Source organism: Tauraco erythrolophus, chromosome 2, assembly GCF_009769465.1.
Source record: "Tauraco erythrolophus isolate bTauEry1 chromosome 2, bTauEry1.pri, whole genome shotgun sequence".
NCBI classification, from domain to species: domain Eukaryota; kingdom Metazoa; phylum Chordata; class Aves; order Musophagiformes; family Musophagidae; genus Tauraco; species Tauraco erythrolophus.
In genome coordinates, this window is record NC_141466.1 from 108,703,920 (window position 1) to 108,848,098 (window position 144,179).

The window sequence follows — 144,179 nt, forward strand, 5'->3', positions numbered from 1 at the left end:
AATGAACTCATATTATATACTTTTTTTAAAGGTGTGCTACCTGCAATATAACCTTAGCTATTGCAAAGAACCAAATCAAATACTGAAATGATATCCACTGCCAATTCATGTAGGAAAATGTTTCTAAAGTTTTCTTGAAGCCTTTTTCAGAACATTGTGGTGCTTCAGATAAGACATTGACTATTTTCAAATGTTATTGTAATTATTTTGAGGAATTTTGAAAACCATTCGTTGAAAGGAGTATAAAAAATCACAGTTATAGAAATAATCTGGTCTGGGACTGAACTGGAAAGATGTATAGCACCTGTTCCTGACGTATATATGCAGAAATCACATGATGAAAGTGATAGGCATCATGGCATTTTTGCTTTAATTTGGAAAACCCACGTGAAGAATAAACTGTAGGAGCTTGAAAGTAAAATTCTATTAATGTATGAGTCACTGCTGGTTGAATTTGATGACCTCTAGAATGTAATTTCCTATGAACAGGACAGTTGCAAGAAATGACAGAGAAGGGCCTCAACAAAGAGCTCTGCTGAAGTAGCTCAGCACCACTGTAGTCAGTGTTTCAGCATATGAGCTATACTTCACCATCTGTCTCCTGGGCCATGATCATCTCTCTTCAAACTGTCAGCAAACATAGAGAGGCAAGACATTCAGGAGATGCTGCACTACAGCTTCCCCTGTTCTTTGTGTGTGCTGCTTGGAGTTGAGTCCTTGAGACTGTGGCAATTACCACCTAATGTGACAGCAATGGCTTTATGGTGGTTCTGTGACTCTACTGAGAAGTGGACAGCTCAGCCTGTGAAGCAGAGTAGAAAGTAACAGTACTTGTCCTTTTCAAGGTGGGACAGAACTCTTGCCTTTACCAAAGTGTATGACACAAAAGTAAAATTAAGTGTAAAATTCCATTGAAATCAATAATGAAACTCAGTGTTTTTCTATGTCGTCGCATGGGCACTGCACATGAACTGTGTTGCCATTTGCCTGTATAGCAAGGGTTCTGGGAATCTTTTCTTCATCTACTTACACTTGCAGCAAGAGTTTGGGTTCTCCTTTACATAAATGCAACCTGATATTAAAAAATCCCAAAGAAGATAATATATATAACCTATGCCTTTTTACCAGGGTAAGAAAAGATTGATTTATTGAGCCAGGTAGCAATGGTATACTTGTGGTATTCTTAGAAAATACACAATACATATAAAAATTGCATCTGAAAAGCCTATCCGTTATGAATACAAGCAGAAAAAAACTGGTTTAGCATAAGTAAAATCCTCACAGAGAAGAAACTATATGTTACTGACCTTGCAAAATACAAATTTTTGGTCATTTATGTGCTTCATTCCATTAATCCTGTCCTCATACAGACTATAAGGAGACTGGGATACTTATATTCAAGAATCTACTTCAGGTTTCCATTCAACTGAGGTAAGTGTCCAGCAGAAGGGGACACCATCATGAAGAGCTCACCCAGACTGCTATTGTGTGGTAAAAGAAGGCATACAGATGAGGAATGAAATGCTGTATAGAAGTTTTCTGTAAGATACAGATGCTATTGCTTCCACAGAGAACTGAGCACTCATGCAAGGAAGAGAACGACGTCTTCACAACGCGAACATGCTTAACACAAGTGCAACGCTATGGAGTAAGGCGGCTTAAAAGATCAGATTGAAAACTGGTGGATATAAAGTGTCTCTCAACAGAGATGTAATGACAGGAAAGAAAAATGCAGCTATATCCAGGAAACACATTTATCAACGGGCTTTGCAAATGTATTTGGAATGTCTAGTAAACTGTAACAAACACTGCAGAAATGCTTTTTTTTAGCTGTGGGTGCAGAACAGCTTCTTCACAAAAAAATCAAGTATATTTAAAGCTATGAGGAGACAGGACTGTGAACAGAACTGTGATGGCAGAACTGTGGATGCCTCCAGCTGTATTACTTGAGAGCGTGCTGTAAGGCAGCCTGCATGACAGATCTCTAGACAGAAAATCACCAGCTGTTAAGCAGGTCATTCCTGGCACGAGTTGGCAGTCCTCAGAGTTAAGAATGGGAGGAAGTCTACTGTCTTCTCTACTGAACTCCCAACCGTCCTTTCGAAATTCTCCAATTTGTCTGGGAACTTCTCTGCTGGCTTCTCCAAAACGTATTTCCTGATCCATTGGACACTATGCACTTTTCGTTTTGAACTAACATTAAAGTGTGCATCAGAGCTCTGTTTCCCATAATCTATGGGAAAAACGATGGGGTGAGAACTTTGCTTTTACTGAGTTTATTCAGCACTGCATAGTGCTTTAGCTGTGAACGACTTTTGTGCATGGATGTACTTATACCCTGTACTCTAGCTACGGGTGTCTGTTTGCACCGTGGCAGAGTTAGAACATAGTAATAGGGATGTGGGACACTCGTGAAAGACTGATGCCTTCATCCAGGTTGGTGGCAGACAGAACTAGACAGCAGGAATGCACATCTGGCATAGCGGGGACAAGGCTGTGACACTATTCTTTGCTGCCATGAATTGGAGATGGTGAGAAATTTTGCTGAGGTGTAATAAAACGTCTTTGATGACAGAAGCTAGTTCTTCAAGAAAAAAACTTTTCTCACAGGAAAGCACCGGTGTAACTGAAACTTCCCATGGGAACCTGCATTTCAGCTCCGTCATGGACACAATAATGCAACTACTCAATACCGCCAGGCTAGTTAAGGTGCTGGATCAAGCAGATTAGTACTGTCTCTTGACTCTTCCATATTCCAGGTGAGGGTCCTGACCTACAGTCTAGTTGCTTTTGCGGGATGTGCAAGGGTCTTTTACTTAGTTCTTGACAAACAAACAAGCAAACAGACAAAAAAAAAAATCTTTTAAAAGTTTTCATTTTCACAGTATGTGGAAGAGGACATTCATATGTGTGGGAAGATCCAGCTTCTGACTACCTGTGCATTCAGTGCACATGCTGCTTTTTTAGTTCAATTGCCTGGCTTCTGATATTCTCCTCAGCAGCAAATAAGTCATATCAGCCTGTGACACCCTTTAGATGAACAAGGAAAGGTTTTTATTTACCCAAAGTAAGAAGAATAACTCTTAACAGCAGAGAAAATGGAGATGAAAAAACCCTGAAAATAAAACATTCTGATAACAAAACAGCGCACAGTCAGCCCATGCCCACTCTTCTGATTCATTTTCCTAACTCTATCCACAAACACGTATTTGTTCCCTGTGATTGCCCCAGAAAGGGTTGTCCTCCTATTTGCCACGACATTTTTTCTGTTTTACACGGGAACAAGCACAGCCTCTTCTGCAATTTCCAAACACGTATTATAAACAAAGTATATTGCAGGGTAAAGTAGCCTTGCTAACCTATGCAAATATCAGGGAAGAGTGTAAGGAATATATTAGAAAGGGTGAAAAAAGGGTTAGTAATATGAAGAACCAGAAAAGGGTGTTCCCACTGCTTTTTAAATCTGTCTTTAAATTATTTACTTGGCACTTTGACAACTCACAGTTTAAATTTTTTCATTCATCTCAATATTTAATCACAATTTTTAATTATATTAGTAACTTGAGGCTACTTCTTAACTCAGCTATAGCTTCATCTTCTATTAATATATGGCACATATCCTTGGCTTTGACACTTACTTGCTGCAAGTGTTTTGGCTTTGGTAGAACATGCAGTCCAGGACACTGTTATTGCCTCTTAAATCTCAAATCTTCTCAAGTTATCAGTACAGTGTTTCACCCTGATGATGATAACTTAGTATAAAAATTTTCACTTTTCACTGTGATTCTTAGTGCTACTGTTGCTAAAAATACAGGAGATCAGAGAACAAGTTCTTAAAAAAATATCTTATTCTAAAAGACATTCTTCCAGATGATTTTTCTGCTCCCTAGTCTGCAGAAGGGACAGCCTGGTACCTGAGAGCTGTGGGTTGAAAGAATGATACATCTCAGTGTGTGTGACTGACAGGGTTTTGGATGAAGGTCTTGTTTTTTTGAGCTGCACACCAAATGAACTCCCATGTCGGGGTTACAGCACTCATGTGGCAGTGGGCTGCGTTGGTTTGGAGGCTGCTGGGGGACATGAGCCAATGAGCATGACTTTGTCTGGGATGCAGAGGCCATCCAGCCCAAATCCACAAGGGGAACAGTAAAAAGATCTGGGACTTGCTGAGCTGTCGACTCTCCCCACAGCTCTCTGAGGTCTATGTGGCTCTATGAAGACTGATGAATGTGGCTTATGGGCTCGGGAAGATTGACCATCTCTCTGCTGAGCCTCTGAGACCAATCTCCTGTTTTTGCAGGCAGCATGTCAGATAAATCTTTTTTATAAATTGACCAACCTCTATTTTACAACGTTAGGTTTTTGTTCTCATTCTCCCTATCGAGAGATTGTTCCAGAAGCTGGCTCTTCTCATGCTTTTTGTGATTTCCAGCCAAAATTTATTCACAGAATGGTTTTGGATTTGTGCCAACATGGTCCTGTAGCTCAAAAACAGTATTTTTGATTGATCTACACACAGCAATCAGATGTCTTCTCAGCCTTCATTTTGCCAGAATAAGTGAGCCAAGTTCTTCCAGTTTCCTCTCACACAATCCATCTAGAAGTCTTTCTGCTCCTCTTTGGGTTAATTTTTGTGGAGTGCCAATGACTAGAACTAAGTGTGCTTTTCCCACTGATGTTTCACCGAGGTCCGTGGGTCGGCACACAGCACTGATAGCATTTGTTGGCCAAACCCCCACCTCCTGTGTATTATTGATACTAGCAAAAATAATCAGTATAAACAATATGTTGGATTTAATGGGCCTTCTAATAAATTTGGTTAAAACAGTCCAGAAGAGCCCAGGTTTTTATGTGGCACTTCTTTGTATGCATACAGTGGTAACATCAGGATCAAGAACCAGAATGCACTGGCCCATGTGGGTAGTGCTGTTTGTAGGTCGGTCTAAGAATCAGTGTCCCAAATGTGTGATGTTTCTGTCCCTCTGCTCTGGGGCTGGCCCCTTTGGGTTCCTTTCAGAAAGTCCTAACTCTCCCCATTCATCAGTATGAGACCTACTGCTCTTAAGAATCTCCTTCCTATGGCCACAAAGATTATTTTAGACTCAGGTCCAAGCAAGGATTTAAGGATAATTGGACCCTGAATAGTCTTGGGCAGAAGTGTAACATTCCCTGTGCAATGTATTACTTTGAACCAGAACAGAGCAAGAGCAAGAGGAAGGAGAAGCATCAGCTTCCCTCTCTCACAAGCTCCATTGTTACATATACCTGACGCATATTTGTCAGTTTACCGATTACATTTAGAAAGATTGATCACAGTTACAAGATCCAACCTGGGCACTTGCATTAATTATCACCAAGAGCATTCTATGGTATCTGAAGAAGAGAAAAAAAAAAAAAAAGAAACATGCATTCAGTGTCGGAAAGGTAGAAGAAAATGTGAGGGATTAAATACCTGGAATAGCAGCTAAGGACTGCAGCTATTGCAGCTGAGGTTCTCAGGAAATGCACCAGGCAGAGGGATTAAAGGAGAATTTTGTCTATTCAAAAAGAAAAGTTTCTAAAGAGAAAGATGGGCAAAAGCTGGCAACCTCTTTTTTCCAGTAACCTCAGGCCAGAGGCACTGGATATTATTTAATAACCGACAATTAAAGAACAGTCTAATTACCAGTTTGCACTAAAAAAAAATGTCAAGAGAGTCACACTCTTTGAAAGAATTAAGTTCTTAGAGGATTAATTGCATGCAAAATACCCAAAAGAAACATTTATTTAATATTTGGAAAAAACCCCATGCTTTTTCTCTGTTTATGGGATCCTAATTTTAAGATCAGATTGCAGTAGAGAGACCAAAACTGAGAGAGGAACATCGTATGAGATTCTGACTTATGTTTAGAAGCAGCTATGTTAGTTTGCTAGGCTGCAGAACACTCTTGAATGAGAACGCAAATTTTAGAAAGAAAAGAGGTGATGGCACAGTAGATTGGGCTGACAAACAAGCCTTATTTAAAAAAAAAAAAAAAATTGACAAAGTGAAAAAAACCACTTCAACAGTTCAATTCTTATGTGGAGTGAATTTGCAAGAAGTAACGTGAAAGTTTACACTTGAAGGAAAAATGGGGAACTAAACAATGCCTGGCCTTCAATAGAGCTACTATCTGGGCAAGAATTAAAACTATCTGTGGGAAGCTGTACCTAAAAGGAAATTAAGTATAAGTATTCTGCACAGTGAAGAAGATTGTTTGTGGAAATTTCTCAGATAGAGAGCTATTTCAGATGACTGAAATGCCCCCTTGAACAGGAATGGAATTGTTGTGCTTATAAATTGGATGTTGTTACTCAGGTCAATATGAAATCTTAAGTCAATTTAAATACAACAAAAGAGCCCAGGTTGTGCAGTGACAAACTCAGTTCCATATAGCTGTATACAAACTAATGTAATTACAAAGCAGTCTTCTTGAAAACATAGAAATTTACTCGTTATGAGGAAGACAGAAGCTGGAAATGCATCCATCACACAGGAAGAATGTATAAAGCTAGAAGACCAGAAGCACTTGGAGGTAGAAAGAAAAACAGACCGAAAACACCTCAAGCTAAACTGAGATATAGACAGCAAAGAAAAAATTATAAGGCAAATTTCACAAAGAGAAAAGAAAATTAAAATAGTCGTTACAATTGTAACAGAAAATTAAGGAAAATATAGAACAAAGATCAGAACTTGTTAAACATAAGTGCATGATGTTCTATCCAAGACCATGATATCCATTATATGTTTTGAAGATTTCAAAAACAATGTCCATTATGAGGAGAAAAATAACCCCGTTCTCTCAGTGCACATTTACAACTGAGTACACAAAGATCTAAACTGCAACCTGTTAAAAATATCTTGTCCACAGGGAACTATGTAGTGTTGTCAAGTCACTATTTCTAGGTCCCTTTGATAAAAATGGACATAACAGCACTTTTCCCACCTAAAGAATTAATGAAATAAAGAGCACTTCACAATATTTAACATATATATGCTATTGTAATGAGGCCAATACACACATCTTGCTTAGCTAGACTTGGAAGCCTGTACTAGAGAGAAAATTTATGGCAAGGACATAAGCCGCGTTGAATAACTGGCATGTCCTCCGTTCTAAGTCAATGAGGTGACTGTGCTTCGGCTTGGCTCAATATGCTAATTTTGAATATAATGGGTAAGTGGGTTTCTATCACAGTTCCACTTTATTCCAAAACCAAGCTCCGCACACTTTTTTCAGGTACACATTTTTTAGTGTTGCCTTTTGTGCTTTTCTACAGTTAGTATTTTCTGGGAGCTGTGCTCTGCTGACATCCATGGAAACTTCTTTAGCAGGTAGACTCCTTCGTGTCATGGTATATGGGAGTCCTTCCCATTTCCCTAGGCTCAGAAGCAGATGCAAGCTGAATGCCACGCTGTACTGAGCAAGACCCAGGCAGGCACCATTCCCTTGTCCCCGCCCTCTCAGACCCCATTCCCATACCAAGGAAAGCTCAAGCTCAGAAGCCTGAGCATGAGCCATGGCATGTTGTAGCCGGGCGTTGGTCTGAACGCCGTGTGGAGCAGGACCCTGAGGCATGCCAAGGCATGCATGGGTAACGTAAATAGAGACACAGCCATAGATAATGTGAGAACTGAGCGCCTGTAAGTTTTTAGGCTTCCTTTGAAGTCGATGGGAATTTGCCTGAGTAAGGTATGCGTAAAAATGGAATAAAAGTATTCAGTTTTGGCCTGTTAGGACATGGGTGCCAACAGTAAATGCTTTATTGCTGAAATCATAAGCAGCTAAATATTTGGGGATTAAGAATACTCCACCCAATAGCTTGCTGGTTAAAGCATTCACATGGATGTAGAAGATGCAAGCTCAGATCTCCTCTCCGGTCTCTTGGGTGGATGCTTCAGCGACTGAGCTGCACCGAGTGGTGCCTTTTAGGCTCTTTGTTCTCTCCCTTTGCATCCTCTCTTCCCACTTTTTACTCCATCCTTGTCAAGTACTTTAAAAAGCCCACCAAAACAACATCTGCTATTGGAAGCGTGGACAGATTCTCCCTTGAGAGATTTAAAACCCAGATCTCGATCGGGTTTAGTACACTTCTTTTTCTGTAGCATTGCTCAGTGTCTAGTTGATAGCAGTTCCTGGAAGACTGTTGTTGAGTTTCTCTCGTGGGTGACTGACTTTCCCCATATGTCATATAGGGAACTCATTTTCTAACTTAGGTCTGCATCAGCTGTGTTTGAAAGGTGACTAAAACTAGATCCATCAGCACAAAGCACGGTGACTTTTAAATCACAGTGTTGACTAAGCCCAAAGCCCATAAGAGCCGAGGTGAAATCACAAGAATAACGACCAAAGCTTGACTGAATTTATTTACAGTGATGTAAGCTAAGTCAGTGGGATTGCTCCAATGTGCAGTAATTGAGGGTACGTGAATCTGGACTGAAAGGAACACTGGGTCACCTACCCTTGTCCTCCTTTATTGCAGACAGCTAGACCATGTAAATCCTTTCACGAAGTGGTAACTCTGCAGCCTCCAGCTGGACGTTATAAATTCTGTAGCATTAAAGGATTATGAGTCTAAGGAACATAAAGGTACAGACTTTACTACTGTAGCATCTTTTATGTCAGTATGTTTGTAGTAAGGGGCCTTAGGGAACACTTATGGTAAGACAGGGAGGCCATGCTGCAGGTCAGATATTCACACATTTGAATGCCAGTACTCTGTTCAGCTAAGTGATAGCTCTATCTTTGTTGCATTATAGGAGTGTGTAAACAAGTCCATTAAGCTACTGGTATTTATTTCATTATTATAAACTGCTTGCGATACACTAATATAATTTTTCAATATTGTAGTAATAATTAGAGCTGATAGCTAGTGTATAAATGCAGTATGTGTCAATAATATAGATGTATACCTATCTAAAATGTGCAAGTGGAATATTGAAGGATGTGTTGCTGTTAGTTTATCAGTAATTGTTATATATGGCTTAAACATTATTTAAGAGAAACATGACTAGGTGTGACACTTTAATTGTGTTTTTCCATGCACAGCTTTCTGTCAGATATTCTACACAGCAACTACTGTGCGTATGTTCTTCCCTAAGTGGTCATTTTGAATGGCTAGTGGTTCAGCTGTTATTGACAGGTTGCTTTCTTGTCTAAAAATAGAGGAATGTGTGGATCCTTGTACACAGCAGGTATTCAAGTAATAATGAAAGTGATTGATGATAAAAAGCTTTCTTTCTACTCTTCTGTCATCAACAACCTATTGGGATCAAGAGAACACTGGGATATAAATTAATCTTCCTCGAGTTATTCTAAACAGTCAACTGATGGGAGATTTCTTTGATTCAGTTGAAATTGATTAATTCTGTTAATTACTCTATTTGAACTGAGTTAGCAGGAATTTTCTGCGTGTTGCAGCATCCTTGATGGTTTGTCTTCCTGCATGCTAAACAAATACACTTGGTAAAGAATTTGAAGGGAGGTTATATCAGTGTAGTGTTTGCTGACTGAGACTGATGAGTATCAGTGATAAATATCTGTAGAAGTGATCAGATGTAATTTGTTTCTGTACTTAAATTTTTCATTGAAACTGTCATTGGTTAAAACGCATAAACAGTCCTTGGAGCAGGAACTCATGTCTTCCTCTGCCAAGTGAATACATAATCACTAAGCTAGGATTAGTTTTCTCTTTCTCTCTCTGTTCTTTTCCCACATCATGAATCCTGAATTCTACAGAAAGAACTGGTATTACATTATGCCTGCTGGATTACAGGATTGTCATAAATCCAAGGAGGTCTCTTGAATCTCATGCCATCTCCTTATTACCCTGATGCTTGCTGAGCAGGTTCTGATCAACACTGATAGGGGGGACTAATCTCCTGCCTGGAGTCCATTTTTCCAGTAAGCAAACCGAATCTTACAAGCTAGAAGAGACACTTGCGGTGCTTGGGACTATAAGAATAGTCTGACATACACTGAAGGATTTGCCACATACTGAGGAGATGGCTGCTTAAGGTTTGTCAGCCATCCTGAAATCCTTTTCTGCTCCAACTAGGTTTCAGTCAGAAATAAAATTAATTTATAATAGTAAAATGTTAAGATTAAAAAAAATAAGTAATCAATGGCTATTTCTGAGAGATATGAGAAATGAAACAGTAAGACATGTTGTAGCTACATCTCATTTTAGTTAGGGCTTCGAGGTGATTTGTCTTTCCCATGTAGGTAGTAGGGCACTTAAGCCAAAATAATTTCTAAAATAATTGCCATGGCCCTCTGGTGCTGGGACCCAGTATTCTTGCATCTTGCCTGCCACGGGTTAGTCTTTGCTCTCTAAAAACGCCTTTGGAGTGCCCTTCTGTGGACGGTGTAGGCTCAGCTGGAAGTCAGCAGCTAACTGAGTCTGAAGAAATCCTTCATGCAATAGGAAGGCAAACATAATGACAACTCATGTCCTGGTTTTGACTGGGACAGAGTATAGTTTTTCTTTTAGCAGATTGAAGAGCTCTGTGTTTTGGTTTGAGTCTGGCATTTGTTATGGGAAGAATGTTGATAGCACACTGATGTTTATACTTGGTGCTGAGATCTCAAGGACCTTTCAGCTTCCCATGCTTGTGCCAGTGTGCAGCAGCACATCGGCTGGGGGGAGCACGGCTGGGACAAAGGGCCCACAAGTCCCCTTGTGATTTGAACTTAGATTTAGGATTGAGGGACAAATTGGCCAAATGGAGAATTCCATATCATACAACGTCATGCCCATATATAGATGAGGGTTGACTGGTACAGTTGGAATTCTCTGCCAGGCTCTCTCAGACTTTCGGTCCTCTTGGAGTTTCTCTCTTTCTCTTGCTCTCTTTCGGGCCTTTCACTCTTGTCCGCAATTGCAGTATCGGGACTTACCTGTTTCGGGATCGCTTGCCTGGATGAGACAGGCGTGGGTCACTCCGTGGTGAGCAATTACACTGTTCATCACTTGTTTAAAATACATTAAACCTCTACAGCTCAGTACTTGCTCTAGGGGTAAACAGGGCATTTACCTGTTTTCAGTAAAATTCTTTCTGCTGATGGCAAGGGAAGTTAAACCTTCCAAGCACCCATGTAATTATATTACTATTAAAACACTCAAGTGTAAACCTTATTTTGCACAATATGTAAAATGAGAACACAAATACAGCTCAGTAATATTTCCTAGAGACCAAACACAATCCCAGGACAGCGCACTTAAGTCCAGTAATGTATTAAGATTGGCGATCTCTAAGCATGGCTCGCTGGAACTGGGACAGTCCCAGTGATAGCTCTCTCCAGGAAGATGAAGGATGTGGATTTACATTCTTTTATGCTGAAGAAATAATTAGGGTCTTTTTTTCCCGTATCCTGAGAGAGTCTTCCAATCATTGCACTATTGCATAAAATCTGGTGAAGGCATTTCTTTTATTTATGTTTTAAAAGAAAGTGGTAATCATCCCTACATTTTACAGAAAGTTCGTTCTGCTGGCCTTCCAGAAAAGCCTATTAGATAAGCTCCCCTGAGAGATAAGTAAGGAAGGCTTATTTTCTGCATCTATCGGGCATAAGAATGCCACTAGTGTTGAGCAGCATAGTGAGAAGTGTACTTGTGTCCAGAAGCAGAAAGCTTGCTAAAGAACACCAAGCCACACAGTAATTAAAAGAAAAAGCTTTTTGGGGATCACAATTTTGAATATAGGTGCCTCTGTCCAGGTCTGATGCCATGTCTGTCCCCCCCGCAATGATATAGAAACACCCAAAGTAGCTGACATGGAGGTAACTCCAGAACTGGAGGCAACACGGACATGCCATGGAAATACTGTATTTCAGCCAGTTTGCCATGCTGAGAGGTCGGAGGTGCTTCTGTGAAGGCCATGCCTGCCCTACCTTCAGGAGCTGGTAATATTTTGTGATACGCTTCACAGTCTTGCACATGCAGCAGCTTGCTCCTAATTCCCACATGGCTCCTTGTGCGAGGTTCTGCTGTGATGTACAAGTATATCAAAATCCTTCACATCTAGATTACATGTATTTCTGTAGATTTGCTAGAAGGATGCAGGACCTTCTTACTCCCTGTGACCCTGTAAGTTAGGAATAAGGGATATTTTTCCCACAAATCTACTTCACTAGTACAATATTGTGATCATAGCTGACTTTCCAAAATATTCTAGGCAATTTTTATGAGTAAGAAAAAATCATCAGATCTTCCCTCTAAAATAAAGAAAGAAATTGCCAATGATTCCCCAAGAATCTGGTACAAATGTTCAGCCTGAGGCTTCCTTACTCACTGCTTTTGTTGTATTTCTTCCATTGAGATATTCTTACTGGATAATGCCTTAAGTAAATTTTTCAAGTAGTAATCCCCTTAATATCTGAAGTTATTCTGAGAGAGAACATGAAAAGCTAGGAAAGCAATCATTTCAGGCATTGGTTTCTTTATGGCTTTTCTGTTAACTTTTCTTGGCAATCCTGCTTCTTAAATTGGTTTACTCCAATTTTTAACAAAAAAAAACCCCACAGAAATCTTACATAAATTCTTACAGGGATTCATTTATGCTATATATTGCTAATATAAATAATTTAGAAAAATAATATTTTTATAGAAAAATACCTTTTACACTAGTGTAATGACTTTTTTCACAATCTTGATTTCCCATTTATGTGATAGGGCAAGGGATTTTTGGGCAAGTGATTAAAAAATTGAGATGTTGAGGATTTTATAAATAGAACAGCCTTCATGTCCAGGCTGCTAAAATGTCATGGAAATTTCATAATATTAATTTTAGCTGTTTTATGTGAAGGGATCATGCAAAGTAACTTTCTCATCAGTCACGTTCCTAAGTGCTTCTGGTTCTCTTTGGTGCCTGGGGTATTTATATCTGGGGTATATTTATATTTGCTCTGCAAAGAGGAAAATGTGGTCCAGCCTTCCCCTATATTTTGCACCTACATTTTCCTTGGAGCTGGGGACCACCTTTTAATGTTCCCTCTAACAACTGAAAATAAACCAGGAAATTGTACAAAACAATGGATCAGTTTCCTTGCATGTGTAACATCAGTGACACAACACAACTGAAAGACCTTATTTCTAGCAAAAATGTAAAGATAGATTTGCAGATACCTTAAAGCTGAAAGGATGCGTATCAACATTTAACTTGTTGTCCTGCCAACACAGTCCATAGCTGCCAGCCCAAGATTAAACCACCAAGCCCAGAATTTCCAGGTCTACTCTTTAAAGAAAATAGAGGGAAGAGTGATCAAGGGTGGAAGTGCTGAGCAACGCCAATTGACCACGCATCCGAATTGTGCAATTCATGCTTTTGCTATCCAAGCACCTTACGAAAACTGGTCTCTGTTCACCAGCTTTCTGCCTGCGTGGTGCCAGTGGCATCTTTATCACAGCAGAAAGATTTGGTCACTGGAAAGGGCAGGTGATCCTTTGCAGATAAAGCTATGAAGTGGTGACGCCCTGATTTCGAAGACAGACTTTTAATGTGATATGAAATTACCTCTTTACCTCTGTTCAGGTGCTTAAGTGTGAATCTGGGAGATACTTTTTTTGCTCAGAGTTTTAAAAGCTGAAACTTTATGCCTCTTTAAATTAACTATTACTTAGAACTGCCATATTTTGACATTTGTGTTAGCGCAGAGCTTAGTTTCACAGTGTGATTTGTGAGCTCTGTGCCTGGCATGGGGGGAGGAGAAAACGACAAAATAATTGAGAAAATTAAGACGTCTATCCTTAGAACAAGCTATCAAAAAAAAAAAAAAAAGGCTACCAAATGCTGTCTTTCTATAAAAACTCTGTAGCATCTTTTCCTGATGTATCTCTATGTAGCTGAACAGGCAGAGAGTGCCAGAAAACAGTCTCTTGTGCACATTTGAACGCAATTCATAGATTTCATTGCCCTTTCTCTTATGGCTACTGCCATGTAGAGTAAGTCTGGTGTTTTAAAATACAGATGATACTTAACGTTCTCCTTTTTCATCTTCTCATTTTTATTCTTTATTTCTGCTAGCAAGTTCTTTCATTATCCCTGCATGATACTTACTTAGTATTGTAACTACTTGCCAGGGCTTTCTCTTCCCTTGCCTTTGTCTGATTTGGTTTGTTTCTTCCAAATTTTATTTGTGGATTACTCTACAAGAAAAGCACTAATGCTATTTTAGGTGATTTCCAGCGTCCTCTGTCTGTATTCTATTTTATTTACAGATTGCTCCGACATAGGTCTGTGTTGCTCTTTCCAGAGTTCCCTAAAATGTGGATGTAGTACTTTACAAATATAAAAATAAAACACTCAGCTCCTCAAGACATAGTTTAAAAGTAAGCACTTGCTTGCTTAGTCGAGGAAAACTACCTTTAGAGTCAGCACCAACCTTGGCCATTCTTTTGTCAGGCCTGATGTGTGCAGTCTTATATGTACGTTCTTTTTCCCTCAAAATACTCCATGCTTTTTTCCAGTCTGCAAAGACAATACAGAGATTAGGTTTCCATCTCATAAGTCATTGAGTAGTGCCATGAAAATCTACGAGGACAGTTGCATGATTGGTACTAATGGGTGTGGACAGCCAGATATAAAATCTAGATATTCCCATTGTCAGTCTCCTATTTTGAAGAGACCACAACTAGCAAAAATGAAAAACAAATTTCAAACCAGCAATTTTGTAGAACATTTTGATGATTACAGAAAAACATTTAGTAATCATCCCAAAGCACCACTAGCTTTCCCTCAAGGAGATCAGTAATTCAAACTAGTAGTAAGTTTTTCCTGTGCATAAATAATCCATAATAAAGGTGACATATGGCAATTCACATTTATCATTGATGAGAATGGCGAAAAGTTAGTTATAATTGTTGCTTCTGAAGCTGTCCAAGCATAACAGATTTGTGAAAGCAAATATGAAAAAATAGTGGCAGAACATGTGACAAATAAATCCCATTAGGTCTGGTAACACGACACAGGCAGAGAGGAAACCCACTGGGAGATTTGCAAGCCAGTAAAGAAAAATACACATTCACAATGTTAATTACAACAGCGAATACTTTATGGATTCTAAAACAACTTCCCATTTGCTGCACGTGGATAAATAGATAAGAATTACTAGTGATGGAAAGAATTAGAACCTAATTAAAACTGACAGTTGAGCTGTATGAAAATAGATGGGCACGTGTAAACATTTTTTCTAGTAACTGATGAGGTGAGAAACAATGGCTTCTCTGCTGAACAAATAATTCGTCACACTGTAAGACAGACACCCAGGGTAGGTGTAATAGCTTACTAGTGAGATAAAACTCATTAATACATGTTCTAGTTGCATCACATACACTTAACTCATTTAAAAATGTGAATTAAAAGTGATCATATGTATTTTTAAGTGGGACTGCTTTAAGGCTTTACCATTTTCAGAGGCAGATGAGGGCTGAGCATCACTGAGCTGCAAGCATCTCCTGCCTATTGCCTTGTCTTTGGCCTCCTAAACTGGTGGTGGGCTGGGACGGTGTGGTCTCAGCATGGTCTCTGGGAGCAGCCCTATGTCCCAACTGCCTGTGAAGCACATGTTCTCTTTTCTCATTTGCTCAAAGGAGAAGTAGGCTGCATGCCATTAGTTTCTCGTTTAGTGTAAATTCCCATCACGGGATATGACTAATGATTTAATGGCAGAATACAGTAACATGGTATGGCCTTGATGTCATAATTATCCATAAAGAACTGACAGAGATCTTTTAATGTCTCCAAAGAAGTCAAGAGACAAGTCATTTGTAAGTCCTGCTGAATAAGTAAAGTGAGCCTTAAAATTAACTTACTAAATAAGTCCACTAGCGTTTCTGCTGAGCTCTGTTGTAATAAAACTTAGCAGTAGTGAAGGTTTATCCTTGACTTTGAGCGGGTGTATGGTTTGGCCCATTCTGAAGAGAGGCAGAGGTTTCCTGCTCTCATATCACGAGGAAGTATAATTTCTTCAGTACGAGGGTGGTAAGACTTTGGAATAAATTGCCCAGAGAAGTTGTGGATGCCCCCTCCCTGGAGATGTTCAAGGCCAGGTTGGACAGAGCCTTGAGTAGCCTGATCTAGTTGAGAGGCGTCCCTGCGCCTGACAGGGAGGTTGGATTAGATGATCTCGAAGGTCCCTTCCAGCCTATGCCATTCTATGATTCTATGATTCTATGATCTTTTAGAGGGGAAGATGCTGTGTCCATAGCAAGGCCTGAAGCCCATAGCAATGTGTTGTTTGAGCAGAGGCACGGGTCCCCTGCAGCGACTTAAATAGGTGTCCATAGGAATAGTCTGTTGAAGTCAATGAGGGAAACACCCTCACTGGAAGCCTTGCCATAACAGTCCTTTGGGAATGTAGAAATCCTTGGCATCTAAATAAGAGTGAAGAAGGCTGGACCCTGTGGTGCCTCCTGTTACACAGCTGGTCAATGGAAGAGCATTTACTGTACCCAGAGGCGAGGGCTTAGCAGGAGCCCCTTTCTCCGGGCACAAAGCAGGTGCTCTTCACTGCCTTCCAGGGGGGGACAGCTCCTGCAATTGGAAAGAGGAAAAGAAAGTGTTAGCGAGAGATAAGGGGACCTTTTATGTATGTTTTTTAAATTGGTCTTTTAGCGTGATGTTTTTCTGGAATAATTATTTCCTTACAAGTGTGCTCCTGTCCTACCAAAGTTATGTTTAGATCATCTACAGCTGTTACTTGTATGAATATGTGATTGCTACGTTTATCATGCAACTTTGACTTCCTCTGCAGGCTGCATGCCTGTCTCTCTCGGCTGAGCATACTTTTTAACATTTCAAAGAGTTGAGCAGCTTCCAGCAGCCACCGTCTGTGAGTAACATGGCCACCCCAAAATCATGCCAATACATTTTTAGACAGCGCTTGACAGTCTTGTACTTTGTGAGTCTTTCTTGTGTTAGCATGAAATACACAAACTGAACATAATTAATCTTACAAGCTTTTTTTGGTTTGGGTTTTGGGATTTTTTTTTGGTTTTTTTTTTTTTTTTAGTTTGTGCAGATAAATCTCCTTGGTTCAGTATCCCATTTGCTTGCAAGGTTGCAGCTCCATGTTGTAGCTTTTTTTAGTACTTAATCTTGTCTGTGTTGGTTGGTGGTGTGTTTTGTCAGTGATATGCAGCATTTGAGTGTGTTTGTTCAGTAAAGCTCAGGCCCGATGCTTCAAAACTGGTCGAATGTCAGTCCTAAATTTAAGGGCAAAATGGTCACACACAGCATTCAAACATCATGTGATGTCTATTACAACAAAAATATTGGAGGGCACCGCTCCACAGAATAAATGCTGGTGCTATACAAGGCCTCAAAAATAGAAGTTGCTATACCCAATGGGGGTTTTTTTTGTACACTACCATAAAAATTACTCATTTTCTTGCTGGATTTGAAGATGCCTGTCATTAAAGGTACCTACTGTATGTGGAGTGGTTCTATCTGTAGTAGAAGTGAGAAAGAACAGCTCAAGTCCACTTTAAGCTCCAGCTGAGGATTACATCTGGGATCACAATAGGTGGAAAATATCTGCAAACTGAAAGTAGATATTGGCGATATTTACTAGGTAATTAATGGAAATAATTACTTTCACAGAGACAGCTCTTCGGCTATTAAAGCACATTCCTAGAGCGGATCTCAAAATGGTTTCTGCCCATTGGGTGGAACGCCTGAATTTAAAGTCTGATCCAAACCCTCCTGAAGCTATTGGGAGGCTTCCCACTGATTTCAAATTGCAGGCAATAAGTCTGACCCTTTTTCAGCTTTTAATAATAATTCCTCCTCTCAAGGAAAAACAAAATCTTATTCCAAATATTTAGATTGCTAAAGAAAGGCATGTAGTACTATTTTCCACAATATTTTATAGAGACATAGGTCAGCATGGAGGAAAATTTTCATGCCTGTTTTCCCATAGGATGTTGGAAGAAATCCTGTGAAATTATTCTTTTCCGTGAGATAGGAACAGACAGCGTTCACATAGGCTGATGGTTAAGAAATCTTTTTTTGGGGAAAGATGATGATTTTTTTTGGTATAAAAAAGATCCAGGTGTGAAAAATCTTTCATCTTCAAGAATCCCTTGAGCAAGGAAGTATCAGTAGACAGGAGCAGACATTTCACTTTTCTTCTGTTGTTCGAGTATTGGGACTATGTCGACGAAGTCGACCATATGACAGAAGGTCTACTTGCAAAAGGGTTTGTTGGATTGCGCCCAACGGCTCTTGTTACTTGACAACTGCTTTGCTGGTTCATGGTGATGGGGAGCGATGAGCTACAGCTCAAACTGAAACAGCAGACACGGCTTCCGGCCCTACCCTGCGCCTTGTGGAGACGTGTGAACAAGCTCGGGAGGATTGGGTGATTGATGTAGCTGAAATTGGAGTCCTAAGGAACTCAATATTACCCTCATTTGTATTATGTCACATTGATATGGAGGAGCGTTAAAATAAGTGACTTCTAAAGTGTTTGCTGATGGTGCTGCTGATTTGAGCAGGGTTATAGCCCATTAAACACCCGATGTGTGACTGACTTTGGCCATTTTACAGGTACAGCCTCTGGCTTTAAATGCTTGTGACCTATACCCATTTGTTATGGTGACTAATTTTTAACATGTTTGCGGCGACTTTTTAGAGAGTGGCCGCGGGAGTTGTTTTTGGATTCTCTTGGTAAAACCTCTTCCGTCTTTTAGGCGAGTGTAGATGTTCATCACCTCAGTGTGAACGACTGACCATGGACAATGTTCCAGATGACAGATGACCGGGAAATCGGGGAGTTAGCCCGTAGCAAAGATAACAAGACTAATCTCAGGCTTTTTGGTGGCAGAAACCACAGTTGAAGCAGCATTTCTGATGTATCTCTCAGGCTAAAATGGAAGGAGGCAGTCCGCTGGCGGTGCGTGCGATAGGAGAGCAGCTGCCATCCCTGACTCCTAGATCCCACCTAGTTAACTCCTTGCAGCAAAACATCGAGCTGCAAAGCACAAGGGTTAAAAATCAGGCCAAGCCGGGAAGGACGGAGCCGCCTTGCTCCGCAGCCCCGCGCCGCTCCCCGGCGAGGTCCGAGGTCCCCCGCTCGTCCCCCGGCTCCTGCTGCGGTGACATTTCGTCTAGTTCAAAAGTTCACGGGGAGGCTCTGGCGAGGCGGTCGCGTTTGGGGCTGGAGCGGGGACCGCCGGCAGGTCCTGCCTCGCCGCCGGGGGTGGCCAGTGCCTTCTCCCTCCCGCCTCTTTCCTCGCTGGTTTCCAGGCGAGACCTCGGTGTCCGCAGGTACCGCTCAGCCTCCCTCCGCCTCCCCCCTCCATCTTTTCCCTGCGCCCCCGCAGCATCTGCCCGCCGCTCCGCCGGGCTGCCTGCGCGGAGGGGCGCGGAGGGGCGCGGACCCCCGGCGGGCCGGGAGCGGCGGGGAGCGGCGCGGTGCTGCACCCCCGCCCCCCCTCGCCGGCGGGGGGCGCGGAAGGGGGCGCGGGTGCCCGCCGCCCCACAAAAGGCATCGCCGGGCTCAGGCTGCTCCGCATGCCCCGCGCACCGGAGCACGCACGGACACACACACACACTCACACACGCACACACTCACACGCACACGCACACACACGCACACACACCGCGATGTGCGATGCGCGATGCGCGACGTGAGGCACCTCGCACGCCCGGGGCCGGGGGGAGCCGGCGGGATCCGCGCTGCCAGCCCGCCCGCCCCTGCCGCTCCCTCTCCTCCAGACCCATCCATCAGCCTCTTCCTCTCGGTCTGCTCCTTCCTTTCTTTTCTTTCTTTCTTTCTTTTTTTTTTTTTTTTTTTTTTTTTAATTTACTCTAACTGTGTCTACCCAAGTCCTGAAAAAATGCCTGCCCGTGGAGCGAGGAGAGGGCACCGGGTCGGTAAATAAGAAGTGAGTACGAGCACAATGGCGTGTCTCCCGCTCCCAGCCCTGCGGATGCTGCATGCGCCCCTGCTTCCCCCGCGCCCGGGCGCGGCGGGGACCCCGGGATGCTCCCTGCGCCGCGGCAGCCCGGGCCCCCTTTGTACCTTGCCTGGCTGCCATCCCTTCCCTTCTTTCCCTTCCCGGCCCCGCTCCGCTCCGCTCCGCGCCGCGCCCCGGCCCCTCCGCCGGCCGTCTCGCCCCCGCGCCGCTCCCCGACTCGGAGCATCCCCGCCGCCGGCAGCTCGGGGCTCGCTCGTCTCTGCCCGCCGCACTGGGGCTGCGCCCCTCGGGGCGGCGGGCATCCCCCGGCGCATTGCACCGGCCGCGGGGAGGGGGCGGCGGGGCTGGCGGCGGAGCGGCGGTGCCCGGTGCCCGCTCCTTTGTTCGCCGCCGGCGGCCGCGGCGGGTCGGCGCTGCCCTGGGCGGGCGGGCGGGGGCCGGCCGGGAGGGGAGCGGCCCCCGGCACCAGCCTCAGGGGCTCGGAGGGTCGCGGGGGCTGCGACGGGAGAGGGGAAGGCGGCGGGGAGGAGGCTCCCCCCCGCCAAGGTGTGGGGCGCGGGGGAGCGCGGCCGTCCCCCGGGTGTCCGCGGGGCGTGGGGCGGGGGCCGGGGCGGTGGGAGTGGGGGGAGGCGTGACCGCGGTGTGCGTGGGGTGCGCGGCGCCCAGCCCGTGGGGTGCGCGGGGTGCCCGGGGTCCCCGCCCGGCCAGGGGTTAGGGGCTGCCCCTCGCCCTCCTGGCCCCTTCTCCCGGCTCCAAGGTGTGTGCCTGAGCCCGGCGGGTGCCCAGGAGATGACCCTGCCAAGGGCCACCGCCACCGCCACCCCTGCTGGGAATGCGTTCCACCTCCGCCGTCCGGAGGGAGACTTTCCTCTAGATTTAGATCTGGGCTTTTCCCACCGGCAGCTGGAAGCGGTGTCGTGGCCGTTCAAGATGTACTTGTAATTCAAAACAATTTAAATATAGCTTGTGCAGTCAACTGCTGTGGCCATCTTCCCACAGGGGACCTTCACCTGCACTTGATGTGGCGGGATTTTTTTTTAGTGCCCGTGTAGTTGCTGGTAGTCACATGAGTTGTTGAGATACTTGATAACACTCTCAGCTGCTCTTTTGCTAACCCGGTGGGTTTTTGTAGCTGTAAATAAAAATACACGCCTTAACAAATGGGTGACTTTTCCAGTAAGTACACATATGTTTTACTGGTGTTTTCTGAAAGGTGTAATCGATACGTAATTAACACTTTAAGACCAGTATGATGAGCGATGTATCGTTTTTGTGGTTGTGTCTGGGGAGTTTGGAAGTGATCATGGAAATATTCTCAGAGAGCGTTTGTCATAGCATGGGACAAAATAGGTGAGAGAAAGAAGGATTCGTATTTTTCTGCGGCCTCTGTAATGCTGAGGTGAAACACAGCTGGAAAGCTGCTTAGTGGTGCTTAAGGGAGCAGCGGATGTAAAGAATCTCTGCAGCAAAACACCACCTTTACTAATTTAACTGCAAGAGCGTAGGGGAAATCTGCCTTTATGAAATGATCGAAGAGCAGAAGGGGACAGACGCATATAGAAAATGTTGCAAATGTGTGTAAAGTGGATAATACTACCCAGAGCAGTAGCTTCGTTGTAACGAGGCATGGGGTTTATGTGAAAGATTCGACAATTTAGAATTCCAGTCGGAAGCAACAGAATTTCTGTGATCTCTGGGCAAGAAGTTCAGTTAACGCAATCTGAGAGGCACAGTAAAAATTAACTTTTTTTTTTCTGTTTTGCCAGTGGCGGCACCTGACTTGCTGGATCCCAAATCGGCCACTCAGAACTCCAAACCAAGATTATCATTTTCCACCAAGCCTACCGTGCTCTTCACGGGAGGAAAGTGATTCAGCTATTAATGTTATGAAATGGAAGACAGTCTCAACAATTTTTCTGGTGGTAGTCGTGTATTTAATAATTGGAGCAACGGTATTTAAAGCCCTGGAGCAGCCTCATGAGACCTCCCAGAGAACCACCATTGTGATTCAGAAGCAGACGTTTGTTTCTCAGCATTCCTGTGTGAATGCAACAGAGCTTGATGAACTGATTCAGGTAATCCATACCAAACCCTTGTCACCATGCCTTAGAGGAACAAGTATATATGGCAGCACAGCTGTGATAAAGGGGAAAAGCTTTATTAGCTAAAGCTCTGTATTGGCCAAGTGATGTAACAAGTGGTTAAAACCAGAAGTTGAACAATAGCATTTTCATGCAAAGCCTCATGGTTGAAAAGCTATTGCTATTTTTAGGTTCAGTATGCTTGGTGGACAGCCTTTTCACTGAAGCCTCCCATTATGCTAATTAAATGGTTATTCGTCAGCAATATATATAATTAATAGTTCACAAAGGAATTGATATTGATTATGCCTTACTAGGTCTGTCATATTTGAAATGCCTGATTCTGAGGAAGAAAATACACCATCCATTGCCTTAAAGGACTTCTAATTTACCGTGATTGTATCAAGCTTAGCTTTCCTTCCAGCTGTATGTTTCTTTTTATTGATTTTGTTTTAAGTAGAGGAAAGTACCGCGGACTTGCTGTTTTGATCTTAAATCTCAATTTTCTCTGCTTCTTAAAGGCACATCCACAACTGATGTACATTGGTGTGTTCCTACTAACAGACTTTACCCTTGCAGGTCACCTGCCTCAGAACCATAGGCAATATTTATTTGTACTAGCACAGAACTAGATCCACAGCCTTATGAGGCCCTCTACAACTTAAATCCCATGTTCCAATGTTCTTACGAATATCCGGTGGCACAGCAGAGAACAGCAAGGGACTGCCAAATAACGTTAGTTCTGGGGATGAGACCATGAAACGGGAGGCTGGAGTGAACAGCCAAGAGTTGGCAAGGATTGACCCCTTCATTAACAGTAGCCATGGGGCCGTCTGGGTCTGCAGAGCCGGAGATGGGACACAGGAGAGCAGGAGAGGATGGTGGGCATCCAGACCCTGGCTAGCAGGAGCTCCGGAGCATGCCGGTTGCACAGGCAGCAAAGCATTCTGGAGGTGTTTTTTGGCAGCAGATCTGGCTGGGAGTTTAGAAGTTGATTTTACCTCTCTAGATCATCTGCTTTGAGCATCAGCATGGACACTTGTTTTTTTTTCAGTTTTAAATGCAGAGCTCTGATGTACCAACTTATTTTTATGGCACACCACTTCTGAATTTTAAAGGCAAACTGGGAAAATGTCTTGTATTTTGTCATTTCTCCCCTGTCTTGTTGCTAAAATGTGTTCCAAAACTGCCAGCCTTTAAATGACTGTCAGGCAGTTCCTATCTCCATGTGTCCATATGTCCTGACTAGGCATGCCTGAGGAGGTGCTGTCGATATGAATTTCGATGCTGTGTAATAACTATGTTTTGGTGGTTTTACCAGCAGAATGTGAGATCATCTTTCAGAGAAATATACATGCACGTTTTGATTAAAACACTCTCTTGCAGGTAGTATAAATATCCCCATATGAAATTTTTAGGTCAGATCCTACACTTAGAAAAGAGATAAAAGATAAAAGAAGATAAAAATAGAAATTTTGAAGCAATATTATCTTACATCATCTATGATATGGTCCTTAAGGCAAAAACTGTTGAAATTTGCTCTGGAGTACTTAGATATTTTAGCATCTATGATTCCCTACCGAGAAGCATAGATTGATAATAAAAACCCACTTCATCAGCATTCAATGCCCATTTGATGTTCTGTGTGAAATAAATGACAGTTTCAGTACAATTATCAGAGCCCAGATAGCCATGTCAGCATTAGCTCCCATCTTCACTAGCGATCTTGGCATGACCAGAAAGACACAGGCTTGTGAAGCCCGGGGGGGTGACACAGCCTCTCACAGCACGTGGATGAGAGATGGTTGTGGGGAAGAGTTTACTCTGTTGTCAGAAGCAAGCGGAAAACTTAATTTCTCCTTGTTCCCTTCTGCTTCTCTGCAATGAATACCATGACGTGGAGGTAGGAACATGCTGTTACACCCTTTTTATAGGAGGAGAGCTGAGGCATAGGGAGCCTGCTCCTACAAATGTTTGAGTGCCTTTCTTTATGCAGAATAAGTGATAACAAATTACATCAAGTTGTTTAAGAGTGTGGAATTAAGTGACTTGCCTAAAGTAGAATAGGAAATCAGTGGTAAAGCAGAGTCTTAAATCCATATTTCTGAGTCTAGGCTGCTACCCTAACAATGGGGTCATATTTCGTCTCCACTTAGCACTTTGTCACAGAAGCTAAATTACTGGAATACATCGTGTCTCTCTGAGTTTATCTGACTGCCACTACAATATAATGCAGTGTTTCTTCAGTTTCCGTTGCATGTCTGTAAATAAAAATAAATAGTGCGTGTGAGGAAGAAGTAAATGATATTTAAGAATTCACTGAAAGCTATAAAACTGAAAATTAATATGTACTAGTGTAGTAGGAAGCTGGGATGACTAGTGTGTGTGAAGAAAATTACAGAGCTTACAGACTGTAATGTCTTCTTTAATCAAGCATCCACCTTGAGTCAAACTATAATGAAATCCATTATAAACTTTTCCTTTTGAACTTGGTGTTCTGGGATTCCAGAATCTGGTTTGGCTCTGGTTTGTGTTAGTCATTGCTCAAGGTGCTCATCATGCCAGGCTTTTTCAATCTTCACAAATTCTGATCTGCCATTTAACCCTTACTCTGAAGCAGGCTTGACTGTTCCAAGATTGCCAAATGACAGTACAATGTGTGGTAGCTTAGTCAGGTGAGCAAATGACACTAGTTTGAGAGCACAAATTGAGCTAAAAAAAATTGTACAAGTGGAATGCAAGTCCGCTTTTCTAGCACACAGGGGCCATCTAGTTTCCATCACCTTCACTAAAATCTTCCCTTTGCCACAGAGCTGATTACAACACAGAGTTGTGTGCTTCTATAAATGCACAGAGGATAGAGAATTTTCCCTTCCTTTCTTCTCCATCCTTGTTTTAGCTCACCAATCACCAAAAACCTTCCTGTCACAACAATACATACTGTTGTCGACTTTTCAGCACACACAGCCTTATTCCCTGGGTTTCGAATGTTTTCACACTGACTGTGTGGCTCCTGCAGGTGTACTCAGTGAGAAGACTTTATGTATTTTGTATACATGTGAAACACGGGGCAATGGAGAGCTGCCAGGCAGCAAGAAAATGTGCAAAGTTAATGAAATAGAATGGTCTGATGATAGCCAAGTAGCTTCATCTGCCTCAGAAAAATGACCTGGGTTTTCATAACTTTTCAGCCCAGTTCAGCAGCATTGTTTGCGTATTGACAAAGAGGTGGTCTTCATGGCCTTCTCCATCTCTGACTTCCATGGTCCAGTGTTGCAATCTCATTCAGTCTAAACCACTTGAGTTAACTGTTGCGTCACTGTAAAAATATATCTGCAATGAACAACAGCAAGATATTATTCTGAGACCTGCTGCCAGGTACATCATTTTTTTTGGTATTTCGTGAGCACTTCTATTTAGTTCCATACTTAAAATGTGCAAAAGTCACGCAAAGCATATCTGTACACCCAAGAGACCATTTTTTCCAGGCAATTTCAACTCCTTTTGCTGTAGCCTGCAGCCAGTATTAATGACGTTAAGTGAATCACTGCATGCTGTACACAACAGTGCTGAGATGGGCAGTGCACAGCAATCAGTGGTGGTAGATCTAAAACTACAACTGAAGAAATATCTCAGGAAGGAACTTGTGAAAATACAGGCACTACCTTGATGAGTCTAATCAGGGTACAACAGACCAGCAAGCTGTGCATGGTCTCATGTTAAACTTCGGTTTTTAAAGTTTCTGTTGGAAGGTCTTGAAAGGATTTCAATTACTAACCGATGAGAAAGCATTGGTTTGGTGAAGGTTATATAATATCTAATACATTATAAAGCTGTAGAAAGGGGTGTGGCCAGGCACTTTGCTACTGTTCCTTCTTTTGGAAGAAGAACTCTTGACAATTTGTCATGGATGGTGTGGTTTCTCTGTCCATGCCTGCTCTCAACTTGGCCCTGCCATGCCAATCAAAGCAACTGCCAGGGGACAGAATAAAAGAGTAAATGTAGTTCAGACTGTGTGGGTTTTGTGTATATGTGACAAAATATATAAACCTGGTGTTATTTGCACTAAAGATTTTTTACATCTCTCATGGAACAGTTTTTTTCCCCATCACTGAGCTTTTTGTGGGCAGAAGCTGATAGAAACCGTGGAGTAACCCAGCTATACACACACAAATAGTGATAAACATTAAAGAAAAAAAAGAATTCTCAAATTAGAGAACTTGTATCTCTATTTCAATCCAGTTCTGGTTCTCTTTTAATGACTGTTCCCTGTAGTAAGCTTGCCGCTAAACATTTGAAAATGTTGGAGACAGTTTCCAAACTCAGATGCACAAAGTGTATTGCCAAGTACTCAGAAAAATCTCCTGCTGTTATGCACCTGTGCAGAGCAGCAAATGTCAAAAGACCTTGGGTTACGTTGCTTATGGTCAGGTTGCATGCATGTCCTCCTGCAGTGCTGCGCAGCCGTCGAATACATGCATATACCTTCATGATGTCTCTTGAGGTTAAGTTTGTGTCTGGGGACTAGTGAACTTAACTGAAAATGATATGCAGCAGCTTTGCAAAGTTGTTGTTATTGCAATTTCATACACTTTATTCCTCTATAGGGGAAAATGAATTCGCTTTCCGCCCTCCAGAACTCATGTTGTACCTAGGAGGTAAGGATGTGACCAGTATAATGTAGTGTGGGGTGTCTTGGCAATGAGAGACAAGTATTTGTCCCTCTGCCAAAGAGAAAGCTGGTTAAAAAAAGAGAAGAGCTTTTTATGTAAATATCACCTAATTGCGTATCGCTCAGCAATTATTTGTTTTAGCATTGACCTTTACAAATCAAGATAGAAAAAAATTTCTTTTCAATCCCCAAGCATCAAGTTGTTTAATGTATTATTTTTGCATTAAAAAATTGTAATATTTGCATACAAAAGTTCGAAATGAGAGAAATTTCAGTTATAATATTTAAAATATCTGGAGTGTCCCAGCAAGCTGATGTGAATTGTATTAGCTGTCTTTGTGAGTTAATTCTGAAATTTAATAAGAATTTTCAAGTACAGGTACACTGAAACTTAATAACACAACATATCTCGTTTCTGGTTCCTTCAACAAAAACATCCTTCAAATATATTTATTCTTAAAACCCTAATGAGTGGAAAAAACTATATCACACTAAACAGTACAATCTTACAATGTTCCAAGTGGTAATTTTTGTCTTAAAAGCCTTCATTTCGAAATCTGAACAAGTTTTCAGGGTGCTGCACCAAGCTGTCTCAGCAATAAAGGTCTCTTGTAGAGTTTTAAGTCCAGTCCCTTTCAGAATATGTGGATTCTTCTGAAAACTAAATGCCCACAAAAATGTGCTTGCATTTAAAAAACGAAAAAAGGAATTAATGAATCACCAGGATTAACTGAATTGACCTTGATCCCACAAGTTGATCTCCTTGGGTTCTGTGTGGGCTTATGGTTAACATGAGAAGAACAGCTCTCCATGCTCGGGTCCGCAATCATGTCCCATGCCTGTTTTCATCTTACATTTGCATGAGCTGCATTCTCCCTTATCTTTCCATTCATCTCTTAGACTGAATGAGACCAATATGTGTGTTTTCTTTTTATTTCCCTTGAGGAAAAATGTGTTTTTTCTTTCTCTCTCTTGAGGAAAGCCTGACACAGTTATGAATGACAGAGGAGCTGTGTTTCTTTCATCAAACTGGCATCACCAAAATGTCATCATGGATTCTTATGTGATTAATTTCTTGTAAAACTATTTTGCTTTAAAAGATTTGTTTTCTGTGGCTTCGTTTTCATAGTTCAAGATAGCTAGCTATGTTAAGTTGCACCTCCACCAGTAGCTGATTTTGTGTCTTTTTCATAGGCTTTTTTACAACTTGCATTGTAGCCTCAAGAAACTAATCTTGCTGCATCCTCAGGAATATGTTGTTATATTTCAGCCAGCTAAGCTTGAGCTGCAATCTTTCTGATTATGTAGAAAACAGTTAAAATAAAGAAGTGTAAATCCTTCTTTCTCTCTCAGAGATTAGAAGGTATTTGGAATAAATCACAGAGATGCAAAGATCTTTTTTCAGACAAATCTGAAATTTATTTGTACAAATTTAAAATTTATTAGCTAAGCCTGCTAATCTTGAATAAAATTTTATTATTCATTGTATGAATCACAACATTTATAGACATTCTCAGTCCTGTAAGCTGTGGCTTACAGGTACTTGAGCATGAACTTTTGGAGAGAGTTTGACTGTACCAGTATAAACCTAAATATTCTTAGTCTCTTCCTTTTGCAATTCCTTTCAGCCTCTCCAAAAGGATACAGGAACCACCCCATGTCTGGATCCTAACCTGGAAGCGGCAAGTGTTTATGCTTTGTAAACCTTAAAGCTTTGAAAAGATTGATAGACCAGAATAAAAGGAATTGATGCTGCAGCATATTTTATTTATTTATCTGGGGATCCAAAATACCATTGCATCAATTTTTAATGTACTGTCTGCATGTCAGACATGAAGCCTGTGACAAATTGCGAATACCAGTAGCAGAGCTGCCTGTTGGTGTTTTCAAAGCAACATGAATGATTTTTAAAGTAGTTAAAACGTGCAGTGCAGGAACTGTAGTTTGTGTTCTTACCTTCTGCGTATGTCTGTCCTTAATAAGGTGTCTGCCCATCAAAACATTCAAGCTTATGTATTCTTAACTTCAAGTATACAGGTAGTCTAACGGGTACAGTAAGGTCCTATTTCTGTTCTCCTGTTACTGAGTCTGTAAGTCCAATTTTCACCCCAGTATTTGCTTTCTGCTTCACTCATCAGAAATAAACATTCAGATGCTATTGTCTCCTTCCACAATAGAGCTCCTCAAATTCTACCTGTGCCCGTAGATCAGAGGAATAATTATTATAAAAGATCTCTGTGAAAGACCTTTGATCATAACCTTAGCCAGACCTGTCCTCCACACAGATACCCACCTGCTGTGGTTGAGTCCAATGGGCTGCAGAAACCCCTGGCTCGTGTGCGCTCCTTGCTTAGGGTTGCCCTGGTTCCTGCTGTCCTCTTACAGCCAGATCTCTTCTGGCTCCATACTTAGCTCCTGGAGGGAGGGAATTTTTGCCAAACTTTCTGTTGCCTGGGAGCGTTCCCATCAGTGACAGGACAACTCCCTTTTCTGTAGTTATCTTCCACTTGGTAGTAAAACTGAGAAGCTCTGAGCAACCTGATCTGGTGGAAGGTGTCCCTGCCCATGGCAGGGGGGTTGAAACTAGATGTCTTTAAGGTCCCTTCCAACCCAAATCATTCTACAATTCTGTGATTCTATGATTTTTTTTTTTAAGCACACAGTCTTTCTCCTTCATAAGAGCAATACAGATTTTTGGGAGAATAATAAATAAATTCTAACTGTGCTTGTCACTTCTTTGTTCAAGCAGGTTGGTTTCTGACTTCTTTTACTGCTTCTGATGTTGAGGCTCTTAAAGGATACATTTACTTCAGATGAACAGTTTTATAGGACCTGGAACCTAGCTAGCTTGAATGCATCTGAATGACAGCTTTTGTCTTAGAAAGGGTGGCAGATATGACTCATTAGTAAATCAGTTTTGCTGAGCAGCTGTCTGCATAATTCTTCCAGTCTTTAATCTCAAGAAGCAAAGAAAAGCCTTCTTCCCTGGATGTGTGTGTATACATACATATATGCATGCATGCACACACAATTTATATATGTAGTCTGTAATGCATATTTAGAAATGGAAATGTATTTCAGTATGTTTCTACACATTTTTAGTTCAAGTAGATTGCGAAAATAGGATGAAAAGAGTTCTTCAATTCTTCAGCATGTTTGGTACTAGTCTCCAGTGCAGATTACAGTCATATGTTATACAAACTAAAAAGAAAAACATAGAGTCACAGAATTATACTACAAACATCGTTGCAATCTCTTTCAACAGCAAGACTCAAAAGCATGTGCTTTTGGAAGCTGGAGAGTTGTTTACTAAGTGTTAAAAGCATCCTAGTGTGCCTCTGAACAAAGAGCTAAGATTTCTATTCTTTGTAAACCAAAGCTGAAATAAAAATGCAGGACTTAGGCAGTAGCTGGGCCATGTGAGATTTATCGTTATACTGAAGAGTGAGAGAGTGCTCTTGTCAAATGGCAGCGGGAGAGTGAAGGAAGAAATCCAGGCTGAGAAATGAGTTTCCAGAAACTTTGAGGCATGTCTGACTTTTTGACATTGCTTGTTAAATGATTGCCAGGAAGCACAAGCTGACTCCTGACAAGCTGGGTAACGAAAGACTGCACGCTCTGTATTTTATCAGAAGCATAATTTAAGGTGCTTCTATTTTAGTCTTTGGATAGAAAAGCTGAGAGTAATGAAGTGTTGTGTTACATCATTCATAAAAGTGAAGTGACTGGAAGATGGTACAAAAGCACATATTTAGAGCCTGGTGTGGAACAAGGAGATGACTTTTAGTGCAACTGGCTTGACACATGCTCATTTCTGCCTCATCCCTGTATGAGACAGTGGTAGACTACCAGAGGCTAGCTGCCCCAGATTATAACCTCTCTGTATTGCTCCTGGGGTTCTGTGGACCCCTGCTTATTGAATATAGCTCTACTGCCAACAGGCTGGCTTTTGTCAGTCACCTCCATTGACTCCTTGCAGGGTCACAGGACTAGAGGTTGTAATCTCTGACCTAGGAGAATTGTCTTCTGTTTTCACAAAATGACTGTGCTGTTTGAAAGGCTGTTTTATCTCGTTTTGACAGAAAAAAGTCACAAAATTCTATGTCTTAATCTGCGAGAGTAGCTCAGCGTGGCCTCTATGGACAGATATCTGCATGAATGCAGGGATGTGACAGTACAAAACTGCACAATGTACTTACCAGAGAGTGTTTCTAAATTATATAGGAAATGAAAAGATGACATTCAATTAAAATGAGGTTTAATATTGTCACTCTCCTTTTCCCAGTGTTCTGATTTGAAGCAAAAAAGTACAGCTGAATGTAATGCTTATGTGTCTATGGAGCTCAGGTCCTGTTTTTGAAAGTAAGGCAGGTCATGCCTGGCTTATCCACTCTGGGCTCAAGCATCTCTGCCTCTTTACTCTGGTACTCTACTAAAGCTTATTCCCAAATACGAGAATAAACCTAAGTAGTTTAGATGCAGTACAAGTTAGGATTTGTACTCAGACACAACTCATGCCTATCCTAAGATACATTGCAGAGCTAGCCTAAGGGTCCACGTAACTTAAAAAATGGGAATTAAGTTCCTAAAATTTTTAGATATTTGAAAATTTTATCTCAGTTCTTTTTCTTGTCAAAAAAGCCCACATTTTCAGCTTTATAAAGACAATTTAAAAAGAGCAAATGGTGAAAAACTTATTACTTTTACTGTAAAGATATAATATTATTCTTAAAATCATTGCACATAGAGGCCTTGATTGGGTGCATGTGTTGGGTAACCCCTCCTCTGCTCAGTCCTCAGTTGTCTCATATGAAACAACTAGTAGACAAACGCTCTGGAAGAAGGATAAGGCAAGTGAAATAATGTACGTAGTTGAAGAATTGAAACTGTCGGCATCCCTATTCTAATGCAGACTGGTTCTGTAGCACTGAAGTGAAACTAGGTTTTATGCCAGCATTTAGTGTGCTTATCAAATAAAAATAAAAACTAGGAAAATTGCCACTGAGGCAGTCAATAAGCTTCAATACTGCAAAGTAATTTTTTAAAAGTCAAGAAATTCCCATGTTAAGATCATACAGTGTTTACAGGCTGCAACATACGATAAATGTGATGATGATATAGAGTTTTCATAATTCTAACTGTTTTGAGATGCGAAATATACGGGTTACTATTGCTATTGTATAAGTCAGGATAAGCCAAAGGGCTCAGGTGACAGAAAGAAGTTACGAAGGAAGGAAAGAATGACATGTCAAACTTGTGACAAATGAAGTGGTTCTGTTTGCTCTAGTAGTAAGGCATCAGTCAAGAAAAAAGGCTGAAGACCAAGAATAGGTGGCAGAAAAAATTGATTCTAACATCACTGACAAAGAATAGCATGCTGTTTGAACACTGAGGGTGAGATCCTAGCCCTTGGTTACGTTAGTGGAGAAACCAGCTGCATGAGCCTGGGTTTTCATTCTGGCTAAGGAAATGTTAATATTCAATATTCCGGGTAAGTTTGTGCAGTGGACATAGTCAGAAAGAAGATGCTACCCTAAAATTGGTGCCCTGAAATGTATATATGTTAGGACTTACTTTATATATTATTTTCTTTAAAATTACTATTGGGAATAGTCTTAGATGAGGACCTGCTCATAATCACTGACCAAACTAAGAAGAAAATATGTCCTCTGATCCAAAGAACTGACAAAGCAGTTACCCTCCCAAAAAATCTGCAGGCAACATTCAAAGACTTTATGAGATTGTAGTATTGATCTCAGTAAAGCAGCGACCTTACCTCACTGTCATATTTCTTGGTAAGGATGACTCTTACAGAACACTCTGAAGGAATATAATGCAGCAGCTTTGTTAGTATTTAAGGCTGGTTCCTCCCAAACATGGGAACAGTGCAGGAGACAGCATTATAGCATGTGTTTGGAAACTTAATAACCTGGTGATGAAGAAGGCATCATCTGACCCTTTATGACTAAAACTATGTTTAAAACAATCAGCGAGGTAAATCAGTAAAGGTACAAAGAAAGTAAATGAGAAATACTGGCAATAAATGTTACTTATATACAATATTCAGCATATTTAGTTAAAAGAGTAAATATTTAATAAGAGTCTTTAGTTCGGAAAAGAGAAGCTGATGTGTCTATAAGGTAATTAATTTATTGAAGGAGACAAATAAGAAATTGCTATTCAAGTATTTCTCATAACATAAGAACTTATAAAATTACTTTGAAGCTCATAAAAATCTCAAAAGGGAAATCCTTTTTAAATGATCCGCAAGTAAATTGCAGAACTTGCTGCCACAGATAACGTGGCTCCCAAAATACAAGTGAGTGCCAAAAATTAGATAAATTCATGATAAAATGATCCACCCAAACCAATCTGAGCACCATGATGCAGATGCAACCTCCCACTCAGAAAGTCTCTGAAACTGTGCTTAGTCAGAAGCTAGGAGGATGTATGAAGAGAAAGCATCGCTTGCCTACTTGCCCTGATTCTTTTCCTAATTAGCAGTTGGCTAAAATCAGAGACATAATAAGAGCGGCTAATTGTCTTTTGTAGCCATCTGTTGTGTTTTGTTAAGTCTGACCCAACAGAATGGTTTTGGGTTAAGTTGTATCTTTCTTCCTGGAAGTCTGTAGGTACTGTACAGCGCAGTTAGGAAATACATGGCTGTAATGGATCTTCGAGCAGTTTAGGTTGGCACATCTTTCATAAAAGACGTTGAGGTAGTATGGCTTCGAATATGTGTAGCGAGGATATAAACCTCTGAAAACATTTTACATCTGATCTGTTTAAAGCTTGTTCTTGCTAGACTGCCTAAACAGGTGTGTTGCTTTGGGTATCGCATTCATCCAGTACAATAAACTGTGATAAAACATGAACAGTCCCGTACAATTATATTGACCCAGTGCTTTACCATATGATGTCCTCACTGGAGAGTAGGTTCCCATTTGCAGGTACACGGACTTGTGATGAAAGTTCTTACTTGACTGAAATGAAATAGTACTCAAAATGTATTCAGTAGGCTTTACTATCCAGCACACTGGGATTTATAAGTCAAAGGAATATCTGTGTTACAGGAATTATAAAATGACAAGGGATGGTTTTCACATGCTTCTTAGTCTGATGTGTCGCTTTCTACAGTAGTGTAAACACCTGGCAGTATCAGTGCTGTGGTAAAGAAGCTGTATTCTTCCAACCCAAAGGAAAATTAAACTCTCTTCCCCTACCCTTTCCTCATCCTTTCTCCTTCCTCAATAGGACTGAAAATTCCACATCTTTGATGTCTGCCTTTCTTGTGTTTAAAAAAAAAGTGAAAATGAGAACAGTTGAAGGTATAGAAGAAACAGTGTAAAGTCTATGTAAAGGTACCCCAGCTGGCTTTCTGTTAACAACCCTGGCCATTGAAAATGGCTTCGGTGTGGCAGCAAGATCCCTATGGCTGCAGAGATGCAGCTGTGGACTTTACAATGGCTACTTTGTGCATCTGAGCTTTGAAAAAGACAAACTGGAAGTGGTGGATTTAAGTTCATATCCTGTCATGAAAAATTGATGGCCTAATCCAGCATTGGTATTTTGTCATTTCTATCCAGATCAACAGGCTTCCATGTACATGATTCAGAAAGAAAAATGTTTTCATTTGCAAATTACCAATGTATTTTGGGATTGAAAACATTATTGCTACTGCACGACAGTGTTCCTCTGCAACAAGCTGCCCACGGAAAACTGATCTGGTCTGCCCTATTGCTGAATATCTTTATGTGCATAATCATTGTTGGACAACTCACCAAGCAGAAACTATTAGTTAGTTAAAATGTTCATTTCAGCTTTGCAGTGTTGCTTCCTTTGTTGTTCTTTTGTTAAACAGCAATTATTATTATAAGAATCATAATTATAAACTAAGTTCTGTTTCAAAGTTTCAGAATGAAATGATAACTTACATTCCTTAAAATGTTTATTGCAAGTTTAAAAATACTTTTTCTTGGTGTGTACACTGTAACTCAAATACTGGTATATATTTGCAATAGAAATATAACTAATCAGGAATACTTTTTGTGGTAAGAATTTACAGTAGATGACACTGCTGAAATAGGAAATACTTCATGTTTCTTGAGACTATAAAAACGTCACTGGTGGCAAGCTTGCTCATTTTAGCTGCTAGAACTGGATTTTTCAGAACTACATTTGTGAAGTATATAGTTGTAAACTGATACATTTGATATTTGACTCTGAATTTTTTATTATTGTAGTGAAAGTTTATAACTATAAATGTAATTGTTAATCTTTAATTGTTGAATTATCTGTTCTACAAAAGTGTTTTAATTAATTTGAGTTCATTTGATCTAAAACAATGCATGGGCATTTTTTCTTGGAGTTTTAAAATGACTATGTTTTAAGAAGTACGCTTGCTTGCCTAACTCAATAGACGAATATTTTGGGAAACTCTCATTGTAAGTTTTTGTTTAATGCATATTTTCCTTCACCAAATAGCTGCAACAGTAAAAATAATTGTGTTTGCCATCTAGCTAAGGTGATGCTGTTACTTGGTATTGTGGATTTTGCATTCTCCTTAGTGATCTGGAGTTTACAGCTCTGCTGCATGCTGAAGTGCTTGGGGTGTCTGCTGAAGATTAAATTGTAGCCTGACTGAATGATGAAACTCGAGCAGAGCAACACTGATCCTTTTCTGGTTTATTCTTGGACTGAATAAGTGATTTAATCAATGTACTGTGTAATGTATATTAATATCATTGTTTCATGAATATTGACAAAAATCTTTTTAAACTTGCAGCAAGTAGTGGCAGCAATAAATGCAGGAATCATACCTTTAGGAAACACATCTACTCAGATCAGTCACTGGGACTTGGGAAGTTCCTTCTTCTTTGCTGGCACTGTTATTACCACCATAGGTAGGACACAGCTTATTATCTTTTCATAGTAAATGAGCTGAAACTCTTTTGATTTCCAGTGTATGCATATATGTTATGGTAATCTTCCAAAACTTCTGGTTGAAATTAAAGAGTTACCTTTTAGCTGCGGGCGCAGAAATTATAGCTCTCTGTAAGTATCCCTAGCTGAGTAAATGATTCTTCTATAGAAGAAAAATGTTGCTGTATATTTCTGCAAGGTGACTACAAAAGGTTTTGGAAACATTTTCTGGGAGAATTTGGTCAACTGTGTAATCACGAGTGTTAAATAGGGCATGATTTAAAGCACATGTGCATTAAACCTTGACTGAGATGTATGGAAGTGTATCAAGTCTGTGTAATCCCATTCTCTATTGTGGTTTTCTCTAAATTCTGAAAAAATGAGAACATGGTAAAGATTCAGTTCAGCTTAATTTAATCAGTTATGAGCGTTCTATCGATAGGCAGATTTACATTCAAAGGCTTACTTTGAGCCTTCTGTTGCATTCAGAGAAATCCAAAGCTGTAGGGTGATTTATCCGTGCTCACAAGCCAGGGAGGTTTCTGGATCCTTTCTACATTTGAGAGTCACTGTTCCTATGAGCAGGTGTGAATAGGAGCAGCATTTGGTCTTTCGGTTTCTTCCCCTTGACTACAATATAGTGCACATGGTAGACAGTTCAAAGATGTAGAGTAGCTCACACATCATAGAACAGGCATCCACAAAGGTGCCTGGAAATTTGAAGAAGAAATCAAATGAGAAAAATTTAAGACCTACCCTATGAAAGCAATGTATAAGGAATTGTAGCACTGTTACAATAATGATGTCTACGTAATATTTATATGCATATTGTGATGGAAGCGGTTCTTCTTTTCAAGTGTTGTATGTACCTTTGTTCTTTTGTAGAAGTGCATGAGTGCTATATTTTTTGTGTGCTTCAGTATATACATATCTATATATGTATAAATATTATGTTTGTATGTAATATTTTTTCACATCTACAATAACTGAAACACAGGTTTAGTGAAAACAGAGTGAAACTTTTACTCTCTGAGGTTAGTACCAAATGTAATGATTTTATAGTAGTAGGTGCAAAAGGTAAGAAAGAACAAGTACTGAAAAATGGAATTTTACGAGATTATAACCAAGAAAAGCAAGAACATTGGAAGGATAGTTTTATGATCAGTCTTATATTACTCTGTTTTGACAGCATGAAACTTTATGTCATAAATAAGTATCCATGGTCCTGTAGTAAGTGCTTAATATTTGTTTCAGTTCCGAGGAAGATAAAAGTTAACGTATGAAAAGTGTTCAAGAAATTAAATGATTCAAAAGCTATTTTAAAGCAGTGGAACATTTTGTTTCACTATTTCTTAGTTTCTAAGTAAAACTAAGGCTTTTCTAAATAAAAATGTTTCCTGATTTAATTTGTTGACCTGATTCAACCGAAACATGTGTGAGTCCTGCTTAGAGGAGAGAAGGATCTGCAAAGGCATCCAGGCCACAGATCCTCTATCCCCAAGAGGCAAGATAACTCAATAGGAAATACATTTGAAAATTAATATTTCAGGTCATTTCTGCAAACCAGAGTTGTTGTGAGAATCAGGTCAGACTAGGCAACTGTAAATATTTATTTCAGGTTTTGTGATAGAAAACTGAGAATATCTAGGGAAAAAAAAACCTTCTGTAAAATATTTTGACTTTGGAGTGACTGTGTTTTTCATTAGAGACCCTTTCTGGTGGGAAGCTCCCAGTCAATTGCAGTTTTGAGCTTTGTGTCTTAGCATCTGAGGACAGCATGAAAGCCGAAGTGTGGTTGGCCTTGTCTTACTGCTATGAACCGTCTTCTTGATGGTTCACAGGGCTTGCAGTGTGACAGCAGATGGAGCTGTCATGAAAAGCCCTTGGAATTGTGACTTTCCTGGGAAAACATTGAAAAGTGTAAAAGTTGGGTGTGCTTTCTCTTGTCCTTTATATTTTCATGTGCCATTTTGTGTTTAGAGCAGTATCTTTTCATATATGAGTAACCTCTTGAAAATGAAGACATTCCTTCGAATTAGGGGGTATATGGTTATCATGTAACTTGGTATTTAATTTCTCAGCAGACTAAAAATACGGTTTATAAGCATCCCCAGAGTTGCCATAGTTTCATCTAAACACTACAGATATTCTCTATGGACAAAGACAGGACCTTCTAAATTCATAAAACAGCTTGACATAAATAATTTGTAAAAATGATTTTATACACGTGAATAAAATTTGTAAATATTATGTCTTTTAGATATATACCTTAAGAAGTACTTTAATGGAAGAAAACAGGTTTACAACCTTTTAGAGAAAATTATAGCTTTCCAGTGTTGCAGCAGATTCTCTAGCTTTCCAGACCTCTTATTACTGTAATTTTACCTTATCATTTAGCCCATATTCCTCCTGGTGATATCTCAAAATCCAAGAAATTCAAACGGAACCAAGAGTTTACTTATGGACAGTGTTTCCCAAACCTTTCTTTAATGACAGTAGCACTTGCATCCTACAAGTATTTGGTTCCTGGGGAGAGAGGGTAATAAATAAAGGCTTCAGCATTTCCCTAAGCAATAAGTTATTGTTTTACAGTTACTGTTATTATTGTATCACAGTAGTGATGGACGTTTCAGTGAAAAATATGGACTGTGTATTTTGATGGCTACTGGCAGCAGTCCAGAACCATCTGTAGTTTCTTACTCTTCTGGGTCTCCTGTAGGCTGCTGAAAGGCTCTGTGATGGGGACATGTAAATCTATTGAGCTTCAAAGCCAGCTAACAAAAGTGGAGGTAAAAGCAGACAAAGCATGGCTTGATGTTTATTTAACAGGTTCTTTGATTCTCTTAAAATCCTTCATATTATCTAATAAATATTACAGTGCATATTATAGAATTAATAAATTCAGTTTTAATAGAACATGATCTGTCATACTGCTACTAGATCTTTCCTATGAAGTGGATTTAATTGAGATGTCAGGGTCAAAAAATTTCCTAAGACTTATTTAGAAAAGATCCTTTGTAGTTTTTTTTTTCCCATGTCTGAGTGGGTTGGTTTTAGCTTTGCATTTACTACTGTGCAACAGCATAAAACTTGTTTCAGGAAAGGACCTCACTGCTTATAGGTTTTGCTTGCTTAGTTAGGTGGATATGTTTCTAGAACAAGTATGCCACATCTCAACAAAGAAATGTAAAACTGCATGATTACTCTGTGCGTATGGAGCAGTTTTGGACAGTCCCTAAGAAGGAAAAGGGTAACGGGGAAATGGGAATTCAAAAATTGTCTACGAAAAATTATTGCATTGTTCCCTGAGATATTGTGCATGCTGCAAAGCACAAAAGATACTCTATTTTTCTATCTGAAAATGTCATTATCCTGTCAGTCCTGTTCTAAGATCACATGTCCAAAGAAAAGGAAAAAAAGACTTGAGAAGAAAAGCAAGAAAAATGGTAACTCAATCATAAAGCTGGAGATAGTGCTGAGGACGAGGGGAAAATAATCTTTATGTCACCTCTTTTTATTCTGAGACCTCATTGTTGGCACTGCATGTGGTTTTTCTTCCTTTAGATATTTCCCTTCAATAAGTAGCTTAACTCAGAAATGAGCATACAGACACAACCTATGCACACCCCGCTTCCCCCAAACAACTTCTTATATTTTAGGGCAAGAGAAAGTTTTATATAGGCAGCAGGGTAGAAAAGGAGACCTCTCTTACTGCAAGCTTGAGACCTATGTCTAAAAAAATTAAACCACAAAATAGATATGCCACGGCCTTGAATTTAGCAGTTATTTTCCCAAATGACTGCTGTCTCAGCACATAAAAAAATGTAGTGTCAACTATAATATCAGAAACTGCATCATGAAAACCTCTACCAGACTCCTATGGATCTTCATCTGAAATAGATGTATTATTTTACACGACATCCTTGTCTCTAAATTGTAAAGACATGGTTTTGATAGATGGACCACTCGGTGGATAAGGAATTGGCTGGATGGTCGCACTTAAAGAGTTGTGGTCAACGGTTCAATATCCACGTGGAGGCCAGTGACGAGTGGTGTTCCTCAGGGGTCAGTACTGGGGCCAGTGCTATTTAACATCTTTGTTGGTGACATAGACAGTGGGATTGAGTGCACCCTCAGCAAGTTTGCAGATGACACCAAGCTGTGTGGTGTTGTGGACACGCTGGAGGGAAGGGATGCCATCCAGAGGGACCTTGACAGACTGGAGAGATGGGCCTGTGAGAACCTCATGAAGTTCAACAAGGCCAAGTGCAAGGTCCTGCACGTGGGTTGGGGCAATCCCAAGCACAAGTACAGGCTGGGCGGTGAATGGATTGAGAACAGCCCTGAGGAAAAGGACTTGGGAGTGCTGGTCGATGAGAAGCTCAACATGAGCCGGCAATGTGCGCTGGCAGCCCAGAAAGCCAACCGTATCCTGGGCTGCATCAAAAGAGGTGTGGCCAGCAGGTCGAGGGAAGTGATTCTGCCCCTCTACTCTGCTCTCATGAGACCCCACCTGGAATATTGTGTTCAGCTCTGGAGTCCCCAACACAAGAAGGACATGGAGCTGCTGGAGCAGGTCCAGAGGAGGGCCATGAAGATGATCCGAAGGCTGGAGCACCTCTGCTGTGAGGACAGGCTGAGAGAGTTGGGGCTGTTCAGCCTGGAGAAGAGAAGGCTCCGGGGTGATCTTATTGCAGCTTTCCAGTACTTAAAGGGGGCCTACAGGAAAGCTCGAGAGGCACTTTTACAAGGGCATGTAGTGATGGGACAAGGGACAATGGCTTTAAACTGAAAGAGGGCAGATTTAGATTAGATCTGAGGAAGAAATTTTTCACTCAGAGGGTGGTGAGGCACTGGAACAGGTTGCCCAGAGAAGTTGTAGATGCCCCATCCCTGGCAGTGTTCAAGGCCAGGTTGGACGAGGCTTTGGGCAACCTGGTGTAGTGGAGGGTTTCCCTGCCCATGGCAGGGGGTTGGAACTAGATGATCTTTGAAGTCCCTTCCAACTCTAACCATTCTGTGATTCTATGATTCTATGATTTCTGCTGTTATTCCGGTCAGTCTATAATGACTTTTTCAAGCACTACAAGTAGACATATAGTGGAAAGGGCACTATTCAAACGCCTGGAAGATGGAGTATCTTGAGTAGCAGTTGTGATCATGTTGGGAGTACCAGCAACCTCACTGGTAGCTGTGGTTTGAGCATCTTTTCGAGCAGAGCCATGTCTACATGGGGGTGAGCTCACAGAGCTCCATTAATACCTTTGCAGCCATATTGATGTCCAAATCCAATAGTTGCTAATAACTGTCTACATATCAAAAAAGGAAGAAAAAATAATTTCTTTTTGTCCTTTTCCACTGCTTTTTTTTTTCACCAGCCCTTGACTTTTGAACCCAAACTTCTCATATGCACTGCAAACTGAACCTCTTGAGAAGTTCACTTATGACTAAAGTCTTTAACTTAGCTCCACGCATCTAGCTACGGTAATACAGTTGTGGTTTTGGGGTCCAAAAGCCTAGCAACTGTTATTAAAGAGTGCAAAGCAATGTGATTTTTTTTTAAATAAGAAAAGCAAATTGTAAATATTATGTTTTAGGGAGCAGTTGTGAATAGCAAGCAGCGAAGTTTCTGAAAAAAGTATTTTTTACTTGAAAGCTGAACGTGATTTGTCACTTTTAGAGTTGCAATTAGTTATGTAGCTTCAAACGCAATTTCACTGTAAGGAATACTTCTTTCTGCCGTTTTCCCGCTGCCTGGACACAAGCTTTTCTTGTGAAGGCAGGGTATTTTAAAAAGTCTTATTACATTGCTTGTTGATTGAAACAATAATAAATCCTGCTGCTAAATCTATCCCTTCTGGCACCATTTCACTGCATTTTAAAATATGAAGTAACAGAACAATGTGTGATAACTAAAATATACAAAATATGTTTGATGTGACAAATGTTGTTGCTAATCAAATGCATTACCTATTATGTCAGATAACTGTAAAGATAAAAAATTGCAAATCATGTTGAAAAATTTGTTTCCTTAGTTCAGAAAAGTAAGAGGCATCACATAGTTATTTTAGAATGGTTTTCTTTTCTTTTTTTCTTTTTTTTTCTTTCTTTTCTTTTTCTTCTTTTCTTTCTTTTCTTTTCTTTCTCTTTTCTTTTTTTTCTTTTTTCTTTTTTCTTTTTTCTTTCTTTTCTTCTTTTCTTTTCTTTTTTTCTTTCTTTTTCTTTTCTTTTCTCAGAACTATCGAAGATGAGCATAAAAATTTGTTTGAAAAGATTACTCCAATTTGCTTATAAATGCTGGGATTTCTGTTTATATATTTGAAATGGAAGAGAGAAGAAGCAATCAAAAGAGAGTGAAGTGCAAATGCTGAAGTGATTGAGGAGGGGGTGGTGAAAAACTCCTAAAAATAAAAATTATAAAATACATTTGCCTGCAAAATATTCTGATACATGATTTCTCCCTCATATCAGTATTCAAATCTGCATTTGGGACTATGACTTGACTACAGGATGAACATTGGAGTATATGGCTTCTGAGGACCTGTTTCTTTCAAGGCTCCTCAACTTGAAATAGTCGTCTTTGGTTCCCTTTCTAAAGCAACAGGTAGAGTTTCATTAAGGCAAGGTCATGGATTTTATCTTCTGCTAGTAGCCTGGATGCTCATGTCCAGATTTCATATAACTTCTAGCAGGGGTATGTGTGGGAAAGCCAAGTATAACCAGTCGATAAGATCAGCTGAGCAATGTAGAAAAAAAATGGTTAAGATTTATGGTCTGTGAAAATGTGGCAGTGAGAGACATGCTAAAGAGGTCGCTGGGGAAAGAGGTGGAAATGTTCCTTCTGTCTCTCACTCTGCAGAGGACTCCACTGAAAACTCCTGCTGCCTTGCCGTGGTTTCATATCGACTCTCAAAATGTATTAAATATGTGTATCTCATCCGATAAAATTTCAACAGAAAGAACTATTTTGCTTAAAAAAAATTCCCCTGAGATCTTCAGAATTCAATCTTTCCCCTAGGTTACTGTGTGCTTACCTTCCCATCTCCATGCTGTTGTTCTTAATAGAAGATGTTAATGCTGAAATAGCTTTTTAGTTTCTATTTGTTCCATTCTGATTTGTCTCCTTCATTTCTTTTGTTGCTCCTGTGAAAAAGTGTCTGACTTTGACCCAGTTATGGGCTGTTGACAAATAGTGATTCACTTATGCTCTGGAGAGACCTGTTAGGATTGGCAACGAAATTCTCCAAATATTTCATCCGAACTGAGCATACTCTCTCCCAGGACAGTAGCAACTAAACAAGATTTCCTCTGTAATTATTCCTCCCAGGAACAGTGAGTATAGAGTGTATTACCACTATGCCCTCAATTTTCTGCTGCATTTGTTCAGGCAGTGAGAAAGAGGTCTTACCTGACTTGAATGCTGAGGAGATAACACTTGGACTGCACAAGGTTCAGAAGTAATAATTAGGATAAGACTGCTGGGAGCTAGGGAACCGGGAACAGTGGTGGAGGAAGGACCATGGTGAAGAGCTGAAAGGAAATAATATTAGATGAGGAGCTCAGTTAGAGACATTGAGGGCTTGTATATCAGAAAAATTGAATTAAATTAAGAAAATCAGAGAAAAGAAATTGAGCCTCACTGACAAAAATGACTGAAACTAGGAGAAGGAGAGGACCACTTTATTCCTGCATATGCTAGAATACTCAACAATGCTAAGGGTGGCTCTGAAATTGAAGAACTGCAAGTTTATGGGATGATAAACAGCTTTAATGACGCAGAGAAGTGCTAGTTTTTCTATCATCAGCCCCATGCTGAAACACAGATATCTGACATGCAGGTATATGGTAAAGCAAGCACTTGCATGTTCTGTGGGCCATATTCATAACAGAAAGGATCTGATACTTCTGGTGATAGTGTTACTTTAAATTATTAGCTATATTAGAAAAGCTTAGAGTGATGTAGCCTCTTAGTAGTGTGAATGAAGAAGGGAGTTTTTGTGACCTGGAACGTTGTGAATTCTGGACAAGAAACTTGGCAATAGAGGGTATAAGAGGATGCTGTCCCTTTAGGGAAGGTGGTGGCATCAATGACATTTCATATCACTTTCCATATCTATTTTGCACTAATCCTTTTTTTTTTCATGTTTTTGGTCTTTTAATCCTGATTCAGAGCACTGCCAACTCCTTACTTTTCTTGTTACACTGAGTTTCCAACAGTTTTATATCTGGAATATTTTTCTGACCACCTGGAATGTTTTTCAACATTTATGTGATTTCATTAAAAACTGATTTTGTCAAAAAAGCCTTTTTAATGTCATTGATAAGCTTCCTGGTAGGGAGCACTGATGGTTTTATTTTGGTGTGGTGTCTATTATTTTGGATCTTGCAAAGCAAGGAGGAAGACGTACTATTTTGCAGTTTGATGTGCTTGTACATTCTGACGTTTTAATCTTTTTTTCCTCAAACCCAGCAACAAGTTGTGTTAAAACAATTTTCCAGTTATGCAGCTTTCCATCGCTCTTTTGTATCTTCTGTAATTTTCTGTAAATAGCAGAATACGCTTAGTGCAGTTCTGCTGAGGTCTTGCTGTGGAGTGAAAATTTCAATGCTTCAGTCATGACGCAGTCCCAAATTTACACTGCAAATGAGCACTGAAATTTTCACAGCTTACTATGTTAATGCTAGCGTGCTAATGGAACTTGATTGTTTTCTTTATCCAGATTTCTTATCACTGGCTGGTCTGTATAGGGTTTCTGAGCCTCCTGATCATGTCCATATTAATTTCCAGGTTACAAAAGCTTGTTTTTATCAATAAAGGAAAGGCTACCAGGAAGAATTGCTGAAATGGTTACGTTGTTTGCAGAATGCTAGGATCAATGAAATTATTTCCTGCTTCCCTTTTTGTTTATTTCTTAATTGCATCAGGAGCGATGCAACCAACCATGAGAACCTCAAATCCTATGAGCAAACAGAGGCACAGGATTTTTGAAAATACAGGAAAAAATGAACGTTTTGTGCTTTGTTTCTACTAAACAAGATGTAACAAAAATGGAGTCACTGAGTGTGTAGGGTTTAGAGGTCAAACTGAAAGCACCTGTATGTGGTGTGTATATCCCATCAGGATGATCTGTTGGTTGAGTTCTCCTTTGACCATGTTAAGCTGTTTACCATTATGTGCTGCTTTATTCACAGCTCTTTGCACTTACTGTTTAGTTGAGCTGCTAAAGGGGACCAGCTTTTAAAAAGGGAATGGCAGCTATAATCAATGCCAGATTTTAATTTTTTTTTTGAGCATAACAATATGAGATTAGCGTGTTGGGCTGTAACCTCCTTTGAAAGTGAAGCTGACTCTTTCCACTGGAGTTCTTGCCTACTGATTGCTTTAGAAAGTAAGCTGCTTTGTAGGTGCACTTAGCACAAGTTCTGGGTTCTGAAGACTTGAGGTTCTCTTGTTGAGCAGTTTGACAAATCCGGCCATGTAGCATATTGCTTTATACGAGGTGAGAATCTGTCTAATGTAGGTCCTGCTCTGCCTATTGCATTGACCTGAATGTAGAATGAGGTGGTTTTCTTCTTGGAAACTAAGATCTGAAGAAGATTGCTTGTGTTGTATTGAGGCTTTGCTGAATGTACATGTTAACTGTACATCTGCTCACAAGTCCCTGGAATGCCTCTTGGCATTCTAGCTAGTTGGAGCAGGGCAGGGGCTAGTGCTTAAGGGGAATAGCTGGGCCTGAGTATTCCAGTGGTGTACTGAATCGAAGATCTAGGATCTGCTGAAGAAAAGGCTCAATTGGCCAAAATAGATTCTTAGCCCCTGTTCTCTCAAATGGTTGTATGTAAACTGGGCTGTACCATCCCTGACAGCTGGAGTTAAACTTACGGATTCTATTTCAATGATATTTGAAAGATAACTACTTTTTAAAAAAAATTTATTTAAAGAATATGGAAAGGAATTTATACTGATAGCCTTGAAAGGCTTATAGATTTCCTGAAAAAGTGAACTGCCAGTGGTATAAAATCTGTCTTGTGCCACCAGCATTACGGAGTAAAATAGCATTAAAATATCACTACAGTGCATGAGAATATCCATTAGCATTTCATAAAATTTTTGTTTTTTGTTTTTTGGGGTTTTTTTTAGTACACTGAGAGCTCTCTATTTTATAGATTTCTTATTATTGCCAGCAGCTTGTTTCCATTAAAAATCCTGAAAAACCAAAAGGGAATCTGGGTAGAAATACAGGCAAAGGGGAAATTAACAAAATCCATTAACTTTTTTCAATGAGTCTTTTGCTGTATTGAATCCTCTGGTGCTTTGGAAAATCTCACCCTCTGGTGTTATCCTTTTTTGCAAGATCTGTGTCAGTTGGCATTACTGCAAGCAAAGTTCTAGTTCACATCTTGGTGTGGGTTAGAAATCAATATTTGTTAGGAGTACAAGTTTATTTCTACAGTAACATGCATATAGTCTTCATATGCAGTGCTTAAGATGAAGAGGATAAAAAGTGATAAACTGATTTGTACTGATAATGCAAATGTAATCGTTGAGTACGAAACATATTCTGATTACTTCAGTTTTTCATTTGGGAGGAGCAGACATTTACAAAAGACACCTGTTACTTGCAAGTTAATAGTAAGATAGGTGGTAACAAAACACTCACCGGATGCAAATCTTTAATGACAGTGCAGAAAAGCCCTACATATGCGTTATCTAGCCTTTCCTGCTCATGCTTTATTTCACCAATGAATAGTTAGATGCTTTTCCAGGTGTGGAAAAAATGGGATGTAAGCCTGTGAAACATCTGAGGAGTTGCTTTCTCAAGGTGTCGGACTTGCACAGCAGGATCAGGAATAATAACACCTTTTTCCTTCTAGATAATTTACTTTCTGAAAGTCATCCTATTCTAGCTAAGACAGTCTCTGATTTTTTTTTATTCTCAAGAGAAGCAGTTAGAAATACTCTTTGATGCTAATAAGGGATTAGGGTCTAAGTTTTTGGCTTTTTGGTTCTGTGGGGACAAATTTGCAGATGGTTTTACTGTTGTGGCTTTATTAGAGGTGTGCTTTCTCTCTTTCGGCACTTGTGTGGGATTCTGATGTGTTTTGCTGGACCAGTAACCAGAGCCTAGAGAAAGCCAAGTATAATTAAAGCAAAGACATTACTTCATTTGGACATCTTTACTGTGGATGTTTCATAGCAACGATGCAAACTGTGTAAATTCAAGCCTCACTTGTTGGACAGGAATTTGATAGTAATCATGGCCAGGTCAGTCTCCCTTACCTGCAGGGATCCTTACTCAAACCCAGTTGTCTATCTGAAATCAGTAATTCAATATGCTCAGATACTATGGGTATCAAAGTATTAATTTAATATTTAGATGAATAGGTGGAAAGTATCAAGCAGTCTGAGTAGGAAAAAGAATTCCAGTCTTGAAAATTCAAATACTTTACAAAATCCATCAAGGCAAAGGTGAGCTTTTTTAATGCTTTGAATGTAACTGATTTTCTTTTTTTTTTTTGATTCCACAGAACTTGTTAATTTTTCTATAAAACATAGGTTTAAGTTCTGGTATCCAGTATTAAGATTATATATGGTTAAGGATGACATTATTTGAAAATGTAGGAGGTGTTTCTTATCTGCCAAAATGTCATGAGGATGCCTGAAATTGTAACCAAATGGGAGAATCAGGTACATCACTCTTGGATCCTCTTTGTTTCAGATAGCCAGGTTCCAACTGTAGCTTCTGAATAATTGCTTCCTTGCTGTCATCACTTTTAATGTATAGATTTTTCATATAACTTTGTTTCTCCAGACATGTAATCTGAATTAAATATTTCTTAAGAGTGGTTTGATAATGCGTGATACTTGTGAGGCTAGCAAGTAAATCTTTCTTGTCACTGAAGTTAGTTGTACAACTTATTTAGCTTAGGAAAGTTTTTTTTTGGTAAAGATAAATACTTGAAGGATCAGATTAGTTTTATTGCATTTTAGTGTATTGTTAACCTTTGAAAACTTTCACCATCCAAAGAGACCACATAGGAAGGAAATTCCCTCCTCTTGTCTATAGTTGTTTCTTTTTCCAAGTTCAGAATGTTTAGTTGTCTTTTTTCCTCTTCAACCCCAGGATTAGCCATAGTGAGGATTATTTTTCATCTGTAATTCTTGCAGACTTTCATTCTGAAATTACATCATTGGATCTATATTAGTAATGACTTACTCAGTTTACCTGCTTTCTTTGGGTAGTGAGATACCAAACAGTTATCAGGGAAAACATGGATGGATGGTCACCTCAGTTCACAGGTCTTTGAGGCTTTTTGCAGTGTGATACATCACAGCAAACAAATGATTGTGGAACAGCATGGTGCTTGCCATCCACTGTTAAAATCTCTCAGCTGTTGTGTTGTTTTGTCTGTCTTGTTTATTTAGATCAGAAACTCTTTGAAGCAAGTATTTTGGTTCATAATGGTAAGAATTTGATCAAGTATCCCAAGTGTCTGTATTGATCAGTTTAACTGATGACATGTTAGAGAGATATGTTACAATATACAGTTAAAATTGCAAATTTTTATTTTCTAGCTCTTCAATCAAGAAAAATCTCTGCATCAAAGTTCTCTGTAATTAAGTATATGTACTGCTTTTAATTTACATCATCTAATTGTATGAGATTTTTGGATACTGCTTAAAACCCACAACAAACTTAAAAAGACTGAAACTTTTTTCGGTGTAGTGGTGGATCTTTTAATCTTACTCTATGATCTTTTAGTTAAATAAGATTAAGTAATGTCAGAGGCTATTAGAGCATCTAAGTTTAGCTTTTAAGTAGGTAACTACTATAGGAAATAACTTTGGTAATTTTAATGGCTTAAAAATATCTTTGATTATATTGTTGGCACTCACTCTAAAGTCATGTCGGCAGTCTGAATGTAGTCTTAGATTTTGACATAAATATGCTGAAACACATTTGATGTCACCAAATGCTTTTAGAAATTTGCCTGGATTGTTGCTGGGTTAAACCTTTTCTCCTCTTCAAACTGACCTAGAGATACCAATTCATGCTTTTATGGCACCACAGATTGATAAACTTAATTCTGATCAGAAGAAAACATTATTTGCAGAAAACCCCAGCATTCAGGCTTTTGATAAACAACCACGATTGCTGCTTGGAGAAATGGATGCAGGAGAATAAACACTTGCTAGAGTTGGGAAGTGTTAGGGCACCAACAGCTATGGCAGTGCTCCTGGTGAAAGCAAAGAAACTTTCTATTCTCTGGCTAGCTCTATTCTTTCTCTGCTATAAGAAAGGATGGTGGATATGAAAGGAGATATATTAGGAGCTGTAAACCTTGCTCCACATTTTGAACAGTGTAATTGGAAAGTGTAATTCAACAGCCTGAGATAAAAAGAACTTCTCTGACCATGTGTCTGTACTGTCTGGTTTAAAACTGGCCAGAGAAAATGTGCTTACCAGAACAAGAATCCATTATCTGATGTGCTACTCCATTATAGATCATCAAGACTGAGAAATTTTTTATTTTTGTGTGCCTCATTATGGGATTATTGAGCTTTAGCTGAGCCCTGAAGTGGTATTTTCTTAGGCTACATAAAAATTTTGGTTTTGCATTTGCCTGAACTACCTTATTTGCTTGAGATGGTTTGCAGATCATCTGTATGAAGAGCATCTATAAATCTATATGACTTATGACAGATTCCTATTGATATATTTTCATCCTAATAAATAGTTTTTAAATCTGTACTTGCAAGCATCGCATGCTCTTGTCTGAACTTTTGACTACTAATTAGTCATTGCTGTTAAATTGTTCAGAATTTTCCTATCTACAGACAAATATGAAATGTGGATTTGATTGTTCAACCAGATAGTCCCTTTTGTCCATGATAGGTCAGTGAAGACTTGGACAAGTCATTATCTTGTACATTTTTTTCTCTCTGTTTTTATCTTGCGATCTTCAAGCTATGCTTTTCTTATGATTGGGTAAAAGGAGGGTAACCAGTGTGATCTGCAGCAATAATTAGAGAAAAAAATGAGTCAGTGGCATCAGAAATGCACACACGTTTATAATTGAGCAATTGCTACTAGTAGAATATTAATCTCGAATAGCGTGAGATGAGAGTGAAGATACTGAAATGGAAGAATTAAAGATTTCATGCTAGATATCTTGTTAAATGTATACATTCTAGGTGCCTCTGAAGCTGCAGTATTATCAACAGAATGCTTTGGTAGGTCTGGTGTAAAAGGGGAAAAAAAAAAAAGTATCTTTCTACCAAACCAGTGACTTTGCATTAGTTTACAGGGTAAGATACCAACACTTCCTTCTTTTTATTTTTATTGACTTATTTGTAGAAGCAACAAATGTTTGCATGGAGTGTTTCACTGGTGGGGTGAGAAACCTGAATTGCATGTCCAAGTATAGGTATCAATATGTCTAGGACTTTGTGCAGTAGCTTTTTTTGGTATGAAGGAATGTGAGTGTGTTGCAGAAAGCAGGGGTCATGCCTCATTTTAAAGGGTGGAGTTGCAGGAACTACAGGTAGCAGATACCTAGTCTTGGAGCTTGATGTATTAGAGTGTATAACAGAAATTGTCATTTGATATCTCAAGTTCAGCTTTTCATTTCATTGAATAACAATGCCTAAGAGCAGGCAGTAGCATAATTCCTTCAAGCACAATAGGAGAGATATGTTACGTTATGTCATGTTCTGCCATCACTTGAAGCAACCAGCCCTGGCAATTGCCCGCAGTGTAGTGAGCTTGATGAACCTGCATGATAATGTAGTATGGCAAATATTTGATCCTGTAGACTAGAGAGACTTTCAGAGTTAAAAAATACCCTTGGTGATCAGTAACAACACTAGGGAAAGAGAGATAGACAGGAAAGAAATTGGAAATTTTGAAGATTCATTTAAATTAATTTAAATTATCTTTAAAATAAAAATAATTCTCAGATGAGTCTAGTGAAGGCAGTTCATAAACCTGGAAATGGTTGTATGAAGGAGTAGACTGTAGTAGGATATGATCACTATTTCCTGGTGATCTATTAAGACTTTGGAAGAATGTGTTTTGTAGGTATTTCTTCTTTTATGAGCAAGTCTCACTATATATGATAAAACTACAGCATTTTATGATGGAGAAAAATGACTATAACATGACTAGAATTCAATAATGGGTGATTACTTCTTTGTAAGAAGAGGTATGATTTGTAGGGAAAGGCACTATTTTTTACTAGAGTCACTCAAAACAGCTGGAAGAACAGATGAGCTTTTTGGGCATAGCTCAGGAAGGTCTCGTTTATCCAAAATACTGTTGCTTTTCTAATTGTATCGGATACTCTACTCAAAGACATTTCACTTTTCTATCATTTTATCCCACTTATGTTCTTCTACCATCCTGATTATAAAAGAACTATTATTAGGCCTCTCTGTGAAACGTTTGTACCATCTTGCAAATATTGAGAGACTCATGTCTCCACTCTCACAGTGAAACATTTAAAAATCTTATTGTTCTCACTTAATTTTTAAAATCAGATTTCCATAATGATATCCTGCTGGATCGTCATACAAGTATCAAATACAGCACTGACAGTGGGAGTGTAAAGACCCGCCTGTGATAATAATTTTTTTTTCCCCCCACAATATTTTATGTTTGATAGTTAGAGCACTTCAACCTTAGAGGTTGTCTAATATTTCTCTGTGAGTAGTAACTTATAGGGAAAAATTAGAAGTAATTGTTCTTTCAATAATATGCTGAAAATAAGAAATCAGAATTAGAATAAATGAATTTAGAGATATGCTTCATAAAACATAATAAAGCAGTCAAAATTATTTGTCAATCAAGAAAAATAATTTGTAATACATTGGCATCCACACCAGAGACATCTCTTCTCCAGGTGCTGGCTGGCTGAACAAGGTTTGTCCTGTGCTCTGCAGTCATGATAGGGCAATAGAGGTGGGAATCAAAGAAAGAAACATGAGCACTTTCTCTAGAACTAGCAATAAACAGAGATTGATGATAGGATGGAACCCTATTCAGCTCTCATTAGCATCAAGAAGTTTTGTATTTGACTTTGAGAGAAACCAACTCAGCATGTTTGAGTGGGTAGCTTTACACCATGGTGCTTTGTGAACCCTGTGTTTGACCCGTGTGAATGCATGTGCATATATATGAATATTTTATGTTATCCATCATGAAAGTACCCTGCCAGTCTTGGGCATGTGTGAGTTCCCTGCCAGCCAGGATGCATGCAACAGTGAGCAGGATGCCTTTGCTGAGGATAGATGCTGTGGTATGTTTCAGGAGGGCAATAAATATGTCATGGCAGCTTGCACTGGCTGGCAATGCACTCCTGCAATTGCAAGAAGGTTCATGTGCTGGATGTAAAGATTAAAACTACTTCGTTCTCATCCTCATCCAGAAAGTTCAGGATTTTTCAAAAGATAAATTTTTGTAATCTACTTAAAACACCTATCTCTAATCATGGGATAGAGCAATGAAGTATTGAAAGCTGTTGGAAGACGTGAAACATTGCCAGATGCTTGTTAGAACAGCATGTTACTAAGTAGTCACGCAGAGAGAGGATGGAAGCTTCAACTGCAGTCCTCTGAAAATACTCCCACAGAGATCTGCTTATTAACTAACACCAAAAATGTAGCAGGAGAAGCTGAAAAAGCAGCTAGGATGATGAATGCTTTACTGATGAGGGACCACTGGACACAGAATAGTGAAAAGTGTGTTCTGGCTCTGGGGATGTTATGCCTCCTCTGACTTTGGAGAAATTGTAAAGAGGAGACATGTACCATAAGCATCAAAGCTGGGATGTTCCTCTGAGTAGTCTGGAAGCCCAAGCCAATGTTCTTCATGCTGTGCTGGCTGCTTTCTCTAGCACTGTCACTTTTGCTCCTCATCTCTTTCTAACATCCTTTTCACCTCAGGTTCATCTACACCCACCTTCTTGTCTCCTTTCCGTCTGTCCTCGTCTGAACTCACCTGGAAAAACAACTGCAGAACTAACAGAACACTCACCAGGGAAGGCTGCAGCCTGCATCTGAGTGAGGAGGAGGCTTTGAGACAGCAAGTGGCCCCATTGGAGCTGCTTCTTTTTATCACAAAGCATTTTAAAAGCTTAGTTTTTGGGCTAGTCCAGTTGTGAGCTCCTGCTAACAAATCTGTCCCATAATATATTGTATATGGCACTGCCATTAACACTATAGATAAATACTAAATCACAAAGACATTTCTAGGGAAATTAAAATCTGAAGATTCCAGAGAGAAAAGCAGATTTGACATCATATTGATGCATACAGCTAGTAAATCTATATGTGAGTCAGATGAAATCATATCCAACCATGACTGTTTAAAAATAATGCGTATGTGATGTGGTGTAGTTAAAATACTTGGTCCTAAATCTACAAACACCTGTGCATATGCCTGAGTTGAGGAGGTTCTTTGTGGGTCAGGACCTTGGAGAACTCTCATGGAAAAGGGGTGATTTTGAGGCTAGGAGAAGGCAAGATGTGCCTGGTGTTACAGCTGGATTTAGTGTTTGTGAGTTCAGTGATGTCCAACCCCAGAATTTTCCACTCTTCTGTTTTAGATTTGAGGTAGAGGGGGATGTGCTTCTGAAGTCTTTCTGTAGTCATGATGCTTTGTGTTTCCTGTGAGGTACTCTTTGGTAACATTAAGACAAATTAATTTGAATACACTGGAAAAAATACTATTAAAATGTTTCCTCTGATCTGGGGAATACCACCAGGGTCCAGTGTAAAGGTAGTTTTGTTGAACCTACCTCTAGGTTACTTGGTAATGAAATACTTGAATGGCATTGATTCAAAGAAATATTATAGTCTTTTCTGTTTACACATTAGATTCTGATTTTGATACTGCTACAATAAACTTCTTGTCTAACTGCACAAATAATGTATGTTTAAAGGTATGTACATGTGTTAATGCATGTATTTGCATCAAGATCTTTTTAAACATGTATATATATACATATAGGCATCTCTACAAGCGGTATATGGCTTTACCTTTTAATAGTCCCTTATTGTTCCCACCTCCAGACAATTAAGTGTATGTTAACAACTTTTTGTTCAGGCAAAAATTTCTTTTCTAATTAATGCAAAGAGGAGAGAGGCTGACCAGCTGTGAGAAATCAGATCTCTTGTGTATAAATTTTGTACCTAATATCTCCTTCTGGGTGTTATTTTGAGTGTTACTTCACACATAGCTGATATACCTTGGTAATTGCTGTATAATGTCCATCGAACGTATTTGTCTCTGGGATGCAAAGATACAAGGATCCCCTCAACCAGTTTATAAGTAGATGCTGATTTAAAACCTCTGGTGTCTGCAGTTCCAGTCTGAGCTGGAGTAACAGATGGTTTTACAGCCAAATGGCTGCACCAAGGCTGTGTGACCTAGTAGCTTGTGGTGTTCATGTGGTGACACCTTCAGTCCTCTCCTCTTGGCCCCGATACTTCCCTGCCTGGTGGGAGGAGGTCTGTGGCACTTTGTGCTCTGCAGTTTTGTTCTTTGTGAACCTCTTGACTGACAGGTAAGCTTGACTGACTGGGGAGACTTTTGGTTTGAGCGATAGCAGAATTGATCTTGGATACATATTATCAGTCCCTTTGAGAATAGTGCAGTTTTATGTAACATCTCTAAGGAATTCTCAGGAATTTTGGAGCACTGAGCAGGGTTCTAGCTTATGCAGGTCTAATCTCTGGTAGAAAACCTAAATATATCCAGCTTTCATAAAATACTATCTTAGGAACTTACAGAGGATTGGTACTGTGGTCAGAGCCTCTGGCTGAGCTGTGAATCCTGGTCTCATTTCTGGTCAAAGAGGTTTTAATGGAGCTAAATTCTGTGGGCCTCTAGAGTTTGTCAACCTTCTCTGAAGGGGGTGTTGTGAAAGGAGTGTGGGAGCAAATAAAGGAAAGCTAATTCAGTAACTGTGGGTGAAAAAAAACTTCTGCCTTTTTCCTTTCTGCAGTTCATGTTCTTCCTTGTTTTGAGCCTCCATAGCTGGGACGTCTCATGTCACTTGTACAGTTTCCTCCTTCATGTTAGAAGATAACAAGCAACACAGGGGTAGTGGTAGCTGAAATCAGAAACAGTTATGTGCACAATAAATCAGGGGATGGTAAGTGACAAGGCCTGTCCTTTATGCCTGCTTAGAAACACAGTGGTAATACCTATCTTGGAAGGACACACTCATGTGGCTTCCCTGAAGAGGAATGAATCATAGAATCATAGAATCATAGAATGGTTAGGGCTGGAAGGGACCTTCAAAGGTCATCTAGTCCAACCCCCTGCAAGGAACAGGGATATCTCCTACTAGATCAGGTGCTCAGGGCCTTGTCCAACCTGGCCTTGAACGTCTCCAGGGATGGAGCATCCACCACCCTCTCTGGGCAACCTGTTCCAGTGTTCTACCACTCTCATAGTAAAAAATTTTTTCCTAATATCCAACCTGAACCTACCTCCCTCTATTTTAAAACCATTACCCCTTGTCCTATCATAACTGGCCCTCCTGAACAGCCTCTCCCCATCTTTCCTGTAGGCCCCCTTGAGGTACTGGAAGACCGCTATAAGGTCACCCCGGAGCCTCCTCTTCTCCAGGCTGAACAGCCCCAACTCTTTCAGCCTGTCCTCATAGGAAAGGTGCTCCAGCCCTCTTATCATCTTCGTGGCCCTCCTCTGGACCCTCTCCAACTGGTCCATGTCCTTCTTATGTTGGGGACTCCAGAACTGGACGCAGTACTCCAAGTGAGGTCTCACGAGGGCAGAGTAGAGGGGGAGAATCACCTCCCTCGACCTGCTGGCCACGCTCCTCTTGATGCAGCCCAGGACGCGGTTGGCCTTCTGGGCCGCAAGAGCACATTGCCGGCTCATATTGAGCTTCTCGTCCACCAGTACTCCCAAGTCCTTCTCCTCAGGGCTGCTCTCGATCCAATCACCACCCAGTCTGTATTTATGCCTGGGATTGCCACGACCCAGATGTAGGACCTTGCATTTGGCCTGGTTAAACTTCATGAGGTTGGTACGGGCCCACCTCTCCAGCCTGTCAAGGTCCCTCTGGATGGCATCCCTCCCTTCCAGCATGTCGACGGCACCACACAGCTTGGTGTCATCGGCGAACTTGCTGAGGGTGCACTCCATGCCACTGTCCACATCGCGACAAAGATGTTGAAGAGGGCCGGGCCCAACACGGACCCCTGAGGGACGCCACTTGTGACCGGTCTCCACTTGGACATTGAGCCGTTGACCACTACTCTCTGAGTGCGGCCATTGAGCCAATTCCTTATCCACCGAGTGGTCCATCCATCAAACCCATGCCTCTCTAATTTAGAGAGAAGAATGTCGTGCGGGACAGTGTCAAAAGCTTTGCACAAGTCCAGGTAGATGACATCCATTGGTCGACCCTTGTCCACCGATGCTGTCACCCCATCGTAAAAGGCCACCAAGTTGGTCAGGCACGATCTGCCTTTGGTGAAGCCATGTTGGCTGTCACCCACCACCTCCTTGCTCTCCAGGTGCCTTAGCATGGTTCCCAGGAGAATCTGCTCCATGACCTTGCCAGGCACAGAGGTGAGGCTATGAAGTTGGCAGTGCATCTGGTTTTCCTTTTGTGAATGAACAACATGGAGGAACTTTACATAGCTGATTTTGTTAATCAGGGAGCTCTTACAGGAAGAAGTTGGATTATAGTTTATATTCTTAATTTTATTACATGACCATCCAAAGACCAGAGTATATATCCAGTTTTGAGATCTGAATTTTTCATATGTGTGGCAATAATTTTGCAAGGAGATCTTTGTTCTCAAATCAGCTTCAGAGTAGTAGGGGTTAAAATTAATGAGATAGTAAAAAAGAAACATTAGCTACTTTGAGAAACATGTGCTATTGTTTTTTTTATTCAATCTTAAAAATCTGATTTTTAACTTCCTTCACTCTTGTGAAGGAAGACTGAGTTTCCTCTAGTCTTCCACCATTGTTTCAGGCAGGCCTGCATCCCAAAATACTAATGCCAAATAAGATAATAGGTTTTTTTATTGGCTAAATGCTGCCATGTGCAAAGATAATATACTGACTGAAGAAAACTTCTGGTTTTGAGGATATTTTTAGGTGGAATCCTGTATTTCCTAGCCTATATTGTTCAACTGAGTGTTTAGTTTGTGTGATAGTTTCTAGATTCTCAGTTCATCAAAATTATGATAACAGTGCCGCAGGAAAGACTAGTTGTACACTAGATGTTTATAAGGCTCTGTAGTGTTGACCAGGAGTTTGGGTACAAGGTTGTGTGACACAGCTGAGGCACACGATGTAGTTTTCAGCTGAAGAGGGCCTGCACTGAAAGCTGCATGCCAGCTTCTTTTAAATGCAGATTGTATTTCTCCACTGCAGACATCAGATTATAATGCTTCTTTTCTTTTTTTTTATTCTGTTCTAGTGATATATGAAAGTGAGCATCTGAAGGCTGTTAAAGATAGAAGAGCATCGAGTGACTTAGTCATATGCAGTAGATTTTTTTTTAAGATGTGCAGAGAAGGAATTGTGGTATATAGAGCCAGTTACTCTCTTTGTAGTATTGAATGCACTTATTCCCAGTTCACAGTATGTTCTTTGCCTGGAGAAGAATTGGGAGGGGCATACCTATTTTGAGATGGTTAACTGTATAGTTAAAATGGTTCTAGCTTTCTTTTTTTTTTTGTCAATATACATCTGAAAATGTACTTACTCTCAAAGATAGATTGTTTTTCTAGAGATATCTGTGGAAAATTGTTATACTCTTGTAGTTGATTTGCATTTGAATTGGCATAAATCTTCTCAAGATAAGGAAGGTCATTTATGTGTTTCATGATCAACATCTTATGATGTTCAATACTTAAGCATATAATTGGAGTAGATAACCTGAATTTCACTTCCAAATTCTGTGTCTGATGCATGGGGTTTTTTTGAGGGCTGTTATGTACCCATGCCGGGGATTCTGATTTTTAAAATTTGATTCATCTTTTTCGCTTCAAGATGTATGAAACTGGCTCTTTGTATGCAAACTCATGTTTTGGTCTATTTTCATTGTCTGCATGGATTTCTAACATGTATGTGTGGATCCTGAAGGCAGAAGTGTTCAAAGCTTAGCCTTAATATCTTTTTGGGAGGACATTTCTTCTTCATTTAAATACACCAATATGCATTCAAAAAAGTAACTGTTACTGTATTTCTGGAGCACCTTGATTTAGCACGAGCTAATGTCTGAAGTGAGGAACAAGGAGGAAAGGCACATCAGTTGCACCTAATTAATTTTTTTTTGTGTGTATGCTGCACAAATATAATTGAAGACATGGAAGGAAGAGGATACTATTATGTAGAATCTTTGCATGTTCTCTGCGTTTCCTGAGTGTGGCTGCATACAAGTCCTGTGTCTACTTATTTCATAATGGCTATTCCAGTTAGAGACAGCTTTGGATCTTTCAGCTCTACTTCTGTGACTTCCTCTAGAAGGCACATGTAACTTTTTTTTTCTAGTAGAAAAATGCATTTGGGAACAGTATTTCTTTTGAGAATGTTTCATCTGTAGGTATTTCGTTAAGCATTTATTTCTGTTCAAAACTTTTTATCTATGTTGACCCTTCTGAACTGTAGATTTCTAAGTGTAAATTAAATTTACATAAAATTGTTTGGAAAAAATATTCCTAGTCTGGTTATTCATAATTTTAACGTATGTAGTGCTGTAGTATTTAGCTACAAGTAACCTAAATTGCCAACAGTCCCGTCTGGAAGAACTGTTATTGCTGTTCATTCACTTATAATTTTTGCTGTATGGGATGTTCCCCTTTTTTTGCATGGTGGCAATACACTTATGTTATGCTCTGAATACTAAAGCACTACTTTAGATTCATTTCAGGAACTATATATAGTATGGAAAAACCTTAGGTCCCAGAGTTTCATCATTTTGATTGGAGGTAATGTCTGTTGGATGGCAGATACACATGCAGTTAACTTTGTGGTCTTGTTTTGGGGAAAGAATATGTGGTGCATAAGTTCTTTCGACTCCTATGTTAACACCTAGGATGCAGTAAGGATTTCATTAATGTCTTAGTTGCCAGTTGAGAGCCTGAAGATATTTTTTCTGATGTGGAAAAATTTAAAATGCCGGATGATAAATATCATAACATTTGTACATGATCACTTCAAAAGAGAATCAAAAAACTTACAGTAATGAATCTTACTGAGTATTTGGACTTATGAATAGACACAGGATAATTTAGTGTTCATCTATTCGTGGTCTGTTGATGTGTAAACACAAAGAATTCATTTGATGGTTCTTTTTCTACCAAGAGTCAGAGCTATGCTGAAAACCAAAATGGCAACAAACAATTTATTTCCCATTTTTGTGTTGACAGATGAAGTGGTGAGATACCAAACTGACACAGATTGTTCTTACAAATATTTCTGGTCCCAGAAAAGAAGTCCTGGTTAAAGCAAGACAAAAATCATTAGGCTTTAGTTTATGATAGCTTAATTACTTGCTTCAAAAATAATTGTTATAATCAGAGGATTATGGTGTTCTCTTGAATGAATAGTGTCCAGTAGAATCAGACAATTGTAGTGTAAACAAATTAATTTAGGCTTTGAGTGGGATTTTTTAAAACACTCGCTGTTTTTCTAGTTATCGTCCCAGTTTGGTTCCATTCTGGTTGCTTGAGGAAAATGAGATCGTGTAAGCAAAAGCAGCTGGAGTTTCAAAATGTTTTGAGTAGTTATCTTTCCGTGATAATTCCAAATAGATTAAATAGGAGACAGTGTATTTTGTTTATGTATTCGGACACAAACTAACTACTCTAATTTCCTTGTTTGAGCTGAATATAAAGAAAGTAATATAAATTGGGGAGAGTGTACATTTTTTTGTTTGTTATTTTTCTCTGTTTATGATTATTATGCAGGCTTCTGCAAAATTAGCTGTTGTTATTTGATAAAAAATTTGACGATAATAATTTTGCAGCATATGGCTTCTTATAAACCCTTCAGCGTAGACAGTCTTGGTTATGTTTGTGTGATTTTTCAGTATCTTATATTCCTAAATAAAATGGAAACCTTTGCACGGCATAGACAAAGTATGATGAGTAATACTCTTGTATTAACCCAGACTCTTAATGTCTGGATTTTCACGTTGTCCCATCAGGATGATATGTGAAATGAGCAGATATACCTGTTCAGGATGGAAATACTTAAAACCAATAATTTAGTAAATATTTATGTGAACAAAAGCTATATATGTAAATGTCATAAGTGTCTTAAAAGGCCAAAGGAATAGAAACGTACTTAAACTTAACACCACTTCAGATCTTCAAAGACAGTTTATGAACAATGCTGAAGAATATTTATAAAAATCTTCTAAATATTTTCTGGCAAATACTATTTTTTGTGTGAAAGGCCAAAATGCATTTTAAGAAAATGAGTGCCAGATTTATTTCTCTACACAGGACTTTTTCCTGAAATGTAGCCTAGGGAATTTTAAATTCCTTTCATATTTGCAACGTCAAACTGGAGTGGCTAATATAGAATTCACAGCAGCTAAAACGTTGATGAAACTTTCCCTATAATTCAGGATGAATCTCAGCTACTATTTGCTTGTTTCTAGTAGTAGTGGAGTAGTAGTGACCTTTAGTGAGGCTAATTAACAAGTTCTAGTCTCCACTGCATTTCAGAATGCTGTAATAACAATAGAAAAATTAATATCAATATATGCTATCTGCTAAAATACTATTAAGAATATTAACTCTTCTTATCTCTGTCTTACTCTTTTAAAGGTCTAATAAGGGCATGGCATATACTTTAATGTAATTGTCCTCTTCTCATACTGGGAATAGTCCTATTTAAAAGTCATTAAGATTTACTGTCCTTAGCTTGCATAACTGCTGTGCTGTCCATATCTCTACATGCTTTCATGTTTTATGGGAAAAGAAACAATATAATTTTATTCAGGAAAAGGTTTTCCTTGTTTTTGAGTTCAAAGAGATACTGTGCTTTTGATGAAAAGGGGGCTGTTGCTTTTACAAGATGTGCTGACACTTAAAGGAGACACAGAAGAAAGTAAATTGATGCTTCAGTGTTTCAAAACTGGCATATGGGTGGAGATGTTTGTTCAAAGTAGGAACTAGATCAAACCTGAATCGTTAAACCTAAAACTTTTATTTATATTGAAAGAGACCAACCAATATGCATTCCCCAAAGGTGATGCTCTTTCATTTTCTGACTCCATTTTACTGTTTGACGGTGGTAATGCAACCCAGGACTTAGTTTGTTTCTGGTGTCCTTCCAGAGTCATCATTTACTTTCATGTGGGCTGTCAGAAACCAAAGGATAGAGATACCAAAGAGCTTGACCCTGCAGGATGTGAAATGCCCTCAAGTAGTTTAGATTCAAATAAGACAGCAGGCCTATAGTCTCCACAAGGATCCAAGGTTGGGCAATACCTAGAGGCCTTTTGGGAAGACCAGGGAAGAGACAGGTTGTGCCTCACAGCCATGATGGAGAGGAGCACTAAATGTTTGAGCTGATGATCTGAGCTTTTAGATGTCAAATTCTCAGGTTATTTTCCTTTTGATTTTCCCTTTGCTTAATAAATAAATAATTTTCTCTTCTTAGTTGGTGTGCTTGGTCTAACTGAGACTGTATTTCACACCTGATCTCAGGAGGCTATACATATCCCACAGTCCAAGCAAGACTCAGAGTTGTGTTTGTAGAGTCAGATGGCTTAGTATACGCTAACTTAGCCTTGAACTGGAATATGAATAGCTTTGGAGGGTAGGGGAAGAAGTGAAATAATGCTTGAGAAGTATCTTTACAAGTGGTTAATTTTTATATGTATTTATTTTAGTGTTTCTTTTCCCCCTGTGAACTGAAATGCAAGATTATATAAATCTAAGACCTTTAGCTGAAAGATGTCTTGAACAATTATGTCCCAGTTTGAATTATTCCTATGTGCAAATGAGGTGATCAGAGATTTCTGAAAGATTCCTCATACTTTGTAAAAGAAAAATCATTGCCTAGGTATTTAAAAGTAAGGTGTGAAGGAAATGATTGCTCATGATTTACTACTTGCTGAAATTCCTGTCCACTGTGAATCACATTGGCTTCTTTCAAAAGCAAGCTAAGTGTGTGAACCCGAAGTATTTCAGTGTACTTAAAGCACAAACTTTGGAATTTATTTTGCACTGCCTGACAATAATCTTTTAAATGGCTTTACAGCATGCAGAGAGACAATTTTATATTTAATTACTGCTCTATTAGGAACTTTTGGTTAGAATCACAAACTCTTAGGAGAAACTTATCATTTTTCTTGTCTATAGATCCCCATCTTTGGACTGGTCTCTTTGCCAAAGAGTCAAGTGAGAATCTCCAGTGTGATGGCTCACCAAGTGGGCTTGGGTGAAGACATGGAGTTGTACTGAGGGTTGGTAGGACACTGGTGAGCCACAGAGTGCTCATCTTCCACTGCTTTTTGCTGAAGCACTTATACTGCAGAGGAAAAACCCACACACCTGCATAGTTAAGTCACTAAACATCAAAAACTGTGGCAGCAGAAATTAATTCTTGCTCCTTTAAAGAATTTTAAATATTTTTGCAATCTTGTAATTGCACTTTCTTCAATTGCTTGGATAATGGCATTATAACAAAAGATTTTTGATATATGGTGTGAAATTCTGGGAAATTAAAGAGCAGGTGACAGCATGATTTCGGGGATTGATTTCTGCCACATCACGACAGTGTTGAAAATCAATTGAAAATCTATTAAGAATTTCATTTGACAAAGTAGATATGTTTGTTCATGTTTGCAGATGTATATGCTTTCAGGTATTTAAATGTTACCAGAGTAGAGATAAATTTAAACACTTTTAAAGTTAAGCATACTATTTGCTGTACTGAATCAGGGATATAACATGTAAGTAGCTAGAAGCCAGAAAGTCAAGTTAGTAGAAAGTATCTGTGCATGGTGATTCATTTTTTCGGTTAAGTTTCCATGTTAGTCTGAATTATAAAGATTGCTCCAGGAAAAAAAAAAGAAAAACAAGAAATAGGAGGATGACCTCACACTTTCAGATACTTGATGGTGAGCCTCACTGACAAAAAATTCTCTCATATTCTTTTTAAAGAAAATAATACTATGAATAAAAATCTTCAGAGCTTTTTCTTTTAGTAACTTGGTAGAGTGCGTTCTTTTTTAACCTGAACTCTTTTGAGGAATAGTGTTTCTTAGTATGCTGGTGTATGTTAGGACTAACTGGGTCAAGAGGCATTTTCATTAGTAATAAAATACTCAGCTATTTGATATTATGTGCAAAATAACGTGTGCACGTGTGTGTGTATATATATATAGTTCTCTTGAAAAACCCTCCTTCTTACCTATCTTACTAAGATTAAGAAATTGTGTACTTAAATATACGCAAAGGAGGAGATTCTCTTTCCCAGCAGTCCCCTTGCCTCCTGTCTCCCCTGGACTGCTCTCTATTCCCCAGATTTTCTCTGTCTATCTCTGATTTAGGGCAAAAGATCTGGGTATATGGGCTGTGTATGTGTAGCTTATAAACAAGAATAGTTAAGTGACATTCAGTTTCAATTCAGTTACCGACAGTAAAAATGGATGAAGTGAAATATTTGTATTTTTGAACACTGATTTGGTGAAAGTTCTCATAAGGTGAAATAGAATGCATGAAGAAAAGTTTAAAGCCACGAAGAAAATTATAGCTTACTTAACATGTCAAGGTACCCGCATTAATTTTAGCCAGTTGTATCAGCTTAACAGAATCCAAGGTCTGAGTCTGGTGATTGTAGGATTATGGGATTTTTAATTCTTGTTTTAAATTTGTGACTTTGCTGAAACCAGGATATATTTACAGAATACCTGTGCTGGCAGAGAACATGTTTTACAAGAGAAACTGGATGTCCTCACCTCTGCGAATAGCAGTCCTAGAGAGAAAGGGCAAGTGCTGGGGACTTGACATGTTTTAGCTGTTCATGTCTCATTTGTTGCTGTAAATCTGCCATAGTCCTTAATTTGCTAACACTTTTGCTACATTTTATTATTTGTAGGGAAGACAGAAACATGTACAGGCAGGATAGTTTTTAACTCCACTGGAAAGCATGTAGATTGCTTTGTATTGGGATGGAGAGGCCAGCAAGAACTTACCTTACCCAGAACCAAAAATTGCTTTATTTTTACACAAAAAACCAAACCGATTATTTATAGGGAACAAAATGGAAAGGTGTTGAAAGAAAGCATCCAAATTCTAGAAAATAATTCAGATCTCCATTAAAGTTGCAGTGTCAGAAAAATTGTTCATGGATTGTTTTTGTCAGTCTGTCTAAAATTCACAATTCTTGTTTCTCTGTGGATCGCTTGTAGCAATGTATTTTATCTACACGTTGATATTGTTCCTGACTTGGTGCAGAACGAGTGCCACCGGCGTATTTGATATGTGTTTACGCTTGATAAGAATATGTGGGTAGTAAAAGTTTCATGATGATATGAACTATTAACTTGTTACTTTAAAGTACATTACGTTTTTGTGAGCTGTGTTAGCCAGGCATCTTGCTCCCATGGAGCAATCTCACTTAAAGGAAAAAAAGCAAGTGGGAGTTTTTGGGTTTAGGAGCTGATTCGATTTTGCTAGAATAAGAGTTAGAGGTAAAATGAATGCAAGCAGTAACAATGAAGAAAGAAATAATTGAAAAAGGGACAGAAGTCCTACTGCTGATAAGTAGATACTCTTCACTGGGCAAAATGACAGCTGAATGAAATGAAGAACCTGTACTGGGAGGCAGAGTAAATATCTGAATTGATATTTAAGCTTTTAAAAGCCTGTTAACAATTATTACCTAGTTCCTTGAGAAATTGCCTTAGCAACTGAATGTGAGTTATTGAATACTGCAACAGCTTCTGTATCCATACAGAGACTTTCCTTACAATGCTCCTTCACCTCTCCAGCACAGCACTTTGGCTTGAAGGAAACTATTCTCTATGAATATTTATAGCCTGTTCTTTTAAAATAAGTTCTATTGATTTGATTACTGCTCCCACAGAACACAGATGAAGAGAAACCACTGAAAGGAGATCAGCTTCTGTCTTGTCAGTTCTTGATTGTTACACATTTTATTAACGTCAGTCCAGGTTTTCCTGTTATTCATAGTTGAAAAAGAGAAGTTGCACCTTATGGTAATGGAGAAGTTTTTAAATAAAAGGTCTTTTTTCAGGCTTGAGCCAGAACATTATAACCTTAAAAATAAAATATTGATATTTCTGTGACATAGAATTATGGATTAGTGCTAAAATTCAGAATTTTGTAGGTTGGAATCTAGATAATATCAAAGGGAGTGCTGCGCTGAGCAATGATAGTAAACAACCAGCAGTACTTTGTGACAACATTGTTCCCAAATCACTGACTAAAACTAGTAAGAGAAGTGGCTTCTAGAAACTATAGTGACTAGTAATTACACCTAACTTCTGTAAAGCAGAGATTTTCAGTTTCACAGCAGACTACAGTTTAAAACACAGAGGTGCTTTCACCTCTTTGTTATTGCACAGAGCACTTAGTTCAGCAAGTTTCATGTGGCAATTTCATCAATTGCATGTACTGAAAAGTATTTAACTTTTAAATTGAAGAATTAACTTGGAGGAGGGGCATTAACTGTATGCCCATATGGGGAGCCATATGCTTGTAAGCAATGACTATAAGATACAGTTATAGTATGTGCCTGTGTGAAAGAATTTGTGTATATATGTAGCACAACTATTGTGCTTTTACTGCAAAGGGTAGTCATATTCAACTCATTCAAGTATTCAGATTTGCAGATAGTCTTAGTCCTTATTCAGCCTTCAAATTCTCTTGCATTGTGTTCGGGAATATACGTGCACGCACACGTGCATGTGTGTGTGCCCAGACAGAAGGGGTGTCCCTAGATTTTGTAAGTATTCACAACAGATTTCTCTGTGGCCTTGAACAAGCTTGAAAGAGTTTCTTTGAGGACTTTAGATGCCAACCGTTAAGGGTGAATGTGATATGATTTCATAGTCCTCAGCCACAGATTTGTTGAGAGTTATGGACCTAAATGATACAGAGAATTTCGGACTTTTGTTTCCTCCGTGCTTCTGTTACCTATTTGTAAAAAGAGGAACAGAAATTTTCTAGCTACTTCACAATGTTAGGAGGAGAGTCACATGGAAGACTGAAAATGCCCTTATATTATTACCAACCAAAGCCATAAAACCCCATGACATGTTTATTGGTAAATATATGTGTATCTGACACAGGTATACGCAAATATGTCAAACTTTGGAGTGTAGGACAGAATTAAGAAAAGGAGAGGAAAGGAAAGAGGATCAGTGTAAAAATGCAAATGTTTCTACACAGTAAAAACAAACGTGCAAGTTTTAGTATTTCTGCAGTGTATGCAGAGATTTCCACATAGCCAGTATGGGTACATATAGTTTCTTTTTGTTTATGGATTTTGTCCAGACCATTATTTATGCTAAAATGGATATCTTATTTTTCTTTCAATATGTGCGTATCTTTGTCTCAGCCCTGATGGGCAGGCATGTATTTAAATGCTAATCTCCTGGGACCAAATTGCGATTCAAAGGGAAAAAGCATCTTAGCTACTAGAAATTCAAGGAGGTACCTTTCCTAAAGATTTCATTAGATAGCTCCTCAGGGCCTGGAAAAAGCATCTTTTGATCTCTTAAAATCAATTAGACATTCAGTATCAAAACACATATACACCCTTTGAGAAGGATAATCACTGTAATTGAGCTGTATAGCTGTATAGTCAGGGTGGATATGAACCTATGGCAATATCACTGCCAGTTGCACCTTGTGTCCGGTGGCTGAAGCCGAGGGCATGGAAGCCAGTTCTTCTGGCTCTGGGCTTGTGGGGTTCAGTAGCAAGGAGGTTGGCCTTTCCTTTGAGTCTATGCAGTCTTCTCAGTATCAAGTTTCTGTAATCCATTTTTGTGTAATTAAGGGTGGGTGTGCGTGTTCACCAAGTCGTTTATCTTTCAGTATTGAACTGTTTCATCAATTGCCCACATATTCAAACCTACAGCTGAGAGTAGTTTCTCATATATCAAAAAATATGACAGTATTTCAGTATAATTTTCACTTTATTTGCGACCTGCTAATGGTGTCTTGTGTAATCTGAGGCATGTCAAAAACAGTGAGAAAACATTTATTGTTATTTGAATTTACATTCTCGTGTTTGGAAGGAAAATGTTTCAAACCTTCCCCAGACCTTTCAATCCCACCTGAGCTATTTGATATAAGTGAATCATAAGTGGTGACACTCTTTTTCAGTCAATTTTGCAAATAAAAATCTCATCCTAGAACTCTCAAAAGTACCTGTAATCTCTCGCATGAGAAATACTTAATTGCAGCCAGTTTCAGTAGATGCCCTGCTTTGTCTAGGAATTTTCTGTGAAAATACATTCATTTAGAATCTCTATTCTAACAGTGCTTTGAAAATGTAGATCTAAAAGAACTTTCTGAAAGACTGAGATCCAGTTATCTAGAAAGCAAAGGGGTCTTTTTCTCTACTTAAAATAGAAATTAGGTTGTTTTTTTTAAATTAGTTGCCAGTCTTTCTTTTTATGAAGGCTTGAATACAGACGGTTTTGTTTCTCATTTGTACAAAATGAGAATTTCTCATTCTCAATTGTATGACAATCTCTAGCATTTAAAACTTTTCCATGTTTGCAATATAACCTATTGTTTGTCATGGGAGGTGGGGGAACCAACTAGAAATTGAAATTTCAAACAATGTTTTGCTCAAAAGCAGTAATACATTTGTAGTTATCAAAGTTACTAATTTATACTTAATGGCAAATCTGTTTCAGCTGGAAAAGTTAGACTTTCATCCTCAAAGAAATATGCCAAGAAAGGCGATATCATTAAAATAAAATTAAAAAAAATCCTACAGTGTCTCTTGATTTTCTGCTTTTCATTTAACATATCCTGGCTTCCATCTTTGTAGCTGACCAAAGGGGCTGAGGTTCCTTTGAATCTAATTTACATCTTGAAGGCTGCAAAGGTTTAGGAGCAAAAACCATGGAATATGTTATTTTGTTGAATGTATCAGTTAGTTACAATCTATTTACAATGGCCTTTTATTCTTAATTCACTCAGGGGTTTTGCATTTCTTGTCCACAGCTGCTTGTCAGACAAGATATTCTAAATGCAAAAAGTCCTTTGGACATTAAAGGCATGCTAAGCATTTAGCAGGACATGAAAGGGATTTGGTGAAGCTAGGAGGCAAATGGTGTTCCTGGTTGTGAAAGTGGAATGAAGGGGTGCATTGGAGAAGGACAATCTGAAAATGGTGCTGCACGGTACACAGGGTTACGCAGTGGCATTCCCATGGTTGTGTGCTCTTCTCCAAGCACAGTGCCCGAAATGAAGTTTTTGTTTGGCTTTACCTAGCAACAGAATTTTTCTGATTTTTTTTTTTTTTACTTTAAAGTAAGGATTAAAACTTTTCTGAGACAAAACCCCCAGGAATTACATCAACTGTATGAAATATAAATATGTTTCCTCTCCCATTGCATAAATGATGGATTAGCTTTTCAGTGGAGAAACCAAGAGTAGGATGTAAGGACATTTTGTATAACTCGAAGTAGGCTGTGGTGTACAGCAGCAGACTGTTATGAAACATGGTGCTGTAGGAAATACGATTGTGTGATGGAAACCCCTTGGTAGATCAGTTCACTAAAGCACATGTCCTACCATGAGTGTGCCATGGTTTGCATCTGGACAGAGATAAACTACTGCCTGTTGGAATATTATTTTAGCCAGTAACGTGTGAGATATTTTCAAAAGCGTAATTAATAATACAAGACTTTTTTTGTCATTTATAGAAGCAATTTTTTTAGGAAGAAAAGCAACAATTTGTGAGGGCAGAAGTTAAGTGAAGCAGCATCCTTTTCTTGAGCATGACATGACTGATTTAGAGAGGAGAGTATATGGAGCTGAACGTGAACTTCGTGTCGTCATACCGATTAGTAGCAGATGAGAAGCATGCTGCCGCAGCAATTGTCTCTGTAATAGCTGTGGGATGCACAAAAAATGCCAGTCTGCTTTATGAAGCTAACCGAGTAAAACTGCCTGCTTGGCGCGTGTTTTGATGGGCTAGTATTTTGTCACCATTACGAGACTCCACTTTTGTAGGTAGAGCAAGTGAATACAGTTCTTAAACCAAAAAAGGGAGAACGATTTCCAAATCCCCTAGTACGAGTTTCATAAACCTGGTGTATCCAGACTCCTGATTTTGAATTGCATTAAGACCCCTCAGGAGTTACACGCTGGCAGCTACACAAGCTGTTGATGCATAAACAGGCACGTTTATGAAAACAGAGTAGCTTGGATCTGTTTGTCCCTTTTTGGTTGGTGATGAGCTAATTTTATTTTAAAACTCAAGAGTCTATTCTGCTTGGTGCATGAAGGGACAGAGTGAACTCAGTGGAGCTGAAATTTCCTCAATTATAATAATCAGTAATTTTAGCTTGGCTCTGGGTTAGGGAAGGATACGAGCTTCAACTAAAGGCGCTATGACTTTATTCCACTTGCTTGAGCCAGACTTTTTTTTCATTATATTAGTGCAGGGAAAATTTACAAAGTTGGAGGACTCCTCAACCCATAACTGAAGGCTATTTTCTGTAATTTTGTCCTTTTTGTTTAGTTTGACAGTGTTTATGGTTTATTAGTCATGATTTGTGGAAAATTTTATTATCAATATTTAAACTTTTTTTTGATCTAACTGAACTCTATCAACATTTCATTTATTGTTTGCATGATTGCTGTCTGGAAACGGATATTAGGGCAAGATACCTAGGAGTAAAATGTATTCCCAATGTGATTTATTTTTATATTAATAAAGTTGAGTGAGCGACAGCTTTGTATCCTGTATACTGAAAGAAAAAGATTTTGACAATCTCACAACCTTTGTTGTGAGTGTGCTTAACTGCCTTGTTCTTCTTGCTGCTTGTTGTTCTGAAGTTAACAAGAGCTTTAGTGTAGTTTGCCTACATGAAAGCAGAACCAAAAATTAAGATAATAGCTTTCACAGAGAAAATCTATGTTAAACCAACATACTCCAAATAGCTAAATAAAAATTCTGATAACTTGCTAAGATATTCATTAAATGTGCTTTATGTTGTAGTAGGTTACAGTCACATTGTGCATAAATACTAGGCTCTTTTTAAAACAAAACTGACATTGCAAGTTCTCAATAGAGCTGATTGATAAGATTTGTTTATCATCTTTTTCACAGGAAAATTGGATTATGATGGAATGATTTTTGTGTATATGAAAAGTATTTCTTCGGCAAAATTTAAGATATTAAGAAACAAATTTCTCAATTACTTTCTAAAATATTTTGCTTTTTTAGAAGTTATTTTTTCTACCAAAAAGGTATTTTTTTTAAAAAAAGGCTTTTATTTAATTTCTCCATGGAAAATAAGCCTTTTTTCCTGACAGATTCTCCTGAAGAGAGAAACAATGTCAAAATGCTGGAGTGTTACTACTGCTGCTCACCAAAAACATAACTGATTCTTTGGAGCAGAAAAACTTTTGAATTAAAGCTGTGGACTGATGCTTTTGAAACTTCTCTGTAGGGTTCTGCCTACACCATCTTGGCCACATCATTAAAATATCAATCCTGAGATATGCATTAGAGGGTATTTAATAGATGCTGGGGACTGTGCTCTTCATGTTTCAGTTTCTTCATTATAAGAGAAGCAGCAGCAATCCAGATATCACAGGCCTGTCAAGGTGCTCTTTTACACAAATCGGTGAAGACAAAATTATTTCAATTTTCAAATGGACAGAGCTGTGAACTGTAAGCTGTTTCTCTAAGCTTTGTTTGCAACACCAAAACCAAAGTCTTTAATAATGAAGACTCTAAACAGTCCTATTTATTCTCGAAATCTGTTTTGCTCATCCAAGTGATTTATTCTTTTTAGGCTGTTCCACTTTGAAATGCAGCACATCTGAAGGAAAATTGTATCTTGTTTACAAGTACTGCAGCTTGCCAATTACAAGTCTAGTAACAGACATATCCAGGTAGCAGAGGCTAAGGTGTGTCTTCACCAATTGGCATTAACTACATGTAGTAGGTGAGAAAAGCTGCTATTTATTAAAAAAAAAAAAAATAAATTCTCAGAGAGTTTTTTCTTCTCCACAGTACACATAAAATATAAAGTGAGTTGGTGAATTGTGCAGCAATTTAATTTTAGCTCAGAGAGGATTATGTGACCTACATTTCCATTTGATTTTTCCCAATGTTTGCTGTGTCATAAGATTAACCTTGTAGGACCTGTTTTTAACTGTTCTATTCCTGCAGTCGTTTTAAAATGTGTTATGTAATACATGTAACTTCTTAAACATCTCAAGTTGTTTGCGATTTAGGCTTTGGAAACATCTCCCCACGCACACAAGGTGGAAAGATATTCTGTATCATCTATGCCTTATTGGGAATTCCTCTGTTTGGTTTTCTGTTGGCTGGTGTTGGAGATCAACTAGGGACAATCTTTGGAAAAGGAATTGCCAAAGTAGAAGATACCTTTGTTGTGAGTATGCTTAACTGCCTTGTTCTTCATGCTACTTGTTGTTCTGAAGTTAACAAGTGAAATGAAAAGTCTGAAAAACAGGATCTAGCTCATCCTTTTAACCAGATGTCTAGCAAAACGCAAAAGACTTTGCAAAGTCTGAACACGTTATTGAACACTTCTAATTGAGAATTGGATGAAGCTCAGCATTTTCTACAACAATTATGGTTGGGAAGAGGAACAAAATCCAAAACATTTTGTTTTTGCTTTGCCCTTATAATACTCCTAAGGTTGCTGTGATCTTTACCTTTAAAGGTTGTCCTATAGATTGTGGTAGGAAATCAGTGACTCAGAGGTGGAAGAGTGGAGCAGTAGGGGTAGTGTGCGGAAATTATTGCTGCTGCTTTGGGCTGATTCACAAAAGACATTTGGTGTCTGAGTCTAAAATTCACAATTCTTGAAATGTCTGATCAGATGCCATCATACCTGAGGAAATGCTTACATTCTGTAGGCACCTACGTTTCCAGATTTATGGGTCTGTAGGTGACTAAAGCTTTGGGCATTCATGGAAGCAGGACAGCCTAAATGGTACAGAGTCTGTTGGTGCTTCCTTGACAGTGGACTCTCTGTGGTCTCCTCACTAGGCTGTAGAATGTTCTACTGTTTAAGGTGTTTTCAGCCTGTTCTGCTGATCTGCTCAGCACAGCCTAGAGGTTCATGCCCTTCATTTTCTTTGTCTACAAATCTTTAGTTATGGATGCAAAGTGGCACAGCTTCAGTAGAAGAGGAGGCTTGCCAAATAGACTAGAAGCTTGTGCAGATGTTGATAAAGTTCAGGCATAGCCAGTCCTTAACTCAAAGCCTTGAATTTTAGCAGAGGAACTTAATTTACTTAACTTAGTCCTTTTTCACACAAAGAAAAGTTTATTAAGGTTGTATTTTACTAATGCAGTTATTAAAAATGTATTTACTGAGACTTTTGAAGTGTAGAATAAATGGCATAATGAAACTTAAAAAAATGAATCAGATGTTTTATTAGCCTTTGATAAAATATTGGAAGTGTAACTTACCTAATATTCGAAACATGTATGAAATACGATTTGACTTTTGATATGTTAAATAAGTCATATCCAGTGAATACTTTGTAAGCAGCCTGAGTTTGTAGCTGTTTGCATCAGCACTGCAAATGTTAGAAGGATTGTTTTTCTGCAACAAGCCCTAATCTTGCACGCTGGACACTTTTTGTACATTGGAATGGTCTGCCATGGCTTTATTTTTGAAGCAAAGCAAACTAGGACTGTGCTGAGTAGTCTTATGCAGTACATAAATACAAACTTGAAAGCTTTTTAAGAAAAGGCAGATATTTTCGACTTTGAAACATCAGTTCAAGTCCAGACATGTTACTGGTGAATAACATCCATTTCAATTGAGATTTGTCTAGAAAAGACAAAAACATTCCATAAGAAGATTTTATTTTTATCTTTTCTGGTTTTTTTATTAACTGAATTTTATTTTTTGCTGAAAAATACAAAAGACTTGAGATCAATTTGTGTGTGTCTTGGCCTGTTGCTCATACGGATAATGATTTTCCTTTTTCATGTAATGGATGTATCCTTACAACAAAAATGCCCCGACATAAAATGCAGCATCTTACCTGCTTTTGGCAAGCTCTAAATGAAAATGCTGATTTATATGTTGCAGTCTGAAACACTCCCTTTTTCTGTTTACTAGTTCTTCAAACGAACTGGGAGACACTGATGGGTCAGAGCAGGGAATTTCATGTTGTCATAACCCAAGCTGCAACTATGATTTGGGTTACAACAGCTGGACCTCAGTCATGCTGACTGTAAAACATAGTTTCTATTGCCACTAAAATACAAGGAAACATGTATCGTGAACAGTCTGATTTCATTTTTGGTCTCCTTTTGTGAAAGTTTCCATTTTTGTGCAATTTTTACCTCCTTTAAGTTGAACCAACATGCTTTAGATGGACTTGGAAAACTGTACTGAGACAAAAAATGTCAAATTGACAGGGCTTGTCAGACAGAACTTTGCAGTGTTCTGTTGTAGCTTTGGTACAGTTAAAATTTCATTAATAGCTTACTCAACAAATAAAGGACTTGGTTCATCAAATCTATAGATTACCTCAAGCTGGGGAGAGAATTAGAAGTTGGAGGATAGAATTAGAATTCAAAACGCTCTTAAAAATGTTGAAAAGCAGTCTGAATATATAGCATTCAAGTCCAGAAGGACAAATTTAAAGTACTATGTGAAGGAATAATAAAATACAGAATTACATGTCAGGAAACAGTTGTCTAGGTGCAATTTTGTAGAAATGTTTTGAGTACTCCAGGGCTTATAAGGTAACGTGGGTTAAAGTGCTGTGGGTACTGCTGGGAAAAAACATACATCATAGATAGAAGTAAAAAGAGGAGTGTAAATAAACTGGCAAAGCATAAGAAAGGATACTTGCAGACGATTTTGTGATTTTTTTTATTTTATTTTTTTTAATATCTGGTTTTGAGTACAGCACCTAATGAAACATGGATTAGTTGGCTGGAGCCAAGAGATAGCTACAAGAATGGACAGGTGAAGAAAGACTGAAAGAAATGCATTTATTTGGTATAAAGAATATATGACTGAGAGAAAACATCTGTAAAAGTTTGCTGGAAAAACCAGAGTAGCAATTTCTTTGTTTAACTTGGATAAGACTATAAATAGTAGACTTTAACAGAAGCAGATGAGATGCAGGTTAAAGATTAGGAAAACTTTCTGATAAAAAGAACAGTTCAGCATGATTGCATGTTGCCTGACCAGTAATATGTCTGCACTGGCTTAAATGAGGCTGTTTCTGTTGTGGGGCAGGTTTGGAAGAGGTGGCGTCTCCATGTCCGTTTCAACTCTATTTTCTGTTTAACCAGTTACTTGGTTAGAGAGAACTGAATGGTTAAAATTCACCTTTGTTTCACTTGTTTGTGAAGGCAAAAATGTAGAGACACTGCAGGTACAAGCACTGCTTGAAGTTCACTCAAATATTTAGTGCCCACTCAAAGCTTTGGCATGATCAACTGTTAACATTAATGAATACTACACTTGCCCAGATGACCAACTTGGCCGCAATGAAGAGTCCAGCCCTGCACTGCATTTCCTGCTAGCAAATGTTTCCTAGGATAGTCACGTTTGCTTTGAAAACTCTTGCAAAATAAAAACCTGCTTTGATTTTCCTGTTCAAGAATTATAATGCGCGGTCCTCTTGAGCATTGTAGTGCTCATTGTGGGTGATAGGTGTTTATGTACAGTGGCACAGTTTTATTAACGATGGGTTTCCTCTCTTTCCCCTTCCCTTTCCAGAAATGGAATGTGAGTCAAACAAAGATTCGCATAATTTCAACAATAATATTCATACTCTTTGGCTGCGTGCTGTTTGTTGCTCTTCCTGCAGTTATATTCAAGCACATAGAAGGCTGGAGCACACTAGATGCAATTTACTTTGTCGTTATCACTTTAACTACTATTGGATTTGGTGACTATGTTGCAGGTAAGATTTTCTCATAACTTCTTATAATATTTTGCACAGTGATATATGTTCTGCATTTTTGTATTGTTTTGGGGCAGACACATCTCTGTGGTGCCTCTCTCCTAACTTTTCCCTTTATCATTCTTGTCACTGCATGTGAGGTGGCTTGCCCTCATCTCGCATCACGTGGCAGGCTAGAGACAGGAGGTGGGACAATGAAATGCATGGTGTTTGTCTCTGCATACTCCGTTTTTTCTTCTCCTATACTGTTAAAAGATGCTTTACTTTCTTTTTAGGTAGATTTCTTTTCTTGTTCTTATGGATTGAGTGAAGTGCAAGAATTAATACAGTATTTTAGTCTGAATATATTTTTTTTCAGCTGGAGTTGCTTAAAATGTCTCTGCCTGTGAAGTTATACGACAGGGTTTTTTGTGTAGCTTTTACTTTGAGTGCTGTTCAGAGCTCTGTTTCTGCCATTGAGATGTCTCTATTGCAATTGGATCCTGTTTCTGTGCTTTCGTTTGCTATGTATGCATTTGTCCATATGTGTTTTGTAATGTAAGAAGGTTTAGCATGACCCATAGATAACGTGTCCCACTTCTATGGCTCTGTTAACCCAGATTGGATTGGTTGCAAATAACTTTGACAAACTGAGCTAAAGAAAGCTTGGGCCAGTTCTCTGCATTGACTTTTTTTCTTGAAAAGGTGTTAGATGTGTTAGACCACTTCTGAGAATAGGATTGAATAAGTATATGTTGTCTGTGTTGAGAAAGTGTGTTGATCTGAGTCAGTGATGTGTTGAGGTGAGGATTAGAAATTCAGAGCTTTATGCTCTGAGTCCAAGACTTGCTTTCTGCAGCCTGATCTCTTGCTTTTCCTGATGCAGCACCATCATCTCTCTCAGCACCAAGGTGAGGGCATCAGGTTGAGTAGCTTCTCCTAGTGGCTTACAGGCCTGCCTAAAGTTTACTTTAATGGCAGCAATGCAACTGTACTTGTGACTGGCAAAAGTTTTTCAGGTTGGTGAAGTCTCACAGAGACGTCTGAAGTGTCTGAACTGTTTGACATATTCATAAATAGTCTGGGTAAAATGGGGGGAAACTTAATGTTGAAGATATTAAATTATGCAAGTAATTTAAAAAACAAAGGCCATGTGAGAATTTGCCAAAGATTCTTGTAAATTATATAACTGGGCTGTAAAATGACTAATCAACTTAATCTGGACTTTTACATAGTTTTTTGTGATATTTCCATATTTCCTTTGAATGGATCTCTCTCATTTCTCTTTCCCTTATTCTTTCCCCTATTGCTTTTCTTATTTTCATTTTGTCTTCAGGAATTTGATTCTGGTCAGATTCTAACTAGCACCAAATAAAAAATTCAGACTTTTGGCCTCAAAACAGCATAAATGTTTTAAACTTTCGTTCTTGAGGGGTACGTGTATGTCAGGGAATAAAAATTATAGTGTATGAAGGCGGCCTGGTTGTATTTACTGTAAGGTATTATGTGAAATGGCCCACTTGGCTCTAGCTAGAACACTGAGTACATTCATTATTACTCTCATTATAAATTTCTGTGGATTTTTCTATTTGTAGACCACTTGATATCATAATTTGTTCCTATATCATGCCTTAATTTTACCAGGAAATGCTCTCTCTCTGTCCTGGTTTCAGCTGGGATAGCGTTAATTTTCTTCATAGTAGCTGGTATAGTGCTGTGTTTTAGATCTAGGACAGGAATAATGTTAATAATACACTGATGTTTTGGTTGTTGCTGAGCAGTGCTTACACAGCCAAGGCCTTTTCTGCTTCTTACACCATCCCACTAGCAAGTAGGCTGGGGTGCAGAAGAATTTGGGAGGGGACACCACTGGGACAGCTGACCCCCAACTGACTGAAGAGATATTCCACACCATATGACACCATGCTCAGCATATAAAATTGGGGGAGGAAGAAGGAAAGGGGAGGACGTTCGGAATGATGGCATTTGTCTTCCCAATTGAGCCCTGATTTCTTAGAGATGGCAGAACACCTGCCTGCCGATGGGAAGTGGTGAATGAATTCTTTGGTTTTCTCTGCTTGCGTGAGTGGCTTTTGCTTTACCTATTAAACTGTCTTTATCTCAACCCACGAGTTTTCTCACTTTTATGATTCTGATTCTCTCCCCATCCTACTGCAGAGGAGTGAGTGAGCGGCTGGCTGGGGCTTAGTTGCCAGCTGGAGTTAAACCATGACACTTTCTACAGAATGTCCTTGAATAATATTGTTCTATAGTTTATGGCCTTTTATGGTTCATTTATTATATATTTTTAATTTTAAACTTCTACTGTAAATATGTGATGTCAAAATGTCATGAATGTTTTCTGTTTTCTTTTAGAGTAACATGCGTAAGACTTGTATTTGTACTGTAATATGTTACTGACTTAGAGTTTCAGTGTGTGAGAATTGGATTTGTACTTGCAGAGATGACGCTCAAGAGAACAGGGTTTAGATGACTATCTCCATAACTGAGAGGTTAACATGGCCACTGGACAGTATTTTGTCAGAGATGAAGTTGACAATATTATCATCTTTGTGTGAACTAACATGCTCAGGTTATGGCAAATGACTTGAAGGGATTTTCAAAGTGCTGCATTTTCTTTTTTTCTTGTCATTTCAGTAAATAACTGTCTAGTTAAATAAAAATTCTGAAAAATAGGTAGGGTATTCATTGACTGTGCTTTGCATTGTGGAAGCTTAGTCATTGGTGTGCACAAATACTAAGCTATTCGAAGAAAATTGACTTTGCAAGTTCTCAATAGAGCTGATAAATTTTATTTTAAGGGCTAGGCTTCCATATTAATTTTGAGGGAGCATGCAGAATATTTTGCATGAAAACAGATGAGTAAGTTTTCGTTATGATTTTTTGGTTTGCTTGTTTTGCTTTTAGATAAATCATAATTTCCATGCTGACACTAAGGGCTGTTGGTATTTTTTGTGGCAGGCTTTGCCTAGAGCACTCTCTCCTGAAAGTTTTGGAAAGCTGGGTGCCATAAACAGAGATGAAACAAGCATGTAGGCTTAAGGCAAGTAATGCTGTATGAGGCTGTAGGAGAGGCTGTCATGATAGAATATTGATATCGCATCTGAAATTGCTGTGTCTCTAGACCATGGTGGTGTTGGTTCTGGTTGATTATGGTGAGGCATGCAGCAAGCAGAATGCCGCTTAGTCCACTTAGTGCCTAGATGGCAATGCATTTGGAAAAAAAATCTCATGCTAGCATTAATTTATTCTTTTTTGATTTTTTTCCTGGCCAGAAATGTATGTTTCTTAAGTAATACTTAGTGAAAATTAGCACCTTCTACTCAGAATTATAGTCTAATCTAAAGCAGAGTGGTGGGCTGTAGTACTTGAATTTGCAATTATAGTGGAGTGAACTCTTATCAATGAAAATAAAATTAACAATTCTTGTAGCGTATTGGGACTTCATGGGATATTTTGTGATTGCGTCAGTTTTGGCTTATAAAGTTCCTTCAAAAATCCAAAATCTCTAAATATTTGAAAACTTCCAAGTATTCTGGTAATTTTTTCTAGAAACTGTAATCCCAAAGGAAGAAACAGGTTTGCAAGCCCTACATACAAACGTTGTGGTTGTGATAATGTGTATTTGGGTTAAAAGAAATATTTCTTACAATATCTGTTGTTTTTCATGAACATAGAACTTGCTGCTTTCTGGCACCACTGGAGTTAAAAGCTGAAAAGAAGCCCTGAAGACATTTTAGTAAAAAGAATGGTTTCTGTGTCAAAAGGGAGGCAAAAGAAAAACTTGGGATTCAGGAACATAGTGGTGTTAAAGGCTGTAGTGCAGGCTGTTGTATTAGAAATTCTTGCAGAGTTCTCCAGAAATTTTTCTACAAGTTTCTTCACACTTGTACTGAAGAACAAGTATCCTGTTCCCAGAAACGAGAACGCCAAAATAGCCCCTTTTGTACTCAGAATCTACGTTGCTATTTGGAGCCTATGGAAATTTCAGCTGCAGTTTCCACCACCAAGAGAAGCCTTAATGCAAACATAAAAGACCGATCCTTCAAGGTACATGCAAGGAGGGAAAAGATGAAGAGTGCTTCTAGTGCATGTTCAAGAAAATATATGAACAGTATTAAAAAAAAACACCTTAGCATTTCTGTCTTCTGAAATGGTTTGATTTTTGTATTTTTTGAGGGGGTTATTTTTTTTATTTTTGTAGGGAAACAAGTAATTTTAATCATAGAATCATAGAATGGTTTGGTTTGTAAGGGACCTTAAAGATTGTCTGGTTCCAACCCCCCTGCCGTGGGCAGGGACGCCCTCCACTACACCAGGTTGTTCAAAGCCTTGTCCAACCTGGCCTTGAACACTTCCAGGGATGGGGCAGGCACAACTTCTCTAGGCAACCTGTTCCAGTTCCTCAGCACCCTCAGAGGGAAGAATTTCTTCCTTATATCTAATCTAAATCTCCCCTCTTTCAGTTTAAAGCCATTGCCCCTTGTCCTATCACTACATGCCCTTGTAAAAAGTCTCTCTCCAGCTTTCAATATTGTGGATATTCTGTGAAAGAGAAAAAGATATTCTCATGTAAAATGTGTCATTTTTTTAGTATGATGAAAGATGTTATGGGATACTAAAGTTAGCACTTTAGATACAGGTATATATGTATATGTACATGACAATATATTTTTCCTATGTGCAGATAAATCCTTTAACTGCAGTACAGATTGGAAGATAGAGTCAAATATTTCTTAAGGAGTTAATCTAACAGGTTTCAAATCTAAATTAGATGAGATGTCCAAAACTTGACTGAATTAAGCAGAGGTCAGAAATATAAATAGCACATCAATAGTCTATTTCACAGCAGGGCATAATGATATAAGGTTATGCTGCCGTCAGTTCAGTTCAACAGCTCACAGAATTTTGTAAGTCTCACTTCAAAAATGTATTCTCTTTTGTTTTAGCTTTGGGTTTTTTGTTGTTGTTTTTTTTTCTTGTCTGAGCTCTGATTTTTAGCTTATTGCTTCTTTACTGTTTTGGTCTATAATTGAATTTGGTGCATTGCCACTGTCATACAGATACCTGGATCTGCACTGTACTGCTTGTCCTGAGACCCGGTTTGTAGAGTACTGAGATATTTCAGTCTTATTTAATGTCACTGAACTGGAATGCTTCACCTGACGGTCCTAACAGCCCGGTTGATCTGCTCTCACTCTTTTATATTACTTACCCAGCAGAAAGACCTTTACAGAAAGAAATCACTGTTGTGCCAAGCCAGAGGTCTGTGTCAAGCATCTTGTAAGAGAGCTGTGTATGCTCCTGCAGGCTTTGTGTCTTTTCTGGACATTTGGAAGCGCTCTTTGCCACCCCAGGACTTCATGTCCATAATACAGGCTGTCTGGTGTGAACTGTGCAGCCTGCTTTAAGCTTAAGTCAGCATGCCATGTCTTGCTCGATTTCTGTATAGGACAGCATGGAAGGAGTGTTTCATAGCTGTGCTTTGTATTCTGAAGGACCTCTCTGTTTTCCACTGGGTGGCATGGAGTAACTCATATGGCCTACTTACATTCTTTGTTGCAGACAGTGCAATATTATCTTCTCCCAAGCACACTGCTTTTCCATGTCTTGGCATGAGCTAGTCTTTCTCTATCCCTTTTTGCAGTCCTCAGAGGTAATTCCTTTTAAGCTGCAGGACTGAACCTCTATTTCTTTGGAGTGGGACAAATGACATTTCTGGATTAAGCCTGTTGGCCAGATTTGTCGCAATGGGGATGATGGACAGCTACTCATTATTCTGCAATTAAAACTGTGTTTGGATGTAATCATTTTTATACTCAGAATAATTTGTATTGCTGATCAAAAAAAAAAAGATATTTTCTGGTTTCAAGGGACAACTTTTGAAGAAGCTAGGAATTTGTGCCCATGTGGAATTAAGATACTCAAAGGCAATAGAACTTCCTATTCTCTGTTTATACTTCTGAAGCAAAAATGCAGAAAAACCCCAACTTTACAGAAATAATTGAATGTTTCTATCTTGAGTCAACTGTAGGAAAAATGGGGAAAAGTGGCAATAAGGACAATTATTTACTTAAAATGTACTTGGTTTATGTAAATAAATAAATAAATATATTTGAAAGCCTGATCCTTTACTTGAGAACCAGCATCTGTCCTAATGCACCCTTGAAATCTTCTCTAATGCCATCCTTCACTAAAACAAAAAGCTTTTCACCTCAGTAAGGAATATGTGTTTGGGCCATAAAGCAACCTATGCCTTCCAAAGTGTTGAAAATACCAAATCATTTTAAAAGTTGTTTGGCAGATGTAAGAATGATGGCAGCAGCAATAAAATAGCCTGTGATGAAGATGAATGGAAATACTCTGATTTCTCATAGATATCAAGGGACTTTGGATCAAATCTTTACCCCAAAACATCTTGGTGATAAACTCTGCCTGCTCTTGGTAAAAGATTGTGGCAGTGAGACCTCTAGTTAAAGAGTAAGAGCGCTCCAGTTGGGAGATATATTTCTTTTTTATTGTGGTTGTAACCTATTTCAAGTAGAGGACAAACAAATTTGCAAACAAGTTTTGCCCCTTGGCCTACAAAATTGGTTTTGCAAACAAACAACGAAGTTCAGCTTCTGCTTTCTCAGCATTTTGCTTCCTAAAGGGCTATATAAAATAATCTGCTTTGCAAAGGAAAGATGATAGCATTATTAAGTAAAAATCATGCAATGAAAAATCCATGCAAATGTATCATGTTGATATGCTTTTTACAATGTTACCAGTAAAATCATTAGATGAATTATTTCATACTTCAGTGCAAATACATTTACCTACGCATACTTATACCCAAATACATTCATACCCATTTATGTGAATTATAAATCAGTAGTTAATGAATTCCATTTGCTTTAAATTCAGTACAGCTGACTTTTGATCATATTTTCCTACCAGTGAAATCCTATTTAATGACATTCCCAGGTAACTGCATTATAGCATTCAGTGGTGTTTAAGCATCACAGGAGACAGTAGTTATCTCAGGCCAAACATCCTTAGGCATGTCTCTCCCTGATATTCTGTTAAATCGAGACCTCAGCCAAGGAGTCCTTGAAATTCAGAAACTCAGCAGCTAATAAATATTTTACCTGTTAAGCCTTTTCCTACGGGGTTGTTGACTGTCCCTTTCTAACTTTAGGAAAGCTGAACTCCTTTGGGCATGGCTAGATGGAGCCATCTCCTGGCCAGACTAAAGAAACCTCTTGATCGAATAGGAATGTGTCCTAACTCCTGCCCTGGTAATTAACCTTGCTGTAAACAAATTAGGTCTAAACTGTGAAGGAAATGCTCCCTGCAGACTGGCAGTTAGGTTCCAGTTTCAGTTTATAAACTTAACACACCAAAAATTAGAAACCAACTGAGTGGATGCTTTATATGATTATGAACAGCTGGAGAAGAGAGTGAACCACCAAGTGTGGTTCATGACTAGCTCCTGATAAAGCAAAGGCCATGGTGATAATCATCCATTTTTTGAATGACAACAAATTTTGGGTGAATCATCTCTATAATCTTGTTTGACTGGATTGACGTGAGCTGGATGATGTTAAAAATTGTTAAAAAATCAACCCTTTGGTGATTGGCTGTCTTCTATTCCAGACAGAGTCCTGTCTTCCATCTTACTTGTGACTGTGCAGGTGTTGAAGCATATCCATCTTTGCAATATGAATTCATCTCTTGGATAGTTGAGTAAACCACTACAGTTCAATGGATTTTATTGATGAGAATGCTTATTGACCTGAGAATAACAAAATTTCTGTCTATGAGGGCTTCCATACAAAGATAATGATCAGTAAAATTCTTTGTTATTTGCATGCAATCTTTGAGATGATTAGACAATAACAGCTAGGAAAAAAAATTTCTCTTTGTGAGAGTTAATCTTGTTTCTGTAACAAGGTGCTTGATGTTTTGGGGCCAATTTTCCTTTGACTGTTTCAGTACAGGATGCAGATACATAAAGCAACATATTATGTACCTGTACAGACTACTTTAATGTGCCTGAAAAGGTTTTACTATAGAGTCTCGTCAATTGTGGGCAGATAAGCACATCAAACTTCTACTTACGGTAACCTAAACTAGTAGCCTGATTTTATTTGTCGTAACGTAGCTGAATTGCAAGTTTAGGACTTCTGGTTTATTGTACTGCAAGATGTGAAATGTGAGTTATTTTGTGTTGCCAAGAGCTCTGGATGAACATAACTTTTTTGTGTGTGTGTGTAAATAAGGCATCTGTTCTCTATAGCTGTATTGTACCTGAAAGCTCCATTACAGACATCTCTGAAATTTATCCTTTTTTACTTTAACTCTGAAAGTGAGTGGTGCTTATGGCAATGCGATTCAAAAAAGCTGCCATCAGCTATTTTATACACCTTTTTTTGAGTATGATCAGTTCAGCTCAAGTCCTTGCACCCTGGTTTCCTCCTCTGCAAAATGGAGATGAGAACGTTTGCCTACCCAACAGGGGCGCTTGTTAATGCAGGTGCTATTCTTCTGTATTAGGGCTAAAGGATTCATGTAAGTATTGAGATGTGTTTCGAGTCCTTGCAAAATCAGATTTCTCAAGATATGAACATGTTATGTATTCTGGAGCAATACTTAAAATTTGATACAGCATTGCTATTTGGAGCAGGTGGGAAGTCCTTTCATTCCAGCTGACATCAATGACCTCTACCTTAAATAACAATATATCAGAAGTTGAATCAATTTGTCTGTGTTCATTATTATGAATGATTTGCATCCTCTGAACTGTGTTTTCAAGAGTGGATGAATTTAGATCATTGTTTATTCAAATTCAACTAAATGTTTTGGTCTGAATTTTTGCATGGATAAGAAAACAGAAGAAGTTGTAAGAAATATAACTTGTTTTATTTTTTTTATTAGCAATATAAATAATTTAAAACCAGTTTTGTCCCTATAACTATTAAGTCTGCTTTAATTTTACCTGTATTTTTCAGGAGGATCAGATATCGAGTACCTAGATTTTTATAAGCCAGTGGTGTGGTTCTGGATCCTTGTTGGGCTTGCTTACTTCGCAGCTGTCCTCAGCATGATTGGAGATTGGCTAAGAGTCATATCAAAAAAGACAAAGGAAGAGGTAAGAACACTTTGAAAGGGAAAGAAATACTACTTTTTGAAAACTTTGATTACAAGTCAGATGGCCTTGTAGTGGCTTTTGCTCTTAGGGCATAAGTCAAAGCTGTTTATGTATAAGTATATGCTGCAGCTCAAACTGTAGCAAACCTTGAAGCAGCCTAGTCAAACATACAGTGATTTTTACGTGGCTGCATATAAAATTAGGTTAAATGTATTATTAAGCCAAGTGTATATGCACAATTGCACCTGACTTGAGGAAAAATTTCTGTAAAAGGATTGTTCTAGAAAGTAGAATGTAGTCCTTAATTTTTGAGGCAAAAATCATTCTGCTTTGATTGTTTCTATAGGGGATGAAGGTATGTAAAGAAAAATACTAAATCACTAAATAGTTATATTCAGGATAATTTTATAGCAGTAAGAGAATAAATGTATCATATCATGCAAAGTATTGGAATGAATTATTTAAATATGTCTGGGTGTATTTTACCATAATATCTTCAGCAGCATGCCTAGTTATTTGTAGTCAGGTGCATTGCTTTCAGTTCAAATATATTTTTTACTTGTAAATGTGTATTTATCATTCCAATGATGCTACAATATTTTACTTCAAATTGTGTCATTTAGGAAAATGTCCTGGTTTTGAAAATGTTAGAGGATAAATAAAATTTCCTTTGATTGCAGCTAGCACAGTTCAGATTTTACTAGAAGTTTGAGGAATAAATAAATTTGGTTTTAAGCAATGTATTATTTCCCTCTAATTTAACTTCAGTTCTTCTGCACGCATCAGTTCATTTGTGTTACTCAAATATAAAAACTCTAATCTCTTTTTGATGGAATGAGTATGTTGGTTACTGTGCAGTGGCCCACTACTTACATTGTTTTAAATTGTTTTCCTAGCTGTAGGGCATGACATCAATGCCTAGATGTAATTCTGGCAATCCTTGAATTCCCAAAGACCTTGCTATCAAGGGCAGCTTACCCCTATATACCTTCACTCATTTCAGACCCTCAGGGTCCCTGCTGCTCTCTGACCAGAGGGCAGCAGTGATGGTGAGAGCTGGCAGGAGGATGTGAGCTGGGCACTTGGGTAGAATTAAGCCTACTTTGTGAGGCGTGTGGAGTGGGCACCCCTTTTTCATTGCCCTTGCTATGCTCGCAGCTCCTTTTAGTTAGACACTACATTGTGGCGCGTCTGTTGTAAGTACACTTTCACCAGGCATTTCATAAACACTTAGCTCTGAAGCAGAGGACAATATTTATTCGATCAGTTTCATTTAGAGAGTATTATCTTTTGCCCCCGTGCTGTAAATTTGAAAGGATATTTATAACTTTCGTGACGTAATGGGCTTTACTAGTGTCCTTCACAGATCTGGAGCAGCAGGTATCACACAAGTGTTCCCGTTTGCAAGTTCAAGAGTTTGCAGGATTACCATTTTGTTTTCTGGAAGAGCACTGAGGGCATCTTTAATATCCAGCCTGCATGATTTACACTGGCTGCAAGGAAACCAAGAGATCACTTCAAATGCCATTAACCTGCATTGGTTTTCTTCATTATTTTGAACTTCAGAATTAGGTTGGTCTAGCCCATTTTCCCTCTGCAGTAGGAAGAAGTGAGAGCTGGACAAGCACATGTGCTGCTTCCCCTGTGCGCTCTCCTAGTGTCTCACTGTTCTCAACTTGAGACATTTCCTAAATGGCATTTGGTTTCCCTGGGTTACTTGTTTCTGGATTTTTGAACAAATGTGATATGACTGATGCATTATGATTTGGGACTATGTAAAAATACCTTGCTCAGGCTTGGTTTTGCTGCATTTCCTCAGATGCTGATGGCACGGTTTAGTTCTTCACACTCCTTCTTAGAATTAGTCTGGTCTTTAATCTCACTTTTCTCATACTCTTCTGTCTCATCCAGGCAGTAAGACCTCTGGATAAGATGTTGTCTTGACTATATAATTGTACATAGCACACTGAGGGATTAATCTTGTTTAGAGTATCTTATTATCCATATCATGATGATGATAATATATTAAGAATGTTTGAATTTTATAGTATCTTGGATTTATTTAATACTGAAGCAATTTCATATAGACTTACTTTGGAAAAGATTTAAAGAAACATGATTTGAACAAACTCATATATTCCTTTAGCACATTAAATACATTCCTATTTTTATCAAGTGAAACTCTATTTGCCAGGTTATGCAGCACAGTGCTATGCCAAGCTTTCTTTTCTCAAACACCAAGAATGTATGCCCCGTTTCATCTTTCTATTCTTTCTAACCTTTGTAGCCTAAACAATCCGACTCATTTTGTCTACAGAAAGGAAAACCTCATTCTTCAGATATATCCAAATTCTCTTGGATGATGCAGGTATTCAGGATTTTGTTGTATACAAGGTCCTCATGTGTGTTAGGTTAGATTAAAGGCAGACATAATTGGTACCATTTGTTCAATTAATCATATCTCTGATGTTCAGCAATCTCCACCCTACTTCTTAACCCATTGCTCAGGCATGTCTGAGAATTCATAACAGCATGGAAATATTTTAGCAGTTTAAAAATGCTACAGTTTTAAAAATGAGGCAGACCACTTTGAGAATTGAATTAAGGCATGGCACAAGTTGTATGCTAGTTAGAAAATACAAAAAAAATTATTTCTTTAATGATACTTTGTAGCAAGAAAGCTAAATATATTGCATTTTGTTGTAAGATTGGCTGTGTTTGAACAGAAGTGTTGTATGAATATTCACTTTACGGGTGGCATTTTATGATAAAAGCTGCTGCTCTTAGCTCATCCTTACTATCTGCCCAGGAAAATTTGAGTGAAGAAGCTGAGGGAGTTTAGTGGAAATGCAGTCATCAAGTCTCCTCTATGCCAGCAGAAGCCAGAGGAGACAGAATTTCTTGTATTGTCTGTTTTATCAGTTAAACCTAAATTTGCAATGCTCTGTTTCAACTTCTATGCATGCAGATTATAGCGGAGGAACCTATCTGGAGCTCAAATAGCAGAAATGAATGCAATGGAAAATCTTAGTTCTAAGTATGTTTTTTAACTGTCTTTTAAGGAAACATTCTGTCAGTCCTTGGGGAAGTAGCTTACTATACTTAAAGTTAGCCTTTGAAATTAGAAACAATGTTATACACTGAAATCCACTGAGGTACAGAGGCTATGATAAAATCTGTAGGACCATAATTAATGCACTCTGAAAACTGAAGCAGTTTAATATATTTACTGGGAATTATGAGACACTGAAAATCTTCCTTCATGAAACTTGCTCACTATGAGTATCAACACCTAGAAGTAAACAAGTTTTTGTGTAGGATTTGTATCATACCTTTAATGAAAAAAAAAAAAGTAGTAGCCTACCATGTTTTAGATAACAGGAGGGAGCAGATCATTCAATAGTAATTGGTTGTGTTGGTTTCAGCGATCTAAGGCGGAGGGCTGGTAGTAGCCAAGTCTAGAGAATTGTACAAGAATCCAGGATAAAGACAGAGGGGTTGCAAGTGTTGAAAAGCCCCTCTCTTTGCTTCCCCTCCACAACCAAAACTATGTATCAGCCGAGGTATTTGATATCTCTTTTGATAGACCGCTGTAATAATCTCCTTTTTGCCTTTTCCTGTAGTCTAAAGTAAAAAATAGTTTATCATAGCATATTTAGGATATATATTGTGAAAGGATACCTCCATATTCCAAGAAGTGGGCATGCTGATAATGAATATCACCTAATATCTATAGTCCTGTTCACATTAAACTTAAAGCAGTTGCATTGTTCTTAAGAGCAATTTTCATAAGACTTTAAGAGAATAATGCATTTCACTGTTTCAACAAAATAAAACATCTGTTTCTTTTCAGAATATTACCAGAAAAGTTTGTCATACGCAAATGGAACTGAGACAAAAAAAAATCCCATCAGATATGCAGTGATCCACAATAATGTTATATTTTGATATTAAAATCCAGATAACCAGAATGTCTGTCAGTTGCTCAGGTGGTTTTATCTCTTGAAATACTCTTTTGAGAGTTTTGAATGCATTAAATAGGGAGGGAAGTGAAAGACAAGTAGAGACAGAAGTGGGAGTTTTAGAAGGCTAGATCTGCTGCTGGAATCAGTTCATACAGGAAGATAGATGAAGTGTCAGAAAGTCACTGGAACATGCTGCGTACTGTAATCTTAAGTAGGCGATCTGTCTCTGAAGTTCAGCTTCAGCTATACTAGCTTGCCTTAGACTCCCTCCTCTTCATTATTCTCTGTTCTCTGATTACTCAGAGCACTTTTAAAGTCTTCTGATTTCAGTCTCTTTGAAAGGTAAAATTTCAACAGGATTTTTTTCCTTGTCATATTTTTCTTTTACCTCAGTATGCAGCAGCTTTTGAATTTCAGCACTTCCAGCAAAAATGCCTGCCCAACCAAGACTCTTAGTCATTAGGGTTGTAAATTTCAAATTCTTGATTTTAAAATTAGATGCTTATGTCTCTTGACCTCACAATATTCTCTTTGTTAAGCTCTAGTCCAGACTCCATTCAAGTCAATGAAGATGAGATTCATCTCCAGTGTAGATATTAACATCTAACCTAGTCATCCACGTTCCCTTCATAGTCAGTGGAAGGAAATCAGTGTTTCTAGCATGATCCATTTGATTTTTTTTAAGGCATCTATCATATGAGATGAATTGCATCATGGAAGAGTCTGTTCTCTTCACTCTATACTAGGAGTCCAGGTGACTGACTCATGTTAGACATAAGCTCAGTTCAGATAAGTGATTTTAATGCTGTGAATGATATGGATCCAGCTTTGAAGACGAAGCCTGAAACTTCATGAGAAATAGCACATTCACTTATCGTGGAAATTCAAGAGGCAATAGTTGTCTTTCTTTGATATTTATAAACAAAACAAACAAATTTGACTCATCTGAATCATCATTCAGTTTAATCTTCTTGGCACCAGTGGCAAAACTGTCACTCACGTCTGTCAAAACAGAAGTAGGCTTGTCGTGATGATGCCATGGAGATTATTGCACTCCCTATAATATTTGTTGTCTTTTCATTTTACTACCTTCAGGCTGAAGGTTCTCTCCCAGCATATGGGTCCCCCAAGGAGAGACCCTAAATGTAGGCTGTATGCATGAAAAGATGAAAAAATGAATGGACTCAAGTGAGAAACAGTTTTGCATGTTTTTAGTGAGTTGAACGGGCATACTAGGCAAACAGATAGGCCTCAGAGGCTATTCTGTGAAGGTGTGTGACCAAGGAGGAGGAAGGAGAAGTTCTTTCAGTGGAGGTGAGCTCTTAATCTGCCTTTCAATGTTTTAAAAAACAAAATTTATTCACTTAGAAATGAAGGTGATGAGAATAACTCTTCAGCCTGGTGATTAGAGATTTTTTTACAAAGGTGTGAGCCAATTGTTGATCCATCACACATTGTTTTAAGTGAGATGGATTAGCTTTCTGTTAAGAAAACAAGTCTTTGGGCTTTTCCTTTTCTTACAAAAATTGAAGAACCCACATTGCAGTAGTTTTAGCAATCATATATCCACCAGTTCAATGGGTATGTCAGTCTGAATTGGTGGAAGCCTGTTCCTAGAAAGCACTGAATAAGTATATGTGGGAGACAGTCATGGTGTGAAAGCAATTGCATATGAAGTCCTTTTGCAAGGCAGTGATTAATAGGGGTGAGACAATTCTAGGGTGCGCAAGCAGAGGATCACTGAATTTCTGTAAGAAAGGTTGTTAACTGCTGCACTTGTTGTTAAAATATATATATTACCAGAAAACAGTCCCTAGATCTGTGGTCTAAACTTCAGAAAGAATACAGAGCTACATAAATGGCAAGAGTTATCTGAAGAGAAGTCCACTTAGCATTAAGAGTTTTTTCCAGTCCATCCAAGATGTACAGAAAAGAGTGTTTGAGAACGAATTGTCACGTTCAAAAAGGTAATTGTTTCTAATAATTTCTGTGAGATGGGGAAAAATATAAAATCTTTCTACAGTAAATACAGCTGTAGGTTTCTGGTCAAATTTGACTAGCAACAGGACAAAAAAAAAAAACACCTCAAAAATGAAAGATGGGAGTACAGTCCCTTCATAACTTCTCTGAGTCTTGCAGATGTATAAAGAGTGGTATTGGTCTAAGGAGAAGGTAGAAATGACTGATCTGGTTTTGAAAGCAATTTGATTTCTTCCCTTCCCAAGAGATGATGAGTTTAAGTCATCCTGGTGGTGTTCTTGGTCATGCCCTAACAACAGTTTGTAAAACTGACTTTCTGTATCGATTACTCTTTTACAAGTGCACTGTGGTACTATGTGCAATAATGAATATGGAAGAACGTGGTATTCTGAGAGTCCCAGGAAAACTAATCTGCTGATGGTTTTTAATGCCTTTTTGAGATGTACATAGCTTTGAGTACTGTGGATGCATGATGCCTGTCTAACTTCAGATTCAACACATGTGCAAATGTAACAGCTACACTGTTATCCTTTTGGCATGGTTTATATTTATATCGCACCTCTTAGCTGGGCGTATCAAAACCCTTTAGAGACGGCTGTTTTGGTGTTGCCTATTACGTATCAGTTCCCAAAGTGACGCTGGTGTGGTGCTGGTTACCAGAGAAGTGCTGCCTAAAAGCCCTTCTGTGAGCAGCACAGTGTGCTGTGCCTGCCAAGGGTGGGGGGCTACTGTTGGTGCCTCTCCTGGCAGCCCCTGCACCTGGCCCTGCTCTCCCACAGCTCTCCCCCTTGCTTCACCGTGCCATCTGGATGGTTCTGAGGAGATGGAAATGCCTCCAGTGCGGGCTGAGTCCAAACACCAGATAATGATGGTTAGAGGTATTGAATTTGCAAAAATAAAACTGGAGCAAATGATTTACACTTCATAATGAAACAGAAATTGATTAAAGAGTGCTCAGTTATAGCAGTGGCATTTCTTGGAGTTAATTACTCATGAAGATTCCCTGAATGTGGATTATCGTGGTTTACCTTAGTAAACCTTGATTTTTGGAGACAAGATGTAATTGATCCTTTAAGTGACTGTGACAAATGTATCTGTGATTTAACTCTATTGACAGTGATATTTAATCTGGAATCTGTTCAGCCTATTTTTCATGATTAGCATTCCTGAAAACTCTTTTCAAGCAAATATCAGAGCTTGTATATCATTAGGAAAAGATGCCAAAATATGTTAGTAATACTGAGCATGTAAGCATTTGATATCTGTCCTATGGACGAGTCTGCAAACAAAGCCATTTCAGCAGAATACCCTTGCATCTTCAGAAGTTGTGTTGACAGTGAGGAAACTCTGCTTTGCAGTCATGGATAAAAGGACTGGAGAAACTACGGAGCACTTTTCTTTACAAGGGATGAGTGCAGTTGTAATACTACTAGTGTTAAACAACCAAAGCAGAGCTTTAATATTTCACACAAGTAGCATTCCATGTATTGACATTGGAGAGCTAAGAATGAAACAATTTTTACCAGGACTTGACTGTGTAGTTACAATATTCATTCCTTACTCAGTAGCAAGTCGAAATTAAGTTTTTTATGTTTCCTTTAGCATATCTTTATGAGCAAAAAAGTCCAATGAGTTTATGATATAGTCATTGTCTTTTTCCTGTGGGAGAAAGTTGAGACAGTCTTACAACTGCCTGTGGCTTGGGTTTCATTATGCTTCTAGTATAATTCTTACATTATTGAGATATTTTTTGCTGTTTGTGGCTGCAGCAAAGTTGCTTGCCATATAGTGCAGACAGAGAATATATGCTGTTCTTCCGAATCACCTTAGGCTCAGCTGGTAGAGCTTTATGTATACCTAAGTAGTTTCTTGTGGTTAATACAGGTGGATGTCATTCACTCATCAGATTGAAAAAGGGGATGTCTCTCTGGGGTAGATAAAACAACTAAACAGAACAGCTGATTTTGGTAGGAAAAAGCATCTTTTTTTATCCTTGGAAGTTATTAATAAAGCAGAACATTAAGGACTGAGATAATCAGGCCAATAGTTTGTGCACAGTATTGACACAGACATGCAGCTTCATGCAAAGAAATGTCTGATGGGCAATATTCAATAATAGTTCTGAGGAGACCTCTAACACAGGAATGTTCATATTTCTGGAGAAAAAAGAGGTAAACCAAAAGAATTGTAGCTACCATTAGTATATCTGATTCTGGTTTTGTAGGCTTTTTATTATTATTATTATTCTGTAGGCTGCTTGTTTTTATTTTGTGGAATCAGACCATGATAGAACGAAAGGGCCATTCCTGCATCTGCCATCTGTCACATCTCCACAAAACATATTCCCACAGCTGCCACCATAGATGTTCCTCCACAAAAAAAATCATCAAAATTCATGGTCTTTCAGCATTCCCATTGGAGAATGTGGTTTGTTTCATCCAAGGCATCAGATGTGCCATCATGGAAGTTATGTGGGTGAAGCCAAACAATCATTACTCACCAGAATGAACTCACAAACATTACATATTAGAGGACTGAATAATCCAATTTCCAGCAGGAGAGCATTGTTCCCAAAATATTTCTGACCACTATGGCTACAAAAATACAACTGTCTCCGTAATTCAAATGTTAGTCCAGAAGATGGCAATTTTACAAAATAGTCTTTTCCCATTTAATATTTGCCTGAAAAACAGAGGGACATATATACCAGTCGGGGGAACCAAAAAGAGATCACTTACTACTTCATTTGTGCCATTTGCTTTGAAATTAAAGTCTGGTAGCTTAAAGACCTGGTGTAGAAGAGTTCTCTGCTACGGATCTGAGGTTCTACCAGAATGAAGGAATAGAAGATAGTGGTTAAACACCTCGGAAAGCTCAGCACAGGTATCTCATTAGTGCCTGTGGCATTTCTATGCTGAATTTTGTTACTATTTTCCTTTAAAGACAAGTAGAGCACAATCTTCTCTAAATACCTGCCCACAGATTACAGCACAATGAGTTTGGATACTTACTAAGATAATTGGGATGGAATTTTGTTTAGTTGACTATAAATGAGATTCCCTTAACATACAGGAAATGCTCAGGCTTCAGTAAAAATGTCTGTGAAACTTGTGTTTTTTCCTCTTCTGCACTCTAGTCTTCTCTAGCCTATAGACAACTGAGGTAGTGAACATAAATTTGCAGCCAGCAGTAGCTCAGGTGGGAAGAGGTGGTGTGTGCTTGCCCAGAACTGCAGGAAAGTGAGATGGCAGATAGACAAACCCTCCTACCCACACAGGGAATCAACCCACCCAGCAGCTGCATTGTTAAACCCATCAACCCTCTCTGTACCTACTTTTTTTTTTTAATTTTGATTTTTAAATAGGACATGGAGAACAATTTCTGTGAACACTGGATGAGTTTCCTGAAAGCTAAGACAAAATGTTATGTACTCTACTCTGATGCCTGGATAATGTGACATGCACATGCTCTTTCTAGTTTTGCCTCTGAGCAGAATATCATGGAGAGGTTAATTGGATGTGTTATTTTTAAATAACAGAAAAAGTACATTGGCAGGAAAAATTAAGCTGTGAAAGTTTGGTGAATGCATTAGGGATAAATGTGAGAAATTATATACTGAGGAACGTCTAGAGCATTAAGAATATCTGTAAGAAAGGCTACTTTTTTCCCCTCCTAAAATCAGTCTGATGGATATCTCCAGCTCATATACTTCCTCTTTAATTCACTATTTTGGCTTACACTAACATGACCATTGTAAAATGTATGAGCCCTGTACGCTAAAGGAAAGAACATTAGGTATAGCTATGAAAGAAAAAGCTGCACATGTTATTTAGAAATATATATGTTAATTTTCTTGCATAGCATATATAATGTTATTTTTTTTCTTATTTAGTACTTAGCAGTTTAACTCCTCCTAAGTGTATCATAACTTTCTTGTCATGTATCTGAGTTCCATCCAAGCAGGATATCTTTCTTCCCACTCTCTAAGTAGAAATAGATTAACTGGTTATACTGTAATGTTGGGATTTTTCAAGAATCTCCCTGAGAGAGCAGAGTAAAACTAAAGCAAAGTTAAGTTAGACAAGCGTGTGTTCATTTTGGTCTAAGGCTGTCCTTAATTAGGCTTTGTTTTGTTTTTTTTTCTTTTTTTTTCTGTTAAATCACAGATGTGGCTCAATTCAAAGTACAGATTACTCATGTAAACAATTATGGCTAGATGTCTTGTTCTGTCCATATCACACTTAATAGGAGGGGTGGTCTTCCTGCATGGTGGGCAGTTTTGTTTGTATCATTATTTGGATATCTGGTGTGAGTGGAGGGTCCAGAAAGATCCCCAAACTCCTGACAAGTATAAGGAATTAATTTATTGAAGAATGAAGCAGGTGCTTCAGTATCTTCAAATGCGTGGGTGTTGTTTTTTCTTTTGGCAGCAGCACCCCCCTTTTGGACATACTTACATTCTGGCTTACGCCGTTGGCCTCTGTCCAAGCACAGAGCTCAGCTAGACAGTGAGAAAGCTAAAACATGGCAGTGATTGATAGAAAGTTTTGGTCTCACCAGTGATATTGGCTGAGAGCCAGTTTTAGGTCATTACTAATTTAGATGGGGTTTAGCAGGAGTAGGTGAAAGAGTGGTTGTTTAATGTCTGTTTTTTTTTTTCCTAGTTCTGTCAAATTCAGTATGTCTGTCTTTAAATGATACTTGTGGTAATGTATGTGCACAACCTGGGAACTGTTTGGTCATTCAGGAAGTTCATGCAGTATTTTTTTGATGTATAGTTAAAAGCAAACAGACAAGCCCCCCGAAAAATCAGAAATGACTTTAACAGGAATGAGTAGACACACTTCAAAATTGTTCAGAGGCTATTCCTCATTATACCCTAGTAGAGTAAATGTGACATTTCCACCACAGGTAGAGAGAGACACCTTAACATAGACATTTAGAGATGCTACTAGAGATGACCCGTGATATTTGAGACATCCTCATGGGGCTTTCAGATATGATGCAGAATGTATGGGATATCCAGGCCCATCTGCAGTGGTAGCTGGAGGCCAGACAGTCTGCACAGGGCAAGGAATTGGCTGTTTATTTAGGAGAAAAGTGTATGGATTTTCATGGTGAAGTGTGCTGTGTGGCATATTTAGTTGTGTTGCCATTACCATATTTCTTGAGAGTTTGTCATTGAGACCTGTCTTCCCTGGCCTCATAAGGCAGTGAGGTATTGCTTCGTAAATGCCTAATAAAGTTTACTAGCTGTTGATGATCGAAGTACAGTGTTAATAGGTTAGAGCTGATGCTCCTTGTGAAATATGTCTAACACCTTGCAGTCTAATTTGGATTTTGATGTGGAAGAAGCCAATCCAGGAGCTGGCCTAGGAACTGTGTCCCCATTACTGGTGACATCTCTATTTCCCAAAGGCTGGGAGTGAGCAGCATCACCAGATTAGTGCTGCTTATTGTATGGCTGAGTCAGGTGCTATCACTGTGACATGTTTTTCCTATTAGTTTTGAAATATTTTGTATCATTCAGCCTTATGTAAAGTACTTAGTTGTCAATAATTTCTGTGACTAAGAGGCCTCGTCCTTGTGTCACATTGCCCCCACCTATGACAGCTGCAGATTCTACAGAGCTGTGTTCTGTAACGAGGCAAGAGAATTGGAGAAAAGTAAACAATTGTTACAGTAGGTTGGTATGTTAAGATTTTTTCTTTTTAGCAGCATAGGCAACTGATATTTCAATTGCTTTACACAAGACATTTTGTGGCTGCCAGCCCCCAGATGAAGAGGAACTATAATGCAGTATGATAAAATGTCATACCCTAAGGACAGAAAGAACCTGAACATATACAGAAGTGTCCTATGGATAAAGGAGGGATCAAATTGTAAGAGCAAGTTGCTTATGTACGCTGGCGGTTAAAAATTGCACATTTCTTTTCCTATAACCTTTTGTGCTTGAGTCCATAAGTGCTATGGAATTAGGAGTTTTATTTGAAGAGATGATAAAATTTTTGAGTGTATTTCATTTCATACAAAAGCTAGGGGCTGAAAGCACTAATTTGGGGCATGCGTAGTTCACACAGCACTGAACCTCTAGTTTCTCACGCTGAGCCAATTACCTCTGTTTTACTGCTAATGCATTTCAATTCTGCTTAGCAATAGCACTGCGTTTTTCTTTTTTTTCTACGATTTTACTATAAAACTGGTCTATGGGAAGATGGGATTGAGTCCACCGTGTTCATGTTCCACAACACCTTAACGGGAACGTGAGCCCATCTCCAAAGGCATATTTAATGATGTTCTTCAGCTGGCAGAATAAACTTGCTTCCCAAAAGAAATCTAATTAAAATTTAGTAATCAGATATTCCAACAACTACAATTTTAAAATTCTTCTGAATAACTTACATGCACAAGAGTTAAAATAGAGCAGCTTGCCCTGTGCAAGGCAGGTCCAGCACCAGCACGCAGTGAAGTGGGCAGGGGAATTCTGAGCCTATCCTAGGCATTACATAGACTTGCTTTTGTCAGAGGCATGATCAGCTGTTCTTTCTTTGCTGAGAAAACATGAGAGAAGTGGGAACTGAAACTAGTAGTAAAAAGGAGGTCAAAAAGCTTATGGGGAGACAGTTCAAGATGCTTGTAAGCTTCCAATAGATTGCCAAGACACAATTTTAAAGCTACCAGTCTGATAAGATCCCTTGAATGTGACCATATGCAATTTCAGATGTGTGCCTGAGCAAAATAACTGGTGAATGCTTATACAGCTGATGAGGGGTATAAATGTGTAGGGTAAAATAGGAACCCATATACTGTCTCTTTGCTCCTCTGGACGGAAGCATGCTTCAGAACCTGAGCAGCCTGCCTTTAGTAAAGCTCTGGAGACAGACAAAGCTGCCCCAGGGTGTGCACTGATACCACTTATCATTTTTATTACTTGTTTACTACAAATAAAAATATTATAGCAGCTGAAATGTTTCAACATTACAGATTTCATTATTTTCAGATCTGAAGTGCAGTGTGTCAGATCCTAATTGCACAATTTAAATACTAATAATCATTCAGCTGGGCGAGTCCTCTGTGTATTACAGATAATAATCCCTGTTTTAGAAAATATACATAATGGGTCCACATTAGTCATCAGTGTAATTCACTGAAGCTGAGACAAATGTAATAAAATGACCTCTGGGTAAAGAGATCTTTTTGGTTATTTTCTGGAGGGGAAAAGTTTTCCTGAAACCCTGTCACTCCTGAGTGAGCTGATTATTTTTTGCCTTCATTATATTCCTGTTTTCCACTGCACTGCAAAGCATGAATAAGCCTGTGGCCACTTTTCTCTGATGGTTTACCTCCCGTATTTATCTTTTTAAATTTTATTTCTGTGCATACCAAGTCTGAGCTTGCTTGCCAATGATTGAAATTCTGGACTGAGCAGTACCAATTAGACTAATTTATTTAAGTGGGTAAGTCTTCTGAAATGCTTTGCTTTGGAATTATATTTATCAGCAGTCTATCTTCCCTGCGTTAAACACCTTCCAAAAATTAAACTGCCTACAAAGCAGAGCTTTAGAGAGAAACAATCTATTTCCTTTGCAGTTATGAAAAGATAATCTCCTCAAAAGGTGCCTCCTTTAATTACTTACATAACTTATTTAATATTGTAACAGTGGTTTGGTTGAAATACAAGAGCAAAAATATAAATAATATCTAAATTACAAGGCTATAGTTCACCTCAGACTCTTATCTGGGTGAGCTGCTCAGTCTACCTTGTGCCATATCTGAGAAATAAATAAGGATAACTTAGGATTCTGTGCCAGCAGCTGCCTTCCTCTGCCTTCTCAGCCCTACCCTCAGAGCTTGGGCTCATGGAGTGCTCAAGCTTTCCTAGTACTGAAACATTGAAACGATGGAAAGAAATCTGAAGGGGTAAAAATTATGGTAGTTTTTAGTGAAAGCCTTTGCCATAAAGGCTGTCAATATAAGGACGTATAGAGTTAGAGCACAGGAACTGAGTGGGCAGGAGAGATCTAATACATTCAGGAAACGATAGCGATGGTGCAAAGCAGCACCGTGCCCATCTGACCTGAGGTCTGCACGTAGCAGGGGAAATACCCCCATCCAGCTGAGTGGTAGTTGTACAGCAGCGGTGACTGGTAGGCTGCCTTTCCTTGATCTGTATTTGGTAACGCTCTCCAAGTCCCACTCTGCAACTGCCTTTATGCTGCTTTTCAGTATGTCATTTCCGTGGAGTCTGGATGGTAAGCAGCCACATTGCTGACATGACGGAAGCTCTTGCTATATTGATGCTAAGTTTGAGCAAGCACAGAGAAGAGAGAACACAAGCAGCTGATGTTTTCCTTTAAAAAAAGCTTTTCTGCCTAAATTTAGAAAATTCTTTGCCAGGTCTCCCAGGGATCTTCCCAGAGGTGGTAAAAGTGCTCATTAATAACCCTGCACCCTAGTAACAATACAGAACACAGCTTGGATTGCTGGGATTTCAGCATCCCCTGACTAGCTGGGTACTGTGCAGCTGTCAGGGCTCTGCAGCTTCCCCGTATTGTTGACTGCCTATAATTAAAATTTAGCACAAAAGATTTTTATTGTGTTTTTGGAATTGTTAACTCTCACTAACACGACATTTCTTCTTGTTTAGTTACTATCAATAAAAGAGTTGAGCCTGTGGCATGAGAAATCCGTGCTGGCAGCAGCGGCAGCTCTTTGCCAGCCCGAAGCCGCATTGCGCTCTCGCAGGACTCTTGAACCTATAGAGTGTCTAAAGTCCTTGGTCTGTAATTCTGTAATGCTTTTTTTTTTTTCCCTCATTTTTGCTGAAGGTAGGAGAATTCAGAGCCCATGCTGCAGAATGGACAGCCAACGTCACCGCAGAGTTCAAAGAAACTCGAAGGCGCCTGAGCGTGGAGATCTACGACAAGTTCCAGCGGGCTACCTCTATCAAAAGGAAGCTCTCCGCAGAACTTGCTGTCAACCACAACCAAGACCTGACTCCCTGCAAGAGAACCCTGTCAGTCAACCATCTCACCAGTGAGAAGGACATCTTGCCAGCTCTAACAAAGACGGACAGCATTTACATGAATGGTTTGACACCGCACTGTGCAGCAGAAGAGATAGCTGTTATTGAGAACATTAAGTAGCCGTGACTCTGGATTCCAGTCCTTGAGAAGCTCTTGGCTTAGACTAACCATATACCTTTTTTTCTCCACCCTGTTGATGATCCATGCTAATAGCATTCTACATGTGTGCATGAGTTCCACCGAAACTACAGTCCAGAGTTACCACTGCATCTCTTCAAAGACACAAAGACGAATGGCACTTCTGTTATCGAAAGATGCTGGAACAAGCTACGTCTTCTGCCTTTATCTGCCCAGACTGTTTTTCACTTCTCCTAACGTGCCATATGGCCTCAAGAATGAATCACACTTGTTTATGGTAACAATGTAGCTTTGAGGGATCAGTCCTTAAAATTTCAGGGTCTACCTTACTGAGCCTAGGAATGGACCATTTCTGGACTACAACACATTTGTAAATGGCAAGAAATTCTTATGCAGCCTTTTACCTAAGAAATTTTTGTCAGTGCCTTATCTTTTGAAGAACCAGAACCTCTACAGTTCCTGTATGGTTTTTGTTTGGTTGGGTTGTGTTTGTTCTTTTGTGGGTTTTTTTTTTTTTTTTGCATGAGAAGTGTATTTCATTTGAGCTTTCATTCTTCTTGAAGCAATGGTGTTTTAAAGATGTCTGTCGTGAAGATACCAACCAGCATGAATGAATGCCAAAACTCAACAATCATCAAATGATGTTCCTAGTTCTAAATTTAAAGGCACTGCAGTTTCAAAAGTTGCAAACATGTCCCCCAGAAGCATTTTATTTTACTCAGGTCCAGCTGATACTTGTTCACACTGACTTGTAGATTTGCATAAGACCTCTTCAGGTCTTACTTTTTCAAGCAATGCTCAGCAGTTGTTTTTTTTTCTGTGTCAAATGTACCAAAAAATCTGCAGCTTATGTATCACTAAATTATCTGGTAGATGACAGGAGCAAATAAAATTTACTATTTTGAAGAGAGGCAGGGGAGGCTTGTAAATTGCTGTATTCTAATAACCACACCCAGAAAACAATGCAGAAAAATACAGCAGTTTCTAATGAGCATAAACCTTCTGCCAGATATTTGCTCTGTGAAAAGGATTTTTAACTTCCTCTTTAAGTCACGTCACACCAGACGCCAGATGATATTTTACACAGGAATCCTGCCGGAGTGCTTTCCTGAATGTCACGCCGTACAGTGGCTGCCTGTGCCGGAGCCGTGACTAACGTGGGAATGCAATTGAAACTGGTATCACTGTGGCTTTCTACATTTCAAATAGAGATGGCTCTGAATCTGAGTGCAGGCATCGAGAAGAGCTGATAAATAGCACAATCTGAATACCGATGATTGTTCAGACAGGATAGGCTGACGAGAAGCAGATCTAAACCAGACTGTGGGTTTTCTTTACTGGTTTTAAGAAAACACGTTAACTTTAATTTACTGTCTTCTGTTTTGCTTATAGCTGTACATGAGATTCAGAAGAAATGCAGGATGGAATGGATAATTTTGCATTTTTTTCGTATGTTAGTCTATTGTAACCTGGCTGTACATAAAATGAATAGAACAGGCCTTAAAGAATAATTTAGGCTCTGTGTAAATTAAAAAAGAATGGGACTTTGCTGATTGGGCATGATTCAAGTGGCAAATCTTGCAGCATCTCTGTCCATTAGATAACATGCAAGATATGAATGTTAATGTTTTTTGGATGCTTAGCTTGTTTTCTAATAAATATAAGTTAATATGTAAATTCAGTCAACTCAGTGTAAATATCAGTCAATTAACATTTACAGAGAGTACGCTTTTAAAACTAAGGAAGTTCCATGACACAGCACCAAGCAATGCTCTTATAACAAAGACCCTTGTCTCCCCAGCACAGTGTTCTGAATGTCCACATGGCGAGGGCTCGTCTTGCCATGCATAAACTGTGAATTGTAATGAAAAATAAAGTTTTTAATGAAAATAAGCTTTTCTGAATCTCCTGCTTGCTACAAATGGAATGCTAAGAAATAATTTGTAAAATTGATTTTTGTGCTTTCACTGGTTACAGAGTATAGTGGTTTGCCACCTGCTTTAATTTAAGCTGGTTTAGCAATAAAGGCTTGACTCACCCAGCAGAGAAATTATTTTTTTTCTTTGATATTAAAAATAATGCTCTATGGTTGCTGTACCTGAAGTTATGTTTCTCGTTATTTTTGTTTCCAAAACCTGGCAGGCTGCACTTTCTCCTGCCACGCGCTACAGAGCTGATGGCGATTGCTCCGTCCTTGCACTTGCTCCCCTGCCACTTCTCCCGTGCCCTTCTGCTGAAGCGTGTGAACAAGCAGCTCTGAGGGCAGTAGCCTTTCACACTAGAGCACTCATTGCTGCAGTGAATGTCTTGCCATGGCCTCTTTAATTAAGACTCAGCCAAGGTGGTAAGTGAAGAGGACTTTTCCCACATCGTTCCAATCCGATTTGCGTGGGAAGCGTCTCAGTGCTTTTTGGATCTGATTTTCAGAAGGAGACTGGTAATGTTTATTGTCTTTGACGCTCAGAGATGTGACATCTTAGGTTAAACCCTTGGATCATTCTAAATAGCGTGTTTCCATTTACGGGCCTATGGAAGTGAGTGTCTATGTGGTTTCTTTCATTTTAAAGAAACTTATGGTCATCTCAGGATCTGCTGAAAAGAATATGTTGTTTCAAGATCCCATGACAATGTTTGAGATATTAGTATGGATATTTGTTAAATCCATTCAGCTTGATTTTGTATATGATCTCTGGGAGAAGAACCTCTGCTAATTTATATATGAAAGATACTTTTTTTTTTTTGCTTTTGTAACAGATTTAAATTATCTTAGTTTATCAAAATAAATTACACTAGGTTTGCCTGTTTGGAACAAAGCATTAACAAATAAAATCCTTTACTTGTAAGTTTAGTAACTGAAGAAGAAGAAAAGATCCAACAATCCAGATGGCATAAGTAGGTAGAGTTATGATCCAGATGTGCCTAGTATCATTAGTTATTTGAAAATCTTTTTCTCCCTTTCCACATACACTGATAGATCATAAATTCTGTGAATGGCTAAGTAAATTTATAAAACTTCATGAACTCTATAAAGGTTTTTCTTTTTACTCCTGTAAGAGCAGACTTTTGTATTAAAAAAATGTGGTTTTCTTGCCTCTGGAAATCTTGCATAGCTCATAGCTTTTCCTTTCTGAGTATGAAGCGACAAAAGCATGAATTAGGACTTAATGAAATTCCATTTGTAACCTCCTTCCTCTCACACATATGGAGACATTTCCAGACTGTTAGGATAGTTGCTACAAGTTTGGTAAAGGGTTATTTTTCTCTTGTACTGCCAGTCAAATATCGTAAAAAAGACATTGTCAAAACGTCTTGCATGAGAGACAAGTTCTAGCACATGAGAACCTGTAAAGGCACATGTGCTACCTAACAATTTATTTCTCAATGTTAAAGGAAGTGTTACATTAATAAAAATGATCTGAAATGTGTTAGAAAAGTAGTTACAGATAATCTGTGTTGTTTACTGTTGCCTATGATAATCCTCTTTTTGCATTCCCTGGGATACTACATCTGGTAAAGTGTCTAAAGTATCTACATTGGTCAAATCCTTGATTTTTGGATAGCCCTGCGTGAGAGGCAGGGAGATTGTCACAGAGAATTTGTTCCATGGCCTATTCTTGTTTGAGTACCAGTGGAAGAGCTTACTTTGGCATCCTCTCTGTGTCTTGTAGGTCCAGGCTGCCTGTCCTTTACCCAACATTTAGGCAGCCTCGAGGTGCTACTGTCTGAGCTGTAAACATCCTGGAAGAGTCAAACCCAGAAGCTCGCTGAATCTCATGAACATCCTAGCCGTGCCTTCCTCTCTTCACCTCTTTCTGTTGGTGTGGTTTGGTTTTGGGTGGGTTTTTTTGTTTTGTTTGTTTGTTTGGTTGGTTGGTTTGGTTTGGTTTGGTTTGTTTGTTTGTTTGTTTTTTTGACACAAGAGGAAGAAAGCTGGAGGGAACATAGGAACCCATAGAAGTGCTAAACCTCTATAAGGACCATTCTTAAACTGGAATGGACCTTCCTTAGGCTACTAAGTAAACCTGTAAAACCAGAATGGCAGATGGGAGAAAATCTGGTCTGTATGTTTGTTTTAGTTCTTGCTCTTCCAGCGTTATTTCTACACCAATGATCTCCAAATAGGAATACAACATTCCCTGTGCAAGAAGAAATGGAAGGTTGCTCTACTTAAAGTCAACTCTACATGCTCATTACAAGTCTATATATGTATTAAATTCTATTTCTTGGGAAGGAAATTTTCCTGTCAGGGAAACTACCTATAGTGTCGAAATACAGCAGTAATATTTCTAATAAATTGCTGTCATACAGTTATGTGGTAATTACCTTTTCTTTCCTACCTTGCAGTACTGTTTGAAAGAAAAGGATTTTATATACTAAGAAAAATAAATATTTTTACATGAATTTATCAGAGTTAAAGTAATTATTTTCTCATAGAAACATAAGTAAGATTTTTTGTTTGTGTTACCTTGCAGATTTAAATGAACAATGTAACCTTACCGCAAACAAGGTGTTCCATTTGGGAAAAACAGAGAAAATGCTGATTTACTGTTATTAGAAATAAAAAGCTGTTGAGCTCCACTGAGATATTAAAAATGCTAGCTCTTTTATTTGAGAAAGAATTCTCTGCTTTACCAAATTATTATTACAATTGTAAAGAGCTTGCAAGAGAATCAATTGTGATAGGTTTCTTATGCTTAGAAAACTTGAACGCTTCAATTTTAGGCCATTGCTTATCATGCTTTCACAAACTTTCAGAGGAATATGTTGAATAAGTTTATAAACATGTACCTTACTTACTGTAAAACAACATCATTTTATCCTTTATACACAACAGTTGATACAGTAGCTTACACAGCTTTTTATTCTGGGCCCAGAAATATTTGTGCCTTCAATGTGTATCGATATCATTGTATTATCTTAAATTGAGTAAAAGACCCACTTTGGTATATTGACTATTGTTTCATGTTAATTTAGTGATTTGACAATATAGCTCAATTTGAAATCAGTGTCTTGGAAAACCAATGGACTTCACAGCTTTTTATGAATTACAGTAGTCTATCTATTCTGGTGATATAATAAATAATATATTATCTATTGCCTGTTTTAGTTATTTCTGAGCATTTATCTGGTATTCTAGTCCAGATGCTGTAGACAGATAAATACAGAGAAAGCAACTCATCTCTCTATGGTTTGTAATTAATACACCATGACCAGGCTATTGTTATTGGAATTCTTTGTGACTAAAACTGGGATAATGCCTTGCGTTCTGTCTCCATTGTTACAAGATATTAGTAGTAATATTCCTTAAAGGCTCTAGGTGTACTGTTTTTTTTTCTAGGAATGTCACAAGAGTGTTTATATAGTCATCTTTAGTATGACTTTGGCAAAGTAATGTCCTCAGTGAGAAACTCCTTTAGAAGGATTTACTTTGTAAACTCATTTGTTAATTCTAGCTAATTCTCAAGACTAACTATATGCAGCCAGATCTTTGTCTGCCAGGGAAAGGTATATAATATGCATTTAACAGAGGTCCTGATGGGAATGTACTGTTTGTCATCAATAATAAATAATAATATTCTCCAGAAGATGAACAACTACCTGAAATGACTTCTTAAACAGTAGTTTAGTCATAGCTCTTTTTCTTTTTTTTCTCTAATTGCACTATTAATTTGATGCTTCAAATTAAACAGGGAGGTCTAAGACGTTTTGCTGAAGGGATACATCTTTCACAGTAGTGTATTTTAGTCTTGTTTGGCTCAGGAGAGACAGAGACTAACTTTGCTGGATGACTAGGAATGTTGAATCTATTTGTTAAAAATTCTCTCATGGGAACATGAGAATACGTTGTTATGCTGTTGATTCTGACTTTTATACTAGTCACAAATTTGCTCCTGTTTTGTATGGATTTTGCATTTTCTCCAAAGATTATGTTATTCAGTATTCATGCACGTGAGCATGCTAAACTAGAGTGATGGAAAGCCGCTCCTAAAAGTTTTTTGCAAGATTATGGTTTTGTCCAAAGTTTCCCTATATTTGCTACCAATTTCCTGGCAGTTGAGTGCCAAACCCAATGAATATCAGAGTATTAAAGTTAATAGTCCGAAAAAGGCAAATGCAGGATGTGCCCACACAAAGTAGAGTGCATCACTGCAGTGGACAATCACTGATTCAAGTCCACTAGATCTGGCAGTAAACACACTCAGGACAGGTTCTGCTTTAACTAGCACAGCCATGCTTAGCATATTCTTCTCTAATTTATAGGGCGTTTAGAATTATTCATTACCTTTGCTTGTTCTGTAGCAGAGGAGGGGAAATTTTATAGATTTAAAGGTACTGTATTGCACAGTTGGCCAGAATATTAGCCCCAGAGTTGCAGCCTAGGCCCTTCTGAACTACAAAATGAAAAGTCAGAAAGTCTGAATGCTTTTTTAATAGAGAATACCTTAGTGGTACATAGCAAAAAAGGAGGATAAAAAATTAGACTCCACTGCGAAAAGTGAAAGTGGGAGTAACATGTCATGTACTATTGTGTGCTTTATAAAGTGGAGGTGGTACAGGTACAAAGACCTTTTCATTTCTCAGTGTCCTTAGAGACTGTCAGAAGGGAGTCAGAGCATAGCCTGCATGATAGCAGTGTACTCTTGCTCTTTTGCAAGCTCTGACTGTGCCCAGCTACAAACGTATTACACTTTTCTGGGTGCCGGCTGACTAACGATGATGGGATAGCTTGAAAGGGAAGAAACTCTTTCTCTTGCTCGTACTGCACAGGTGGAGTAAGAAGACATGAGTTTGGTGTTTGCAGGTCAGGCACAGCCTTTGGGAACTGGCACTCCACAGCTGAACGCTAAATGAAATTCACTTTTTCCAATATGAAGCCCTTAAAACAGTTTTACGTAGAGAAAGGGTTTTACAAAAACAGATTCCTGTCTGCTCCATTATGACCAGAGCAGAGGCTGCAGGGTTGGTTTTTTTTTTTTTTTAATCAGTGCAGCAGTAGCATGCTGCTTTTGAGCTTAGCCTGTCTTATAATGAGCAAGACTTCAGTACAAAATTAGCTCTAGAAGTGGTTTCTACTTGTGTGAACTGAAAATATAAGAAAAGAGTTCCTTGAAAATTAGTAATAAGAAAATTCCTCTAAATTCTTGCTGCTGGTTGGTGATCATGGAAACCAGGTTTAGAACTGAAGTTAATTTTTATTGTCAGCACAGAAGGGCTGCATTTGCACACCAGTTTAACTCTGCTAACCTCAATGAAGTTGTTCCGTACTTGCTGTCGTTTAACAGAGCCTGCTGCTCCAAGGGTAAAGGATTACAATGGAGAATATGTAGAGCCCTTAACTACAGAGCATGCCATAAACCCTTCTGCTTTTTCATTACAAATTCAAAGCCAGTTGCTCCATACAGAAAAACAGAATGCAGAAATGCATAACTAGCTACAAAGATAAGTCAGGATAACTTCCTTTTGTTCGTTTTGTTGTTGTCGTTGTTTATGTCTGTAGGCTATAGTTAAATGACTTCATATATTTGAATGTGGTTTTTTTTTTTAGTCGCATCTTGCATAACAAATGTAACTCATTGAAGCAAATTTCTGTGCTGTATGCCTCTGGTTTGCACGTTTTTAGTCCTATTAGAAATTAATAATACAATCTCCAGTGCAGGTAGAAAGGGTTATTTATGAAAATAGCGTACATGAGAAATGGTAAAGATGGACTGAGCATCTGATTAGTGTTTTCCCAATTAATACACCAGAAATTCTGAAAACAATATGTTGCTGTGGAGATTGTGGCATGACATGACGTATGAAGAGGACAACACGATCGTGTGCAGTCCTCCACGGGTTGCCATTTCCTGCAGTGCCCGAGACAGCTGTTGGAATTGCATGCAACCAAAATAAAGCTGTTTTCCTATCTCTTCCAGCTTGTCTACCTGTCAACTTGGTAATTTTGCAGCGAAAAGATCTTTGAAGCTGGTTGGAAGAACAGAAAGACGGGGGATACTGACCTGAAAGGATCTGGGGAAGCTGCCCTGATTACAAGTTCTCAAGTGTTCTTTTCTCTACCTGTGCTATCTGAGAGCTGTGTGAGAGATGCATCTTGACAATTGAAGTACTATCTCATCACTGCAGATATACAGCTTGGATTTGAAACTGCCTATGAGCCTCCACTAAATCTTAGCCTGAGATAAATAAACTAAAAATGAATTCAAAGAAGCAATGCCAATTCTTGAGACAGTAATTATCTCGGGAGCTTTTGATGGTCAGTCTGTATTTGGGCTATGTCTGAAGCAAGTGATCCTTAATACAGGTCCAGAGCATTACAAATTAGGGTATTCCAAAGTGAGGTCTTATACACCTGACTTCACATTCCTCTGACATCCTACAGACGATGATAAAAGCCAGAACTAAAAGTCAATAGCTTGAAAAATCAATACAAACAAAATCAGTTCAACAGTTCAGCAAAATTCTTTCTTTACTCTGTATTCTCCAGCAATATCCCATCACTGTGATGTTGCCATTTTTTCTTTTTTCACTTTTTAAATTTTATTTTGTATTTGTCGCGTTGTACAGCAGTTAGAGAGGAATCTGAGAGTTAGATTTATGTATTCTGTTCCAGTTTGTGTCTGATTCGGAGAGCAGCAACAAGAGCCTCTTTAGAAGAGTTAATAATTTCATTAGGCTGTCTGTAAAAAGAAAAAAAAATAACATAGAAGGAATTCTGGAACTGCATTTTGTTTTCTTTTTACTACTGCAGGTTAGTGCCAGCACATGCATCCCCTCATGCTTGAGAGAAGCGCTCTACAAGTATTTTATCTCCTTTTCTTCAATCACTCTAAGAAATTCTCTTTTTGCTGTGATGAAAAGATGAAATATTGTTTGGCTACTGTTGTGCTCAGAGCAAATTTGTTGTGGTGACTCATTTTGTTTCCATTTTGCTGAAATATTCTACATCTGTCTGTGTTCCTGTACTTTTTCTTGTCCCGGGATTGTAATCTTTGGAGACAAGGATCATCTCTTTACTCTCTGCTCTATTCTCTGCCGTGTGCAGTGAGGTTCTCTGTTGGTATTATAGTAATGCAGATTCACAGTGTGATCAAAAAATTGCATGTTTTCACTGCGTTGTATACCAAAATGCCTAATTTCTTTCTTGTGGACGGAAAAAGAGTCATCTTGAATACCTCCATCCTGTAGACTTCTCATACTTCTCATCCAGGAACTTCTCATACTCCCTGATTATCTTGGCCACTGCAGTTAGTTTGTCGCCTCGGATATCTAGTGAAGTGCAGGGTGATTCTGACAAAAGGAAAAAATGTTGTGCAGAGAAGAAATCTTTTTGAATTAGGATGTTAAATTGCTGTGTGTTTATGTAATTAGGATGATACTTTAATTCTTAACCGATGCAGTTTACTGGGAATGATTCATGGCTATGTAATAAACAAATAGGATCATCGCAGTGAAAAGTATGGGAACCACAGATAATATGTTAATTTTGTTCGTCATGTTTATTTGAGAGCGCTCTGAACATCTGTCAAGTCACTATGATGATAGGCATGTAAAATCAAAGCCAGCACTTGGGATCTGGCCTTTGCCCCAGAACAGAACTGCTGGCTCACTGAAACTTCGTAGTCTTAGGCTGTAAAGTAGTACTCATTAAATGTCACAGTTTTTCTTAAAAATCGGCAGCCCTTAGAGTACAGACTCCTGGAAAGTGTATAAAAGTGAATAGTCTTTGGACCCACACTTTAAACTGCAACAACAGTTACCTCCATATTTCCTTTCATGGGAGATGACAGCAATTATTAATTTAATACAAGCTATGGAACCAAATCACAGTAAAACATTAGATGCGAAGCTGCTTTGATAAATGAGGTAGCCAGATTGTTGGAGTGCTTCAGAGAGGCTGCTCATGAGAAATCCAAGTTCAGTGGCAGGTACATGAAATGAAAAATATACAAAAGAAAATATAAAAGGAGAGCTTTGCTTTGAGTACTGCTGCCAGGAGTCCTGTTTTTTATGTCAAATAAACTGTCACTGAAGGCAACATAAATAACCCCGCTTCCTATGAGAAGTCTATCAAAGGGATGTCCTTCCATCTGGGCAGAATATCAGGCCATCTCTATATCTCTTTGACTAACTCTGTCTCCCAGTCTCCTCCTCGAGTAGAGTAAAAGAGCGTAGTTTCTGCCCAAAGGAACTGAAGGATTGGGCAAGAAAATAGGAATACAATGTTTGCAGAGACAATTTCAATGCTGTGTGCCTCCCGAGGGTTCTAAAGTTTGGATGAAGTGTGGTTAAAGTACATTTCTAACCATTTTTTTGACGCTGTTCTTGAAGTTATCTTTTTGCCTAGTTTCTGTAGAGGGGCAACAACAACAACCAAATAATCTTCTCTTGTAGTTTCTTCCATTTGCTTGTACAGCTGAACCTCACATATAAATATCACAACTGCTATTGCTTCAATAACCCACAGGGTAACATTGTCTTCAGAAAAAAGTCGAGAGTAAGGACATTGCAGTAAAGGGTTTGCTTTAAATCACCCTGCAGTCTTAGTATTTGCAAAAACACCATTTATGCAGTGAGTGGGAGCTTAATACAAGTGCAATTAACTGTAATGATGTTGCTAATGTGCCTGAATGCTCATTCATCTTAGCACTTGAAGCTACAAAGTCAAGACACTTTCAGGTTTGTTGGAGTCTGCGGCCACCTCGGCTAGTGGACATCTTACAGCTGACCCTAGGCTGATGTGGTGCACGGAACCAGAGCTGGTTATGGCTGTCCTAGGCTGTGCGACCTGTGCTCCCTTCAGACCTCTTCTGCTGGCCCTTCCTTGGAAAGATGCATCCTGTGTATTGGAGGGGCAAACACTGACTCAAGCTCAAAGCAGAATAGTTGCATCACTGTGGCACTTCAAGTCACCTAAGCTTTTGGGAGATTTTCTTCAAGTTCAGTAACTTGCCAGCTCAGCATTTTTGCTTTCTGAACGAATGCTTGTGTGTATGTGCTTGATAGTGTGTGTGTCCTGAGCTGCATGGGCACGAGGGAAGAGCTACTTCAACAGTCCCTTTGATTTCACGCGTTCTGCAGAATGGCCAAACCTTCTGAAAATGCTTTTTCCACCCAAGGGTGTGCCTGTCCCATCTTTGTCAGTCTCAGTTTATTCCAGATGTAGGAGGACAGATAGGTTGACATATGAGGTTACAACTGGATTTTTTTTTGGTTGGTGTTTTTTTTTAAATAAATCAAGCTAGTAAAAAAAAAGTGGATGAAGAGGTGGATCTCAGCTTCATCTTCATCCTTCTGCAATGTCACAACTCAGGTTGTCTGAATATTTTGTCACAGCCTTCAAGCCACTAGAGTAAAACACAGGTCATACTATCGCTTGTCTAAAAGGAAAAACACAAACACCACCATAACAAAAGAACACTTTCTAAGGCAATCTTTATGCATCTAAGATCCATAAAGAGAAGGGCACAATATGTTTAAATTTTGCTTAGCAAATCACATAGAGATGACATAAGCACAGGAGATGAATATTATGTGGTGGGAGGGATTGATCCATTTTCTCTTGCCTAATTTTTTAGTGACCTCCAGGCAGCTGAATTCTTATTGCATGTAAAAGCGCCTATCAACTGCTGGTTTTGGTTATTTTTTTGTAGAATAAAATACAGAGTTAATTAACATGCATTAGAATAACTTCCAGCCCTCACTTGTATCATATTACAGAACATTTTCCTTCTAATTCGTAAGCCCTTGAGTTTAAAAGATCAAGCCAAACATAAAAATATCTGAAATGACAGAAAATGAGAAGGAGAGACAGAGACCTCTGATCAAATGAGGGAATGCTAAGCTTTTTAGCTAACATGAAAGACTAATTACTGAGGTGATACTTAATAATTGATGGCTTCATTCAGTATAGCTCTGAGATTTAGGTCCAATAAAGAATTTATGTACCTAAAAATAGTCAATATGGAACCTAATTTTCCAGCATTTGGTCCCCAGATAGCGACCCAGAACCCTATGCATATTCTTGAGGCCCCAGAGCAACAAAGCAGCCAAGGAAATTTCTCAGATCCTCAGAGAAGGGCTGAGGTCAGTGCCCTCAGCCTGCCCACAATTAGCTAGGCGGGGTGTGACTCTGCTAATGATGCAGAGGATGCAGCAGGGGGGCTGAGGAGCAACTGAGGTCTCTTCTGCCATCTGATAGAAAGCACCAGGGTTTGCTAGCACATAAATTGCAGTTTTCTTTGAGTCCCTGTTGAATCCTCTTGTCTAGATCCAGGTTAAAAAAAAATGGAAATGCTGAAAATACAGGCAGGTGTTATGTTCAAGATTCATCTGAGGATGCTGAAACACGCTTCTTCCCAGTCCTTGATCCCGTGTGTTACTGAGGTTTTTCCTCCCAAAGCACTGCGTAGGACCTTTTAATGTGCAGTCAGAGAAGGTTGAAGTGGGTTTCGCTACCATACCGTTTTTACACCATAGCTCTTACCCAGAATCTCTCTGTGAGACTGAATTTCTTTAGCTAGGGAGGACGAGTTCACGCATCTCTGAAGAGCAAATGAACCACAGGGCAACAGGTCAAGCTATCAGGGTAGGACTCTTACTTCTGCTTGGAACTGAAGTGGTGTGTGGCAAATCATGGAACTGAGGAGACAAAAACCCTGCAGCTCAGGTGCAGGTTAGTTAGTCTCAAATACCTGAGCCCTATTGCTGACCCACTGCCCACGTAAAGCAAGGTGACAGAGAGGTAACCAACTCTAGGGACAGAGATTGGCAGCCAGAGTCTACGTTTTGGGAGAGGTCTCTGGGTACTAGCCTAAGGAGTAAGACTGCTTCTGAGAAATTGCCTAATTCTGAAAATCCAGGACTCTGGGACTGAAAAGATAAATCCTAGTCTTCTGGTAAAACATGGTGGTTTTGTGACCTGCAGCTGGGTGTGGTTGGGGCCTCATCAGCCTCTGGCCCTGGCAGCTGTGGTGGTGGAGATGATATCAGGTGGTGGGGATGATTGTGGTGGTAAGGTCTGTAGGGCAGGGAGCTGTGCTAGTTGGCTGAGGACTTGTGAATCCCTTGGGAGGTGACTGGTGCATCCGGACAAAGCTTGGTGAGTGGGTTAAAACAAGGGAGGAGGGTAGTGTGGTCACTTGTCTCCACTTTGAGGAGGGTACTGAGTTCAGGCCATGTTGGAAAAAAGGGTTGAGGGGCTGTCTTGACTACTGGTGTTTTACTTTGATTTCCTACCTGCCCCACTTTTTTTTTTTTTAAATATAAAAATTAAAAAGATGGGTAAGGATTTTGCTGCTGTTCTGCTTCCCACCAAGACTGTCTGGGACTGGAGGGATTGTTGGTCCACGCATGTGGCTACTAAGTAGTGGGGCACTTGTCCAGAGATGGACCCAATTCAAATGGGGAATCAAGGTTGGGGAGGGGATTGTACTGTTCCACAATTTAAGAAACTAACAGGTTCTAATACACCGTGTTGCTTCTTTTCTCTCACCCTGCAAGTGAGCGTTTTGTTAGGTCTGAGGTTGTCTTGTACTTGAGCCAAGATAGTGATGCCTGCTGTAGAAAATATTATGACTGGTGATGGCAAATTAATGTTCATCCTACAGTTGTGGCATTCCTGGAGAGCTGTAGGAAATGTCCCAATGTCGTTAAGTAAGCAGGATGATAAGAAATCCAGCAGCAACTGTGCTGCAGAGAGAGAAATCCACCAGAAGCAGCACATTAATCAAACGCATAGGAGGAGAGAAAATGTGCTGTGCAAAATCAGATTAACTGCCTGTTATATTGCTTCATGTTTTTTTATGTTGATAGTTCACTGAAAAAATGCTTTGTCAAGTTTATTGCTGAAGGTTACTTAATGAATGTGGGGTTTTGCCAGATATAACTAAAAGGACAAGGCAATTATCAATATGTGCAGCTGGCTTTTAGGAGAGGAGTCAAACAAGTCCACATTGTAGTACAGAAGGAAGAAAAGTTGCTTCTGAGTTAGCTTTTCTTCAAGTTTCCTGTTTGGCCCTTAGTTTTCTATTCACTTTTGTCTTTGATCCAAATTCATCTGTACTGATACAGCATGAAGAATGGTACCTAAAAATACATCATTATTCCTGGTCTTGTTTGCGTGTTTCATTTTGTGTTTGTTTTTTGGTTTTGTTTTTTTTTTTTTTGTGTTTGTTTTTATTGGTTTTTTTGTGTGTATGTTTGGTTGATTGGTTGTTTTTTAAATAATGCAAAACTTTGGGCTGTCAGGTGAATTTTTATAATTGGGAATTTCTAAATGCGGTTTTGCAAAAAGTGACATTTGGCTTGGATATATACAAACAATACTGAAACAATCCAGGGAAGATCACGAAAACCAACAAAAAAATTAAGTAGCTTTGTGATTCTGGCTCTTCAATAAAAACCTGCAAGCCTGTTTTTTTGGTCCTCTTCTCCCTCAGAGCATTCAGGTTCTCACCATTCATGTTTGCATGAAGGCTCCTGTCCTAGCTTTGAACCGACTGCCTAACGATGACGGCACCAAGCTATGGTAATAGGCCACAGAAAGCCATGTGCAGGAGACCATAGCATCTGGAATCAAGGGCCTTTGGATAGCCACCCAGAGATGCCAGCTAAGATGGGCAAATAGAGTCAGAAATTTTTTATCTACTCTTCCTGCATAGGATTAAAAAGCAAGTATTGCTAAGTTCTGGTTTGCATCTGCCAGGTGCTTGTGTGCTCGATTAGAATATTTTCCTTTTTGTGTTCAAGAGGAATAGACAACCCTTCCTCCCTCTGTTTTAGCTTTCCTCAGCCTGCTTCCACTCCAGTATTCTCTTTGTACTGACTACGTGTTAGTTTGTTGTTGCTTTGAGAGCTGCAAATGCCCCTCTCTAGCCCAAGGCAGATCTCTCCCTGATTTTTTTTTTTGTGCAAGGTAGTCTGCCAGGGCATATGGATTACTAAGTTTATCCACCTTCATCCCTGGCATGAGCTGAAGTAGCCATGAGTTGCAGGACCACACTTGGAGAGACTGTGAATTGCTTGTGTGTGTTATCAACTAGTTCATTTCAAATTTGGGTCAATGTGAAAAATAGTTTTGGGGTCACTCTTTGCCGATTATCTGACCACATCCTTAACTCTAGCTGTACAGATTTGTAAGAAATATTAGATTTGACATGTGCGAAATATGAATTGAAATGTATCTATGAAAGCACTAGAAGAAGCATCAGAGGCAAAAATAAGGATGCTGTTGTCAGGTCACTCTTCCCAGAAGTAAAACTGAGAAATGTTTTTTTTTATGGCTAGACCGCAGTACAGATGACTCCTTGTAGAAGACCTTGCATCCTAACAACTGGAGGCACGTGGCATTCTTTTTCATGTTGGCTCGACAATAAAATAAGTGTGGGGATTTTTTACTCCTTTCTTTCCCTCTCTCCTCTTCCCCGCCCCCTCCCCCCCCACACCATTCTTTCTTATCAGGAAGACTAATGAACAGCAACTTTTGCTGTGTTTTGTGACATGGTGCTGTGATATCATTCAGAGAGGACCATTCCAAGGCAGTATTAAGATGTTTGGCTGCACCACTGAGCTGCTGTCACATGCCACATCTCTTTTGCATGTCATCAGAGGCTTCTTAAACTAGACTTCTATCAGCAATATACAACTCTTTTTAAAGTAGTTAGAATTTAACAGTTGTGTAGATGCTTCTTCTGTTAACTTTAGAAGATACAAGTTTGGGTTTTTTGCTATTGTAGACTTTGGATAGCTGGTCTTGTTCTACAATCCTCCTCATGCAAATTACTTACTCCAGATATATTAGGCTTAATATTTAGTCAAACTACTGGCAAACAAGACTTCAAAATTAATAATTGATTGCTTAGAAAAGGAGATACAGAGTTGCAGTCTGTAAAGAAATTAAACTGTATATTAATTCTGTCCTGCAGCGAAGACCTAAGGAAATCCCCATCTTCAGCGCTCTGATAGCCAGAAAGCTGTTTTTCCCCACCACCTCCACATCAGATAGTTAAATTTCTATGTGGTCATATAAAGCTTAGTTGTGGAGTTCAATGAATTTAATTCCTGCATATTACTTGCATATCCTTATTGCCAAGTCCTTCATTAGGTTAAATGTCAGCAACTGAGTTTTGGAAACTGGTGGCTCTGACAGATAATGGCTTTCTCAGTGATTCCAAGCAATCCCAGGCAATGCTATAGTGCTAAAAATTGGAAGTGTAACAGCAGATAAGCGTGTGACATATAACATGCTTGTGTTGTTTATTTGCAAATTGTGCTGTAGTCTTGATATTAAAGAGGAAAAACAGAGGGGTGGGTGGAGAACTTTATTAAGGTTTTACCTTTGTAACACTCGTGCTCTTTTCCCTTGACTTTTGATTATTTGTGAGGTTGTTAGGATCTCAAGAGATAAAAATAAACCAGTGTTCAGGCCAGCTCTGAAGAGCGTTAGCACATTAAAGATACATTATTTTGTCAAGGGGAGAGGACAAAAGAGGAAACACTACCAGCATAACAGCCATGTGGTCTCAATAATAGCACAGCTCCAAAAGGAACTTCAGCTCTTTTAAGTGTATCTGCTGTAGACAAACATGATGTTAACTAGAAATTAATGTAACTGAACCACAGAAAGAGGATAATTGTAGTTTAATATGAAAAATACAACACTGTGATAACAGACCAGGATTTGAAGGAACCATTAGATTTTCAGCGACCAAATGTAGCTTTATGTAGTTCTGCTTCTACTAATAGTGAAGAGGGTATTAGAGAGTGAAGTTATTGAAGCTTCTAGCAAGCAATACCCTCTCTGGTTTCTTCACTTTCTAAACCATAACCAAATTACTCTTTATTTCTGTAACCTAAAGCTTGGCAAAATTTCATGCAAACCTCAGTAACTCTCTCAAACTCTGGAGTAATTATCCTGTTAAACTCACTACAAGTGAAAATAAAAGCTGCAAACCTGCTCAGCTTGCTGCTCTCCTGGCACGCCGAGTCTGGTTTCCAATTTTTGTTTTTATCAGCTTAGGCAGACAAGTCAGTGGGAATTAAATATGAGATCAGTTACACACTGCATTTCTGAGTATTCAAAAATGCTGATAAAATCCATTACGGATTGTGTGGATCAAGTATCATTAGGTGCCAGACATCTTTCACATCTTTGAGCTTTACGTCAGGCTTTTGGCAATGCCTTTGAGAAATCTATACCTTCATTTGGTTTACCAATATGGTATACCTTTGGTATACTTTTAGGTTAACCAGTCACAGAAGAGGACTCTTTTCAAAAGAGGCACACCATTTGTATGTGAGTCATAACTTCATTCACCCACTTTCGTCAAAATGAAACAGCATGTGAACACTTGAATGGCACGCTGACTGGAGAAACATCTGATCTTTTCATCCTACTGCTACAGATTAGACAAAATGAAGTCTAAACTAAGGTTAAAAATGGTCACTTCTTTCTTCACCTATCTTGATTCTGATGTTCCTGAAAATATATAGATACCCTGGCCATTTTTCATGGGGCAAAATCTGGACTCTACTAAATATGGCTGGCCTCTAGTTCTCACTTATAGCTGCTTTGCCTAGTTGGAGCTAGAATCATAGAATGGTTAGGGTTGGAAGGGACCTCAAAGATCATCTCGTTCCAACCCCCCTGCCATGGGCAGGGAAACCCTCCACTACACCAGGTTGCCCAAAGCCTCATCCAACCTGGCCTTGAACGCTTCCAGGGATGGGGCATCCACAACTTCTCTGGGCAACCTGTTCCAGTGCCTCACCACCCTCTGAGTGAAGAATTTCTTCCTTATGTCTAATCTAAATCTACCCTCTTTCAGAGAGAGAACAACTCTGTTCACATGATATCCACTGGTGAATCAAGTGACTAAAGAGCCAGTTAAAACTTACTGTGTGCCTTAGTTGTCTTGGAGTCATTTTTCTGAATACAGAAATGCTGAAATGCAGCACATGTTACAAGAATTTAACTGTTGTGCTATTTTTATCAAAGCCTTGCTGCCCTGCTTTTAAAAATGAAAGGTCGTACAGGAAAATTAAAGTCTTATAGTACAGCGATTTTAAAGGTGCCAGACATTTCAGGCAAAGATTTTTATACCTCTGAAACAGTCAGCAAAATTTCTCTTAATGATGTGATTGACAGTAAATCCTGTGTCTACCTTGCTCAGTCACTTACCTTCAACTAAGAGGAGATCCTTAAGACAGAAAAGACAAAGACATTGATGTTCAGGAACAGTACTGTTCCGTGATTTACTACTGTCTATGGTGCTCAGGAAATGAAAGACACTTTATTATTATTATTTTTCAGGATGCTATAATTGGTGCTCAAGATCCATTGGTGAGGGGAGAATATGGAGCTGGAATCCATTGGAATTAATAAGCAAAGTGGGTTTGTTCAAAATTTTGTTGTCTTTGTGTTTTCTGAGGGGTTGGACAACATGGTAAGCTTCCAGCACTGCTGTCTGTGCTGTTCTTGCCCTCTGGATAAAATGAGGCTTTTCATCTCTCTGAGTGTCAAGGTACCAAAACAATGGATGTTATTCAAACCTGCTTTTCTTTTCTGAATCTTCAGGTCACTACCAGAGGATGATAATGTAAATGTGTAACTACCTGTTTGATCTGGAAGGTAGCCTGGATGTCTGGTAGTAGTGGAATCATGTTTCCAGTGCTTCAGGATGTAGGCAGGCTCTTTGCAAAATCTGACTTTATATGAAACAACATAAAAGATCTTACAATAGGAAATAAATTCTGTTTTAAAACAACACCAAATTAGAAATATTTTTGTTTCTGTTTTAATGATCACTACTCCTTTAGGATGCTTTCACAGTCCTGTCTTCAAACTGACAGTGTCCCAGTCATTCGTAGCAGGATTTAGTTTACTGTTGTTGTAGTAGTGAAGAATCTCTGAGTCGTTGACACTCATCTTATGTTGCAAGAAGACGTGTCTTTTTATAGTGTGGTCTCAGTTAGCCAAACTTGTCTTAGCTGAAAATCATGCTAAAGTGACAAAGAGTTTTTGCTGTTGCTGACTGTGTTTGCATTTGTATTTCACTGATTAATGTCAAGATATTATCCTTTGAACCAAAGAGTTAGAAGTTCAGCTGAGTGTATGTACATTTCTTTGGAGCATGTATGGTGTCTGTTTTAATCAAGGATAAAACCCAGAACCTACACGGTTCTTTAGAAAGATTAGGAGAGTTTTCATGCCTGGATTTTTTTTGTGGTTGTTGTTGATTTGGGGTATTTTCTCTGCCAATTTAAAAAAAAGTTTGGAAAACATATTTCTCTTTCTGTTGAGATAGGAATTAATTTGCCGCCTCCTAAAGATCATCTCTGACTAAACTCAGGAACTTTATGTTGATGTCATTTGATTTACTAATTCAGTGTCTGATTCTGCTTTAATTTAGCTGCAGGGACAAGTAGTACCATATAACTTCTGTTTTTATATTTTCATATTTATAATTGATAATCTTAAGAGTGAGACTTTCCAAGGATATGCAGGGTTTTTCTTCAAGCTTTGAAGTTTAAATTTACTTATTGTGCACATAACTCTTGAGTGAGTATTGACAACTTGAATGACTTGTTTTTTCTGTTGGCATTTGTAAGTAGCTAGTAGAATTATTTATATTTGTTAAAAAATTATTTTGAGCTCTAGCAATGTGCCCTGGAGATACCTATTTTGGTGGAAATGCATCCTCTCCTTTTCTTTCAAGTAAGGAAACATTCTATTCGCCTTGCAAAGAGATATAATTATTGCAGTCGTTTTTGGAGTGGTAGATGATCAAAACCTTCTAAATCAGTGCTATGTAGCCCAGACACAGGACTTAGTTCTTGCTGCAGATCACTTTAAGCAGGTGTACTTTTAGCTGTTTATTTCTGAAAATTTAAGTTTACTCAGTGAAAGTTGCATGTCTTGCAAATTGTATTCTAGATCACTGTTTCTGATATAAAATTAGAAAACAGATACGTAAAGCCAAACGATCTGCCCATATGAGATTTCAGAGGAAGATGAGGAACTGCCCAAGATGCAAGTGTTCCGCTATGTTAGAAATTAGAGTTCTTTGGATGTCTGAGTAAAAATGAAACTTGGATATCTGAGTAAAAATGAAACTTAAAAAATCTTTGTCACAGTTGCAATGTTTCACTTATCCTGCCCTAAAAGTCAGTGTACATTACAAAATCATAGGCCATGACTTGTGTTTCTGCAGATGTGCTCACCAGTTGCATGCTGTAATGATGTGGGGAAAGTTACGTTAAATCAACCGCTGTTTCATGGGTTTCCCTAAGGACCTCTGTAGGTTACACTGTAAATGAAGAACAAGTTTCTGGTAGCCATAAGCTGTGTATGTTGAGATGGCTAAGGCCATTTGTGTGCTGTGGACCTCATCTAAGGATCTGTGACCTAACACAGGGCTTTTCTTTCAGGTGTGTGTCTGCAGACAACAGTTTTCCAGCAATTTACTAAAATTAGAGCAAGGCTTATATAACAGTAAATGAGGCTACAATAATAATTTTAAATGGAACTCCTACTAAAAAGTGAAGTCTTAAAGTCTTGTGTTCCTCTTCATAGAGGGAAGAGAGCGTGAAAGAGAGTGGGGAAAAAATGTTCTCAGAAAGACACTGCTGGCTGTTGGGCCTGTATGTATTATACCAGGCAGAGTCCATCTCTTAGCTGCATTCATCTAAATGTCTGTTATTTAGGTTTTCTTTATATCTGCTGGAGAGGAAAGGCTTATTTCGAACTACACATTAAATTCACTTGAGTGAAAGCTTTAGCTAAACCCTTCTATGTTAGAATAGTTTATTGATGTTGCAATATACACTTAACATACAATGCATGATATAATATAGAATGAAATGCTAATGTAATGCATATATAAATGGAATATGATACAATGTACTTCACTCAAGAGGAGAAGAATTCTCTCCTTTTCACTCATTTAAAACTCTTATCCTTCACTGTTGCACTGTGGGAAATAAAAAGGTCATTCTTTATTTAAATAAGTAACCTACCTGGCTGTGTCTGGCTTCAAATCTGAATTCTCCCAAACTTTGAAAGTATACAAATATCAAATTTTATTTCAGATCTGGTTCTAGAGCTTTCTTTCAAATCCAGAACAGTTTTCCAAGACTACATGACTCTTTCTAATTAAAGCATTTCTGATGATGGTGCCTGGGTTGTTGGCAGTAGTTTTTTGCTAAAGTAGTATTTCTTAAGATTCTTCAGTGAGACCATTTAATCAAGTTAGTTATTTCCCCTGTGGAATTGCCAAAAAAAAAACCCAAACAATTTGCTAGCTTAGTTGCTGACAACTCATTTGCAAACTAGTATGCCAGGCTCTTTTGCTAGTAAGCCTTTTGCAGAATCAACCATAACTTCTGCTATCTAATTAATGTGATCTGAAAAACTAAACATACAAAGACCTGTTTAGATATGAAAGATATAAATAATGCTGCAGATCTGAGCATATCATCCCTCTCCCTTATTTATACCACCTTCTGCTTCAATAATTAAGGACAGACTTAATCAAAGACATTCTGAACTTTCCTTTAACACCACATGAGCCGAGAATGTGCAACTCTCCAGGGTTTCATGGGACTGCTGTTTTCTATATTTTTCAGTCCGTGTAATATTTTTTGAGGTTTGCTGATATTCAGTCAAAATCAAAATATGAGACTACCACCAGCATAACACCACACCTTTGTTTGAGAGTAACTAAAACATTTTTTTTTTTTTATCTTCTAATCCGGAAAAGAAAGAATGATGGAGGAGGGTTAATTATTTCTGAAAGCTGATTTATTTATAAAACTTATTTACAGAATTTTCCACTTGCATAGCTGAAGAGATTTATACAAATGGTAGTGATGTTATCCTTAGGAGTAAGAAGTTAAGGTGCAATTTCAAGCAACCTTCTTAAAGGTTTTCCCTAGAAAGGAATACCTAATTGTTGTCGTCTTTTTCTGCCATATGCAGTGGTGAAAAGGACTGTTCCCTGTAGCAGAAGTGCTACATTTACTCTGCTTGAAATTAAATCTGAAATTAAATGTTCCTTCATCAAAGAATATTTATCTATTAGAGAAGACTTCTTACCATTCAGTCTCCATTTCTGATCATAAGCTATAAAGCATTGTCAGTAGTCACTATACCTGTATAGCTCTTGTCCTATGCAAAGAGGATAATCGGAGCAGTGGTGACCTTATACTTTGAAATGGCTGTTTGGAAACAATGTTTTGATGCACAAGAAAAAGAAAAAAAGGATAGGTATTTGGGGGAGTATATATTTTTAATTAAAATAAGCGACACTTCTGAAGTGATGCTTCTTGAAATAAATGGCTATAAGAACCGTAGCTTGGAAGTATCCCCAGTTTTCTCTGTGCAGCTTCGTCGTCACAACACTCAGAGATCTTCAAAACTGTAGTGCTAGAAGTCTATAGTGGTTACCTGTGAGGTATGTAATTGTTGGCGAAAATACCAATCATAACTTTTAAATTGCTTTTACTGGTACAAAATAAAGGCCAGAGTTTTGTGGGCAAAAGACGTCATCTTCAAAGTCTCAGCTTCTGAAAATCCTGGGGTTTCAGCTATTCTAGCTATAAAATGTGACGTTTTGGAGTCAGAACTGTGCTTACACTACCTTATGAGGTGGGGCAGGGGAGGGTTTGGAGATGAATAAATGTGCTTAGAAAGCTACGAACTAGGTAGAGCTTTTCGCAGAACCAGTTTTCGAGTCTTTCTTTTTCATTGCATATGAAAAAAGAGAAGTCTGCATATTGCACAGAATTTTCAGGTGCTCTGGGAATAGCACATTAAGGGGTTGTGAAGGGCTGGAGCATACTCAGCTTGGTTTTTAGTCTAAGGCATGTACGAGCTATTTAACAGGAAGAACTATGCATGGTCTCCACGTACTCAGTAGTATTTTTAGACATCTTAGCTGTCAAGGTCCAGCAAGTCTCTACTAATTACCTGCAAACAAATGATTCTTAAAAGTACCTTTAATAGGATCTAGGGAGTCTGCATCCCTGGCACAAAATCCATAAAGCGATTAGGGTTTTGCAACATCATAATTAACCAAAAGTTGAGTCTTGATATAGTTCCCTGACACCTTCCATTATAACAGTTAGAGCTATGCAATTCCATGAGTAACCTGGGCTAGAAGTCTTGCAAAAAGTGTGCAAGGTGTTAAAGACTCTGAAAACAAATTGTTCAAAGTAGATGAAATATATAATTCTCTGAGAGGGTATTTCGTGGGGGTGGGTGCGTTTTTTTGTTTGGTTGTTTTTTTGGTTATGGTTGTTTTTTGTGAGGGGTGGTTTTTTTTTTAGTTAAGCCTCAGTTGAGGAAGTGGCTGTTACTTTATGTCTCACTGGTAAATTCTCCTTTAAAATAGCAAGCCATGAAGGATCCTGAATATATTCCTAAACAATGCTACAAAGCGAAGAATAACTCAGTTCTCAATTCAATAATACGTAAAAGAAGGGAAAAAAAAAAAAGCACAGAACCAAGTTGAGTGGGACTAAGGATTAATGGTGAGAATGTTCATTCTGCTTAGGTACAGGAGGTGACAAGTCAATGGGATGTCACTGGGTGACCCTAGGGTGATCATTTTTGCTGCCCCACTTCCTTCTCTGCTCACCAGAGAAGATAGCAGCAGTGCTGGGGTGGGGGCCAGACCTTTCTGCTGGGCTGTGCTGGAGCTATTGCCTTACAAAAAAGAGACCTGGCTCGTTCAGGGCTTATCTCATCTTTGAACAACTTGTAAGGTGTTGATGGAGAGCTGAGCTCAATTTCTCACCTTAAAAGTATTAAATTGTACTTCACCCTACAATGATGTGCGAAATGCGAAACACTGGCTGTGAGCTACCGTTCAAAAGCATCATTGTATCCTGTGTATTTTACATTATATTTAAAATAATATGTCATAATAACTGATACATTATTTAAATTATAAATTACTTAAAGTAAAGTTACTTCCAAACAAATACACCGTTTCTTCCATCTATTAATGCTTGCTTCTAGGAAAATACTTCTATCTGCACATGTAGAAGGAAAACATAAATTGAATCTAATACTCTTTGGTTGAATGTAGGAAAGATAATGCCTTTTAGTTGAAAGAGATTTGACTACTTGGGGCTACAGTAATGATAATTTAAAACAAAATAATCATATGTTCACATTCTTGGCCCTTTTCTGGGTCCCAATGTATAGCGCAGGGATGTTTACAAGGTATTTGCTGTAAACTACAAAATCTAGATATTTCATATAGAGCCTCGATATGCAGTCATTGCATCAACCTTGCTGTTACTCTGATACTATGAATATGGAGCCTGACCATCTGGAGACCCAAGCTGATATGATTGTCATTCATTATATGAATTTAGGAGTTAAGGCTGCCTGTTGCTCACGGCATTTGTGCAGGCTGGGAAAGGTATCAAAAACTGGTCTAATTAAATAAGGACCCTGTAATTTTCCTTTCCACTTCTGTGGCTTTTCTGTTGGGTGTTGTGTGGTGTGTTTTTCTGTTTGTTTTAATCCAAGTCTCTTTCTAGTTTTTTAAAAATGAACCAACTTAAGTGGAAAAGTATAAAAGTAAAGGCACATTAAGCAGAACGAGGACTGAAACTGGAATTTAAGCTCCCTCCCGTATCTTCTCTCCTAAATTAATATTATCTGTCCAGTGTAAGCTTAGAGACATCTTCTCTGACATTAGGGCAATGTTACCAGTTGGGATAATAGTGACTTCTACAGGTAACGGGTTTGGTTCTTTGGTGTAATTTGTAAATTAGAATAGGAGACCTAATCCGAACTGGTTTTTCTAAAAAGGTGAGAGGAAAACATCAAAAGCTTCTTTAACAAAAGGGAGAGATACAGCTTCAACTCTGAAGGAGCCAGTCAGCAGAAGAAAAAGGTGCAAAATATGTTTGCGAGTTACCCTGACTTTTACAGTGTTTAGATGCGTGTGATTGCTCTATTGACGTCAGCTAGCAGGGCGGGATGGCATTCTTCCAGAGCACTTGCTTTTTTTCTCATTAGCAAGGAAGAGCTATCAACCTTTTTTCGATATTATGTCTAATTGAAGCCGCAGCTTCTGCACCATGTTTTCATTTCCAGCTACTTGAAAGGATCAAGGACAAACTAAAGGGCCTCCTGTGACTTGCAGAACATTAAAGCTCATAACCTCTGGGACTGGTTTTAGAACTTGATAGGGTTTGGTGGTTGTTTTTTTCTTTTTTCCTCTCCAAATATCTTAATGCTTTGCTGAAACACTGAAAAGTGTTTCAGGACCCAAGCTGATGAGCCATGTCTCCTTTTTTTTTTTTTCTTTTGGCTTTTTTTTTCCGATCAAAGCATCTCAGCAGAATCTCTTTGATGTATCCCTAGCTCTAGCTGTATCATAAGCAGTTTGACACACTAAAAAGGGAAAAAAGCTTTTGTGGAAAAAATAATTTTCCAAACAAGACGATTTTTCACTCAGACGACTAAGAAGCACACAGGGCAAAGGCTTATACAATCGATGTTGTTTTGATTCCATGCTTAGCCTTCAAGAAAAGGAGCACTTAACCAAGACATTTTTTATTATTATTATTTTTTATTCGTGCTGCCTTTTCTTCTGGAGGTTCTTGTACGCCACTTCTCAGAGCCTCCCCTGGCGCTGACCACAGAAAGCCTGCTTGTTCCATCCCAGTCAAGACTTAAAGGAGCGTGAAGCCTATTGTGAGCAAGAGGAAAATCAGGCCAAGTGTGTTTACATTGCGAGCTGTTGATAACAACAGCAGCGCTTGGCTTTGTAAAGCACACATCAGGCAAGGAATGCAAAGTGCTTTTACAACAGGCATTAATTAAGGTTGACAGCCTCCACCCTTTTCCCTTACCTCGAAGTTAGTAATGAGTCAGGAACGTTAATTGGCTTTTAATCTCCCTTCCCAAATTGCGACCTCCCCTCCGAACTGAGCAGTGGGTGCGCCAGGGCAAAGCAAGGGAGGAGATGGGACCTTTCCATCTGCGTGAGGAAGGTGAAATTCCTCCTGGGAGGGGCTTCTGGCACTAAAAGTCTTACACGACCCAAGAAGCGAATCAGCTCTGGGGGAAGGATTTCTGAGGTGTGTTTTGACCTGTCTGTAGAAATAGCTGCTGTTTCCTAAATATTAGAGTTGGGACTTGCTCAGTTATCCCACAGTGGGAAAAGACAGATTGCTCGCAAGGTAATTGGGCATGGTGATATGAACCGTTCAGCTGGGCAGCTACTCTTCTCTACTGGATTTCACCATCTTGTCATTTTGTCTAGTGATAGAAAACCTCTGAGCTGAGCCAGAATTAAAAAAGTTACTAGAATTTAAAAATACTAATAAAGGGGAGCTGAAAACCAGTCACGCTATCTATTGTACCTGCTTTCTGTGACTGCAGAGGGAACTCTGGTCATGTACACCTAGAGAAACGTACAGTGGCTGCTTTGCCCAAGTTACGTGTTGATACAGGCACTATGAATATGATGCTCTAGTCTTTGATACAAAACTAGGATGAAGTTATCTGTGGAGTTCCATCAACTTCAGCAGGCTTTGAACTAACTGACCTAAGAACTCTTCTTTACCCCATACACAGATCCAGATACTTTTATGTGGACCTGAGCCTTCTCTTGAGCTGCTTGGGCTAGCTGAATGAGCTGACGAATCCAGCAGAAAACTATGTGCTACTTTGGACTGATCATTTTTCTGCTGAAATTGTGAGCTGAACTGACTTTTGAGTAGGGCCTAGAGAAACTATATTTTGATGCACAAACAATAAAGAGAAGAACTACTCATTTGTTTACCAAACAAAGGGCCCTTTGAGGCATGATGGCAATTACTGAAGTGTTTTCAGTTTTGTATGCTTCCAGTTTTTCCACATTTTCACGTTGATTCTGATAGACTCCCTTTTCTTTTCTTTAGTCACCAGCTGTTCTTTCATATAAATCAGCTTGTTGAAGAATATGTAATTTAAAACCTTTTTTTTGGAAGTTTGCCCAGTGAAACATGGAGGGTGTTAAGAGTCTCTCAACCAGTAGATAATCTTCTGAAAGACCATTTTTCATAGGGGTTAAGTTTTAAACACAAAACTAAAAGTTACTTTCCATGAAGTAGCTGAAAATATTTGCCTAGAGAGAAATATAAATCCCAGGATTAATTTTCTTAAATCCTTCAGTAGGAAGTCTCACTGAATTGATAAAATTTGTGAAGTGTGGTATGGGGATGTAAAATATGCTAAATTAGATTTTGCCTTAGTCAAGCAGTTCATTGCTAAATAGCCTTGTAAATATTTTGACTGGAGCAGTCAGCCGCAGCAGAAATGCCTCCTCTTTTTTTTTTTTCTTTATTTCTGTGCCATGAGCATAAACAATATGAATAAATATGTTATGATTCCTGGCTCAAACTCCAGAATCTGATCTTATACCTCTACTCACCTCATCTAACTTGGAGGGAGTCTCGTTGAGTAATATCAAGGTTATAGTTGATAGATTTACTGTCTCTCTACCTTTAAATGATACAAAAGTATCTTTAAATATAATTTTAGCTTCTTTAGATAGAAAAGGTCTTTTAAAGTATCTTTTTAACAGCCTAATGTGAAATTATTGCTATATAAGCTTCCAGATTAATTCAGATATTCTAATATGGAAATTATTTTAACATATTTATAAATAATATACAGGAGAGTAGTTGCTTTACTACTTTCTTCTTGTTAATCTTCCAAGCAGATGAGGATCCAAACCGTGGCTTATAAATTAACAGTTTCCTAGGGAAAGAAAAACGTAGTGTTCAATGTCATGAACATTAGCTCATGTTTTATTAAAACTAATGTTTATTTTAAAAGGACAAGGAATTAGAGAACTGTATTTGACAAAACTAGACTGACATAAAGACATGAATAATATATTTTTAACATAGCTAAGCATGTCTTGACCATATCTCATATCTTACAATAGTGTCCATGTTGCATGTGAGTTTTTTTTGGTATTTTGTTGGGGTTTTTTGTCGTTGTTTGTTTGGGTGTGGTGGTGGGTTTTTTTCTGCATGCATGTAATTATATAGTGAGCAGACTCATGGTCTGTTTTGTCCAGCATCCTACCTCTATGATGGACCATTGCTTCTTACTTCAAAAGACAATATTCCAATCTAGGAGAGATTTTTCTTTTGTATTAGTCTTTTCTCTGATCTTTAACATCATTATAATCTGTAGCTATCCTGAGGCTTGAGGTTCCAAGCTTTTGTAGCTATGACTGGTATCACATTAGGTAGAAACACTTGATTCCTTCTACTAAAACTGAATTATAGATGTATGATTTGTATAAACATTTTTTTAATTATTAATTATCCAAATTGCCACAATGCCTATATAAACCGGTTATGGACCAGCTCTTTACTGTGTTAGAAGCTTTATAAACATAGAATAAAGAGATTTTCTGTGTCCTAGAGAGTTTAATATCTATATAAAAGTCTTAAGGCAGCAGATGCTGATTGACAGGTGGAAGTAGCTGAATAGAGGTAGCAATGAGATGGATTTTATTTGCATGATATGGAGTCATACCAACGTATCTGAGGCTTGTTTTCTACCAAGTGTATCACGGTTTATAGTTTGAGTTTTAAGGAGCAGCAAGGGAACTGAAGGAAGATAACTGAGGTAACTTTGAGGGTATTGATGAGGAGTTCCTTTCCAGCACAAGGGCCAGCATGGGAGAAAGCAAGGAACCGTATCGCAAAATAAAGAGAAGGAGGGAATAGGGGAGATACTTCCAGTCCATTCGTACAGACGAGTCTACAGGGAAAAGATGTGAGAGAGAATGATGTGAGAGGACTGGTGATGTCGAATAGCATTAAGTGGTGTTTGGAGAGAGGGAGCACTGCAGCATGATTTCCACATAGACTTTAATAATAGTTAGAATCAAAAATGCAGAGACAAACACTTCAAACAGAAATTATGTTGGCAAAATGAACCTTCTGTGTTTGCTTTTGTACCTCAGAGTATGTTGTCACACCAAATGATAGCTAATTTGCAGCCCACTGGTTTGGCAGAATCGATGTCCCAGTTGGGCAGCTCAGCCCATGAAATTCGTGTTAGATATACTATAAAGCCATAATTTCAGATGTTTTTATTATGGTTCCCTATAATGAATATATAGTTGGTCTATAAAGACAGTTTTGAGCAGTATGACTCAGCACAGCCCAGCAGTATCTGTAAAAGGTGTATTTTGACCCAAAGCAGTAACTTTTCAACTTAATGTGTTGCAATTTTTTTTTTTTTTTTCTCAAGTAGGAAAAATGTCTAACCTGTTTTCACCTCTTTGGTGGGGGACAAACCAGGATTAGGAAAAGGACCATTAAAATATACAAAGCAGTCACATATGAGCAGTGTGGGAACATACTGCCTTGATTAAGGAAGGCATGATGCTTAGTGCAGACTCCCACTGACTTATTTCTATACAGTTCTTCCCTCCAATGCAACTTTAGAGTGCAACTGGCTACTCTGAAGATGCTCGGTTAAGTTTTCTCCCCATTTCATATTTCCTATGTGTGGCACCTGAGAAATCCAAATTTATACTGAATTGTCAAAAATAGCAATCACACTAACAGAGAAGAATGGAGTCTCTGTGGTTTATTTTCTGCCATTTACCGAGTAGCGAATTACAATTCATAAAACCATTTCTCTGCTCTCCGCGCACAGTGCCCCATATTACTAAAATCATTTGGTTTCACAAATCTGATTATGTTCATACTATTTCTGAAACAAGACATTTCCCTTTCTGTTATCTTGGATAATACAATTTCCAGTGTGCATTTAGAAGATCAGAGAACATCAATGACTACAGCTGCTCCTATTTTTATGGCACATGTCGTTCACGGTTCTGCACAGCTAGAGATGACTTAGTTATGTGCTTCTGATTATTAAACCTTATAACAACATAAGGCATGCTATACAATCAATTACAATAAATGACTTTATTGCCAATATCTAGCAATTTCCTGTTATTCTTATCTCAATTATTTTCAACAGAACAAATTGCTTAAGGGCAATTATGGGTGTTTTATAAGCAGATCAGTGTGACCTTAAGGCTGCAAGGGCAATGCATGAAAAGAGGTAGAGAGTGCCTTGAAGATCCTCGATCATACTTGCTCATACTGTATCTCACTAGGGAAAGTGTGAAAGATCCCCACCTTGGTTGTGCACATCGTAGTCCTGAACCTCTCTGTATATGTGCCAGTTCACTAGCAGCCTGTGGTGGTCAAGGAGGATGAGGATGGTGATTATGGTAATGTCTAACTGCTAAATATCTACGGATTGATTTATAATTTATTACACGAAAAAACAATATTCAATATTCAACCACTTTATTAGCCTTCTGAGCCTTTGATGACTGCTCTTTAGCAATACAAACTAGAACAGCATGTGAGAGAGGACTGAGATTCTCCTGCAACCTCTCTGCAAAACAGCAAGTATAAAAGATCACAGGGATGACACTGAAATGGTGTGAACACTTGACAACATGTCCTGGATTGCTGGCTCTGAAGAAGGAGGCTGAAATCACAGGAGTGTGCTGTGAAAGGCCATCTTGTAAATGCAGGGACAGACACTGGATGCACCCAAAAATATGTAATCTGAACTACGAGACTGGCAAACTCTGAAGTTCATTTTCTAAAAGAAATTAAAGTGCAAAGCAAGGGGGGGGGGGGGGGGGGGGGGAGGGGAAATGGTCTAAATCCTGTATGTAACAGGAATTCCAGTGGAGTCCAACGGTCCCTATTTCAAGTTCAGATAATTAACTAGAAAATCCCCTTTTTTTCAGCATGTGCATAGCAGTATTCAAGAACAGCTAGGGATCCTCCTGGTACTCACAAATCCACCCCGATTTAAGACTTTCACAGGCTCTGGTACCCAAGCAAAGCTTTGCTGTGCTCTCTCTGCTTGTGTCCCCCCCTTTCTAAGTGACCCCTGTGTTCACGTGTTGCTGTTATGACCTTCACTTCAGCAGAGAACATGCAGCCCCCAGCAAACAATTAAAGGTGTTTTTCTCCCTCCCGTACGTTATCAGCTTCCGTTAGTATGGGATGTAGCCATTGAGTTTAGATATTGAAGTCTGGGCTCTCAAATGCTCTTCCCATAAGACATCAGGCCAATCTGAAGTCTAGAAATAATTGCATTCAGACCCGATCTTAGATGCATATCCAAAGTGGATAACGCTTGTGGCTATTATCCCACACCTGCGTTTTGCCATAAGGTGCTCTAATGACATCAGTAGGTTATTCACAGCAAAAAGTGAGCATTTTGGAGACAATTTATTGGGCTGGGGTGAACATACCATTCACTACGGATAAGAACATAAAAACAGCCAGAGAATATCTATGAAGTAACTCAGCCTTCAACTTGTTGTCAAAAACAGTACACGTAAATCAATGAATTGTTCTTGTAAGAAAGGGAAAATCAAGGTTTCTTGTTCATTATTAGAATGCTTTGATTGTTTTTCTGTGCTATAGAAAATTAATTTGTTTTAATGTGACAGGTCTAACTATGGGACCTTCTTAAGTTTTTATATAGTGATGACCGAGGCTTGAAAATATGTTACAAAAACATGTTTGGTCAGGTTTGAAAAGGCTGGGAAAATATGTTACAAGAAAATAGAACAAGCTAACTAGAAAGTGAAAGGGAAATGATTTGCTATTATTTTACAAAGATGAAGAATTTATCTGTTTCCATTGGTGCAAAGTAGAGGGAAGAACATATTATAAAACGAAGCAGGAGAAAGTAATGCAGTTTTAAAGTAAGCAATTTCTATGCTTTCAGTTTTTTGATTTATTTCTCAAAATGGAATTGAAAGTCCATTCATTGGGAGCTTTTACTCAATAAGGGACTAGTTAAATGAGTGAAGAATTTAAGTTCATGCGGTGTTTTTTTGTTGTTGTTTGGGGTTTTATTTAAGCTTATTTTAAAATATTATTTGTTTCCTTGCATGAATGAAGTTTCTGTCAAATAACAGCCTTCAGTGTTGTGAAATCAAGGCAGAGAGCAGGCAGGTCTGTTAAAAAATGTTTTGCTAAATAAATCACAGTGAAAATTTATTAAAATATTATTTGCCAGTTAGAAGGCTGCAGAAGTCAAGAATCATGTCCAGGCTTGTGTATTTGGTCTAAAATTCATTCTATTGACCTAAGGGCCTAATTTAAGAGCCCGAGTCCTTTGGGCTACTGTTGGCAGAGAGATGCTGGGTGGGATGCATTGCCCTGGCAGGCTCTCCCGATCGACTTTGGAATGAATCTGAACAGATGGCAATCTGAGCCCTGAGGTTCAGAGGTTAAGTAAGGATCAGATTTGAGAAGTTCCAGCACCTGCTTTTCACGGGTTATCTTTAGATGGGCAGTTATTTTCAAACTTGAAAATAACTGAAAAATGCTGTATCTACATTTGAAGGTGTCTAGTTTGCTTCAAATTGGATCAGTTTCTGATGCTTTGACTTTTTGGAAGTCTTAGACTAGTTCTGGTCTTCCCAGGTGGCAAGTTAATACAGTGCTTGTAATAAAGTGCTTTTCAGGCTTTCTCATCTTCCTTTAGAGGTTTCTATATGCCGTCTGAGACTGATCTGGTGAGTGGAAGTTCTTGCAAATAGCACTACTTTTTAGTCTGAATGAGCTCACGTTCTGCAGCTCTGCATTTTGATGGGCCCTATAATTTTTCTGAGAAGCAGTTCTTTTTATACAACTCTTAATCTTTCTGTCTTTTAGGCAATGATCAAAAAAATCCAACTTGTCAGCAGCTCTCTCTGAGATCAAAGAGGAAGGGAAAGTGGATTGCTAACAATAGACTACCATCCTCTATCTGAACACGTTGAAATTATGATGAGGTATTAGGTGGGGACACGTTTTTTTAATGCATGATTCTGTACTGGAGCTTGAGCATCTTGAAGGTTTAACACAAGCCCTTGAAAGGTATTTCTGTATATGAACAGGAAGCAAGTTTTGCCTTAGTGAAAATCATGTAATTTAGTCCTATATTAATCCTGACAAATTTCTGAAACAGCAAAACCACTAATATGTTGTTTCCTCAAAACATACTGATATAGCAAAGAATTTAACCACTTGCTTAATACTTAATGTCCTTTGATACTTATTTCTCAGCTTAAAATTAACTGCTTTCCAATATTTTGTTCAATTTGGACCTAAAATATTTTATTAAGCTTAAGTATAGGGAACGCTTGATTAGGGAAATATCACTTTCGAAGTCCCTTGATGTAGCCTGTTCTTGGGAGATCCTGCTCCTTTGAAAGAGTTCCTCTGTGCAATATTTTTTGAGCATATTGCCTAGCTGCGAATCCAGGACAACTATTTCATTAGTAATTTTCCTCAAGTATGCTGGATAATGACAATATATTAAGTGCTTACAAAGTAGATGTATCAGTCACTAGTCTGTGAAAACCCTTAGGACTCAGTCTTTCATTTTGTATGTGAAATTCTCCAAGATGACCCCAGGAAGACTTTTTTTAATGCACCCCATTGGGTTCGTTGAACAGCCTGTTTGACTCATAATACCTTCATGGTCTAAAACTGCTGTTGCTGCTTGTGAGAGAATGCAGTGGAAAATGTGTTTTATCAACACTTGCTTCATGGGGAGGAAACTTAATCCATGGTGCTCTGGTCTTTAGCTTGATGGGTCCAGGATATGAATGTTTTATCAGAAACTTTCCAAACAGGAAGGGACTCGTCAACCAGTATCAAGCTTCTCAGTGATAAAGCAGAAGAACGTAGGAGTATTTCATTTTGAGCCTCGCACCTGGACTTTGAGAGCTCATAAACAGATGGATTTTTTTCCCATTTTGGAATTGGCAGTCCTTATGAATCTAGGTTAGACATCCTGAACACCTGGCATGGAAATAACAGAAGTTCCAGGTTAGTGGACTTGGACACATCAGGACACTTACATTTCTTCTTGGCAAATCAGTCTTTTTATTTTTGACCATCCAGTGTTTTTTAATGTTTCACACTATGTTTAAAAAGTCCTGAGAAAAACTCATAGGCGTTCAAGTAATTTTGCATTTCTGGGAAAGTGGTACTCCCAGTATTAATATAATTGGATATCCGCAGCTCAGAATTAGACCTGCATAAGACATAAGAGGAAGTAAAGTATATTCATATGAGTTCAGAAGCTTTTTCATCACTTTCCTTCTAACTCGATGATCTCATGTGAGTCTTATGAGAAAGAACTTACTCAGGTTTTGCCGGAATTAAAATCCACTCAATCCCTGAATATTCTTTTTGGCATTGTTGTGTTTTTATATCTGTATAATCTTAGTTCTTTGTAGTCATGACATTGCGGACACCTTTTCGAAACACCTAAGAAAACTGGGGTCTAACTGTGTTAGGAAATAGTAAACACAATCGTGATAAAGCATGCTTCTTCCAGTTTTTGTGGAAACAAACAGTGAATCTTAGAATGAAAGGATGCTCAACATCTCTCAGAGTACTTAGCTGAAAACACTATAGCTGATAAAATTATGGTATAGATATATCTGTGAAAAAAAAAAAAAAGAAAAATCAGTTATTTCTCAACCTCTAATTTGTCATGTAAGTTCTAGCACAATCTCATTTTCTGAACTACTCTCAGAGCACCAAAATATACATCACTCAATTCTTGGCCACAGTTGTGTTGATGATTCTTTACAATTAATGAAACGTAAATCATAGCAATTGCTGGATGTGTCCTGTGGCCTGGAATAGCATACAATACACTTATTAAATATTAAAACATGACCTACGCTCATGCATCATAATCACCCATTCATGGATTAAAAGCACCCACCCTTCTGAGACAAGGTGGCCGTTTGTAATTTTTACAGTAAACGTCCCAGAATAGAGACAATGTCCCTAGATGACACCTTGTAATCCAATATGTTCTAGAGATACTAAGTATGTATCGTTACTAGAAACAACAACACAATTCTAGTTGCTGTTTTAGCAAATCCTGAGCACTACTTGGGGGTTTAGCTGTTTATCTGATAAGTGTTTTTGTACTTAGACCATTGTGCTAAAGTTCTTCTAAGGACAGACTCAGTGCTAATCATCAAATCTAAACGGGATTGTCAATGCAGGAAAAGTCCCCATCTCCACATGACACCTTTTCCATGGAGGTATATTTGAAATTATGGGCTCTGTGCTCCATGTTGGTAGGAGAGTTTCTATTTTCATGAACATTAAAATAGTGAAACCACATGGGTTTTATATATATGTACACACACAAAAAATTCTTACCCAAAAAGTTAATGGTTTTGACCAAATTCTACGAGTTTAAGGAAGGATTTGCTAGAACAGAAATCAATATTTCATTGTGGTACCCAGCAATGATAGGGCGTAAAAGAATTCCTAAGTGTACCACAACATAATCAAGAATATTCCATTCTTCAACATATCAAGTGAAATCTTCACATTTGGGAGGTCATTGCAAGTTTTTCAGTCAATCACACAGATTCATCTACTAGACTGTCTGAAACCCGATAATGAAGTATGTTTCATTAATAACTTCTGGGTAGAGAACTATATTAAAAGACCATGCACTGTAGTTTTCCAAATTAAGTTATTCAGCAACAGGAACAAGTGTATTTCTGTTAGAAGAATATCAGAAGTGAAAGTGGCTTCCTTGGATTTTATATGCCTTTAGGAGTCAAAATATTGTGCTAATTTGTAATAAACAGCCTGACTTTCAGATCATAAGTAGAAGCCATGGAGCTATTTTAAATGGTGTTGCAAGGCAATCTGAAGTTCTCATCTAGCTTACATCCCCAGAGGTTGAAAGCTGGAAAATTTGGAGCCTGTGAAAGGATATCTGGAGGATCAATAATCTGTAGACAAAAATTACAGAGAATGTTTGTATCAGGAAAATGTAGAACATGCCTTTTTCTTAAGCGAAAGAAGGTTCTTGGAAGTAGGACTGCATTTGTGTATATTCCCAGATTCTGTATGGGGAAAGTAAAGGAGTAGTGTTGGTGGGGGAAGTACTGCAGCTGAGCTGATGTAAGGTTTTTGTAACGGAAACTGAAAACCTAGGTGAAACAGCACGGTCTTCCCAGTATTATGAAAGAGAAAAACTGATTATTCAGTCAGTAGTAGATGGTAAACTTTCAGTCTCTTGAATAACGTTCTGTTTTGCTCACAAAGCATTTCAGTGTGAATGGTTTCAAAGTAAACACCACAGCATGAAGTAATGCTGTAATATTATAAATATCTCTCACTATATTCCTCTTTGTTTCTGTGGTGAATGTTCGTTTGAGCCATCATGTGTTTTCTCAAGGATGTTTCTGTGGCTTGATCTCAGCCTTCAGGATCTCATGAGAGGATGCAGTGCTATTTTGCTGCCTTGTGTGGTGAGATGTGCTGCTACTTCCATCTTGGCTACATACAACCTGTTTTGAGATAAGAGAGAGAGGAGGTCCAACTCAGAAACCCTGCGCTATTCAGGTCTTGAAGTTGGCACTAAAAATGTAAAAAATGTTATCCGGTTTCAGGGCATCATTACAGCCCTCAATGAGGCCTGATGAATTCAGGGCTTCTCCATGTGATAGAGAACCAATGAGAAGTATTATGCTGGACCTTGTTCTCAACAGCAAGGAGAGGCTGGTGGGGAATGTGAAGTGCATGGGCAGCCTTGGCGGCAGTGACCATGAAATGGTGGAGTTCAAGATCCTTAGGATGACTATGGCACCAATCATTCTTACCCAGCTGGACTGAGTTGAGATAATGAACTACTAATTACTCTAATCAACTCAAGGTACCTATCCTGCCTACAAGAGGCAGGCCATTTCCTCCTGGCTGCGGAGGATGCAACAGTGTCCTTGGTGCCACAGCCCAGGCTGGTGAGCAACAACTGGTGACCCCGACGTGATACATCCGTGAGACCCAGGGAAGCCCCGACTCCCTCGCCAAGCCGAGAGCCCGAGCCAAAGGAGCCCGAGCCAAAAGAGCCGGAGCCGGGAGCTCGAGCGAGAGTCCTTCAGAGAAGAAGGTAAAGCCACAAGCCCCGACGTGGTATTCGCGGGAGGGAAGCGTGCTGGAGTTGGATGAATGGGCTGGGTCTCTGCTCACCCATAAAGCCTTTGTGAAAACAAAAATTGCTAAAACAAAAAGGGGGAATTATGGCACCAATCATTCTTACCCAGCTGGACTGAGTTGAAGATAATGAACTAATTAAATACTCAACTCAAGGTACCTATCCTGCCTACAAGAGGCAGGCTATTTCCTCCTGGCTGCGGAGGATGCAACAGCGTCCTTGGTGCCGCAGCCCAGGCTGGTGAGCAACAACTGGTGACCCTGACGTGATACATCGGTGAGACCCAGGGAAGCCCCGACTCCCTCGCCGAGCCAAGAGCCCGAGCCAAAAGAGCCGGAGCCAGAGCCGGAGCCGGGAGCTCGAGCGAGAGTCCTTCGGAAAAGAAGGTAAAGCCGCAAGCCCCGACGTGGTATTTGCGGGAGGGAAGCGTGCTGGAGTTGGATGAATGGGCCAGGTCTCTGCTCACCCATAAAGCCTTTGTGAAAACAGAAAAAATGGTAAAACAAAAGGGGGAATTATGGCACCAATCATTCTTACCCAGCTGGACTGAGTTGAGATAATGAACTAATTACTAATCAACTCAAGGTACCTATCCTGCCTACAAGAGGCAGGCCATTTCCTCCTGGCTGTGGAGGATGCAACAGTGTCCTTGGTGCCGCAGCCCAGGCTGGTGAGCAACAGATGACGAGGAGACAGCATAGCAAGCTCACTACCCTGGATTTCAAGAGAGCAGACTTTGTCCTCTTCAGGGATCTGCTTGGTAGAGTACCATGGGAAAAAGCCCTGGAGGGAAGAGGGGCCAAAGACAGCTGGTTAATATTCAGAAATCACCTCCTCCAAGCTCAGGAGTGGTGCATCCCAACAAAGAGGAAGTTGGGCAGAAATACCAGGAGGCCTGCATGGATGAACACGGAGCTCCTGGACAAACTCAAACACAAAAGGGAAGCCTACAGAGGGTGGAAGCAAGGACAGGGAGCCTGGGAGGAATACAGAGAAATTGTCCAAGCAGTCAAGGATCAGATTAAGACAGCTAAAGCCCTGAGAGAATTAAATCTGGTCAGAGATTTAAGTCGCCCCATCAAGGGCAACAAGAAAAACTACAGGTACGTTGATGATAAAGGAGGACTACAGAAAATGTGGGCCCTCTCCAGAGGGAAACAGAAGGCTAGGTTACTCAGGATATGGAGAAGGCTGTGTTACTCAATGACTTTTTTGCCTCAGGCTTCACTGGCAAGAGCTCTAGCCACACTGCCCAAGTTACAGAAGGCAAAGGCGGAGACTGAGAGAATGAAGAACTGCCCACTGTAGGAGATCAGTTTTGAGACCATCTAAGGAATCTGAAGGTGCACAAGTCCATGAGACCTGATGAGGTGCATCCGCGGGTCCTGAGGGAACTGGCAGATGAAGTTGCTAAGCCACTATTTATCATATCTGAGAAGTCGTGGCAGTCTTGTCAAGTTCCCACCTACTGGAAAAGGGGAAACATAGCCCCCGTTATTAAAAAGGGAAAAAAAGGAAGATCCAGGGAACTACAGGCCAGTCAGTCTCACCTCTGCCTGGCAATATCATGGAAAAGATTCCTGGCACCTATGCAACGGCACATGTGAAAAAAAGGAGGTGACTGGTGACAGTCAACATGGCTTCACTAAGGGCAAATCCTGCCTGACAAATTTGGCGGCCTTCTATGATGGGGTTATACTGTTGGATAAGAGAAGAGCAACTGACATTGTCTACCTGGACTCGTGCAAAGCATTTAACACTGTCCCACACAACATCCTCGTCTCTAAATTGGAGATACATGGATTGGATGGACAGAGCACTTGGTGGATAAGGAATTGGCTGGATGGTCACACTCAAAGTGTTGTGGTCAATGGCTCGATGTCCAAGTGGAGGCCAGTGAGGAGTGGCGTTCCTCAGGGATTGATATTGGGTCTGGCGCTGTTTAACATGTTTATCAATGACACTGACTGCAGAAGTCAGTGCACCCTCAGCAAGTTTGCTGACAACAACAAACTGTGTGATGTGGTTGACACGCTGGAGGGAAGGTATGCCATGCAGAGGTACCTTGACAGGCTGGAGAGGTGGGCCTGTGAGAACCTCATGAAGTTCAGCAAGGCCAAGTGCAAGGTCCTGCACGTGGGTCAGGGCAATCCCAAGCACAAGTACAGGCTGAGTGGAGAATGGATTGAGAGCAGCCTGGAGGAGAAGGACTTGGGAGTGTTGGTTGATGAGAAACTCAACATGACACAGCAATGTGCGCTGGCAGCCCAGAAAGCCGACCATCTCCTGGGCTGCATCAAAAGAAGTATGGCCAGCAGGTCGAGGGAAGTGATTCTGCACCTCTACTCTGCTCTCGTGAGATCCCACCTGGAGTAATGCATCCAGCTGTGGGGTCCCCAAATTAAGAAGGACATGGACCTGTTGAAGTGGGTCCAGAGGAGGGCCACAAAGATGATCCGAAGACTGGAGCACCCCTCCTATGAAGACAGGCAGAGAGAGTTGGGACTGTTCAGCCTGGAGGAGGCTCAAGGGAGACCTTCTAGCAGCCTTCTGTAGCTAAAGGGGGCCTAGAGGAAAGCTGGAGAGGGACTTTTTACAAGGGCATGTAGTGATAGGACAAGGGGTAATGGCTTTAAACTGAAAGAGGGGAGATCTAGATTAAACCTGAGGAAGAAATTCTTCCCTCTGAGGGTGACAAGGCACTGGAACAGGTTGACCAGAGAAGCTGTGGCTGCCCCATCCCTGGAAGTGTTCAAGGCTAGGCTGGATGAAGATTGAGCAACCTGGTCTAGTGAAAAGTGTCCCTGCCCATGACAAGGGTGTTGGAACTAGACGATCTTTAAGGTCCTTTCCAACCCAAACCATTCTATGATTCTAGGATAAAGGCTTACTTTGTGGAAAGAGTGTAAAGGATGTAAATCTAGTCATGTTTTTGTGTGTGTGTGTGCATATTCACTGGGAACTGGGAAGAGGCCTTCGGCTAACATGAGACACTAAGTTGTTCAGCTCAGTGGGCTATAGGTAAAAGGCTCCCTCCTGCTCATCTCCAGCAGTCTGAGCCACTCAACAGTGCCAGCAGGACAGGACAAAACAGATACAAAGCAGAGATTTTAACCGCAGTACGATTTTAAACCAGTTCTGTATTTACATGTCCACCAGATAGCCCTGCTGAATCTGTTGGCAAACGTGGGCATTTAAATGTCTGTCTTCAGGAAAAAGCCTCTCCCATTAAATGTGCAGGAGAATAAAACCATCATAATGTAATTCTAGAATTTGAATGAGATTAAAATAAAATGATGTTGCTTTTTCAATCCTTAAAATGAAATCCAGAGCACTCCAAGGCAAAACTAGGAAAACATAGGTCAGAAGAAATCTGGGCAAAAAAGGGATCTTAGTAGCAATAAAGCGATGTTTCTGATATGCCGTTCACTTTCACCTGAAGTAGGATTTGCTACTTTGATATATTTTGACCCATTTGTAGATTATTGCTCTTAAATTAGGTACATTGATTAAAAACCAGTGTGTCCAACACCAGCCCTGTTACAGACAGTACGCAGAAAGTGATTCTACTTATTCAAAGGCTTACTCTATATTTACAGATGTATAATTGAGTACAGTGTTGGAACCCCCTACTGCACAGGTAAATAAGAAGCCAATATATAACCAGGTTTTGGTGAGTAAATGCTCCTGTCATATGTAACTGGAATGCTTTAACAGTTGTCTTGGCAGAGAGGCTGAATGAAGTCAGACTGGGAGAAGTCTGTACCAGGACTTTTCTATCCAGAGTAATTAATTAGACTTCTTTCACATGGGCTTAAAACAAAAAGGGAGAGGTGAGTTACTCAGTTGTCAGCAGTAATTTGCATTGCTGATGTATAGTATCTCACAGAAAATGATGCATGAGAGGCTGACCATGTGCTAGAAGAACTTCAGAACATAACGATAATTTATTTGAAAGACGTGAATAACCATAATTAAAATACACAAAAAACCCCCCACCCTACAACCTGAAAACAGCAGTAGTAACAGCCCAAGAAGTAAAAGGACATGCAGTATGTGAGAGCTTTTATGTGATAAATCCAGGACCTTTAGCCATATCTTCAAATGTGCTGCTTTTAAATTTCAATCCTCCTGATTGCTAGGAGAACCTTGAAGTGTAGAATATGAATGAGCTGTGTCTCTTCAGCTTAGCTACTCCAAATTGAAAACAGAAGAGGAGCAATACCATTCCAAGTACCGATCGAGCAGCAATCCCAATAAGAGGAAGAGTAAGACCTTTTTCTGAGCCTTAGGCTAGCTGCTATTTCATGTTTAGAGGGCCAAAGCCTGATTAATCCTGGCAGAGGTACCACAATGCCTATGAGAGGGAAGAGTTGTTCCAAATCCCTTATTTGGCCTTTCTGTCCTTCTGTACTAGAGCATATTAAAAATTATCAATTCCAACTCTCAATACTTGATCGTCTTTACATTGTAAGTAAATTGCAATAAAAATGGCATCCAAGTGTAAATGAGGATCAGTCCTGTCAACATTTACAATTAAGATTTTTAAGCATAACAGGCATATAAGTGTTCTCACTATGTCTCACTCCTATAGACTGTTGAGATAATCAGAACATTTTCCATCAGAGCATAAAGACAGTGCCACCCTAAAAGAAAAGGAAGTCACAAATACAGATGCTTCTTCTTGAATGTTCCTTATCACTGATATTTTCTTTCAAAATCCTAGCATTTTTTTGTTCAGTTTCCAAATGGATGCTTCTCTCTCTCCCCAGGTAGCAGAGAATAATTCAGAGTGAAATTCACTTGAAGAGGCACCCATCGGTTATGGTAACCCTTGAAGTTTTATGCAGCACCAGGTGCAAGAAATGCAATGTCTCAGAGCTGAGGGCAAGGGTACTGTCCAAAAAACGCTCCTCAAAAGTCTACAATAAATTCTAAACATTTTTCTTATGTCCATCTGCAATTTCCCTTGCTGCAATGTTCAAAAATTGCCTCTCACTCTTCCTCTTTGTACCACCAAGAGAACTCTAGCTCTGTCTTCACGATAGCCCCTGTTTACCAGCAGATTACTGCAGCTGGATCCCCTTTAAACTTCTCTAAGGCAAAGTCCTAAGGATTTATATACTTATTTTGTCTATTAATTCCACATAAATGTTAATGAATTTATAAAATACACTTAACATTATGCATAATTTGTACAGGGTATTAAACATGCCAGTATCAACTGGGTACGAAGAGCACAGTTCTGTGTTGGATTAGCTCTTTAGGGTGGATTTTAAAATTTTAAAACTTTAAAAAGTTTAAATTCAAAAGTGTCTCCATGAAAGAGATATTATTACATTCAAAGGACTAACATCTTTTGAAAATATAGTATTTGCATTCTAGTGAGATGACAGTCTGGAATAAGTATGAAGTGATAAAAATATGTGATACAATCACTCCATGCTCTATGACTTCCATTTTGGACAGATTTTGACCTCTATATGAACTGTGATTGCAGTTTTCTTTTAGTCCCATAGACCTTAACAGTTTAATTAGAAATGTGAGTCCCAAATGACGAAAAATCGTCTCAAAAAAACCATCTCCTTCTCTTCCTCTCTAAATGCAGTATTATATAAAACTACAGTTGGAGCACATATTTCATATTTAGTTGCCTGGGTTTCTCAGGCAGAAGCCCTGCACTGGCAAACAGCCAGCGGTGCATGCGCTCTCTGTGTTTTATGGGGCCCTGCGATTTAGTGAGTAGCCTGCTACAGTCAGTTCGCAGAAGCCAGCTGGAGGATGCCCAACACTGCAAGGATGTATCAGATTATGTGCTTGTATGGATCCTGGTCATTTTGTGCATGTGCAACAACTCTGTGTGTACAGGTCTACTGCTGAATTGTGTGTCTTGGGGACACAAAGGCTGTTTCCCTTACTTTCATCTGCACTCTGCTCTTTCTGGTTCCTTTGCCCAGGGGGAGAGTTGGAGAGTGAAGTTGCAGAGGAAGGTCAGTCTGGGAGCGCTGAGGCAAAGTGGCCATGCCCAGCGTCATGGGACTGGATGGGATGTATCCATGGCCAATGTCATTGTGAGGTTACTGTCATCGTCCTAGACAGGTTGTGGCAGTTAGGGGAGGTTTCTCATCACTGGAAAAAGAACGTCACAGTTATGTTCAAAAAGAGGAAGAAGGAGAAGCCAGGGACCTACCAGCTGGTCAGTCCCTGGGAAGATCACAGAGCAAACTCTCCTGGAAGTTATTTCTTCTAGGGAGAAGGTGATTGGGAATTGCCCATGTGGATTTGCTAAGAACACATTTTGCTTGTCAAACCTCTTTGCCTTCTATGATGAAGTGATTGTTCCAGTGGATGAGGGGAGAGCAGTGGGCATACCTTCACTTTAACATGGCATGCAGCACGGTCTCATAGTATTCTCGTAGTCAAACTGGAGACATACAGACTACATGGGTGAACTACAAATTGAGTGTCAAACTGGCTGGACTGCTGGGCTTCAAAAGTAACGGTCAGCAGTTAAAAGACAGCTGACCTCTGGTTACTGGTGTAACTCTTTAGGTTTCAACAGAGGTGGCAGTAATGTCTAATGTCTTTGTTCCTGGATGATGGGACAGACTCAGCTTTTGCAAGCTCACTGATGACATCAAGCTGGGGAGCAGGGCAGGGAGACTTTCAGAACCTGGAGATGTTCAGAACTTGAGTGGCTAAGGGTCTGAGCAACTTAATAATCTCTGGATTTAGCCCTGGTGTGAGCAAGAATTGGATCAGATGGTCTACAGAGGCCCCTTAGGGCTTATGTTATCCTATGATTCTATATACAGCATGTATGCAAGAAGGAATCATTGAAAACACACACATACACGCGAAATCTTTTTTTTGTTGAGGAATGTCCAACTTCATGGTAGGGACAGAGCTATGCAAGACACTTCACCCACTGAAACTGTGCTCCTATGTTAGCAGATGTGTAAGATTCATAATTTTAAACATGCTTACTCTATTGCTTATATGTGCAGAATCTTCTCATCTTTAAATCATAAAGTCATTTTGTTGCTTGCAGAAATAATGAACCACAAGAGATGTCATTAATAATGTACCCTTCTAGATGTCCTACATTGCAAAATGGTATGCTAAACCAATATTTTTAGCTATCGATCATCCTTTAAGCAAGAGTTTATCATACTTTTATAACTCTTTCTGTCTCTGCAGCTATGTCTAATATAAAGATGTCACCTCTGTCAGATTTCCTTCTCTATATTAACATTTACTTTTATTTCATGCCAATTTGGGCCATGGAGTTAGCAGAGAGAAGTTCAAATTGGTTAGATACAGCTTGTGCTAGTCTAGAAAACTGAAAAAATCTGGTGGGTAAACTTTTCCTTTTCCCAAACAAGTGTAAAAGAACTTGGGGGAGATTTAAATGTGGTGTAACTGAAACTAGCGCTCAGTTGCTGAGGCGAGCAGCTCCAAACAAGAAAAATTAATCCCAGGAGGAAACATACCAAAGAAGTCTCTCTCAACTGATTACTGAGCATTGTTGACAAAGTGGTAGAGAAACTGAGAAAAGAAAAGACCTGAGAGACCCATGAGAAATTATTAGTAGAAAATCCAGCCTTTATTACTTCTGTGAGTCTCTGAAACAAGGGCAGAAACATGAGGCTTCTATGTAAGTGGAGAGGTGAGGTTTTGTTTGACCAGTTCTGTGGGTAAGGTAAGATTTTTCTTTGGTCACTATATTTCCCTCTCCAGAAGGTAAAAGCTATATGAGTCCATCCTGTTCTATCTCTGAGAAGCGTGATGGAAGAACAACAGTCAGGAGCCCATTTATGTGCCTGGCAGCACCCTTTAGTGACCACAGCTGTAGACCAGGGACCTCCTGAGGGGTTGGGGAGGAGATGGGACCTGCTTCTGAGTTTGCCCAGGGCACAAGCAGCCTCAGGCTGCTGAAGGCAGTTTCCACTAGTGATCCATGGCTGACCAAGAGTGGAGGAAAGGTACAGAGGGCTCTTGCCCCCTCCTTTTCTGCTCAGTCTCCACAACTGGCAACTCTGTGGTTGTGTTAGATCCTGAAAGGATCTTCATGCTTTCTGGAGGCAGGGATGAGAAAAGGACCATAAATAAAATAGGT

At 39.1% G+C, this 144,179-nt stretch overlaps 1 protein-coding gene across 1 annotated transcript; it reads left to right on the top strand.

Moving 5' to 3' along the window:
- The first annotated feature begins 19,957 nt into the window (after positions 1-19,957).
- KCNK2 (potassium two pore domain channel subfamily K member 2) lies at positions 19,958-98,988 on the top strand. The gene is given in 8 exon segments (XM_086626276.1): positions 19,958-20,129; positions 21,705-21,789; positions 21,791-22,013; positions 35,477-35,594; positions 71,087-71,247; positions 74,578-74,764; positions 83,758-83,897; positions 98,671-98,988. Coding segments are annotated over 8 exon segments (1,404 nt in total).
- The last annotated feature ends 45,191 nt before the right edge of the window (positions 98,989-144,179 follow it).